Raw genomic sequence first — 118,173 nt, 5'->3', positions numbered from 1 at the left:
CCACCATGACCCGAGGGAGTTTGGTCACACCCACTTGCTTCCCTCCTTTTTTGAGTGTCTCAAACATTTCAGCACCAATGTCTTCCAACAAGAATTTTGGCAGCACGGAGCATCCCACTCTGAAGCTTGATGCTTTCATCCCGAAGAAGCATGTCATCACCATTATCTTCAACCCCATGTCGCTTCCTACTACGCAAACAAAAGGAGCCCTCCCGCTTCAAAGGCCACTAGCATGAAATATCGAAACAAAGAAAAGGATTTCAACATAGCATTTCGTTGCTGCAACTGTTCCAGGCGCTTCCATGGTGAGCGGTGTAGTATTGGCATTCGCGGTGGCTCACAAAAGTGCAGGTGTTGCTGGAAGATGAGGCGAGGTGCAATGATAAAATGGTGGTGCAGGTGGGTGCTGCCGACGAGATGAAGTTCGGTCCTGTGAATTTTTTTTTTAAAAAAAAATATTGAATCTATGGCTTCGGTCTCTCTGCAACCGAGGCAGAAAAGAGATCTATGGCTTCGGGTAATGACCGAGGCCAAAAGAGGTGCCTTTTGACCTCGCTTTAATATGCCTCGGTTTTTAAACCGAAGTAGAATCTCGAAAATAATCAGGACCAAAAGGGGGTACTGCACTAGTCAACACAAAGATTTACAAAAGAGAAAAGATATTAAACAAACAGGATCAAACACCTTTTTGTAAAAATGACAACGATATCGAGAAATCAAGTAGTACGAAAATAATATTTTTAAGCGAAAGTACACTTATTTATAACGTGATTTAATATCTCAATGCTTATATTTACAAATTCACAAATACTCAATAAAATTTTTTGGACAAAAATTACAAATCTTTCGAGGACACAACATTATCCAAGTCCCTTGTACACTCAATTAGATATCTATTGAGTTATGGTGACAATTATAAAAATAATTTTTTATTTTTATAATACTTTTTCATATTACTTTATGAGACTTTGATAAATATTTACTTAAAAATGAACAAAAGATGAAAAGACCAAAACATCAAATTGATATGTTAGATATGAACATGTTAATTCCTTGTAAAATGCCGATAAATTTACACTGAATTATATCTTAATTATTTTTAAATTTTATTAAGCTCTTTTCATCCTCATAAAATATAAATAAACAGACAGAGGAACTCAACAAAAATAACCCACGTGCTTGAATGGAACATACATACTAATTAATGATCGTACAATGAAAGTAAGTGTAAAATTAAGGGCTGCTTTCTTTCTTCGCCGCAAGGTACTAAAAAATGGAGTCATGAAAGCCAGTTCAAGTTACGTTAAATTTCATGGTTAAAATTTGCGTAAGTCAACTTTATCTTTTCCACAAGCACAGTTACTTGTGTTATTAGAAAGCAGTTTCTATATCTTAAAAAACTAATTCCTTGTTTTGAGTCGCATTCTCTCCTTCAAACATTTCTCTGACTTTTTCTTTCAACCCTCCCAATGGCTTCCCACACTGTTCACCTCTCTCTTTTCACTGTACTTCATCACTCAGTTATCTTCCTCCTACTCATTCAGATACCTCCATGTTCGAGCTCCAACGATTCTTACAGCAATTGCGCGAACCCGATAAACTGTGGAAAAATAAGAAACATGAGTTTTCCATTCTGGGGAGGGAACCGCCCAAAAGAGTGTGGCCACCCTCTGATGCAACTCATCTGCAAAAACGACACCAGCTACATAACCATTAAGGATGTTCTGTACCAGGTTTTGGAAGCAAACCCAGATAGCCATACTTTGAAAATCACCAGACAAGATTACTGGATAGACTTATGCCAACCAACACATGTCAGCACCACCCTTGACTCTCAGCTCTACGTTTACGAGTCACTCTATAAAAACCTTACCCTTTCATATGATTGTGCTTTGTTTCCCACCTATATTCCTTGTAATGGAGTTCTTGGGGGAACTTCTGTTTATACTCAGTTTGGGTCACTTTTCTCCCGAGTCTTGCAAAACAAGTGTGGTTGTTCCCGTTCCTCTATCGTTCATGGAGATTAATAGTTTCATCCAAGTATACCATGCAATCAAAGAAGGGTTTGTGGTGAGATGGATAATAGGTGTTGAAGAATGTGACAAGTGTGAAAAATCAGGTGGAGTATGCGGTTTTGACGGCTCTTCACACCAAACATGTTACTGCAGAGAAGGAGCTTGTCCTAATTTCTCACCAGATACTCAAGCATCTTCAGGTACGTTTAAGTTTATTCAAAATTTATTTTTTCTGCTTCGTGTTTGACGAGGAATTAAGTTCATTTTCAGATCAAATAAATGTTCATGTAATGTGAACATGTCACTTAATTTTGTCTGAATTCATCCTTTGAATAGTTTGAACTGAAAACTTAAACACCCTTGTTTAAGTATGAAGGTTATTTATCATGTGGGTATGTTTGGTCTAATTCCTCCCTTAGTCACCTCTTAAATCTTAAGTAAGCTAATGACACTGTCATCCATTGTTTCACGCCACATCTTGAGGCATTTAGAGGAATAAAATTCCAAATTAATGTATTTGGAAATTGTAATGAAAATGAAAGGAAATAGGGAGGAAAGTGAAGGAATGACAAGATAAACCTGTATTTTCAATGACATTACCGCATCACCTTGCTTACCGTTGACTGATATTCTTCGTATATATTGGAGATAAAATGGTAGATATATGAGTTCAGATACTCTATTAATTTTTTTATGTTATTTTTTTAACATTAAATATACATTATGTTAATATTTTAAACATTTTTTTAATATATTTTAAATTTTTAAAATTAGTAATCATAAAGTATTTTAAAAGTCTAATAGACAACCAACACAAGCAAAATTTAACACAGAATTTGAATTCAGATATAGGATAGGAGTAAGGAACATTTAAAGGTGATCTCATGTTTGTTATTTGACACACAGAGTAAGGAATGAGACTTAAAAAAAAAAAAGAGAAATATAAATAACATAAGTAATTGACGTGATAAGAACGTAAAAATAGAAAAAGTAACAAATGTTAATAGAATATTTAAAATGGTGCCCATATATTATTTCTCCCATTTCAAATACGGGATGCCTTCTTTGACTAATTGCTTATTCATCCCCAAGGGGTCCAGTCCAGTAATTACTGTGTCGTGTAGTGTCTGTCCAAACTCGTTAATAGCGCGTTTATAAGTTTACTAGTTGTCACTTTAAGCTTAAAAATATATATATCTCCTCCTCTCTGTACTCATGAAGGAAAAATGTAATAAAAGTTCATTTAAACAAATCAATATATGACATTTATTCATATTTAAATCCTGAATTAAATTGACTTTTAATATTTTAGCTAATTTTGGTTTTAAGTTTTGTTAAAAGAAGTTTTGTTTTTCTCTACTACTACTTTATACTCGTTGATTAGTTATATGTTTAATGAAAGATAAATAAAGTAGAAAATAGTCATTAAATTATCATTACAAAGAAAATCGTTCATTGAGAACTAATTGCAGTGATAAACAATTGTTAGTCACTATAACCACCCATTTAGATATCAATTTATAAAATAAAAAATTATTAATTATTAAAATAATTATTATTATGAATACAAATTTATAATTTGGTCGTTAAATAATTAGAGACTAATTTAAAAATCAAGTCTTTTGATAGCAAAAATTTTGGTGGTTAATGTTTAATGACCAATTTTTCTTGATAGTTAAAACATTGGTAGCTAAATTTCAGAAACTAAGTTAGGGACCAATTATAATTTTTTGTTCATAATATTTACTATTTTAGTAACCAATAATTTTTATTTTATAAATTGATATCTAAATTGTTCATTAGTGATTAACAACTTTTGGTCACTAAAAATAATTATTAATCATATATTCTTATAATTTACACTTTCAATTCAAAATGGCTAAAACTTCACGTCTATGACGGATCGGGTCCATAGACCAGGACCTCCTGCTACTCCCTCCGACGTAATTCATCATACTCTACATGAGTCTTAATGGTTACTAAGAGCGTCAGGATGCCACCAATATGAGTCCTCATGTCCTTACATTTACTAAAACCATCTTCCTTAGAATTTCCCTTGAAATCCTAACTCCAACTCATACTCATACAAACTAATTCCACACAATATCATCACACTGACTATCATGCATAAGATTCACATACAAGACTAACCATTATCACATCAATTCAATTAATACAGCTACAATTAATCAAAAACAGGGAAGAAACTCAATTTTGCAGTGAGTCTCGCTCAAGCTAGAGGGTCTCGCCTAAGCTAGAGAGTTTGTCTCGCTTCGGCGAGCTGCTCTCGCGTGGGCGAGACCTCTTACAGTGGCAAAATAAAAATCCTGGGCGAACTCTCGCTCAGGCTAAACTGGCTCGCCTAGACGAGAAGTTATCTCGCTCAGGCGACTCCAGCTCGCCTAGGCGAGATTTTGCGCAGTGACAGAGGCGGTTTTCTGGTATTTTCGCTCAGGCAAGAGCTGCTCGCCTGGACGAAATTACCAAGATATCTCATATGTTCTTCACATGCAGGCTCGCTCAACTTCATCCAACACTCAATTCCACACACAAGCAGTTCCAAACACAAATTAAACACATGATCAAGCTATTCTATCACTTATGAACACATTTCATACGAAATTTGGGCGAAGAGTTAGCTTCCCTTACCTAATTAATGGAGAATGCTTTGGGTGAGAGCAACTTAGAGAGGAGGGGTAGAATTCTTTAGTTTAACCTAGCAAATTCATCATTCAGACATAGAGGAGTGAGGAACACTTGATTAAACTCAGAATAAGAACAAGATTTCGAGTTGAAATCTGGAAATGGACCTCAAAACGAAATTGGGAACTTACCTGGAGGAAGGAAGGCTAAGAGTGGAGGCAGCAGGAGGATTTGTCGTGGTCTCTTCTCCAGAATTTGTTTCAGGAGCAAGAAGAGATTTGGTTAGGATTGAAGGTGACTGTGTAGGGGATGATGGTGAAGCAGAGAGTGAAGTGTGGAGTTTAGTGTGCTGGAATGAGGGGGAGAAGGATGGAATAAAGGGTTATCACATATTTCATAAAAAAATAAATAATAATTTTTTATAAATTATTATTCATAAGAAAACTTATAAGTATTTTTAACAAAAGATTTTCAAAAAAGAATTGCAAAAATGTGTTTTTTTTTATTATAATCGATATATTATAACTTGTCATGATTTATTGACTGTTATCTTGCAGGAAAAGGAAAAGTATCATTGCGAAAATGGATCTTGATTGTTGTATCTACAACTGTTTCTATGACATTCATCTTTTTGTGCTACTATCTCATAAAAAGAAAACCAAAAAAGATCTTTTTGTGCTCCTATCTGATAAAGAGAAAATCGAAAAAGAGCATTAAGAGTCTTCTAAGAGAAAATTGTAAGTATTATATGTAGTTTTTAGGTTTCAAGATGTTTAACAACTTAACCCGTTTACAATTCAATAACGTTTGTGTCAACCAGTTGGTAATGAAAGTGTTACTTTAGAGCCCCTACAATTCAACTTGGCTACACTTAAGGCAGCAACCAACAACTTTTCAGATGAGAATAGGATTGGCAAAGGAGGATTTGGAGAAGTTTATAAGGTGAAAAAATGTTGTATAATCACTTTCTAGTTTTTATTTTACTTATAAGTAGTAATTTAATTTCCAGGGAATTCTTCTTGATGGACAACACATAGCAGTAAAAAGGCTCTCAAAAAATTCCTCTCAAGGTGCAAAGGAGTTTAAAAACGAAGTTTCGGTGATAGCTAAACTTCAACATAGAAATCTTGTGACATTCGTTGGTTTTTGTCTCGAAGAGCAAAATAAGATTCTTATATATGAATATGTACCGAACAAGAGTCTTGACTACTTTTTATTTGGTATGATTTTCGTCAACCTTAAACTATTAATATATATATATATATATATATATATATATATATATATATATATATATATATATATATATTTGTGTTTTCTCTAACTACAAAATATATTTCAATCTTATATTTTTCTTTGAATTTAACATGTAGATTCTCGGCGATCAAAATTGTTAAGTTGGATGGAACGATATGATATTATTAGAGGGATTGCTCGAGGAATTTTTTATTTACATGAGCTTTCTCGACTCAAAGTTATACATCGCGATCTCAAACCAAGTAATGTTTTATTAGATGAAAATATGATTCCAAAAATTTCAGATTTTGGGTTAGCTAGAATTGTTGAAATAAATCAAGACCAAGTCGGTACTAATAGAATTGTTGGGACATTGTAAGTGAAAATACTTTTTTATGATTATTCTATTTATTACCTTCTTAATCTTAGAGTATGTTTTGTTCTAATTAATCATTTTTTTACAGTGGATATATGCCTCCAGAATATGCAATGCTTGGACATTTTTCAGAAAAATCAGATGTTTTTAGTTTTGGAGTTATGATTTTAGAGATTATTACTGGAAAAAAGAATTTGAGTTCTCACGAACCACATCTTGTTGCTAAAGGCCTCTTAAGTTATGTGAGTATAATAATTCAATCAATTATTTATTTACAATTAAATTATATATGTTTCAATGTTCATTAATAGTTATGTCAGTGGGTTTTTCATTTGACAAAATTTTATAGGTATGGAGGCAATGGAGAGATCAAACATGGTTAGACATATTAGATCCTAATATTAAAGAAACTTATTCAGAAATTGAAGTTACTAAATGTATTCAAATTGGTTTGTTATGCGTTCAACAAAATCCTGAAGTTAGACCTACAATGACCGATGTTCTATCATACCTTAGTAGTTATTTCAATGAATTACCAAGTCCACAAGAACCGGCATTTTTCTTGAATGAAAGCACGAATCCAACAATATTTGCTCGGGAATCAAGTATTAGTCAACCTATCAACAACTCCATTCCATTCTCTATAAATAAGATGTCTGTAAGTGAATTTTTACCTCGACAGTAATTTATTTTTCTTTGGTATTTTTGTTTAGTAATTGATTATTGGTATGCAAGTTTTTTCTATTTTACTTTGGAGAATATTAAAAGAAATATTCTTCCACGATTTGAAGAATATGATGTAATGAAATATTAACATCTTTCTTGATAATCGATGTAATTTATATCATTTGTGATGAATTAATATAAACTTTTATCATGTTTTATTTAGTATATCGGTTTTGAGATATGATATGGAAATTAAGATTTCTTTCTCCCCTTTTACTTAGTAATTCATAATATGTGATGACAAATTATTGATGGATTTTAGGGTATTAGGGTAGGTGTTTTGTCAAAAGTTCATAATTATGTCATAACATGACTTTATTTGGTATTAAAACATATTTTGATTTTAGTTATTTTAAAACTAGCGTAAACACGGGCGCTATCATACATGTGTTTACGTATTTTTTAAATATATATGATATTATATTAGTAAGTGATGATAATGTAATGTTATTAAGTTAATATATAAATAAAATTATATTTATTAAAAATAAAGTGAAATATATCAGAAAATATGAGAGAATAACTATTGATAAACAGAGAAAAAAAGAAGAAGCAGATATAGACAATGTTACAAAAAATTTGTAAAAATAACAGTTAATTTTAAAAAATTTAATAAATAATTATATTTCAAAAGATAAAATTAATACTTTAAAGTATAGACACAGAAGAAAAAATCTTCTTTATATATTATTGTAAATACTCAACATACATTTATTTTCTTGTATAATGGATTTAATTGAGCATTAATAAAATGGTTAATAAACGAATTTTAAAAAACAATGTAAAAGTTGTAAAAATTATACTCAAATAATACGGCCGTGTGTAACAGGACACATTAATTATCCTGAACTTTTGTTAATACAGTAGTAAATAACACTGCGCCGGAAACACTTAAAGAATTAACATTATTTTTAACTTAAAATCTAAAAATAATATTTTTTTTCTTAAATGATATTCAACTATTTGTCGATGAAAGTTATAATTCATAAAAAGTAAAGCTAATAATAATGATGAGCAACACAAAGATTTACAAAAGAGAAAAGATATTAAACAAACAGGATCAAACACCTTTTTGTAAAAATGATATCGATCAAGTAGTAAGAAAATAATATTTTTAAGCAAAAATACACTTATTTATAACGTGATTTAATAAGGCTTATATCTACAAATCCACAAATACTCAATAAAATTTTTTGGATAAAAATTACAAATTTTTCGAGGACACAGGATTACCCAAGTCCCTTCTACACTCAATCAGATATTTATTGAATTACGATGACAACTATAAAAATAATTTTTATTTTTATAATATTTCTTCATATTACTTATGAGACTTTGATAAATATTTACTTGAAAATGAACAAAACATCAGATTGATATGTTAGATATGAACATGTTAATTCCTTGTAAAATGCCGATAAATTTACACTGAATTATATCTTAATTATTTTTAAATTTTATTAAGCTCTTTTCATGCTCATAAAATATAAATAAACAGACAGAGGAACTCAACAAAAATAACCCACGTGCTTGTATGGAACATACATACTAATTAATGATCGTACAATGAAAGTAAGTATAAAATTAAGGGTTGCTTTCTTTCTTCGCCGCAAGGTACTAAAAAATGGAGTCAGGAAAGCCAGTTCAAGTTATGTTAAATTTCATACTTAAATTTGCGTAAGTCAACTTAAACTTTTCCACAAGCACAGTTACTTGTGTTATTAGAAACCAGTTTCTATATCTTAAAAAACTAATTCCTCGTTTTGAGTCACATTCTCTCCTTCAAACATTTCTCTGACCTTTTCTCTTAACCCTCCAATGGCTTCCCACACTGTTCACCTCCCTCTTTTCACTATCCTTCATCACTCAGTTATCTTCCTCCTACTCATTCAGATACCTCCATGTTTGAGCTCCAACGATTCTTACAGCAATTGCGCGAACCTGATAAGCTGTGGCAAAATAAGAAACATGAGTTTTCCATTCTGGGGAGGGAACCGCCCAAAAGAGTGTGGCCACCCTCTGATGCAACTCATCTGCAAAAACGACACCAGCTACATAACCATTAAGGATGTCCAGTACCAGGTTTTGGAAGCAAACCCAGATAGCCATACTTTGAAAATCACCAGACAAGATTACTGGATAGACTTATGCCAACCAACACATGTCAGCACCACCCTTGACTCTCAGCTCTACGTTTACGAGTCACTCTATAAAAACCTTACCCTTTCATATGATTGTGCTTTGTTTCCCACCTATATTCCTTGTAATGGAGTTCTTGGGGGAACTTCTGTTTATACTCAGTTTGGGTCACTTTCTCCCGAGTCTTGCAAAACAAGTGTGGTTGTTCCCGTTCCTCTATCGTTCATGGAGATTAATAGTTTCATCCAAGTATACCATGCAATCAAAGAAGGGTTTGTGGTGAGATGGATAATAGGTGTTGAAGAATGTGACAAGTGTGAAAAATCAGGTGGAGTATGCGGTTTTGACAGCTCTTCACAGCAAACATGTTACTGCAGAGAAGGACCTTGTCCTAATTTCTCACCAGATACCCAAGCATCTTCGGGTACGTCTAAGTTTATTCAAAATTTATGTTTTCTGCTTTGTTTTTGACGAGGAATTAAGTTCGTTTTCAGATCAAATGTTCATGTAATATGAACATGTCACTTAATTTTGTCTGAATTCATCCTTTGAATAGTTTGAACTGAAAACTTAAACCCCTTGTTTAAGTATGAAGGTTCTTTATCATGTGGGTCAAACTATATATATGTTTGGTCTTGTTCCTTGTTCCTTGTTCCTTGTTCCTCTGTCTTAAGCTAATGAGAGTTTGATCCATTGTTTCACACCATGTTGAGGCCTTTAGGGGAATAAAATTCCAAATTAGTGTATATGGAAAATGCAGAGAAAATGAAAGGAAATAGGAAAACATATATCGTTGTCTGATTCTCAGTTCCGTCACCACATTGAGAAATTGTGATTGGTGAAGCCATTCACCAATTCTAGTATGGAGCCTCAATTTTCTCGATCAAACATGAATTTTTTTTTCTATCTGCTACTAATTCTTGCGTTGATTATTACTATTCTATTTCTTATAGTAATAGCATAACACATTTTCCTCAAAACCTGAAAGGGACATAAGTTATGAACATATATAACTTTGATAATTCCTATATTCTTTAAGGTATGCATAATTATGCTACTTGGAAGTCTCAAATTGCATGACCACACACAAAAAAAATAAAAATAAAAAACTAAATCATAGGTAGTCTTTGCCTTTCTTAAGAATAAATATTAAAACTTAAAATTCTCTTTTTATATGAATGTTTAGATTATTCCCTTTGTTTCTGTTTATATGTCGTAATTTTTTAAGAATTTTATTCATATTTAATCATCATTTTTAAATGTCAATACCGTATTAATTACTCATTTGATTTATGGATGTTAGAATGTTATTTTCATCTTCATTTATTAATTATGGGTCGTACATAGTATAATTTTGTTTTTAAAACAAGATGGTTATAAATAGTCAAAAGGTCAATTGTATATCAAATATACAAGAGTGAATTTGATATCATAGTTCACTTAAAAATCTTAAAACATTGTTTATATAATATACTCTATTCTTGTGGACCATTATTAAACTTTTAGAGTTTATTCATCTTAATATGAGCTACCTCTTGTAACATTTCTTAACTCACATTAATTAAGGGTCATACTACTATACCATTGGATTGTTATAAATACTTAAATATTAGGTTTCTTATATTTGAATTCAAAGAATTAATAATATTATATGTGATCTGTTATACTTAATCTAAAATCTTAGGACATAAAGTCATTGAGTTCTAATCAATGTGACTTTATTTACAGTTCAATATTTTTTACTTTCTCAATATAAAACATATATTTCTAAGTGTCACATTTTGAGATATTTTTAAATATATTTGTCCTTTTCGAAGTTGAAGATAACACTAACCATTCTTTTATCATTTATATCTTTATCAATCACTTCATAATTAATTAATTTATTAATATTTCACTAATTTACATGTATGCATTAATAAAAATAACAAAACATAAAATATTTTTAATATTTTAATAAATTTGAAAAAAAAAGTATTTCTTGATGTAATCAAGGATACCTTAAAGACACTTATAAAAAAAATAAAGATAGCTTCTTCACAATCTTCAAACCTAAGCAATTTTTCATGAGTTGGAAAACATATTTGTAGTCCAGATCTGAAGTAGAACTTATTTAAGATTAATTTCTAATGTGAGAATTAGGATTTTTCGATACTCAAATCATGTATATCTATAATTAGGTTTTTAAAGAGATGACGTCTACATATAAGAATCATTTTTTTTTAAACTAAATTCATAAAAAATATAATTTTATTAAAAAAATTAACATTTTATAAATGAAATCATTCCCAATATAAATAATATTCAAGAAATAAAAAATTAACTTCGTGCTAAGTCCCTTTCATTTTTTTTTAATAAATAATGCATACATACTCTCACACTACACAAATTTTATATGTTTCAAATGATGACTTTTATATGGGCCAAAAAGTTGACTGGTTAAAAGAGAAGTCGAAAAGAAAAATTAGAGATTCTGACAAACACAATTTTACAATAAAAAAAAGTTATAAGTCTTGAATGAAAACACGAAGAAAAAGACAAAAATGTATATACAATGAGCAAGACTTTTATTTAAAGAAATAAATAAAATCAGCTTGCAAACGCCGACTTATTATTTTTAAGATCCTGTTTTCTAATACGATTCATCTATAAAGGTATTTTTTTTATGTTACTTATTTTAATAAAATTCAGTCAAAATTACAGTGTTATTGTAAATTTCCTTTATTGGTACCCATACAAATATATTGGTTATAAATGTGTAGTTGTGAAATAAAGATAGGTTTGAGAACGAGACTTTACCTTCAAAATTAAATAGGAAAGGATGAAGATAAACCCCTACTTGCACATAGATAAATATAATTGTTTATTTAAAATTTCACACATGTATAATTAAAAAGTAGTTTGAATTGAAATTACCATTTTATTTCTTATATCTTTCTGAATAATATATGTTTTACAATATATATAGACAAACTTTTATATTTGAATTACACTTTTATAAGATGAAAACTTATTATTATTATATGAATGTTAGTTAATATTATGCATCTTAAAGACTTTTATTATTATGCTATTTTTAAATAGTTATTATTACAATTAAAATATATTACACGTTCTTATCCCTAATTATATAGCTATATTTTTTTCTGTTCAAAATACGTCATTATCCAAACTGATAAGTACCAATCCTCCTTCATAAACATTCTTTATAATTTATTTTCAGCGTCAAAGGCTGAGTTTTGATTTTAGCCAGTCAAATTGAAAAATATATATTCTTTAGCAAAATATTTTATCTTTCTCAAAGAAAGTGTAGTCATTAAGATATTTGCATCACTATTCGGGATTCATACTTTTTCGACTGTATATATATATTTTCTTATTCAGTCAAGTCCGAGATTTTATTTTCATTTTTACGATACAAACACATTTATGTTACATTGAAGGTCGAAAAAACAATGAAGTAGAAGACGTAGAATATGGTTGGTTTCAATTTCTTTAGTACGGTCTACTCTTCTGGAAGCAGACTTAGGGAAATTTGGAATGAGACAAAAATATGGAGTTAGTGTGTATGCAATGTAACAACATTATTCTACAACAACTGCATCTAACATAAGCTAAGGTCACGTAATCACACCCAGAATAAATAAATAAACAAAGAAACATGCTTAGTTGCCGTTTGGCTTGGGTTTCTTAGAAACATCAAGCTTTGAAATTTACATGTTTGAAAGTGAAACACCAAATGTTAAAGAGTTCCCAATATAATAATCTACGCGCTACTTTTACTGATTCAATCCTTCTTTTCTTCCTTTTACTCTCGACCTGCATCCCACATCTTTTCTCATCCTCCAACAATGAAACCTAAGCCTTGCTTCGTCTTCGTCGTGTTGCTCATCTCAACCAATGTTCCAACCTATCTTTGTGAGGACGATGCTCAATACAGCAACTGTAGTAACGCTTTTACATGCGGAAATACGAATCTGGATCTCAGGTACCCCTTCTTCGGAGAAAACAGAGATAGTTATTGCGGTGAAGAGAGGCTCGCATGCGAAAGGGGAGTCCCCAAGATAACCCTCAACGATGCCAAGTACCGTATTCTGGATTGGCATAATACAACACAGACAGTAACAATTGCCAGAGATGATTATTGGGATGGTATCTGTGTGAGTGAGTACAAGAACAACACCTTTGATAACACTCACTTTCGATATGATCATCAATATAATGATCTTGCCAACCTCACGCTCTTTTATTGCCCTTCCAATTCACCCCCCTCTATATCGACGAATCCACTTGGTCCTCTTATTTGTGGTGCTGCTGATAGATATGTCTACTACACTTCCCAGTCTGAACTTTCCTACACGGGGAGTTGCACGGTTGTGGTGATTCCGATATTTGAAACCAACGCTTCACTTGTGATTGACAACAAAATAAGTGAAGCGTTACAGAATGGTTTTGAGTTGAATTGGGTGGGAAATTACGATGACTGCAACAAATGCAGTGATTCTGGTGGTGAGTGTGGGGTTGATGGAGATGGAGGATTCCAATGTTTCTGCAAGGATGGACCCCATTCTGCTACATGCACAGGTATGTCTGTATTTCCATTTCTAGTTTAGTTCGTAAAAAATCAACATGCATGGCTTCTTCTGATTGAAGAAGCGTGTTATTATATATTTTAACAAGCAAACAACACTTTTTTTATAAAGAAGAAAAGGGTCCAATATTTGATCCTTGTATTTCCTTGTGAACATCAACGAGGTTGTACCTCAAACGAGGAATGAGAGAGAACAGAACTTCATATGGAACAAAACTGGGTTGTAAGGTATTTTTACTCAAGATCATTTGGCATGTCAATGGTGCCGATGATGTTGATTCTTCCCTAAAACGCCATAGCATCCGAAGAACCGGGTCAGCAATTGTTTGCTTGCAGACAAAGGGCATGATAATGTTTGACTTTCGGGATATTTATGTACACAACAAATCAAACTCCTGATAAATTCTCCTGTTGACCATTTCACAAGTAGTTTTTTCACCCAACCATCAGATTTTATTTTATTCTTGGAGTAAACGTGTGAAGCCTTTTTTGATTTTTAATGTATGAATGATAAACGAATAAGCTGGAGTTGTTTGGAGTTGTTAGGCATAAAGTTTGGTCATAATTAGCCTGAGCGGTTACACACACAGAGCACCAACCCATAAACTTTGTTTAATGTTTAATCAGAGTTAGGTAACACCAATTTGACAATTTTTAACTGAAAATAAGAATAGTTGGTGTCTGGTCAAAGCCTAACAGGTCACCTAAATTTACATTTGCATCACTAGTACTGCTGCAATTCACTTGAAATCTCCCTCTTCTCTCTTTATCAATTGCAGTGTCAAATCAAATCCTCTGTCTCTCTTCTCTACCATACTATTTTTCTCTTTCTGAAGATGAAACTTCTTCAAGGCACCTTTTTCTCAATTTTGGTCATAACCATCACCTTAAACCGAACTCCAACATCTTGTGCTGACGATGAGCATTATCTCAAGTGCAGTTCTCCGTTTCATTGTGCAAATCTCAAAAACCTGAGTTATCCTTTCTGGGGATATGGTAGACCCCCATATTGTGGCCACCCTGCGTTTAACCTTCAATGTACAGGTGAAGTAGCAACGCTTACCCTGATGTCGGAGACTTATAGAGTTCTTGAAGTCAATGATTCGGATCATAGATTCAAACTTGTAAGAACTGACTACTGGAATAACATCTGTCCAACTATCCTCAGGAACATCACTGTAGATGGCACTTTCCTTAATTATGGCTCAGATTCTCAGAACCTCTATTTCTACTATGATTGTCCTTCATTTCCTCAATCAGATACCGTTTTCCCTTGGTTTAACTGTAGCGTAAATGGAACTCAAATGATTAACTATTTTGTGACGGAGGGCATGCTTGAGAATTCTGAGTCAGGTGAAATCATGGCAGCATGCAAATCTAGAGTAGTTGTTCCGATTTTGGAGTCAGAAGCTAAACTTCTAGAAAGAAACTCAACGACGGAAAATCTTAAGGCTGTTCTTGATAATGGTTTTGACGCGGAGTGGGATGCAAACAATAGTTTGTGTGAGAAATGCCAAAACTCTGGTGGGTACTGTGGTTATAATCCAAGCTCGGGTGAATTTTCTTGCTATTGCAGCAATGGTTCTTCTCCATCCACATGTAAAAATTCAGGTGAGTAACTGTGTCTTCATCATTATACCGAGTATTTACTCACAGTCACAGATGCATCTTAAGTTTCTGCTGTTGATGATAAGAATAAGATTGACATAGTTTTTTTAGGAAGATCTGGATAAGAATGCTTCTTCTAGCTGTAAGGATTCACACATTCACGTTCATCTCGCTTTAACATATTTGTTGCCATCTTTGACTGCAATTATACTATCTTTCATTTTATGGGGCCAGTAACTCTGTTAAATATACGTTTTGTGACATCATGTTATTAGATGCCACCGCGTGTGTCTCTTTTCCTTAACTATAACATATTCCAACGCAGTTCCTCCGTCTGAACCAACCGGCCAAAACATCCAAAAACCATGTCTATCACCGATTGAGACCTTTCTGTCATACTTCTAGATTTTGAACAGCCACCATTTTGAACCATGCTATAACAGTATGATTTGTGTATTGACTTAACTCAATATTATATACGCATCCTTCACCACCTTCCCTAACAAAATAATTTCCTGTTCCACTATCCCATTATTTTAAAGTGTGTGAATTATGAAAAAGAAAATTAACAGTATTAGTTTATTCGGCTGCTATTGCTAAAGCCTCAAATATCTCAGATTATAATTTATTTTTCAAACCTTGTCAAAGTCCAAGTCAAACAAATTCATCTTCATGTTTTTTTTTTTCTTTTCCATTCTTCTCACTTCGTTTAAAGTTCAAATCATAGAACCAGAGTTCATAGGACTGCCACCACCGACGAACGATAAACCATGTTGTCCCTGTCGTCGACCACTACCACCACCACCATTGTAGTCATCACCCTCATCTTCTCTCTCCACCACACGACGTCGTTGCCACCCGATGCACCACTCTCCACCTGCCAAGTCACCTCCTTCAACTGCGGCACCATCACCAACCTTTCCTACCCTTTCACCGGCGGTGACCGCCCCTCCTTCTGTGGGCCACCACAGTTCCATTTGAACTGCCAAGACGGTGTCGTCCCCGAGTTGAACATCTCATCAGTCAGCTACCGAGTCATTAGTATCAACTCGGTGGCTCAGACCCTCACCTTGGCAAGATTAGACCTTTGGAACGAGACATGCACGCATGTTTACGTGAACTCAACTTTTGATGACCCCATCTTCAGCTATGGTTCCGGGAACCAAAACCTGACCTTGTTTTATGAGTGCAAACCCACCTCAGCGTTCCCCAAAACACCAGAAAATCTGTTTCACTGTGAGAGTAAAGGGGTTTTGAATGAGTCTTATTCTTTGGTTGGTTCGTTACCTTCGGACCCTATTGCAGTTCCAATTGTTGAATGCGTTCAACATATTGCAGTTCCAATTCTGAAAGAGCAGGCTGATAGACTGGTGGAAAACCGGTCTTTGCTTGGGGAGATTCTGATGAAGGGGTTTAATGTGAACTATTGGAATCCTTTTGAGAGTGTGTGCGTTGAGTGTGTTGGTTCTGGTGGCCACTGTGGCTTTGATTCTGATAAGAACCAACCTATTTGTATTTGTGGGGATCAATTGTGTTCAACTCCAGGTATTCCAGCTATTTTCAGTAGGTTTGGTTCCACATCAAACACACATCTCAGATGTGATTTTCTTCTTCAATGTGATTTTTAAGAAGCTAAAAGTTATATAGTGTATTTGATTTGGCAGTAGAAAACTATGGTGAATTGAGGCTTTATTAGCTTCATGTGTTAACTACCTTTCCTTTTCATCCCTATGATCCGTTGTTTTGACATCTTATTTGTTTGGAATTATTGCAGGTAAACGCAACAATGTAGGTGTAGCAATAGGTAACTTTCATTTTGTTAATTTTAAATGCTTCCATTTTGTTAAACGAATTGTACTAATGTCTACTATTGGTACTGTTATCAGGCGCTACTGTAGGAGGAGTTGCAGCCCTTGTTGTCATTCTTGGATGTGTGTACTGTATGGTACAAAGAAGAAGAAAAACTTATCAAAAATCAAGAAGTATGGAGCTCTTCATAGCTCCAACTTCAAGCGGAGACACTTTTGCATCCACTACTATCACCTCTCAAAGTCTATCTTCTTACCAATCTTCCAAGACTGATCCAGTGGCCAGGAGTTACTACTTTGGTGTCCAGGTCTTCACCTATGAGGAACTGGAGGAAGCTACCAAAAACTTTGATGCTTCTAGAGAACTTGGTGAGGGAGGTTTTGGCACTGTTTACAAAGGTAACAAAATAACTTACATGTCCATGATGCACGGATACAATTCATCTGTCACATGCCATATGTTTCTGATACAATGATATAATTATTCTAAAGATGTGTATGATATGATACCAGGAAAGATATCTGTTTTTCTTGAACAATCTTATATTTGTTAAACAGGTGAACTCAAAGATGGACGCACAGTTGCAGTGAAACGCCATTATGAAAGCAACTCTAGGCGTATTATGCAGTTCATGAATGAAGTTCAGATTCTAGCACGCTTAAGGCACAAGAACCTTGTGACACTCTTTGGATGCACCTCTAAACATAGCAGAGAACTTATCCTTGTCTATGAATTCATACCTAATGGAACAGTGGCTTATCATCTTCAAGGAAGAGGCTCAAAATCAACTCTACTCCCTTGGCCTGTAAGATTGAACATTGCTGTTGAAACAGCTGAGGCTCTAGCCTACCTACATGCAAATGATGTCATACACCGCGATGTTAAAACCAACAACATTCTCTTGGATGATCAATTTTGCGTCAAGGTTGCTGATTTTGGTCTCTCAAGGGATTTCCCAAATGATGTCACTCATGTGTCAACAGCTCCACAGGGAACACCTGGTTATGTTGACCCTGAGTATTACCAGTGCTACCAACTCACTGATAAAAGTGATGTTTACAGCTTTGGAGTGGTTTTGATTGAGCTCATATCATCACTACAAGCTGTGGACATCAACAGGAATCGCAGTGATGTGAACTTGTCAAACATGGCTATCAAAAAAATTCAAAACCAGGAACTGCATGAGTTGGTTGATCCTTATCTTGGGTTTGAGAAGGATCATGGTATAAGGAGGATGACAACAGCAGTGGCAGAATTGGCCTTTAGGTGTTTGCAACAGGAAAGAGATATGAGACCATGCATGGATGAAGTGGTAGAGATCTTAAGAGGAATCAAAAGTGATGGGGTTGGTGCACGGGAAGAGACAGAAACATTGGATATTAGGACTGATGAAGTTATACTTTTGAAGAAGGCTCATTCCCCTGTTTCACCAAATTCAGTTGTTGACAATTGGATCAGTGGCTCCTCTGTATCTAATTCCTCATAGTTTCTAAGTTTTCATTTTTGTCTTGGTGAAGATCTAGTTTAGATAGTGAAACTTGTGTACTGTGTCAAATGTCAGTGAGCTAGTTTAGAAGTCATAGCCTTCTCATGTTTTTTTCTCTAAAAGCTTCTGGTTTGAACTTTTATTTGGGGCTTGTATGTTATGATGATGAGAAGCTGAATTCACTGCTGATTCAAAAAAGGTAATATGCATAGGGGGCAGAGAAATAACATAGATATATATGTTATTTATTTGGTGGTGTAAATATTCTCGTGTTTTGTAGCTAAGATGTATTTTTTGAAAAGAATTACGTTATTCGTAGAAGAATTCATACAACATTTTGTACAATGTTCTGTTCTGTATCTACCTTTCCTATGGCATTATTTATTACATTTTTACCGGTATATCAAGTCTTAGTTTCTGACAATATCCACATGCATATGTAATGATAAATGATTACTAGAAGGTTAGAGTCCATTGAATTATCTTCAGACAGGGTGAGAGGAAGAAGCATTTTTCGAGTATTATCTGTTGGATTTGGATTTACTCATGTTGTTCTGTCGTGCTGTCTCGTGTTAGCTTGCATGGACAGAGACAGAATAATTAGTTCTATAGAGTCTACTCCACACAAATTATATGTAGCATGTGTTACCTACAGTAATTAGTTTGTGTCTTATACCATTCGATAGAGAAAACATGAGGCCCTTTATGTTCCCTCCCACACCTGCGGAGAAAAATGAGAAATAAAAAACGGATATTACAGACAAACAAGAGAAAGTATTGTAATAAATTGGAAAATACTTTTGGTACATATTTGGAAGTTTCACGTCCAATAAAAGATAAAAGTGAATTTATAATAAAGTTACAACTTCTAAATTATTATAAATATTATTTTACAAATCGATTTTGTAATATTGAATTAAGCTTAAAATATATTTCTTAACATGATATGAAAGTCGTGATGTTAGAGTCTATCATAATAAAATTTGTTAATTGTTGTTTTATCTGTTATCAAATACCGTTATCGGATAACTTGTTAATAACTAGTTTTATATATATATATATATATATATATATATATATATATAAAGTTATCAATTTGGTCCAATCCACAAGATTATGGTCAAAAAAGCCCACAGGTTCAAAAAGTCTCTATTAAAGAAGTCTACAGGATCAAAAATATCACAAAAGTCCCGTCATTTCATGGATTTTTTTCTTAAACATGAAAAATATATTATCTTTTAAAATATATTATTAAACTTTTCTGTTGTTGGCTCAGTACCGACACGTCTAGGACGTCGGTTTGGCCTACTCTGGCTGTCATGTCGGGTCAAATTATCTTTAAGTCGGATCGGACTTGTCCAGATCATTGAATCGGTCTGACTTGTTTGGATCGTTGAATCAGTCCGACCCGATCTTATCGTAGGATCGACCCGACATGTTCAAATCGTCAAACCTGATCGACATATCTGTCGTCGGACCGGCCCGACCGGGTCATCGAACCCGGGTCGGTGTGTAAATTCAAACTCCAAAACTTTTGGTAATTTAAGCATGTCTTAAGTATATTGTTGGCATAATTAATAGTTGTGTTAGGCATAGTTAAATATTAGTAAAGAAAGATAGGTCCGTTACGTCAACGTCGTTTTAATGAAAGAGTTTGAGTTTTGATTATGAAATGAAATATTATTTTTAAGTTTTTGAAGAAGTGAATGAATGATTGAAATTGGAGCGGACGACTCAGTACTGCACAAATCAATTATAGTTTGGTTCACTGCTTTTCAAGCACCCTGTTTTCGCGGCCAACTCTTCACACTTCACAACATAAATTTACTACAAACACAATTTCCACTGTTAATATGTTAATGTTAGTATTATAAAAAAGAACAAACTTTCTAACGTATTCCTCCTAACACACTTTTTATTCTTAATAAAAAAAATATTATAATTATATATACTGGGAGAGAGAGGGAGAGAGGAAAATATAGACTAATACTATTATACATCAAAACTTTATACTTTCACTAATTGCAAAATATAAAATTAACCAACCAAATCATCGATTGAAAGTTCTGTAGATCATATTAAGTTAACAAAAGTTCATAAAGACAAATCCAATTGATGTTATATTGCATCAATTTGTTTCAACGGGCATAAAGAGTATTTTTTATAGATAACATGGCAAGAAAAAATAATTTAAAGTATACCAATAAGTAATTAACTTTAAGAAATTTGTGAACTTAGATCGATTGATTTTATATTTTATGGAAAATCATTCAATTGTGTTAGTATAAAAAAATTTATATGAATATAGGTATGGATACTCAAGCTTATGATGAAATAAAGATTCATATAAATATCCAAATAATTAAACACTAATTAAAGATTAAGTTCGTTAAATAATAAAGTGGTTTAAAAGCTAATTAAAAAGTATGGTCAGTAAGTCACAAAGTGAATATTAAAACTGTAACTTTTTCTCTTTAATACACTAAAAATAAAATATATTAATACTTATTGTAGTATGGTGACTATTTATCTTATTTTATTTCATCAATTTACATATTTTAAAATTATATAAATTGTAATTATTTTTTAAATTAACATGTAAGTGTAATTCAATATTATAAAATCAATTTGTAAAGTAATGTTTATACTTATTTATATATTATAAATTCATGTTATATCTTGTTATATGTAGGATTTCTAATATTTCATGTCGATGCATCCGTTGAATAAATTAGGCTTAAAATTTACCTCTTAATTTGGTACCAAAGTCATATTAAGTTTATCATAGTAAGATTTATTTTTTGCTAGGTTTATTGTATCATCCATACCCATTATTGGATCATCATTAATATCTAATCATATGCTCAAGATGTATGTCTTAACATGAGAAGGGTGTGACAAAGATCTCACATCGATTAGAGATAAAATACATTTACAATATGGGTGATAATAAGGGTCTGCCGATTCCGTTTTGGACCTGCTCACATTTGGCCTACAAAAAGTGGGTCAGGTCAGTCCACCTCACATAACATTTGACTTATGGGCTTGTGAGCCGACCCACATAAGGATTGCTTTTTTTTTTTTCAATTTTGTTATTTTGGATTAACAAACATAATGCATTACATTCAAAGAAGGAAAAGAAACTTAGTTTAAACGTAATCAATAAAATATTCATTTAAAAATAACTATTGAACTTTTTTAATCTAGATTTTTTTTTTATTGAAATGATGAGTATTATTAACCATAATAGTTAGGTTCATGCATTTATGTAAATGTTTACTTAACACCCTTATACTTATACCCACCTAATGGTCAAAAATCATCATTGTTGTATCATGGGGTACTTTTCTTTCCATTTAATCTAAAAACATATGTTTTTTTTTTCAAAATTTAAATTCATGTGGACAACGCAGGTCGGTTTGCATGAACTACATGTTATGATTATGTAGGACGAGTCAAAACAAACTTACATTTTTTCTTGTGGATTTGCGAATTAGTCCGCACGATCTGCTCTACAATATCATTCTTAATTTACACTATATAAATAAGTACAAATTATACTTTTTAATTTGATTTTATAAGATTGAATTAAGTTTAAAGTTTTGTAACTAAATATTTATAGTGTGTATATAAAGTTTTATATTACTTAATAAAATATTTTATTTTTTTGCTAGATCATCAATCTTCCCTAAATTTGTTGATTACATATAAAATTGGTTTTGGTTTAACTCTTGATTCTTACTACTAGACTTTTGTGATTACATTTCCCTCCAAGGTTACTTTATAAAGGTATAATTGCAACCTAAGCAACCAAATCATGCTGACCCAAAACAAAGTAACTAAATCTTCTGAAATTGGTGACTCCATGTCAAAGTTACACTTCAATGAATTCGACTTTTTCTTCTGTTTTGGATGCATTAATTGATTTATGCCCATATTTCTTGGGAGGTTGGCTGCTCAATGCAATTCAATCTTTCTGGTCTTCTTTGTTGCACTACTTCTCATCAACACATCTCAATCTCATAAATGTAAATCACACATAATTCATCAAACATATATACAAATATGAGAGAGATATTAAATGAGAAAGTTATTTCACACAACTTCTTCAATTTATATTCTGGCTTTAATTGACTTTGATGTTCATTATGTAAAAATAATCATTTTTTTTATTCCTATGTATTTTTTCAAGACTGTAATTAGTGTATTTCAAGACTTTGCATGTGTCATAGTGTTGGAAGAAATTTAAACCATTTTGAATTGTAGAATAAAAAATAAAAGTTGAATAGTAATGAAAAAGAGCATTAGAAAAAGAAGAAAAAGGAAAAAACAAATAAAACAAAAAATATAGCATCAGGAGTATTGTGAAGTAGTAGAATTTGGGGCGAAGAAAAAAAAAAAAGGCAGCTTTTATATTCCCCGATAAAGCCCTCTTCCCTTCCCTTTCCTTTCTCAGTCCAATCAATCTCTCTCTCTCCTCTCTCAGATCTCACTCTCTCTTTCTCTCTCCTCATTCTCAATGCACAAATTCAAGTTTCTCGCCACCCAATGCGCCGTCGCCGGCAGTCCCACCCGCAGTCCAACAACCAGCCCTGTCATCCACCTGCGCCGCCGCAAGACCCTCCGCATGTTCCTCGCCCGACGCCGATTCCATCCCCCGCCGCAAGATCCCCCGCCCCTCCCGGAGCCCCGCGTCCGCCACAAGCTCAAGGACCTCTTCGTCTCCTCACCGCCGCCACCTCTCAACGAAGACAAAACAATCTTCCATCAACAACAGCAACACCAACGAAAAGAAGAAGAAGAAAAAGAAAAAGAAGAAGATCAGTCTGTCGAACTCATCCCTAACTCCGCCCTCGGCCTCCGTCTCCGCACCGGATCTCCCTTCCGGCGCTCCGCCGCAGCTCTCCGCCCGGTATCCTCCGTCTTCCGCTACCGGTTGCTGAGAAGAGCGTGGCGGCCGGTGCTTGTCACCATCCCGGAATAGTACCACTCATACTTTCTCTCCACTGTGTCATAACTGTACGGATTAATTCAATTACTCAATTTTATTTTTTATTTATTCTATTATTTTGAATTCTTCCACATATAACAATAACATTATAATTTTCATACAAAAAAATAATAATATTATATTAAATTAAACGTTAGTTGCTAACATGCGCCGAGTGCGCTTCTGGTAAAGCCGTGAAGGCAGTAAGTAATCAATGTAACTAACACTTTGCCCGTTGCCGCGTCAGCGGAACGGTTATGATGCGACGTCGTATACGTATATCAAGTACTTTTCCACGAATATTTTATTCTCACCACACGCCGATTAATTTCGGAATTATTCACCAAAAGATTTGTTAATGGTTAATACTGCCATAAAATAACAGTTATATTTTTAATATTTAATGTGAAGTTATTATTTATGGATTTGACATGATTTCTAACATAACATGGAAAGTAGTAGGGTGCTTATTTTTGTGTTTATTAGAATGGATCTAGAAGAAGAGTGATGAGAGATAAGTGGTTGTAAGAAAAAGACCGTGATACTTTCCTACAACTGTGTCTCTATTCGCAGCTTCCCATGTGTTTCTGCTCAAAGGTGGATTATTATTATCGATGGTCTTCTGTTTTTGTCCTGTCCCATTGGATCAAAAGAGCTTTTGTTTTGTTGTAACACTTAAGCAATGCTTCTTTATTTAGGGTTTTGTTGATAGAGAATGTAAAAAATAATCATATTTTCCTGATGTAGCAAAGTTCTATATTTTTAATGAAATTCATATCCTGTTCTTTGGGTATGCTTAAAAAGGTAGCAATAATAATACATTAGAGTAGTATAGTATCGAACGGTGTCCGAACTAAATTATGCAAGGATAATGCACATTCCTTTGTACTTGTCTAGGGTTTATACTCTCTGATAAGGTAGGTCCAATGTATGTACGTGTGTTGATTCATTGCGTAACGTGTGTACTGTAACAGGTGTACTTTTTGAAGCTTTAATTATAGGGTTCTAAAATAATGATGTTGAGCACAGTGTGGGCAAGCAATGATTCTAGTTCTATTCTAGCTAGAGATTTGAGATCTAACAAGTATATTAAGGGCTTAATTATATTTGATTTGTGGTTCATGATTTGTCTCTGTTGCATAGGGACTAGAGACCCAGTGAAAATGACAAACAGTTTTGGATTTGTTCAAACCTTGAAGGAATCTTGGTGTCTGAGTGACCCATTTTTGAGCCATTTTGTTTTCATTATCTTGTTGAAGTAACCTAAAAAGGGTGAATTGCTGTGCTCCCTAACATCCCATTTAGAATCTAAACAGCCCCACCATGCCATCATCGAGGGCATCTTTCCCCTTATTGTCATGATCTGAGCAAGCTAAAAATAATAACTATAAGAAAGAAATATTCAAAAAAGTATTTGTCGAAAGTTTCACATTAATTAAAAATAAGACAATTTTATAATATATAAATAAAGTATAAACTTCATTTTACGAACTGATTTTGTGAGGTCGAGTTAAACTTAATGCAAATAAAAAGAATTTTCTATTTACAGAGAGAAAGATGCGAGTAAATTGGGTTGTTGCTTTGGCTTGAAGTGTAGTGGTGGCGTGAAATTCTTTTGGACACGTTAGGGGGAATCTCTCTCGCACTAGCTGCTCACAACAAAACCAAATGACAATGAAAATAACACTTCTGCTACTAAATACGTTTGACTCAAATGTTTCTTTCGCAACAATTTTCAGTTTTAAGTTTTTTTTTTCTCTTTGAATAATAACACGTGGCAAAAAATAGCACCGTGTATTGTTTTCAGTCATTGATATAATTGCTATCGTACCTCACATGCGAATTTGTTTGAAGATTTTACATCCGATTATGGTCACATTTAGAACTAAATTTAATAGGTACTTCCAAAAACTATAGTGGCGATGAACATTGAGATGGTTGGGTCAGATTCGGATTTAACAATACCGACCTAGCACAATTTGAGTTTAACATTGATATTTTTAATCATTTTTATAATTAATTTCAAGATGAAAACATAGAGTAATAGTTTATAAGAGGAAGAAAAAGTTGTTGTGTGGTTATGATTCACTTTATAGTTTGAGTCAAATATATAAGTTAGGAGTTAGAAAATGTGATCTAAGATGAAAGCAACTCTTAACGGAAAGCAAATGATCATCACATGGAATGCTAATACTTTTGCTTTGTTGGGTAATATTGAGTAAAATTTGATGATACTACTTTTTGAATGATACTACTAGCAAAATTTAAATGTAAGTGTAATATTGAGTAAAAAAAATAATTGAGTAATATATAAAAGAATCTATAAATTCATTATACTAAAATTTTGGATTTCATTATTAATATCCCACTTTAATTGAATTAATCTTTTTTTTATGGTTGTTACAACTTATAATTACTTTTTACCTAATGCTTTGACCAAACTCATCAAAGTTGAAGAATATGACCTATGCTTGTTGCCAAAGGTTTCCTTTTTTGTATTTTTCTTTCTTTTTTTGCACTTTCTAATATACGATGAAAATGGAGCCATTCCATCAAAACTGATAAAAGAACTGCTTGCAAAGTTAACGAAGTTGAAGATAGGAAATTAATGGATTATTATTATTAATTAGTATTTTAATTCTGTATTTTTGTTTAACTTTATAGTTTCCAACAACTCTGTCCTCCTTATCATCTGTTCACTGAAAATGTGAACTTGCTGCATGAAATAAAGTAGATTAGATTGTCAAATTATAACTTATATGAAATAATTTTAAAATTAAATAATGATAATTGAGGAAATTTATGAAAAGCTCGATTATAAATATGAGTTAACTATTTAAAATGTTTATAACCGGATAATAACAACATCACTTGAACAGAAAACAATCATATTTATTCAAAATTATTTTTTTGTAAAGGTATTCAAGTGATTAAAAAAGCTGTTATAGTTTGATTCTTTAATTTTTCTCCAGTCTAACAAGATATTTTGTTCTTGTTAATCTGGTCTATTGTGTATCCAGAAACAAACAAAACCTGGTCTTTTTTCTTCCTACACCCCAAATATTACTAATTGCACTACCATGCTTAAAGCAAAAGGATCAAAATATCTTTTTTCACAAAGCTCGTTTGAAAAGATATTAGAAAACTTATTTTAGAAATTTTGTTTCAAGAAAGCATCTCATATTTTGGAAAGACCATTCAAAATATCAGATAATGAAATGATGTTGGTATTTTCCAATCAAAACTAAATAATGACAGAATCATAATCAACTAAAAACAATGACCTTGTCCAAACTGAATCGAAAAGAAAATATTAAAAAAATAATAAAAAATAATAAAAACAACAAAAAAAGAGAGTAAATTCTTACTCTTCAAATAAATTTCAAATTTCCATCGTTTTAAATAATAAAATTATTCTTATAAATTTTTAAATTCTTCATCCAAACAATACATTTTTTTTTTCATAAATCATAAAAAAATGAGTTGCTTTATAAAATTTATCCATCCAAACATATTATAGTTATCCAAGAGTTCTAACTATTTACATCAAACAAGATGGATCCAATCCACGAAGTGTCCTCCGCAATGGACGGTTGTGATGTACGATCAATCTTTTTTCCTCATAAAGTAAAAAATCATGCCCACCACCACCAGCAAAATCAAGAACATATTCAAAGGATTCAGCTTCAACTTACAGAAAGTTGAGAGTGGTTGAACATGAGTGAAAATTGCTTGAATCTCTTTACATTAACACTTGATTTCTGCAAGAGGTAAAAAAATCAAATTAAATTCCACAACCTACTCAAATGAACATGTTCCACAACCTACTCATTAATTAATCAAACAAGAAACAGTTTGAACAGCTGAACTCAAACGAAAAATTTTCAGAACAAATTAGTGGAAAGCTTACTTGCAAAACATGTTTTCATTCTTACAAATGCTTGTTGACTTTCTCATATGTCTCGTCCACCATCAATGAGCATGCTAGTTAGAGAGAGGTTGTAACATGATAATCATACATGTCTTGTACATACATGCATGTATTAATTTTCAGATTCTGTCCGCTCAATTTCCTTTCTCTGATGCAGATCTTCCTACAATTACAAAAAACAATCCCAGTTACACAGCATAACAAATAAAGTTTGAGTTTTCTGGTAAAATGTGACAGACACTTAGAAATACTTTGTTATTTGTTAATATTGCTATACATGAATGCCAGTTTCAAGCATAGATTGTTGGAATTTACCAGTTTCAGCTCTAGCTCGGAGATTGTTTGGTCTTTCTGACGAGCAAAAAACTTAAGCGACTGAAACAGTATTAAACAAATGAAGCTTAATCAATGGAAAGTACAAAAAAGAGAATTGGATATGAACTATGGCAACAATGGATGCAAAAGAAGGTAGTCACTTACTCCATTTCTTTGCATTTCAAGAGATCTACGCAATGCTTCTCTTTTAGTTAGAAGATTTTTTGCTAACTTTACTGAAGGTCGACTATAGTTTTTTCCACGGTATATAATAATAGCATGGCCCTGTTTCAGTTTATCAACTGAAACTAAAATTCCACCACTTTCTGTCTCCAGCAGTTTTGCAGTGTTTATGACCTGACTGAATAGTTTCTGCATCGTAATGACCTTCACCACTTCTCTGTGTTTCCAATGTTGATGTAGGCCTTCCAATACACCATCAAAGATTCCTCGTCTTCCTGCATTCATTTATAAGGTGTACTTTGAGTAACTGATGTGGAACATCTTAACAGCTAAAAACAATGAGAAAAAAAAGCAAGACATGTAGACACAAGAATGCTGAAAAAAAAAATGTAGGCAAAAGAATGAAGAGTCTGTAAATGTGTATATCTAATCAAAATTATAGAAGTGGAATTTCTATACCAAGCAGTAAGCAACTTTGCATCTTCAATCCAATCTTTCTAAAACATTCTCTCTCTTCATCTGTCATTATTTCCAAATCAGTATCCTGCTCACTAGGTGTCCATGCAGCATTTAACTTTGATAATTCCTTCCCTGATTTCTCTATTTTCTTGTTCAGCTGCAGAATCATCAAAACTAATTAAAGAGTATCAATCAATATATGATAAATACAAAAGGAAAACTTCAATTAACTACATCTTACAATAAATGCTCTGTGTTGTTTATCTTTCAATTCCTTCTCCAGTCTACATATTTCTGCTTCCAGTTGAATGTTTAACTCTTTGTTTCTATTTTTTGTATCCTCAAACTTTGTTTGAATTTTCTTGAATTCTGTTAAAGTTCCACTTGTACTAGTGTCTTGTGGCACTTCATCGATAGGAGAAAAGGCTTCAAGTGCTTTCATTCGTGCAACTTCTTCATCAAATTGGAAACTTCTAAGCTCCAATTCTCTGTTTTCTACCAAAGCTGCAACTCTTTTTGGAAGGAAATCATTTCCCCTGTAGAGTATTATGTAAAATTTGTTGCGCAATAACAAAACTCCTCCAGTGAGACGCTGCATTAAATACATAAAATATTTAGACCTGTTTACGGATGCACATACCAAAACCATTACAAGAACTAATACACAAGCTACAAAAGACAGCCCAAGCGGTCAACTCCACCAGTATTGCATATTAGCAAACTAATCTGGAAAAATATGGTTGGTGCAACAAATGAGTTTTTCTTCCAGTAGGCATTGTGAACTTCTCATTCTAAACAGGCCCTCGCATTGTAGAGACTTACACAGCCATTCTTGTATCAGTCTACATTTCCAGCTAGGACAACCAAAGCGACAAGTTCTTCCCCAAAAAGTGAGTCAGGACAATCATTTAACAGTCTCCATCTCAACACAACATGAAAAAGTCTCACTCACAAGCATACTATTATGAAACCTACACCTAAGGTTTAGGATGTCTTGCATTGCATCTCATTACATGGGACAGTCAAATTTTTAGCAAACCTACCTTTAGTTCATTGGCCATCATTTCATTGTCAGTGTTTTGAATTCCATACTTGATAGCAATTTTCGCTATAAGACTCTTCTCCCACAACTTTAGGATAGCCGCTGCTAAGCCCTTGAGTCCTTTGTTCCTCCCTTCATATAAAAGAGACAAAAAACATTTAATTAACTTCATGCATAATACTTTTACGAAAATAGCTCAGCTTGGCAATTGCTTATTAAAGCTAATATTAATTTACATTTAATTGATACGGATACTGCTTGACCATGTATACGTAGTGGATAAATATTGCATCAAGAACTCAGCTCCATTCAAGTACGATATTGCTTTCTAAGTTGATACCATCGAGGTCATAAGATTAATACATAAGACCTATCACCAATTGTGGCAACTGACACTGAATTGTGTATGTAGTTATTCCCAACCCAAGAATACCAGCCAATAGACTCCTTGCATCGAGTTTCTTTCTACAAGTATAAAATAAGTCATAAAAACAAACATGGGCAAGCTTGTAAAGACGAGTTTGTCTTGTGCACAACAAAATAAATTGTTGGCTATAACCTACCTATAAGCTAGTATGCAGAAAACTATGTTTATACAATTTATTATATCTGAGGAAAGAAGGATGACAGAATTCAGAACCAGATGAAAAAAAAACAGTGTTGTTCAATTATGAATAGGGAAAAATTCACTGAGTTAGCCATAACAGAAAATTAATGATACGAAGATTGCTAGCAAAGACTCTTTCTGTGAATTTTTATAGTTGAAGTGTATTGAAAACTATGATATCATGCAAGAGACTGATTATATAATGTGAAACTCAAAATATTATGATTTTCAATAAATTTCAGTAAATAATGAACAGTGTTAGAAAGTGTTTTGCCAGCATTTCTCATAATGATATCAAGAGTTGAAGAGTGAAGATATCACGAGATAATGATGACGATGACGATGGTGATGATAACAAGACCAAATGGTCAAATAAGAAACCAAAGCAAATAAAAAATATAATTATATATTTTGCTAAGCTGAATTATCCAGGTAATTATTTTATATAAATTGCACACATATTAAGGAAAGTCTGGAAAATAAATTGAAGGATAGCAAGGAGCAGGAGGGTACCGAGAACAAAATGAGTCGGTAAAGGATGAGCAAGCTTCCTGAAGTATGTTAGTTCATAATCACTTAGTTTAGCACCAGAATGAGGTGGACAGAGCCTTGATGGAGTCTGAAATCCAGGAACATCTTCAGGAAGTAAGTCAGCATCTACTGGAAATGGCTTGGGCATCCACCAATCAACGAAGCGAGGTCCTAAGTCATCCAATAATCTATCAGTTTCCCTCTCATACAGTGAGCTGCTGGCCGTTTGAAAATTCATATTTTGTACAGTAGTTGATAAATAATCCTTATCCTCAGCATTGACGTTCAGCATCTCACTCAAACTGTGGTTGGAATCAACTGAGCAAATATCACCATTGGTAATTGATTCCGCCCCACTCATTTTGGAATGATTTTTTCTTGGACTTTGATAACCTTTAGTTGTCAACTGATGATTGCATCCACGGTAAACCACAAGAAAATCCTTCTTACTCAAAACAACTAAGCCTCCCGTCTTTGTCTATTCAAATGGTAAATGAAAACTAATGAAATCATAAGATAACACAGAAGGATAACATGAAATATGTATAAAACATAGCAGAAATAGTTATCTACATATCAGATCAGTTTGACTAATATTAGATCATTGACAAAATTAATTCATACGTAGCAGCATGTCTGCTAAATAAAACATAGCATTATTTAGCAGTAACAAGACACTCGATATTATATTAGTCAGAGTTGAACCAGATTATATCAACTTTCAATATTGAACACCTATAAACATACCTGTGAATGTGAATCCTTATCTTAGCTTTAAAAGTTGGAAATTTTATCATACTAAAACAAATGCTTAACCAGCAAAAACACACTGCACAAAGTATGAATTGCATCAACAAATACAACTAGATTGTCAGCAGGCAAGAAATAACAATACACAGAGCACAATGGCCTTATAAACCTATCTTTCAGTCATGCATAGGTACAGTACACTAACAATATAATGATGGCAAACAGTTTAACAAAATTCTACTAGTGGGATATGAACAAACCAACACCTCAACAATTTCTCGAGCTCTACTCATATTCCTGCATAAAGGGATATCAAATTTAATCATGGCAAGCTCACTTCTCCTCCAAGTCAATTTAATTTGATCCACAACATCTTGTGTAACACCAGCTTTCTTAACCTTGATCCACGTTCTCATCCTTGCAGCTTCATCCCTCAACCTTCGAAATAGTACCTTATCAAGAGCCAACTCTGCAGCAGTGACAGCCTTTTTCCTTTTAATTTTCTCGTAAACAAACTTAGAATCGTTCTCCCATGGCATTCTCCCCTTAGTGCTTCTAACTTCCTCATTTTCCTTCAAACTTTCCAAAACTCCTCCTAAGCTTTCCACATTGGGTGAACCAATCAGAGCCTCAGCTGAATTGTAACTGCTGCGAAGCTTTTCAACCTTCTTCACAATTTTCTTCATGACCCTCTTCCCCCTTGCCTCTTTGCCCATCAAATCTTTATCAGAAAGTTCTTGTCTTTCCAACTTGAACTTCTTGGTTTTGGGTTTGGACAGGTCAACGAGCTCGTTGGGTTGGAGAAGAAGAGGACCTTTCATCCATGGAGGAGTGGGAGCTTTGATGGGAACTTGAGAAGGGGGTTGGTGATTGTGACTGTTGTTGGAACTTGGGAGCAGTGAAGAGGAAATGTGAATATGAGAATATGAATCTGTATTTGGAGAGAAACGAGGACGAAGAGAAAGAAACAGCATGATTGAAGCTACCCACAAACACCATACGAGGATTGATGAAGCTTAGCAACTCAACTCAACATTTCTTCATCAGTGCTTCTTTCTTGTCATTTTGATATTTTCTCACTTCCTTTTCTTTTTATTTTTTATTTTCTTATAATAAACCTGTTGATGTAATTTTAACATGATTATTTAAGTATAAAATATTTAGCTCCGATAATCAAACATGATTTTAACATTTTAATTAATTAATTAATTAATTAATAGTATTTATATATTTCAATTCAAATCAAAAGCAGACTTAAATTTAAATTAAAAATAATTAATACATTTTACCTATTTAAAAATAATATTTAAAGTTTTAATTAATTGGTGAATTAGTTATATTTGATAAATAATATCGCGAATCACGATAGGCCTGGTACAATTGCTTTAGTTGCATATTTGCAAGAGTAAAGCAACAATAAACAATCATAACATTTTTAAAGACAATATCTTTTTATAAATTAGTATTAAAATGAGAAATCAAAATAGGTAAAAAAAATGACATTGATGTAGTGGTGGGTAATTCTTATCAATATTATAATTACCGGATAATAAATATAAGAATAAATAAAATAGTTTAAAATTATGAATAGCTCAACTAGAGTTCAACAAAATAAAATAAGATAAACAAAAATTAATACGTCTGTACCTTCTCTTCATAGTTACAAAACCAATAAAACATTCAATATTTTTTATTTTTCCTCATTGAAGACTTTGAGTAAATTTTGTAGTTAGTCATTAGCTAGAAAATAAAAATAAAAATAAAAGTGAAGTATTCTCACTGAAACATCTTTACAACTCTCATATGGTCATATTATTAATGATAGCGATTATTAACTTGTTTTAATTAATCTTATGAATGACACCGATAAAAATTCAAATTTAAAAGCTGTAATTTTATTAATAATATTGTATAGTAATTTTAGAATTTAACATTTACATGTCATTTAAAATAATTAGATGAGTAGATTCACAAAAATTTCAAATAAAAAATAAACTTTTTTTTTGTTGTGATGAATTTCTCCTATAAAGAAATAAATGATTTTTTTTCTTAAGTTAAAATTAATTTCTCCCTATATATTTATATATTGGATAAAATTTAGAAATGTGTATGAAGAAGCAAACTATTATGAACTATTTTTTTTTTTTAGGAAGTTTTTGGTCCGATGTAATTTCCACGATAAATTGCCCTGAATTGTTCTGAGAGCAAAAGTTCCCAGCAAGAAGGTGACATGGCATTCTCACCGGCGTCGCGACTAGCCAATCTTCGGCGGCACTTGGATTTGACCGAAGCAGTCAACAAGGTAGTGATAATCGATTTCTCTCATAACCATCCATTGTATTTACTGCTATATTCCCTTTCTCAACCTTTGTAGTAATTTTGTATCATTTTGGTATTATTCTTAAGGAAAGTGTGAAATGAGTTTTGATATAGGTTGCACATGTCAATGGAATTGGAGGATCAATGAAAGTGAAGGTAGCTTCTGAGGTTTCTCAAGCATTATCATTGGGGCGAGCAGTTGTTGCTCTGGAATCTACCATCATTTCACATGGTTTTTAATGTCTTACAATAGCTCCTATATCCTACACACACGCATATAAACCCACAACTTAGTGTTACTCTTGTTTGTAGGGATGCCATATCCTCAAAATTTGCAAACTGCAATAGAGGTGGAACGTATTGTAAGAGAGAATGGTGCAGTTCCTGCCACCATTGCAATTTTAGACGGCACGCCTTGTGTTGGTATTTATTCTCACCCTTCTCAAACTATAGATCGAATCAGTATTTCATATTTTACATTCACTTACAAGCACAAGTGATCTGTTATGAGAAGTATGATGGAGTGCTTGCGCTTAGCCAACTTTGGATTTCCTTTTCAAGTTGTTTTGTGAATCGAGTTTGGTTTGAAATGGGCTTTTGGAATGAAGAGAAGAGTCAAAATAACAATGAATTTTGATTCATAAAACAACCTGAATGTGGGTTAGGTCTAGTGTAAGCACTATATCATTCATATACCATGTCGCTTGCTTTACGAATGATATCTGCGAACCAAGTTGAAAATACCAGCTGAAGAGTTTGTCATCCCATTTTTTATTTTGTTGTTGCAATGGTAACAAATATGTTTTATTATATCTTTTTGACAGATATTCTTTTGCTTGCTTGTTTTATCTGGATAGGTCTAAGTCTAGAAGAACTTGAAAGACTAGCTAGTCTGGGAACCAGTGCTCGGAAGACAGCTCGAAGGGACATTGCAAATGTTGTGAGTGTCTTGACATTGTTTACCATATTAACAATTTATGCATATCTCTGTATGAATGTCATTAGAAACCTTACAAAAAGAAAAGTAGGAAACCCATTACATTGAAAATGTTGTATAGTCCAAAATTTTTGAGCAACTCTATGTATAGCAAGAATTGCTTGAAGACATCCCAGAGGAAATCTGATTCAGGAGGGCGTTCTCGGTGTTGGGAGTGTGTGGGCCCACTCTTTTGTAGTGATTCCGAAATGCTTCCATCCTCTGCAATTCACACAACAAAACACTCTTGCCCTTCCCACGTCTGTGATTGCCCACCTACTTTATCCACTACTCACTGCCGGGTTGGCTAATCTATCTGTTTCAGATTGTGGCATTAATGACCTGCATCTGAAGTGTGAAATGAAGAAGTAGTTTGTGAACCTTCTCAGTGGGGAGTGTAGTTCTGTTACAGAAGCATATACAGGCACATGAACATAACTTTTTGCTGAAGCAAAAAAGAGTGGCATCTCAGTATCAGAGAGAGGCAGACAAATATATATATGTATATATATGCTACTGAAACATGTGAGCCTGCAAGATAACAATTGAGGTCATACCATACTCATTCAGTAGAGAAAGACGACTTCAGTTGGGAGCAATGAGCTCGTCAAATGGGTTGGAAAGTAGTATAACTTTATTAAGTTTTGTTACTTGTATTCTTCACAACTATAATCAGGGCAGGGTTTAATAAAAGTATAAAAGCAAAATGCTTGAGTTGTCAACCAATATAGGTTAAGGTTGACATCTTTACTGTGTTTGTAACGTAACGTTATCCCTTATATGCTAGATGGGTAGTAGTATCAAACATTTTTTGTAGCAGATGATACCTATACGTATGCATATATCATTAGTATGTTTCCACGATTTGGTGCCCTTGGTGTTTAATACTCGGTAAACATGTTCTAGGACTTTATCTAATTATACTTTTACACTATAGTTAGCTATCAATAAGATTTTCAAACTCTTGAAGAAACTCTTAAACTCTTACAAGTTTACAATCTTAGGGAAAAAAAACAAGTTAACTCGCTATCAAACATTTTTCTGAGTAAACCCAGGCAAGCTTTCTACATTCGTGTGAACTTCATGAACTCAGGTCAAGAAGCGAGTCAATAAGTTTGATTGAAATTAATGTAATTTTTGTCCTTCATTGACTTACTATTACAAAATTTTATTAGGACTAACTATTTCATGAAATTGGCTCCCTTTTGAAATATTTTCACCTTTAGAACTTATATGTTTTTATGAAGTTATGTATGATTTGACAATTTATGTACGTTTAGTCTTATTTAACATTAGTGCATCATCATAGTTTATCTATGTTTTCAGGTAGCTCGAGGTGAAAATGGTGCAACTACTGTTTCTGCGACAATGTTTTTTGCTTCTATGGTATTTTTCTCTCATACCACTTCTATTTCAGCCTCAGTCATTGTATCATGCCGTTTTGGTTTAACTGCCTGTACTTTTGAAAATTTTGTGCAGGTTAATATTCCCATCTTTGTGACTGGGGGGATTGGGGGCGTGCACCGACACGGGGAGCATAGTACGTTAACCTCCTATATCTCATTAATAAAAACAAATTGTTTTTTCATGACGGATGCCGAGAAACCTTGCCTGTAAGAGATGACACATTTTGGTTTAAAATTGAGACCAAAATAAATCAACCTGTTCTTGTTGTACAAGTTGTTATGTCTTTTAGGGTCTTTGAAAGTCCTGCAATTTGCAACTTGAACAACGAAAAGGGAGAGCTATGACATTTGATCAAGTTTTCCCTTTGCAGGAAAAATCTTGTCATGTTTCATTATGACCTAAAAACACTTGTTGTAATTTGTCTCGCTATACAATATATACAAACAATAATCATACTCGGTCCTTTTGTTTCTTTGTAAGATATTTTCTGCTAATTAAAGTTTGAAGTTGCTCCTTCGCTAAACATACCGAAGGACTCTATATTTGATTGGTATTTTTATAGGCTTATAGTGGAAATGTTTGTGTAATACAATCTGCAAAACTTCAGTTCTCTTTGGATGGAACTGTTTTGTCACATCCTGAAAAATAAAATTTCTTGTTGCAGTCTACAAACGCAATAGATGTTTCTTTTTCTTTCAATTTTTATATTATTGTAGTTTCTGCAAAGAAAGTCTGAGATTTTTATCGAGCATTATTATTTTTTGTACTTTTGGCCAGCTATGGACATTTCTTCTGATCTCGTTGAGCTAGGCAGAACACCAGTAGCAGTTGTATGTGCTGGTGTAAAATCAATATTAGATATTCCCAGGACGCTTGAATACCTGGTACCCTTTTACTTTTGTGTTAATATTACTGAAGCAGTAATCAGTCGTAGCTTTTATTATTATTATTAGTATGTTTATCTTGAATAGGAAACACAAGGAGTTTGTGTTGCTGCATACAAGACCAATGAGTTTCCTGCATTTTTCACGGAAACAAGTGGCTGCAAGGTATAGTAAATCAGATTCTCGTATGCTTTCAATATTAAACATGTCCATGAATAGCATAATTAAGTGCTTAATGTTGTGTTTGACTACATTTTCTTCATGATCATTGCAAAATTTCAGGTTTCATGTCGGGTAGACAGCCCAGAAGACTGCGCTAGCATAATAGGCAAGGAAAACCTTCTTTTTCCTTTTTTTTTTGTTGCCCGTTTGTATTTTCTCCATGATTTATATTCTTCTGGCAGATGCAAGCTTCAAACTCAAGCTAGGGACTGGGATTTTGATAGCGGTTCCTATTCCTCAAGAACACTCAACTTCTGGACACATAATTGAATCTGCCATTCAAAAAGCCATTAAAGAAGCCAGGTAAATGTCTTTGTTCTCTCTTCTACATCCATTATGGCTTAATATGGAAGATATACATTAAATGGTTTCCTAATTTTATTTCACACTTTTAATATTGATTTTTCTAAACTTTAACTTAATATATTCACCTGTAGGGAAAACAATATAACAGGGAGTGCTGAGACTCCTTTCTTGCTCGCTAGACTAAATGACCTGACTGGAGGTGCCTCACTTGCTGCAAGTATCCACTTTTAGAGTTTTCCAGCTATACATTAGTATAAATCAATGACTGAAAGTGTACTTTAATATGATTTCAAACGTGTAAAAGTTAGAGTTAATAATGACCTATCAAACATTTTTTAGGACCAAAAATATAATTAACCTTCAATATTTGTCTAGTGTTAAAGTGGAGCTTAACAACAATTTAGACATTGCTCTTGTGAAGAATAATGCTCTTGTTGGAGCTAAAGTTGCAGTAGCCCTTGCCGAGAAAAGAAAAAATTGTGAAAGGTGAGTTTATACTTCAACGAGATCTCTTGGCCAATTCATGTATATATATGCCTGGAACTCTTATGATATGTCACTGCAAATTTTACTCAATGTAATCGTCAAAAGTTTCTTCCATGTCAAATGTTAGCACCTCTGTCTTCTCTATGCTATTAGATTTTCTTTAACTAGAAAATATTATATTGAAGAAACTTATTAAATTACATTCCACTTAAGACATGTAGTCACATTAAGCGCACACACACTTTGTGGAACTGCTTTTACTGCTTGTTGATGCTGTGTCCAACAGGCTCAACAAGCTGACCACGACTCGCCATCTGAGAACAACTTAACATACATGGTCCACCCTCTAGACACGCTGAAACACACAATCCACTCCTTCATGAGCTGTGTTGTATTTTCCTTCTTTATGAGTGTTCGTCTATCAACACATTGGAACTAGCCTTTGAGCCACCACACCATCATAGTTGGTACACACTACATTCTGACTTAGAGCAAAGGTAGTTAGGACACTGAGTTGTTAATTAGGTGGTCTCGGGATGAACAACCATTCAAGAGTTTATTACTTAATTTGGATTATAGTTAAAGAGGCACTCAACCTTCTAACAAAATTGAAAAAGTCTAAGCGTGAGCAACAAAATAAAACTCTGGGAATTTATGAGAAAGCGGAGAGTAATATCTGAGAATATCTAATGAAGCTTGTTATTTTCTTATCTGGTGAAATAAGCGACGGGACATTACATCTAGTATTTGTTGTACAGTTGGGGAAAACTGTTACCACAGCTAACTAACTCCAGAAAAGCTATTCCTTTCCAACTAACAACCTTGGACAACAACTAAGGCTTTCAGAAATAACTAACAACTTCTGTAATAGAATGTTATGGCCCAAGCTACTGACTCTTTAAGCCCAATTGAGATGACAGACCAACTGGAAGCAGCAAGGCCAACACGACAAACTGCAGTCAAACGTAATAGTGTTAAGCCCAACTGGTTGAAGGGCTATGAACAATTTTAGTTTTGCAGAAAGTAATAAGAACGAAACTACCTACAAGCGTGAGCAGGATCTCATTGCAATTTTGTTTTTGGTTAGTCGTGAAATTAGGATAGAATAAAAAATGCAGATATAGAAGTCTTAATAATGAGTCAATCTACTGGAAACCTAGCTCGACCCATTTAACCTTCGAGTTAAATAAGTCAGGTTTCTTTTGGTCCATAATTGACCAAACTTTGATTTTTGTTTAACTCCACCTAGCTTGAATCGGTTGCCAGATTGGCTCACTGTGATAACCTTTTTTGACACCCTTAGAATTAATACACACAGAACAACTGAGATTTATAGATCGTACCTACATGCATTTACATTGACATGTATAATTTTGATACGAAAGTAAGATATTCTTTTATATGGTTTCTGTTTACGTGGCTTGAGTGTACAAAATTAGTAATAAAGTTGTTGAGTTCTTTGAAAAATTTATGTTAATTGTTACTTAGGCGTTTAACTTATGATTGAGAGGCGAATTTTGATTGTTAATAAAAGTTGTATATTTGTTCTGATGCAGTATGGATTAGGAAATTGAAGAAAAGAGGTAGGAAAAGGGTATTTGGTATGAGAATGGTACGTGTCTTTGTGAAGACCGAAGAAAGTGTGCAATGAATGATGAAGAATGGGTGAAGATTGAGCTAAAACGAAGCGAGACAGTTGGAAATGCCGTAAAGCTGCGAGCACCCGAAGAACGCAAATGTTAAAACTACCAACGCAAAATTTAACTACTTTTTTGGTGTTGGATAATTGGTACTCTAAATACGTGCCTTTATTGGGTGAATGGATTCTGACATTTTGTTTCATGTGGTAGAAGAAGGTGTGTATGTTATAAGAAAGTGGTGGTGCTGACATGTTTGGTAGCAGCACGAGTCATGTCCACCCTTATAATGCGTATGCTTTGTCACGTCAAGGTTTATCAATTATCATCTGCATGTGGTCGATGTTTCATGCTTTTGTTTTTGTCCCTCCTCCATCTTCCTAAAACGATAATGTTTATCAGTTTTCTTCCACGTTTACCACCACAAATCCCAAACCAAATCAACAAAAACATCAAAAGCAGTGTTAATTCCATCACATTGTTTCTGCCTTAGGATTTCCCACTCCCTTGCTGCCACGTGCATCAGATTCTCATCTTCCAAATATATATATCATGGTGTGTCTGTGTGTGTGTTCTTATTTATAAAATACAAAAAGCTTCACACACATCGTTTCGTATTTGGGTCTTTTGTTAACCGAGATGTGGTGTTTATCCTTGCCTTCAAAATAAAACCTTTCGTGTCTCAAAAAGCTTTACTTTATGCAATGGAAACAAAAGAGGACTGGTTTATATATATAATACAAATCTCATAAACATATTTGTCAAATTGCCAATTTGCTTCAGCATTGATTGATTCACATTTTGAAACTGTTTTTGTAGTTCTTCATTTTTCTCTTTTTATTTCTAATAAAAATCGGGGAAGAGGGAAATGCACGCACACAAAAAAAAAAAATGTTTTTCTCTCTTTGATAGAGGGTGGAAGATAAAAAAGAAAAAAGAAAAAAATCACACTAAAAATTTAATATATTACTACATTATTATATTATTAAAATGAATTATAAGATGGATGTATTTTTTTGAGGGTGTGAAATTATTATTTTTGTTTGTTATATTTACATATAAAAACACATTTTTCGAAAGTTACACGTTCAAAATACAATGGTAAATGTATTGTCTTGTCAATTTTTTTTTTTTTTTGCACTTTTCTTTGCTTGTTAAGAAGAACGAATTTATATGTGTATTTTCTTTTTCTTCTCAAACCAAAAAGAAATCCAATTTATTTTACTTGTTTACTATTTAATTTGTTAATTATTTTTCTCTCTCACTTGACAATATATATAAAAAGAATTTATTTGAAAATAATTTGACTTTTCTTTAAAACCATTTAATTTATGTTAGTGAGCTTTATGAAAAAGAAAATCTAGATAACTGTTTTTGGTAACGTTTCTAGATTTCCCTAATCAAAATATTATTGACTTTTCTAGACTTCACTAATCTAAACATTATTCACTTTTCTAGACTTAATAACTGAAATGAAAGATAATTTATAATCAACATGGTCCCTTAATGCATGGAAAGATAATTTTTATTTTCTTTCAACTTACTGTACTTGCTAAGACATTATTTCTAGCCAAAATTGTAAATAGAAGTTGGAACCTTTTCTTAGTGGATGATGTTTAATGACAAACAGAACTCAAGAGCATAGAATATTTAAGAATAATATATATATATATATATATATATATATATATATTATAAAAAAGAAAAGAGAAAAATATCTTGACACGTCATGATGAATGGAAGTGAAAACCTAAACTAAAGTGAACAAATAATTGTTTGGTAGTGCTAGAAATAGGCAAACACTTGTGAACGCCCTTAGAACCAGGCCAATCTATTTATTAGCCAAAATTATTTTGTTACTTTTTGTTTAGACCTTAAAGTGAACCAACCTAACTCATTATCAACAGAGTTAACATGGATTAGTCTCATGATTTTACTTTAAGTTGATAGATTAAGTTTGTTGATTCACTTAATCACATCATGTTTTGATTTTTTAGTAATTAATCAGTATCTTTTTTGATACATAAATTCATGGATCGAAATCTATGTTGTTTTATTTTGGAACTGAGAGTATTATTAACGTTTGACAGAACGAAGAAGGCCTTTGTGGTGTGAAACTTTAACGTCTGGTCATGTCCCCTGGTTGGTATACCACCTTGGACTTTAATCTGTGCAACATGCTGCATTAGTCAACTAAGAACAAGCACAACATTAATTACGTTTACAATGCCTAAAATTCTCGAATTTGGATTTTGTATTATATTTTTCTGATGCTGTTTTTTTTTAATATATCTTTGTAATATATCGGTTACTACCAATTTTAATGTTTTAAAATATATTAAAAAGTTATTTAAAATATCAACATAGTATATTTTTAATGTTCAACAAAAAATAACATTAAAAAATTAATAAAGAATCTAGACTTAAAATTTCCTAACCCTTGTCACCATCACAATTTAAGCACATGTACAACACTTAATAATCAATATCACACTTATTAATGTCAAATTAATTTATGTATGTTAAACACCAATGTTAGATATTATGAAAGATAAACTCACCACAAAGAAAATTACGTGACTTTTCTTAATATAAAAATTACGATATCATAAAAAAAATATTAAGCATGCTTTTCATCTCCAACCTATTATTAAAAAAAAATTGTTTCTAAATTAAATTATAAAGTATCTATTCTTTGCACTTGGTAAAATAATGTAAAATGCCTTTTCAACCAATGACACATGGAGATCGATTATATTATAGTCTACTGTGGAACTTTGTTTATTTTATGGAAAACATCCACATATAGTTTGATAAAATTTATATTTTTAAACTAATCCAAACAATTTTATAGAAATTATTGAGTTTTATACATTTTAAAAATAATTAAATTGTTGATAGATTTATTTTATGAGAAGTTGATAGATTTATTTTATGAGATGCAATTGATAAACAAGTTTAATATACTTATTAGTTGAAATTAATTTTGAATTATTTTTATTAACATGACTCTGTATTAACAACTTTAAAACAATTTTTCATAAATTTCAATGTAAGATATAAATTTAAATAAATTTAATCTTGTTAATAATATTTAACAAAAATATATATTTTAATAAAAGTATTTGACATTTATGTAAAAATTAAATTTAGTTTTAATTTAGAAAGGAATAAAATTGTTTAATTAAAAAAAATTGAGACTCAATTAAAACAAAATATAAATACAGGGACAAGATGGTGACATGTGTCATTGCCACTACCACATCATACTGATATTGTCATGTGCCACACAACGTTAACTTAACACATGACAAATTTTTTATTTAAAAAAGATATAATTAAAAAAAGTAAAAAAAAAATCAAAAAAATCACATATTGATACATGACCCCTCTTTAATGTTGTTAGTGCAATACTAACGAAAATGACTTGATTACAACAAAGTTTCCAAATTATGGACCAAATTGATAAAAAAAGGATTAATTTGAGATTTTCCTACCAAAATGGGACCACTGAAATCATTTAACCTTTTTTTTATATAATAGTTTGGTGAAAAATAACATTTAATCTTTAAAAAATATAACTTTCTAGCAAATATGATGATAAAAAAATATATTTATTCACATTTCATTGAGATGTTAAAGTGAGCTAATCTGACTTACACGTGTGGGCTCATCATGGGTTGACTCAAAAATGAGTCGGCTCAACCCGACTCATTGTTTTGTTAGTCAAAAACTTTGTAATCTAGCTCAACCCACCACGGGTTGACCCACTTAATGATATTTTATGAAAAAAATTATAAATATAATTAATAAAGGATTGTTGTTGTTGTTGTTGTTGTTGAGTTAGAGGTCAGCCTACTTCAATCTAATTTGAACCCTATAATCCACGCGTTAAGTGAGTCAGATACAATTTTGCCCACATTTTAAAAGGTTAAACTTTTAGCTAATCCAATCCAACTTGAACCCATACTAAACCATATCAATTCACGGATTAAAACTCATTTTGACATGTTTAAATTTCACACTTACTACTTCTGAAAGAAAAAAAAAATAGAGGAATAAACTTTCACAATAGTAGTCCAAATAAACAAGGGTCTAAACGTTCATTGTATCTCTAAGATTTGTTCCAATTGGTGGTTTCTCTTTACCTTTTGTGTATTTCAATTGTTATTGGAATAATCATTTGAAAATAGTTAAGATGGTTTTGTTTGTTTTTTGGGTTGTGTTGATATCTTTGATATCTTTTTTTTTTTTCTGTTATGATTTTCTATTAGTTTTTTTCTATTATGATTTTCTGTATGAATTGTTGTTGTTTGATACCATGTAGGAAAACTTTGAAGAGAAATACTTTATTGGATTTTCCCTTTATATTTAAGCATGTTTCACTTTTGCAGAATAACTCATTCTCATACTTTCAATAAAGTATTTCTCTTCAAATTTTTTCTTACTTGTGTTTTTTCACTCACATAGTATTAAATGAAGAACACATCCCACACCTTCCACCATTACCTTCTTATCGTGGTTTCACCCATGGCGAGTTTTGCTTCTCTTGACCCTTTATATTTTTAGTTTGAAAAAAAAAACCATGTGCTTAGTCTTTTATATCTCTTTCTTGGTGATAACAATTATCGGTCATGACAATTTGATTATACAATTTTCTGATCAATACTTTTTCTTACTAATAACAATTATTAGTAATGAAAATCTGATTGTACAATTTTCGATTGTACAATTTTCTTATCAATACTCTTTCTTGCTAATATCAATTATCAGTAACAAAAATTTGATTGTACAATTTTTTGATCGATCACTCCCACATATTGAAGCAATTAAAAAAAAGCATCAAAGTTCTCCAAATTTCTCAAGATTCTCTAAATTTATCAAGGTTCTCCAATTTCTCTCACGGTTCTCCAATTTCTCAAGATTATCAAAAATTTTCAAGATTTTTTCAATTTCTCAAGGTTCTCCAATTTCTCAAGATTATCCCATTTCTCAAAATGATCACATTTCTCAAAGTTATCACATTTCTCAAGGTTTCATTACTCAAGGTTCCGTATTTCAAGATTATCACATTTTTCAAAGTCTTCTCATTTTTCAAGGTTCTCAATATTCTTTACATCCTTAAGTTTCTCAAGATTCTCAAGATTCTCTATATTGCTAAATTTTCTATTATGATTTTCCATTAAATTTTCTGTTATGATTTTTTATTATTTGAATTTTCCTTTTATATTCAAGCCTATTTCACATCTATAAAATAATTAATCTCATACTTTAAATAAAATATTTTTGTCTTCTACTAAAGACTCACGAGAAGCAAATATTTTAAACATAAAGAAGAGCGAGGTATACGCATCATTGAGGCTAATAGCTAGGTAGAAAAGTAGGAGCACTATTATGGCTATTTTTCGAGTGTGTGGACCATGCATTAAAACCACAAATTAATTTGCCCCTCCCGCTCAGAGGTAAAAGATGTTACACATATTGTTCAGCTATTGCATGAAAATTGTGGCGCAAAGTGGACAGATACAACACGTAACTTCATCATGTCATAATCTTTAACTATTACCAATCATGTAACCGTTATGAATGTTCTGTGTATAAGCGATAAAGAGTAATGTTTTCACATTGCACACAAATTAGTTACTACCTAAGCCTTCTTTTCTGGTTAATTAACCTCAAAAACTTTAAGAATGTGGCTCATAATTTATCACTGCTTCTCAAATTACAACTTTGACAAGAGAAAAAACTAAGCACGTCTGAGATGCGGGGTTTGAGAAGTTGCCAAACTGACATTTGGTTGCATTTTTTAATGATAAATCGTTAGTGCTCTTTAAAGGGAACTATGTGGGAGTGTACACGTGTCGGACATTGTCACGGGTTACCATGTGTATATATAGAAGCTTGCAAACCTTGTTCAAGCACACATTGTCCTACACATACAGCACAAAAGGCAAAGCTAGTTTTTTCCAACATTTTAGCAAACGCCTCAACATCTAAAAATGGTTGCATTTTCTGCTCAAGAGATGGCTTTCATCTTTGGTCTTCTAGGTATTAATTTGTCTCACTACAACAACCTATGACTACAACATTTTCAACTTTGGTATCACCATCAAAGTGTTTGTGTTTATGTTTAGTCACTAGCCATCTTTGTTTTGTAACTTTTTTCTTTTCATGCTATATTTTCGATTTTCATCGCACCATGATGAGTGCAGAATGCATTATCTAGTAACAGTGACCAACAAATTTTACCTGCTGATTTTGTTTTTGTTCACTTTTGTTCACTGATGTTCTCTGTTTTCTTTCTGTCTATAGGTAACATTGTCTCGTTTCTGGTGTTCTTGGCACCCTTGTAAGTCCTGTTTGAAACAAAAATAGAATCATAGTTTTCCGCTACCCCACTTTACACTTTGGAATACTGATCCTGTTTTTTATTCTATAATTTTTGTGTCTGTCACAGGCCAACCTTCTATACAATTTTCAAGACCAAATCATCTGCGGGGTTTCAATCGATTCCATATGTTGTCGCACTTCTTAGTGCACTCTTGCTTCTGTACTATGGCTTCATAAAAACCAATGCTATTTTGATTGTCACCATCAACAGTATTGGATGTTTCATAGAAGTTACATACCTTGCAATGTACATTATATATGCTCCCAAGAAGCAGAAGGTGAAACCAAGATCACGATCTTTCGTTATCTACACTTTTTCATGTTGTTCTATCTCGATAACCATGTTTGAAAGACATGCATACACTTCTTAAAGCTTGTTGCATGATTAATTTTTTGATGGATATTGCAGATTTCGACTTTGATAATGATACTCATTGCTGATGTTGGAGGTTTTGGCTTAACCATGTTGGTCACCATCTTCTCCATGACTGGAATCAACCGTGTTCGTGCTGTGGGTTGGGTTTGTGCCATTTTCAACATTGCAGTGTTCGCTGCTCCTTTAAGCATAATGGTATATTCTATATTCGATTATTCACATGACAAAGATGTTGTAAAGTTATGTTTCTGAAAATATGTAAAATGTCTACATTGATTGCAGAGGAAGGTCATAAAAACCAAAAGTGTTGAGTACATGCCATTTTCACTGTCCTTGTTTCTCACCCTCTGCGCCACCATGTGGTTTTTCTACGGGCTCTTCGACAAGGATCCATTCATTATGGTGAGAAATAAATAACATTTCTATATCTATTACACGTCTTTGTAATTTTCTCTTGAAAGAAAAACTGATGAATGTGTTGTTTTGGGTTTTTTCAGCTGCCAAATGTGCTAGGATTTCTGTTTGGCATCACCCAAATGATCTTATACATGGTATACAAGAATTCTGAGAAGAAGAACACGAAAGCCAATCGTACACAGCAGCAAGAAAGTGAGGGCACAGTGAACACAAAAGAGTGTGATGACACTAAACATGATTTCCCTTCGGTGGTGGAAATGAAAGAGAATCCACTTGATCAAGTTTGAAGTTATTATGTTGATAAAATTCTAAGGTCCAGCGTTGGTGCAGGACTATAAATAGGCTTAGTTTTTGAATTCTGAATAACTAATGTATGGTATCTAATTACACTGTTGAATAACCGCTTTTGCCACATGGCATGCATTGATTATGTAATAGCTAATGATTATATTTCTGGTTGAAGTATATGTTTGTGTTCTTATTGAAATCCCAAAAGTTCTACTTCTACTTGTTTAAAGCAACACTAAGCACTCAATTAATTTGAAATATGTAACATTTAAGTTAATCTCTTTCTATTAGCAAAAATCAAAACAGACAACTGGAGAGAAGTATAAATTTGATAATAATGGAAGAAAATATTTTTCTAAAGTATAGTCTTAATTAGTAAATTCCAGATCTTTCTTTCTGAAAGTTAATATATTCAAGATCTATTCACTGGAAATTAATGAGGGCATAACAGTCCTAAAGTAGATTCCAGAATCCAGATAGAGTTGGTCGAAGATTCTTTTAGTAACATTATTAAGATTATACCAGGATTATAATTAAGTATCCATCAATTTTAAGAAAAATGCGCTCGGGTGAAACTTTCTTGCAAATAGTAAGCACATGTTGGTGGGGTAGCCATCATAATTAACACATGTGGATCCAAAATTAATGTGATTCAGAACTCATCTGTAATATGTTTCGACCCAAATGTTCTAGGATGAGAAACCAATCCACCCAAGTGAGGCCACGGTTGTTGCTTAATTAAGGGTACATTGTATGCACAAAAATGATACATAATGTTCCTTTGCAGATCATGGTGTAAAAGAGTAGTGCCAAACTATATGTATTTGGTATCAGAAACAAAGTGAAAGGTAAGTTCACAATTGTGAGCCACATTCTTATTCTTGGGGTTGCATTTAGGTGGAAGTCCACTTTTTAAGATGGTATTAGAGTCATGAGTCAAAGTCTATTTTAACGAAATTTGTTATTAGAAAATCATATTTTGACTCTCATTTTGTACTCCTTGATGTAGTTTAGTGTGGAGCATTGATCAATGTATTCTTTGAAAAAATCAATGTCTAATAATAAATCATGTCAGAAAGTATAAGATGAGAGTCAAAATATCATTGTCCTTTGTTTATTTGTTGGATTCATTGTTTTATCCACTTTCGAACCATCTATTAATGTCTAGTTCCACATTCGAAATGTATATTGTTCTACATGGAAAATTATGTTGGAAGTCTTACATCGATTAGAGATAAAACTAAATTACAATGTATAAATGAATGTAAATTTAGTCTTATAATTCGGTCTATAAGGTTAAATTAGACTTAAAATCCGATATTTATCATACTTTACTCTGCCACCACTTCCTAATTCATCTAAGGAGCCTGAGAAGCTTATGATTGAAGTCACATAGTGTGATATAAAGTGCATTTTCTGGAATGAATCCATGAATGTTGCTCCACCCCACCGCTCTGGTTGTCATTGACAGAAAATTGATTAGTTCATTGATAATGATTCAACCTGGTCCACACAATTTGTACGGAGCAAATTCCAGTGTAAGCAGTGTCCACAAGCAGAAGCAATGAAAGGTGATGATGCGTTAAAGTATCTAATAGAGCATGCACTAAAATGTGTTTTAATGTTATCTTGAAGGTTTTAACTAATATATCTACTTGATGCAATTAAATGTAAAAGTTATAGTAAGCATGAGTTTTAAAGTATTTACTTTATAAAGTTTATTAACTCAGAATACCATGATTGTGACTGAGTGTAGGAACTTTATTGATGTTGGATGAAGAGTGTGATGCACCAATATGTTCATCAAGCCAGGGTATTCGTGTGGAGGACGTATCTCACAAAGATACGTTTAAAATACGTATGTGTAAAGTTGTCACTAATTAAAAATTTTAAAAGTGCTTCAAAAGATGTTTACAAGTTAACATTATTGCTTATTGGCCTACAACTAATAATTATCCTGTTTTTTAATAATCCTGTTTTGTGAATTTGCATTGCCCTTTGCCTTAAACGTTAATCCAATAGAAGACTTTATTATCCATGCTCGATAAAACAACACGTCCCAGATGGTTTTTCTTTTCTCGAGGGAATACATACGTGACTTCGATCCAACCTTTCATTGTCACCAACAAGAACCATTTTTCTTTTTTTATAGAAGATTTACTAAAGAGTCATTATATATGTAATTTGTTTAACAAACATAATAGATTGATATAATTTTTAATTTAAAATCTTGATACATCGAGTTTATGAATATTTTTTTAATATAGTGTTTAACTTTATTATACTTAAGAATGTTTTGATTCTAAATTTATGAATATTTTTTTATGTGATGTTTAACTTTATTATATTTAAAAATGTTCCGATTCTAAATTTATCGAATGACATTGATAGATATAAAGAATCTTAAAAATTATTTCCAAAAATCTATACTATTCATCTTCTTTAGTCTCAGATATAACATTTTACAGATATTATAACAATTACAATTTTTTTTATTATATATATATAATTAAAGATATCAAAATAAGTTAAATAATTTATGAACCATTCCAACTCACTTAAGGTTTAATAGGTTGGATTGAAAAATTTTCATTTTCTAAATATTGAGTAAAATGAACTAGTTTCATTTATACTCTTAGTTAAATGGATTCGAATTTAATGAGAATCAATTGATTCATAATTCACTGATAAACATTCTTTGCATTTTTTTTATCATTTTTTCATAATTTTTTAATTATTTATTATTTTTATTTATGTTAATCGACAATTTAATTATTTTTTAAAGATTAAAATATTATTCAATAATATTTAAATAATTTTGATGTTTTATTATTTATTTAATAAATTATGTAAATTGACACTTTAATTTTAAGTATTATTTTTATAATAATATTTAAAGAAAATCTGGTGAATATTTTGATTATACTTCTATAAAAAATTTAGTCAAATTACAACAATAAATCAAGTTGAACAAGTTTATTTTTAATCCAATTCGTGATTGATCAACTTATATGAATCAAATTCTCTCACAGTGATAACCTTATATTTAACTATAATTATTTTTATTTTTATATTATTTCAAAAATTAAACTACATTAAATATATAAATTTTATGATTTATATGATGAAATCGTTTCAAGTATATATACATATACACACACGTATCTAAACGCAGTATTCAATACGTACGTGTGCATCACATTTTAGGCAATAGCAAGTTAACCTGACTAAGAACATTTCTTGCATAGAATACAAAATCTTGAAGAACGGTTCCATTGAAAGAAAGATGTTGGTGCAGCTAAATGGAGTAAAACTCATTGAAAGATAAAATTGTAGATAAATAAAGTTCAATGAAGCTTTCAAATCTTTAATGGTTGAGAATATTTCCAGTTATCCTTCTCCTCTCAGTTATATTTATATTTAATATTTACTTAAATTTCAGAAACCTAATTATAAAATAAGGATTTGACTATAAATTTGGTTAAACTAGATGGACATACTATAAAAATTATACGTATAAAGACTTGATTGATAGAACTTTCATTATTCAAAGATCTAGAAAAATTATAAGGAGTGGAGTAATTTAAGAAGTAAAAAAGCAAAACAAGTTGGATAAATAATATAAAAATAACAAGTGCCAAGAGTTCTAAGGAACAAAAATTGTAAGAGCAGCATTAGAATTAAGATCAAATGCATTTGTGAAGTGTACTTAGGTTGAAGGGCCAAGTGCAAGTTCGATTTCTTCCAAGGATCGACCTTTTGTTTCAACAACGTTACGAGCTATGTACAAGACTGTAACAAGACACACTGTTGCAAAGCCCAAGTACACACTGCTGATTCCAAACTTGTCTACTACACTCAAGAAATACAGCCCAATCACAAAGTTGGAGATCTGGAAATAATAAACAAAAATCAAGAGTTAGTGTTCAAAATATGAATAAAACCAATGCATGTTATAAATCTTCCCAACAGCTCCAAGAAACTTCATTGCAGTAGTTTTTGGACATGATAATTTGGTATAGACAGTATTGATATGCTTACTCTATGATTATCACAAGAATTCTCCTAGTTACCTCTGTTGGAAGTCTCACCTTACCAGAGATAAAAGACTAATTCACAATATATAAGTGGGTACAAACCGTACCTTACAAGTTAATTTTAAAAAATTGAATTAGATTTAAAGTTTATTTCTTAACTAGGTATCAAAACTATGGATTACCATCTATCAATGTCTAGTCTCAAACACGAGATGTATATTACTCTCTTATTTAAGAAGTAACAAGTTAGAGTTTCAAAAGGTAATGATATATTGGATTCCACAGTGAAGTTCCTTACCCAATGTGTACCTAATGACAAAGCAATTGCTTTTGCTCTGATTCTAGATGCAAATATTTCTGGTAGAAGAAGAGCAGGCACAGGACCAGCACCAAGAGAGAAGGATAAGACATAGCTGTTTAAAATTCATAGGTCAGAGAGTGACAAATCGAAAGAGAAATGGAAATCAAATAACACAGACTGGTAGTCTTGTGGAATTACTTTCACTGACAAAATTAAATGACTTACAAGACAGTCCCGAGGACTGCAAGAGTTCCAGAATATGGTGCAAGGACCTTCCAAGTAAATGAAACAGAAAGAAGCAACATAGAAGCACCCTAGGAAGGAGAGAAAAAGAGTGAGTTTAAGAACATGAATATATAATATTGAGTTAATTATGTTTTGGACCTTTAACTATAATGCAATTTTGGTTTCCACCCCTATATCAAACCTTGATCCTAATACGTCTGAAATGCATGGATACAATCCTTCTAGTCCAGCGTAACAAATGATGAATCATGCTAACCTTTTAAGATATTGACAGGAGGGGAATTTGTGAACGACATTCAACATGATTTGTCATTTGTCAAGTCAAAAAACAGTTAACGGTGATGAACGAAAAGGATTGAATCCATGCATAAGATAGAGACTTAACAGACCAAAGTTTGAGATAAAGACAAAAACCAAATAGGGATAAAAACATGATTAACTCATTAATATTATCGAGGAACGCAAGTTAAGTTGTTTAGATGAAAATTTGTTATGATTAAACCAAACAGAGAGAAAAATAATTCACAGGGGCAGAGTTTTGAAATATCCTAAAGTATCAAAATATCTGATACAAATTAAAGTATAGGTAATTATTACCATCCCACTAAAACTTATAATAAGGAGACTTTTCCTTCCTTTCTTGTCCATCAAGGACGAAGCAACCATTGTGCCTGCAATGAAATCAAATATCAGCCAGAAACAATATCAAGTTTGTGCAAATGTCATCATGATATCAAAATTTTTGGAATGAAAGATACTGACCAAAAACATTTGATGCACCAACCAGTGCACTTGCTGCAACATCAGAAGAGATTCCAGCACTGCGGAAAACTGCAGTCGAATAATAGACCACAGCATTTATTCCAGATAACTGCTGTAGCAAGAAAAGTGTTGCCCCTACACTCACAACTGCAACAAGGAATGTTTCATTAAGCATTAATCAAATCCAGAGGAAACTAATAAGTTGACATTAGATCACAAAATCTGTAACATAAACTGCAATGATACAATTAAGATATATCCCATCATAACATATCAAGGGAAATGGAAAGAAAAAATGCACTAACAAATTCAGAAGGTAAAAAAGAAGGTAGAAAATTAACTTCCACAGATATTTGCTATAGAAATTCTGCCTTAATACCCTAGAAACCATAGACCTTGTTAATCAGACCTGGAATTAAACTGAAGTTTGGAATACCTTTCCAATATCGACTACTAAACAGATCAAACCATCCAGCTTCTTGTTCAGAAGAACCTTCACTTGCTGCTGTCAAGTCCTGCATAACCAAAGCCACTCTTTCTTTTCCATACAGTGTTTTAACAGCCTTTTCAGCTTCCAATATTTTTCCTTGCTACAAGGTAACAAATGTAATTTTATCAAAAACATATACAAGATCAATCCCACAAAACCGGCTTGGAATGTGAGGTTTGCAACCACACATATATACCTTAAATTAAGGTGAGGTGTTTGCATACTCTAAATATAGAGACTCTAAGTACTCAAATATGTTAAAGGGTGGAATTTAAGCCTAACTCAAGCCCCACAAAACGGCTTGTAAGATGATATTTGTACCTCACTTATATATTATGAAATTGCCTTATATCTAGTCAATGTGGGACTTCCAACAATTACAAACTTCGCAAGAAACTAGGCATCTTATTTGGTATAAAGATTATAGATGACCACCATAACTGTAAAAATTAACCCATTTAAAAGCTTTAAGGATCCCAATAGTGTCTTTAGACATTTAAAATATAACATAAGTTCTTTCCTTTGAACGTGTTGATGGTTAGTTTGAAAAGTTTACACCATAGGAAACTATAATCCAAGGTATATTTAACAGAAAGTTATTGATGTGTCTGAAAGTAGTAATCTTTTATAAGAAAAGAAACTTAGAGTAGAAATTCAAGCTGCTTGTCTTGTAAATGTGTTGGTCTGCAATAAGATAATGTATAATACTCCCAAATAACCTGAAAAAGCCACCGAGGACTTTCTGGAGAAATAGCCATCCCAAGTGCTAACAGAACAGATGGAACTACAGTAATTCCAAACATTGTGCGCCACCTGATAAAATTAAACGAGGGAGAAGAGGGTGCATATTAATGAACACACATTTTACTTCTAAAATTTTCACACTGAATATAGTCATTTACATCACTAATATACATACTCTGTGCAAAATAAACTCAAGAATGAAACAATTCAACAGTCAATACCATATAGGATTTCCCTCCAGAGGCAAACCAACCAGCAGTGCTGCAAGAATCCCAATACATATAAAAAGTTGATTAACAGATCCAAGTGCACCGCGAATATCGGTTGGAGAAATCTGTCCATTAGTAGGAATCACCACGTGATCCACAGAAAATATGTACATATATGATCAAAGGTTATAATTGTTTATAAGGGGATCACCTCAGATATGTAAAGTGGTACAACTGCAGATGCTACACCAATTCCTATACCAGCTAACAAGCGACCAATGATCATTGTTTGAACAGTCTGAGCAGTAGCACTGTAAATGTAGTATAATTTTATCCATCAATCTCAAAAATACCTAAAAGATCAAACCTTATACCCAAGGGAAAATTGACAGACCAAAGAAATCCTCCAATTGCCAGAGGGATTGCATCCAACTGAAAAGTCCTAGTCCTGCCAAATTTGTCAGCCAATGTTCCACCAGTAAATGAACCAACAGTAGCACCAGCAAGCAGTGCACTCACAATCCATCCTGCTCATGGATTAACAAGTCCAAAAACCATGTTTGAATATATGCTGGAAATAGGCCTAACAAATTAACAAGCAAAAGAACAGGAAAGAGTATATACTTTAAAATCTATAATTTCTTTTTCTGATAATATGAATCAAACTATGTAAACTAATTTGCAATTACAATTTAGGAAAAGAGTGTGTACCTTGTAGAACAGTGTTTTGGATGATTCCAAGATCCTTGGCAAGGTACTCAAGAGAACCGTTTACTACCCTATACCAAAAAGAGTATTGTCAGAGTTTCCTACCTAAGAATAATAATAATCAGTGACGACAATTAGTACTATAACAAGGAAAATTCAACACAGAACTCCAGTGGGTTTCTTCTTACTGCCGATAACTTAAGACAAGAAGATGTGGCTTAAGTCATTCGCTAAGGAACTGTTAGGATAAACACTTTCCAGAGAAGAAAATAAGAAGGAGAAAGTTAACCAAACTTCTCAATAAACTAAACTAGTTTATGCATAAGTTAAAAATCATCTTTGAGATTGCTATATACAGAATATGATACCCTGCATTACAAGTTCATTGATCTTTATATCAAATGAAAATGAAATTCATACCCAAGATGATACCCAAATAACATAGCTCCAAGGCAAGCAACACCAACATAAGGCAGAACAGTCCCAGAAGGTTTGCCCGAAATATTATTGGCCAGAAGATCCTCAACATCTTCATCTGCAACGTGATTTTGCTGAGTAATATTCGAGGAACATAAGCACATTCATATCATTCAAATTATGGATGTGATATTAAGATCTATCAACAATTGACAAAATAAAATGCAGTTTGTAAAGGAGATAATGCAATAAAAAGAACAAAGCTAGATACAATTCGTTAGATGTTTCTTGTGCTGTTGTCTAATTAGAATTGAAATTTCACAGAGCAAGGTCTGCATCAAAGGTCAAAGTAGATGACCAAGGTAAAACTTCAATTCTAAAAAGACGCATGCTACCAATGGAAAACTCTAATTCTGAAAATAGAACTACACCACCTATGCATCTAACTATTGTCCTACAGTAAACTCTAACTGAGGAAATTCCAAAACATTTGAATGAAATTTCGTGTTAGTGTATTATTAGCAAACAATTTTTAACAAGTCAACAAATCGACCACAATAAGAAGCATGTTTCAGGTATGCACTAAAAAGAGATTCTGAGAATCAACAACAACATGAAAAAGCATGAACAGACCAGAAGGCTGAACCCTGAGTGATCTTGGCTTAGCAGAGGAGCCAAAAATGCCACCAAAAGTGTTTCCTCTTACAGAAAACTCGGTATCCATGTTGAAGGAAGAAGGCCTCAAACCACACCACCAGCTGCTTCCACTACTCATGCTCATGCACACTCTTCTTGCTCTCTCTTCTGAATTCACAAAAACTCACGAACACCCTTTGCTTCTGAATCCACAAAGTGGTTACCTTGCACATTCTCTGATTCAGAACTCCGAACCCATGAAAAGTAAAAGCAAGTACAATAGTACGAACCAAACCAGGAACCGAATCTAGGACACTCCAAATCCAATTGCCTCTGTGTCAGGAAATTACCTAACAATTGACGAAACTAAGATACTCGACTCGTTGCTCGTTGGGATTAATATTTTTGAGAATTATTTCAGATTATATAATTACAAAAAAAATATAAAAATTTATGCATGAAAATTAAACTCAAATCAAATGTTTGATACATGGAAAAATAAAAGTCAATGAAGAAAAAAAAGTTCTTTCGCTCGGTCAAGAGATGGTGGCATATAAAAATGTAACACAGCGTCACTTGTAAGAAAAGTACGCGAATTTTTGGTATGGTGTATTTTTAGTATTATATATTACAAATATATTATTTTTAGGTTTTCTTAGTTCTATCGCTTAAAAATTTATTCATAAAATATGTAAGTATAGGTATAAAATAAGTATATATAATTTTTTGAATAGTTATTATAAAAATAACAATATTATTGTGTATGTTAATTTAGAATTGAACAACAGTATATTACATTGCTAATATATTCTAAATAAATTCGAAATATTTTATTCACTTTTTATTTTAAAAATATTTAATGATTTTTTATTCTTGTATAATTTATTTTTTAATCTTTTGGTGTTTACTGTATATTTTTCAACCTTTTTATTCCTATAATTGTCTCGATTTTTTATTGACCTTACTTAAACTTTTTTATTCCTTTCCATTGAAGACATATAAATCCTCAATTCTTATATAAAAATTTTATATAATTTTTTATTTATTATATGAAAGAAAAATATTAACAGTACATTCTTCTACATAAAATTATGAATGCTACTATTTATGAAAACCCACAAATTTCAATGCGTCTTAACTCTCGTTTAATGACTATTTATTTTCGTAACCTTTAATAAATGATAACATATAAAATATTAATGGCTTTAAAGATGTGCTGGAGAATGTGTTGTTAAGACTTTCAATATTATTTTTTCCGTTTGTTTTTAGATGTAGTTTGAGGTTTGTTTTTTTTTTTTTTTTTGAGAAATTAAAAAATTATGTATCTATATTTTACTTTAATAAAGTATTTACATTTATTTTTACTTACCTCTTTTATTTCTAATTAAAAGTTAGGTGAAAGATAAAAACTACAAATAATAAAAAAATAATAATTCATGTTATCTTAAAATTTATAAAATAACAGTTAAATAGAATAATTAAAAAATGACGGTTAAAAAATAAAAATATTATTTTTAAAAAATATTAATTATCTCAACGTATTGTTTCGAAGGATTACAGAGAAACTGAAGAATGAAGATGGTAGTGTTTTCTTTTTGTCGCTTCCATCATTTGGATTGCATTTTAGGCCCATTTATATTTCGATTATGAAGTCTAATTGGGCTCTTTTAGCCTCTAGGGCCTAGCCCATGTACGATCAAGAAAAACGTGGCAAAATTTACAAACACTAAATTACAATTATTCCAATTTTCGAATTTAAGTAAATGGAGTTACTTTTACTTCATCCAAAATCAATTTTAAATTTTAATTGTTGTATTTCTTTCATTTACCCTCACACTTATACCCTCGTACAATTCAAAATTATTTTTCATTTAAATCGGGTTTCTTATTTGTACTTTCAGATACTTTTGTCTTTACTGGTTATAATACTTTAATAATCTTATTATTTATTTCGACAAATTTTACTATTTTATAAGGGTCACGGATTGTAGTTCCAAATAAAAATAATATGGACATATCTTTTTTTCTTTAATTTTGTTTAACTTAGTTATATATGTTACCACACAACTATTATTTTAACATTTATCTTTTCTTTTAGACAATTTTATCATCAAAATTTTAATGTTTAAATGTTTTACTCATTTATTAAATTTCCAGTAGGATGATGGCGTGTAAAAATATAGAAAACAACATTATTTAGTTACTATACAAAACAATGCCATTTGACTTTTTTGTATTTTGAAAAAATTAAGACATGCAATTTCTTAGAAATTTAACGAATTGAAACCAATTATACATATTATATACTTTTAACATGACATAAAAATATATAATAGTTATAATAGCAAAAAAAAAGAGTATGTATAAACTTTCAAAACCCATTTTGATTCAAAATATGTTAACAACATTTAATAAGTGTTTATATTTTTCATCGTAGGGCTATAATTTTAGGAGTAAAATTGTTTATATTTTTAAAAAATATTAATAACAATGATTATACAAAAAATAATAACTTTTACATGAATAATGGGAATATTTAACTGAATCTGAAAGAAAAAAATGTCACATTTATTGGCAGTAGCTAAGAAAACTGTTAAAAATATTAGCAGTGTTATTTTAATTAAAATTCAATAATTATAATTTATTTTGCTTCATATTAATTAAATTCTACTTATTTTTCTAATTGAAATCTAACCCACTATAACAAGTTTTGCATGTTCTAGAAGAAAATGGCTACACTCACAACTTCAAATATTGTATTTTCTTCCAACCCATTGGTGCCTACCTTCCATTTTCTAATATAACTTCAAACATAAATATTCTACTTTTAAGGATAAGCTTTTCACCAAATTTCTTTAATTTTTTTCTATTTAAATTGAATGTGGTTTTCCTTATCCATTAAATTAAAATAAGATACTTGATCACGTTACTTTTTTCTTTTTTTCTTTTTTGCATGCAACATCTCCAAAACCATTCATTTATGATTGAGTAAAATTAAAGCTACTATTTTATATTATATATATATATATATATATATATATATATATATATATATATATATATATATATATATAGTCTGAGGATTTTAACTTGCACACTTATCTAAAGTAAGTGCCTAATTAATCTACTCAGATGAACCCTCTTTTTCAACATTTTGCTTAACAATGTATATATCTTAATTAATTAGTTTTGACCTTCTAGAGCTTAATGGTATAGGATTAGCGTAACAAATTATCCATTTTTTAAAAAACAAAATTTGAGACACACAAAATTTGAAATGATTATATATATATATATATATATATATATATATATATATATATATATACTTTTTTTTAAAGCTACGGCTTTGTTATAGCTTAATTATTATTATTTTATTTTTTTCTCGCGGTATCAAGATGTGTATTTTACGATAATTATCTTAGGATAAGCATACTTTTTACGATGATTATACTAAGAACTAAGATGGAAACTTTTTCCAAGATTAATATTAATACTAAGATAATTAATTTAACGTGTTTATTATAGTTCTAATTTTTTTAATTTCTCGCTAATTTTTTACATAAAGTCAAATACAAAGAACCGATCTGAAATGTTTAAGTCATACTTTCGATATTTTTATTATTACTATAACCGATGTAAAATATTCATTATATATTTTATAGTTTAAGTTGCATGTTCTAATTTTCAACCTTGAGTTAGTTCAACTAGACCATGGAAAGAATAATCAAACTAATATATCTGTTTATATATATATTTTTTTGTATAAAAATATAACTTCAGTCTACATTTAGATATTACAAATTTCTTTTTATATATCTATGTTAATTTCATATTCAAACTCCAATATCATACACTTCCCTACGTAAAAAAATGCACTTTCTTTCCTCTTCAGAAAATAATATATTTTTTCTTCGTTAGGCTTAATACACAATAAGATTATACATTGTCAAGTTTATGATATTATTACTGAAATTACTATAATATACCATTCTAACAATTTATTGAAATATTGTCACTGTTATTCTTCTCGTTAATTGATTATTAGTAGGCAAATTGTTAGATATAATTTCCCCTCTAAATAAACAAATAAATTAAGGTCATGTTTTTCAAAGGTTTTGTGACCTATGTTAGGATAACTTGAAATATGTTGCACTATAAGAAGGAAAAATCTTACTTAAAATATGAAGAAATTATCAACACAAGATATCCTATATTTACGATTCTGTAAACAAGTTTTCGGAAATTTCATGCAAACATATAATTAAATTCTGTATAATTCTAACTTTGTATTGTAATATACAGAAATTGAAGATATTCAAATTTAAGCTTAGTTTATTAATTAAGTTAATATAACTAAATTTAAAATAACACAACTCATTATGACAGTTAAAATTAATTAACAGAAATGAAACATTTTTAACAATTTATATAACGCTACAAAGAAATGGGTAATATATTTTAGGTTTAAATACTTTTGTGGTCCTCATTTTGGTAGTGTTTGTTGCAAATGGTTCTCATTTTGACAAAATATACATGTGGCGCAATTTGTATTAGGATGTGTTACGTGTCACCTATACAATGCTCCATTAATGATTTAAACGGCATCACAGAAAATTACCAAATAAAGCACGAATTGCGAAAATGAGGACCATTTTAAATATTCGGTAAAAATGATGATCATTTTAAACATTCTGTCAGAATGAGGACCATCCGCAACAAACACTACGAAAATGAGGACAAAAAAGTATTTAAGCCTATATTTTATAATAAATGTTTTGTAATATGTGTAGCATTCTTTCATTATTCGATTTATAGTATATAGCCTAAGCATTGTTAAATTGTCCAACTTCCATGATTAGAACGCTAACAAAAAATAAATAAAAATTGTCCAACGTTAATATTGTCTCGATATTCTAAATTTTGTTAATAAAAGTAAATGATTAATATGAGCATGGTGGGTTTACATGATTATAGCATGATAGATTATATAAATAAGTAAGAAATGAATTTACTTTACCAACGACATTGTCTCTTTGTGATATAATATGATATATTATTGGTTACAACTGTAGATCGGTCTACAGTGATTGCATTATTAATTAATTTTCTACTTATCATCAAATTAAACCTCAAACTTTTACTGTGTAAATTCAGGTATATAAATAAATTTGGATTTTTCACTAAATTTTTTTGTGTTATTTTTCTACTATATCTTCATAATACATTAATTATCATTAATTTTAAAATTTTAAAATATATTAAAAAAATATTTAAGATATTAATACAATATATTTTTAATATTCAGGATCACAAAAAAAATCACTACTCTAAATGAATGCATGGTGTTGAGAAAGTAACACCATCAACTTCAATGAATTAATAAATAAATTAATAGTTAGCTTTGTAGATTTGATTAAGAACAAGTCGGCAGGTGAAGTTTGTCTATTAATTATAAATACCTCTGATTAACATCACTGAACCTGTTAACTTTTCATGATTACTAAGTTTCAGAAAATTAGAAACAATGGAGAAGATAATAATATATAATATAGTATAATGAATCATTAAGGCCATTTTTGTTCTCTTCTGATGAGACCTATTCCTATTCTTTTCACTTCAGTTTTCATGCATCAAGTGATTCAAAACAATCATCATTGCCATGTGCTTTTCTATAATATACTTTCTCCACCTAACCGTCTTTCACATGAAATTTTAGTTAGCCACTTTTATAATTTGTTTTCCACCTTGCACCCTCTGCAGTATCACCAGCAATACTAGCATAAATTTAATCTAATTGACACCACTCTTTATTTAAAACTTTAAGACATGATAAGTTTATGGATCATAATCTTTATTCAGTACTTAATTTTTTTTTTTAATATAAAATTTAAACTCATACTTAAATTCTCGTCAATATATTTATATTTATCTGTGTATATTATTAAACAAAAAATAATGTATAATATATAATTAGATATAAATCTCGTCTTAAAAATATTTTTATTTTTATAGATTTGAATCATCTTTAAAGTGCACAGATAGAATATAATTTATTATATAACAAGAGAATTGGATGGATGACAAAAATATAACTAATGATCATAATGAATCATGAAGGGATTGCACTTTAAGTGTTTGAACAAAGTCCACAAAGTGTAAGCTCCCTGCAAAACATCCTAAACATTTATCTCTAGCTAAATGCATCATTGTCTCTGCCCTATGATAGATTGCTGTGCTTGTCATTATTGACTATTAAAGCAGGGCAATGAAAGTGAGTAGAGTCTGAGTAACAATGTATAGAATGTCTTCTCAAGATAAAAAAAAAAAATTGAAAAAACCATTATTTTTAATTAATTTTTCATCGCTCAACAAAAAAAGAAAAATCAGTTTTTCCTCACTTCCGAATTTCATTCACTACATCATTTGGGTAAAAGAAAACGTTAGAATGAACATGGTATTTAGTTTTTCAAGAAAATTGTTGAGTTAATTCCTTAAAGAAGCTTAGCTAACCCTAGTCCGATGTTAAGTTAAGAAAATGTGAATGAAAGTAAATTCAAAGGTTAGCAATTAATTTATAGAAAATTTGGGTGTGGTGTAATAGTAATCACGTGCATCATGGACGAGTTTTGAGTGTGTTGTGAAGCATTGAAATTGAAATGTATTAAACATGTGGAGTGGTGATATCATGATAATACATTGAACCCAAGTGATGGAAGTTAGTAAGATTCTTGCAGATTTTGTCCCAATAATTAATGACTAACTCAACGTCAATCACGCAAACATGCTTCACATACCTACCATTTTCCTTACCTCAATCCACTTGGATCATTCATTTCAATAATCTCTCTCCATCTTTGACTTCCAATCAATCAACCTCTTCTCGAATATTGCTGTATGTTTTTCGCCTTCCAAAAGGCCCTTTTTTTCCTTTTTGGATACTAATCATTTTATCGCAATATTAAACTAACACTTTAATCAAACAAGATCAACAAATTAAGCATCACTTTAGATCTTAATTATGCCTCCAATGATGTCAACTTGTTAATACTCAGTTCATATACACCTTCCTGGTTTGCAAGCCATGCCAAAAAACCTCTGACACATGGTGGAGTCATTATATATATATATATATATGCTTTGAGCTAGATTGCTAACGTATCTAGCCTTCACAGCCAAAACCTAGATACCCTTTTGTTTTATATGCCTAAACCATCCTCACTTATTGCCATTTTTTTTATCTAATAGGTGTCTACTATCAATAATGTATATATCAGTGGAAGTAGTTTTACATAAACTGGTTTTTTAATGTACTGATTTGTGGAAGTAGTTTTTTTACCACATCATTTATCATCTCTATCAGTTTTCTATTACATAAATTACTAAATTGTACGAGAATTATTAAGGACAGAAATGTTACATCAAGTCTTACCATTGAATCAAAAACTATAACAAGATGCATTACTCGCTTGATCATGCAGATGAGGTTTGATAATTTTACAAAAGTGTTAATTTCGTAGCCAAAAATACAAAACACTGCAAGTTTCTCGATTATAAAAGAAATAGAATTGGATTACTTGTGTTGTGTAAACTTATCTATATTATGGCCATTACCCAACCCTAATATAATAGCTACTTCCACAAACATAAAATACTAAAAATCGTATACGTAAAGGTGCTTTGGTTTTCGTTTCATCTGTTGAAACTTTCACAGCAAAGTCTCACTTGTCCATTTTTTTATTCCAACAAAGGTTTATTATGCTTTCTTGTTTCCAAGCATGCACTTGAACCCTTTTATAAAAGCCTCTCATACTTTGTAGTTCACACACACATCCATGCCCACAGTTAGTGCTTAACCACATATTTTGGTGCATCTTTTCTGCATCATCTTCTTAATCACTTTTCTTTCCAACAGAGATATCTTAATTTCCCTCTCATAACTCATCATGGCTGAAGTTGAATACCATGCAAAATCCACCACTAATACCCCACCCCTAAAGCTCTTTGGCATCAACATTAACAAGTCCCCAGAAGATCAAACTCATGATCATGAAGCAGGTTCCGATTCTGAGCCTTTCATCGCAAGAAAATACGAGTGTCAGTACTGCTTCAGAGAATTCGCAAACTCACAAGCACTTGGAGGGCACCAAAACGCGCACAAGAAAGAGAGACAGCTCTTGAAGCGTGCTCAAATGCAAGCTGCTCACGGGTTTGTGGCTTCCCACGTTCACAACACCATCATATCAACCTTCTCACCACAGTCTCAGCCACCGTTATCGTGGCTATGCACACCACATGCATGGTCAGGTGGTGGTGCGTATGACTCGGGAGTGGCTTTTGTGACTCCAGGAAGACGAGTCTATGCCACAGCCGGTGCCTCCATCACTGGTGGCCTTGGCCACCGCAACCGCAATCCTCCGCCGGAGATCGGTGGCTTCAACAGCCACAGTTTCAACGGTGGTGGTGGTTTGGATTTGCATCTTAGCCTATGAGTTATTTTGTGAGGTAGATTAATTTTTCATTCAATTTAGCACCATGTGTGAACAGCCTTGTATTCTGAGTTTAATGCCAATGTAAATTTTATATAAGTATTTAGAGTCGTTGGGAGATATTTTTATACATTTTTCATGCCGATCTGATAAACTTCTAAATCGAGATCCGTTTCGAACAAATACATGTCACGGGTCATTCACATTTAGGATATTATTTATATACAAAATGGACCACTTGATCAGTCTTACATTCAATATAACCCCAAAAAACATCATAGTCCGAAGGTTACAATTTCAACCTCCACACACAAAAAAAAAAAAAAAACTATATCAGATTAGATCCTACGGATAGATTTTTGTTAGATTTATGCATGATGTTGAAATTTTTACATTCAAAGAAAACGTGGTTTGTGTGGTTGTTTTGTTAGCACATGTATATGACAGAGGCACTGAAATATAGCACCCCCTCTTTGACGAGATTCTATTAAGCGTCGATTATCTTTCTAAAACATGCATTGACTTTGATGATACAATCTATTCCAGAAAGTAAATGCAGCATAATTGGGGGGTTTTCTCCATAATTGTCTTCTGTGCTGTCGTTGCTGAATAGAAGATGCATGTGCAATTATATATTACATATCACACCCTGTTAAATATTCGAATTAAAATGAGTCCAAATTGGTTTTAGTTATGGTAAAACTTATATATACTATTACTTTTTACATTTACCAAAAGTTTATTTTACTAAAGTTTCTTACTAAAGATATATCTATCTATGTATATATATATAGAGGGAGTTGTTCTTCTTCTTGGCAAATGTTAATTACCTAGAATAACATTCAAACTCAAAACAACCATTTTTTTTAATAATTTCTTTGTAAATTGAACCATTTATAGACCAATATAAATTTGATTAATTGGATTAAATCACGTCGGTCAAGTTATGTAAATTTTTTTAGATTCAATCAATTTTTTAGTTATTCTTGTGTTTTTTCTTTTTGTTTGGACTTGTCATGGCAAATAATTACACATAATAGTATATAAATAGTAACACAATAATAAGAAATGGCATTATAATAATCAAAACCGTAAAACATAATAATTATTAATGTTATATTTGGCTGATATTTTACATGTACAAATTTGTGTTATTTTTTTTAATTAATATTCGAATTTATCTTTTATGATTTTTAAGTAATATATTTTAAGTAATTTTTCAATTTTCTCGTTCTCAATATTTCAAAGTCATTAAAAAAATAACATATCATGTTATAAGATAAAATTATTAAGTTATCAAAATTTAATAGTAAAAAATATGATCGTTCGTAATATTTATATAAAACACAGTACGTACCTCTAGAACATCAATTCTATTAGCGATCATCAAATTAGGTAATTATGCAATTGCTTAATTATCAATTTAGGAATTATATTATGCTAGAAATAATTTTCAGTACGTTGAGTTGAGTTGTAGTTTTGGTTAATATAAAAGAGAGGCTTTAATTGGGACTTGATATTGAGAACTAAATCCAACTGCTGGGAAGGAGGGTTTATCACAGAGCGTAGGATTAGATGAAAGGGAAAGGGTGAAGAACAACATAAGATATTCGCTAACTATTTTTCGTGTTTTGTTTTCTGATTTTGTTTCGTTTGCAATTGCAGTTGCAACTGCTACACTATCTATCCGGTAAGCACTGTCTCTGTTCATTTTCCCATACATATCTTTACACTATCTTCTCATTTCCCTTAGTTTCTCCTCTTTTTTCATCTAAGTCTGTTCTTCCGTTTCGCTCATTGCTTTTGGTTTTCTTACTACTTATTGGGACACTTATTGCGAATACAGTAGTTTGTTTTGAACAATTTTTTTCTTAATGGGTCACCCTTTACACCTAATTTTGTGATGATGATTTTGTAATCTCCTTTTAGTTATAGTACAGTCTAAAACTTTAGATTTGTTTGAAAACCTTATGAAAGCGTTTTATGGAAGAATCCCTTTGTATGATAGGTTTTCTTCGCGGAGAGTGATACCAACTGTTGGGGTTTTCCTTCTGTTCTTCATTCAGATTTGGAGTGTTCTGTTATGTTCATGATTTGTATTTAGCAATTATGAATTTATTAGTTATCGAGTTATTTAATGACTTGTGAAAGAAGTGGTGTTATGTATTCAATCTTAGTATTTGTGATTTATCTTTAATTTACGTTGATATCTATAAATATAGTGTTTGGTGTATGCATATCTCTTATGAGTTACACGAGTTTGACAACATTGGTCCAAACAAAAGTGTGTAATGTTGAGGTTGTAAGTGACTTTACTGAAAATTGGGTTTGCTGACACCTTAGTTGTTATGGTCAATTATATAATGAGATGTTTTTTTTTCATACTCACTTACATATCCTTTTCATCTTTGGACAGATCAATGTTGCATGCAGCATCTGCCCCAGGCCTTTGTTTAAGCTATCCCAGGAACATTCGTCATCCTCGTTATTTGAAAACACCTTCTGTTAAAACAAGACATTCTGTTCGCTGTTCGGTATCACAGACAAGTAATGGAGCTAAAGTGGAATATACTCCTTGGCTCATTGTTGGCTTGGGTAATCCTGGAAACAAATACCATGGCACTAGGCACAATGTAATTATTCAGTTCTTTGTGAAATTGCTTGAAATTGAATACACTGCTATTTGTAGTGAATCTTATGGTTTGCCCTCTATTAGGTTGGATTTGAAATAATTGATAGCCTTTCTCAAGCAGAAGGGATTAAGATGAACACAATACAGTCAAAGGCCTTGATTGGAATAGGTGCATCATCCCCTAAGCATTGATTTTATTTTGTTCATTCCCTCCTAGTTTTGAATTACATGGAAATTCTAACACTGACTTACATTTTCTTCCGTGATCTGTACAGGTTCCATCGGAGAAGTACCAATTTTGTTGGCAAAGCCCCAGACATACATGAATTTTAGTGGGGAATCGGTCAGTTTTCACCGTAAATATTTGATAGATTTTTTATAAAGCATACACATACTTTAGTTTTCATCATAATTTGTACCTAATTTTATCTTATTTCTAATATTCTTGAAGGTTGGGCCACTTGCTGCATATTATCAAGTACCCTTGCGTCATATTCTACTAGTATGTATTTCTTACCTTCTGTTTAATAGCAGTTAACGACAATTTACATGTGTTTTGCAATTTTCATTTAGCCTAAGTTTTCGGGAAATTTTATGTAGGTTTATGATGAAACAAGCCTGCCAAATGGTGTTTTAAGGCTTCAGCCAAAAGGTGGACATGGACATCACAATGGGTAATGCTTGTTGAATTCATTTTAATACTTTTTATATATCAGAACAAAACATGATTTCAGAAATTGGAATCATGTGTTTAGCAAATATTCTGTATGAATAGAGAGACGGTGAACAGGCCTTTTCTAAACTTCTTGACATAAGATAGAAATTGAAATATCAAAATTTAAGGTTACAGTCGGTTCAGTAATCGTGGCACTTGGATAGAAAATGAAATTTCTTATTGAGGAGGTGGTTTGTGAACACAGCTTTATCACATTTGGTTTAAACTCTAGAGTAGAATTCTTTTGTTTGAATTTTAACTTGATTGACACTTATTATGTTCTAACATTAATTCTCTGTTTTCTTTGAAGTAAAATAATGATTTGAATCCTATCTCTGTAAACATAGGATTGTAGCTGTTTAATTTTCTTATAAGACTTTTACTTCAATACAGTTTGATGGTGAAGATCTGTTGTAAAGTATCTCATATGACTTATAGATAACACACCAAGAAAATCATCCTAATACAAACCGATTTTGTTTTAAAGAAATGAATTTGCGAACTGGTATATTTTTACTGTAATGGGAAATATTAAATTCTATAGCTGGTTTTACATTGCTACAGATTGAAAAATGTGATGGGCCATTTGGATGGTTGCAGTGCTTTTCCTCGACTTGCAGTAGGTTAGTTCCTTGTCTCAGTCACCTTCACAAGGTTGCTTCAGTTGTTCCAGCAGTACTGAATTTCAAATTTGTGTTTGTAGGAATTGGAAATCCTCCTGGAACTATGGACTTGAGAGCATTTCTTCTACAAAAATTCAGTTCTGTGGAACGAAAGCAGGTTTGGTCTAGTCTTATACCAAGTTTGAATTGGTTTAGTTCTTTTATAATAGCATACACCTTTTTGTGTGCTTATGCTATTTGCATAATACTATGTCTTGCAATTTATTTTGACTGGAACTTAATTGCAGAAGATCAATCAGTTCTGTTATAATTGCATTGCACTGCACTTTATACTGATAAGTCTGTCAAATACTGTGTTATAAGTTATGATGTGCAATTCTTTTTGTCTAAATTGAAATTTGATTAGGATTTTCCTTTTCCAAATGACAGATTGATGCTTCATTGGAGCAAGGAGTTGTAGCTGTAAGAACAGTTGTGCTTAGAGGCTTTGACCAGCATGTCAATAGATTCAATTTAGGGCAAAAGTACAAGTACCATAAAGTGTAATTTCACTCAAATGGATGAGCCAGTTTTGGCTTAGATGAAATTGATGTGTATGTTAGCAGATAGCAATTATACCTCAGAAACTTGTCATGAGTCATGAATAGTGCATTTTTTTGTAAAGCACATACACCAGTCAGTGGTCATATTCTAGTCTGGAAGATGTTGTTGCATAGACCAATCAAAGAAAATGGAAAATGGTAGGGCATGTGGAAGCAACCTTTGACCCTTGGAAACCTAGCTAATAATGTTATGCTAAATAGTAAGTGATCAAGAGGGTGAACCCAAAACAAACATCATTGTCTATGGTACATGTGCCGATGATTCCGGAACTAGGCCCTATGAAATAAAGTTTTAAATAAATGTAAAGGTAAATCTAATTAAGCATTTTAGTGAGTTTAAATTAGTTTGCATAGTATACTCAGATAAGGTGTGGTTTGTTCTATTATTCCATAATGTTCTGTAATCTGAAATGGTATTTTTTATTTATATAATTTGAAATAATTTTATATTCGATAATATGAGTTATAATTTTGGATAATGTAACCTAAAATATAATTTTGAACTAAATATTTAGAGTATGAGTTGGATTATGTAATTAGAAAATATAATCTAAAATCTCAAAAATAATTTCGAATAGTTAATCTGGAAATATTTTAGATCAAAATATAATATAAAAGAATAGTCTGTTTATTACCTAATTTATAAACTGCTATTAAGACAATAATTTTAGATTTTAAGAGAAAAGACATTATAGTGAAAATTTTTCTTTAAGAAAAAGTAGATTATTTTAGTAAATGGGTTGTGTAAGAAAAGATGACTGAGTAAATAGGTGCCATAAAAGTTAGACATTTTTAATATAAGGGGGTTGAAATTGAAACCCATATCACTTGTCAATTTCAACATTTGAATATAAACGTAAAATTTAAACTTATATTCACACAATAAAAAGGCCAATTAATGATTCACCTGTTTCATTACTAACTTGGTACCTCAATTAAGTTTATGACTTCACTTTTACATCACATATCAAAACATCAGTTTTTAATTGATTGTATTTAAGAAATTTAAGTAACATATGATCATTTTATTATATTTTTAGTTAATTTCAATTAACAGCTGAGCGTCAATAAGAATATATATTAAGAAATTATACCTTTAACACACTTCCGTCATTATTGATGAAATTGTCTGAAGTTGTTGGAGACACATTCATTTCTTTGCTGATAATATTTTTTGCAGCAGTTATTATTATTAATTTTGTCAGACAAAATTAGTCAAACATTGATTTTTTTTTTTTTTTAATAATTCATGAAACGGTAAATTCGATTTCACACCCTCTACCTTTTTTTTATAACTTTTTGTTGTATGATGATTTATCCACTTTCCGTACAGAACACTGATGGGGTGGGGGTACCCTAGTTGTTACACTTTCAAAGCACAAAAAAATCTGTTATTTAGCAAACAGAGAATTATTAAATTATTAAATAATTAAAATTTCCTAATTATCTCAATAGTAAATAAATATTTAACCATTTTTTATATTTTTAATATACTAAATATTTTTCCTCTTCTCAACAAAAACGTCTATAATAGCAATTAATAGTGATAATAAGAGAACCTGGGATTCTTCAACCGTGTGGGACCCAGCATATTTAGAACGTTGGACTTAGATTTATTAGACCGTTGCGAACTCAAATATTTTACTGAACAAAGCACTGAAAAGTTCCGATAAGAGCAACAAAAAAGGAAATGACCCTCTTAACGAATGAACACAACATGGCAATATCAGAGGCTTGCAACGTTTCTCTGCAACAGCACACGAACCCCACCGTTGACACCATCTCTCTCATCAGTCTAACCTCGGCGCAAATGCAAGGCTTTCTGATGATGGACTTGGAGAGAGGACCGAGATATCAAGCATACGCTGAGCTGAGGGAAAGAAAGCTTCGCATGAAGAACATGAGACAGCAAGAGCATGAAGAAGAGGAAGAGGGTGTGGAAATGGAGGTAGAAGCAAAGGTTTTGACCCCACCGAGGAAGAAACAGGTGAAGTTTCAAGGTAGTGGGGTTTCTGGGAGAAAAGGGTCCTCCTCCTCTCTTGTGGCACAGTCTGTTCCTGACTTTTCTGCTGCTTTGAGGAAGGAGAATAGGAAGCCGGTGAATGGTAACGTGTTACCTACTCTGATGGAGTTGACACCTCCTTTGAAGAGTGCGTGTGGTGTTTTGTCGAGTGCAAGAGGGAGTAAGTCAGCGAATGCAGGTGAGAAGAAAAGGGGTGGTGGAGTTCTCATGCCGAGGAAGAGCTATGCCAGCATTGATGAACTCAAGAGTTTGTCCTCTGCTACTGCTAATGCCATCAATGGTGAGAGTAGAGGTGGAGGAAGGAGTAGCAGAGTGATGACAAGAAAGAGTGTTATAGGGTACAGACAGCACATTTGAGGAGTGTGGAAACTGGAGTGCAATGAATGAGTTTCCTTCAACCTTTGATTTTTTTTTTTTAATTCTCTTTTTTGTAGGTTTGTGATAGTTATCTTCACTGTTCATTCTTTTTGTAAGTTTCAGTTTGAATTTTTTATTTTTAATTGGTTTTTGGAGGAAGTTACTTACATTATTATCATGTAAGTGTAAAGCTTTTATTATTTGTGAGAGTATCCAATTATCCATCACCATGACACTGTTATAGAGAGAATAATAGTTTTTAATATTCCTGTGTTTATTGGGAAGGATTTTCCCTACTGTGCTTTGGAATATATTAAAATATGCAGCATGTTTCCCTTGTTAGACTGTTATTAATCATCTCTTACTGAATAAATAGACTAAATCCTGTTTATCAGCACTACAAAAAATGGAGCTTTCATAAACTGTTTAACTCTTACTGAATAATCATTAAGTGACTTGAAGATTTTGATTGAAATTTGTTAAAAGCAATGAAGGGAATTTCATATCATAAACTCTCTAAAATATTTATTCAAGTGTTTAGAGTAAACTTAACTAGATTATAAGTAAGATTCAATCAAACACACACTCCTTGTTCAATCCACCCCTTGATGTTTGTCTTTTCGTCATCAAAGCATCATTAACTAATATTTGATTTAAGGCTTGGCTATCAATGCATTAACTCATATTTTTGTGTCTAAACTACGCAAATCACAGCCATATATAATTGAAAAAAAATAAAAACTTGGTCACTGGACGTTATTTTGTCCACTAATTCAGAGAGCCCAAAACATAATCCTATTTGTACAAAAAATACACCTTGTTAGATTACATCTCGCCAGAGAAATGACTAGTGAGATGTTGCATGATCAGCAAAATGGAACTTTAGAAGGTGATGGAGCCATGAGTGGAACCTACAAGGTCTTCAACAACTTCATCAACCAAAATCTGAAGTATGTCCCCATCTATATCAACACCAGCCTCACATGCTTCAATACCAAAGTCAGTCCATTTCCCCAAGGAGTGGCTCATTTCCCATTCTATTATTTCATCAGGTACCATCCCAACCATAGATAACCACTTGTTGATCTCCCTCTTCACCTCTTTAGCCAACATCTCAGCTCTCATGCATAAGGGTAACTTTGTCCATGCCCTGAATCCAGAGTTAAAATAAAGGCTGCAGTTTGATTCTAGATATTCCACAACACAATCAAGGAGAAAACCCTTCAGTTCCTTTCTCTGTTTAGAATCATCACAACTCAAATCTGTCCACATGGTATCACTAGTCATGCTCTCAAGATCATCAACGAGAAACCGATGAATTATGAGTTGTGGCCCTTCATCCTGTCTGCGATCAGTTGTAATTCCAAGCACCAACTCAGCATGCAAGAGAATATCCTTCACATGGTTAAGCTTGCTTATTGTTAATTCTGTCCCATAAGTGTGCAAACTTTCCAATGCCCTGGGAAGTTGGCTGACAAGATCACTCAGTATCTCACCTATCTTCCCTTTGGTAAAGGATGTTGCAGAATCTGAAAGTTCGGTATCATGTTCTAGTTGACCACAACATGAGTGATTCATGGAATCAGGGTGAAAACCATGCCCTGGAATTAAATCAAAGGCCATACACATCAAAAAGAGAAACTTGGTCAAAAGTACATGGCTTTAATAAATGTATACACAGAATTTTTTGTTTTTTTCATAAATCACGTTTATTGAAACTCTTCTTTACCTGAGCTTTCATCCAGACTACTGGAAGAAAAGGAAGCTTCCAAAACAGATCCAGGACTGAGATGATTACCATTGCAAGAGGTTCCTAATAACCTTTCTTGTTTTTCCCCATACTGAGAAGAAAATAAAGCAAAGATCATGTCAGAATTCCAATTTTCCACCAATGGGCCAAAAGCATATGAGAATTACAGCACAAAGTTTAGTACATCTGATACCATGTTCCATTAGTATGCCTCACTATACTAAAAAATAACATGTTCCTTCCTTTTCTATACACAGGACGAATAATAAACAATATAGTAAGATACCAGACGATAATTTGATGCAAATGAAAGAGAAAAAAAATGTGACACCCTCCCTCCATTGCCGCAGTCTGTCATTTATACTGACACAAATAGCCACAAATGGAGAATGCTCATAAACATAATCATAAATAAGATATAAAAGCATTTCAAGCTGCAGTACCATCTAATTATATTTTCTTGCTTAGACTCAAGACACGTAGATAACATTGACTACAAATTCACAATGAAATTGAGCAACTGGATATTATAAAAAGATGATTGATAACAAATGCAAAATGACAGGAGAATCTAAATTTTGAAGCAGTGAGACAATATAGACAGAAAAGACTTACATGCAAACCAACATTTTCATTAAACACATGATGACCATCATGACAGATCAAATGCTCTGAACTTAAAGCAGATATCAGCTCTTGAAGAATCATGGCACTTGATTTTTTAGGCGGAACACCTGTAGCCAATTCTTCGTCCCTTTGAGAGGTCAATTCCTTCAATTTTTGTTCTAGAAAGGCACCTAAAGCATCAACTCTCAAGGGTTTAGGCCTTTTAATACTCTCATTGTCAGTGCTTGTCTCTTCCCTCTCGGCAGTTATTCCTATCTTTTGCTTCAGGGGGGAATTAAATGTAAATGACACTACATCATTGATCTTGTTGTCCTTAACCTTAATAACTCGTTCTCCTTGAGCAACTTGTTTATTTTTTATAATAGAATTGTTCAAGGAAGAAGCACTGGAGTCCCTCCTTTTGCCACCCAATCCATTAGAATGGAGATTTCTCTGTTTTGCACCAACTGAATAAACAGAACCTGTGCCTTCTAGTTGAGTGGCATGTGGGATCCTTCTTTTTCTCTCTAATGTTCTTACGTGAGACAAAGAATTATGCTGTCGACTGTACGGTTTTCTCTCTAGGTCAAATCTAGAACTATCAGCTTTGGTTGGTGATCTTGTCCTTGTTCGACCAGTAAGACTTCTATTCATAGAAACAAAGTCTTTAGCACCATTCATATCACTCGTAGATGATGACACCCCTTTTACTTGCATATCGCTCATTGTAGATCCAGATGAATATCTTTCACTGCTTAACATCTGTTCTTGTGTTTGAGTTTTGTGTTTTGGGCGAAAAGAAGATGCATCATCCTCCAGGGTCCTTGATGGTTGGCAAGATGAATTCCATTTAGGTAGACAATCATGGGGCATTGACAATCTTCTAACAGTGGGCTCATTCCATGATTTATGTGCATTATTTTTCCCCTTCTCTTCAGTATCAAGAGAAATGAACTTTTCTTGGCTTCTCAGAAGAACTACATCTCTGTCATGTCCAAGGGAAGTGAATGACTTTCCCTTCTTCTCTGATGATTCCATAGAGGTAGCTGTGATCACATCTGAAACAACGGGTGGAGGATCCAGTGGCTCTCCCCCAACCTCAAGCCTGCAGTCAACTACATCTAGCAGATTACCACAGTTTTTGCAAGAGGTCTGCTCCATCAATTGCTTGCAAGAGCCAGCTTCATAACAAGATTGATTTTGCACATCATTGGTCATAATACCAGTCTTGGGAGGGTACATGGAAGCAGTGTATGTAAGAGAACCTTTGGCCCTACTTCTGCTTTGCAGTCCAGGCTCCAAAATTTTAGTAGCTGCTCCTATTAACCTAGAGCTTCGAGAAGCACTCTTTCCGGAAGGAATTCTCGGGCTCTTCAAAGAAGAAGCAAGCTTCGGATGATGATGATGATGGTGATGATACTTTCTTCCTCGTGATAATACATTCTTAATTTGGAAAGCCTCAGCTCCAAATCTAGTCACTGCCCTTCTCTCATAGGACCCGGTTTTCTGAAGCTTCTGAGGTCTTGAATCATGCTTCACAACTCCCATTTCCAAACCCATGCCTTGCCTCTCCAACTCACAATGCTCACCACCCAAAGACTCGTTCTTCTCATCAGCACACAACGCTTTCTTGGACTTATCTCGCTGAGCGGTCGGAATAGATTCTAGACCCATCAACCTGGCTACCAGACTCGGAACTCGCATTTCACTCTTCTGCTCTACATCTACGCCATGATTCCCACCTTTTTTATTAGCACTTGGGAAACCTCCACTGTTCTCATTAGCAATCTGCATATTGAACATAGCCACAATACCCAAACGAAACAATCGTTAGCGCCAAACACTGAACAGAATAGAAAAAAAGAATTCATACAACCACTCAAGCATAGAATGTTACCAAGTGAATCTTGGAATTTGGCATCTTTTCATCCCCCTTGAACTTTTTCGCACGAGCTGATAAACACTCAACAACAAGAACACATATCAGTCACCACAAACCAAGAACACATTTCAGGCCAAATTCATATCATACTGAATAATACTATTACATCGTATGAACGTAGATTTACTAAGAAACTAACCAGGAGGAAGAAGCTTCTTGGAGAAGAGCTTCTTCTTGGAGAGTTTCCTCTTCCAATCAATGAGCTGAAAGAAAATGCCAACACAACCACCCGGTTTCTGCTGCACCTTCCTCTCCGTGATGGCCAAATTCTTCGCCGTGGAATCATTCATTTCTGCAACACTCCCCAGAACCACCGACACTGTAATGGAACCAAAAGTCAAAACCACCTTCCTCAGCAAAGGGTGTCGTTCTTCTCTACTCTACTCTACATTGTTAAAACCAAAAAACGCATTCAGTTTTCAGAAAACTCTCTCTCTCTCTCTCTCTCTTTCACACCGATGAGAAAAGAACTTCTTCACATTCCCTGGCCAAGAAAACAAAACAAAAAAAGAGGAAAAAAGAAAGCAGCTTTCTCTTCCCTTTAGGTACCCAGTTGCAAAACCTGACTCTCACTTATGGAAACAAGGTACAATAATGTTATCCACAAAAGACATGGGAACAACTCTGCTCGACCTCTGTGACAGCCACGAAAAGACTGAGGCAGAAAGCAACTCTTGATGCAAAAAACGACACCGTCACAAGGCACACAGAAAAAAGAAAAGGCAAATACCCTTCCAGAACAGTAATACAATTACATGGCAAGTTAAATCACAAGCAGCACCAATGCTGCTAATGCTACTGCAAACCAAAAAGTTAAGGTAAGGTAAGGTTCTTGTGGTTATGGTAGTGAGGCGCGTGGGAATAAGAGAGTGTGTCATGGGTGCATAGGATAAGGCGAACCAGACAACTGGGACACCCATGCGCATGCAAGCATCGGTCAACACACCCAAAAATATTAATATTTTCGTCATCGGGACAACAAACAGGGAACAGTGGTCTGGTTTGTTGGGTAACGTTGGGTCTACGTCTCTCTGCTATTCTGCGCTATGGGGGCGCCAATTCATCGCTTTTCATGCTTCTAATTCACGCGCCCTCATTCCACTCGCTCTTTCTTGTCACCGTGACATATGCTTTACGCTCTTTTTTCATCACACTCATCTAAATTTATAAAAAAAAAAAAATTTAAATATATTTTTCTTTCAAGTAAAATTTAAAATTAATCTTTTTTCCAAAATTTTAACCAATTTAATTTTTTTTCAAAATTTTTGATTAATTTAATCTTTCATTTTTAAAAGTATTTGAATTTAATTTTTTTAATTAAATTTTGGTAAGTTTATTTGACATTTCAAATATATTTTATGATAGTATTTGAATTATTTACACCGTTTGATATATCTATGTTTCAATGTTAACTTAAATATTATCATAAAATGTGTTTAAACTGTCAAATAAATTTAATAAAATTTAATAAAAAAAAGTAAACATACACATTTCTAGAAATAAAAAATTAAATTGGTATAAAATTGAAGTTAAAAAAACATATTTAACCAAAGAAAAACGGCATATATGTAGATAAGTTTTGATAAGTAACAAAGAGCATTTATCTTTTGTAGGAATGAGTGATGAAACTGAAGCAGAACACTTTGCAATGGCATAAAGTTCGAAAAGGATACCATTAATCATTCTAAACTTTTTTTCCTTCTTTTCCGTTATTATTACCAATTATTTCACCAAGAAAAGGGTGTGAGAATGCAGAATGCACAGTGTAATGTGCTACACTTTTGGGGTTAAAATCTTTCTAAGCATTTTATGAAATTAATCGATTCATCATATTATGTTAATTTATGAATAAATTGTAAAGTAGTAATAATTAAAATATATTGTTGACAGTGAGTGAAATGCATTGTTTGTTGGCTATATATGGTAACTATTATGAAGTAAAAGGTGGTGTTGAATAAAAAAAATGAAACAAAGTATAGAAGTTACACGTGAGTTTTGGTGGACCCATGTTCAAAAGAAGGGCAAAACAGTAACAAAGGTAAAAATATGTGTGTGGTAGTGAATAAAGTAGTGTGGTCACAAGAAGAGTGCCTGAAAGTGAAGTTTTATAGAGTGTCCAATCGAATCATCGTTGTTCTTAACTGTTCTTATATACTAATTGGATTCCAATGATTTATCTTTTACGATGTTAGATTTAGACTGCACACAAATCTGCTACAGATTCACGTTAGATTTGGTTTCAACCCATGACAGAATAAGAGCCAATAGAAACACGAACTCTCAATATATTTTAGGATCTATGTTCGAAAAAGCTAATAAGAAAATGCAAGATGTACCAGAAATACAATATATAAGAGAAATTTTATTTTGTAAAACTTAAATAAGAATCAATTTTTACTTTACATTATAGTATAGGATCAATTCCTTGTTTTCTTTTTCTGGAATCGATATATCAAAATATATGTGTATGAATCAGTTCCATACTTATCAAGATCAATTTCATCTGGTCTCATGGTTTGCTTTCCCTCATCGTCCACATAACAGGTTCAATTGGAATAATAATGTAAAAAGCTCTTTCTTCCTTTTAAATATGACTATCTTTCCATGATGTTCCTCCATTTGGACAATTTTTCTTTAGATGCCTAGATTTTCCACATTTCCAATATATTACTTTTTTCTTGTAGTTCTTGTTCACATGTGTTCCACTCCTAACGGTGATTATAGAGTTAGTTGACATGTTTTCATCACTTTTCATCCTCCTTTCTTCAAAATAAATCTTACAAGCAACTTCATTAACGGTCAAGGTTTTCTTTTCATACATCAAGACTGGCTTGATAAGCTCGTAAGAAGACGGAAGAGACCAAATGAGCCTTAGAGCTACATCTTCTTCTTCAATCTTATCTCCAATCATCTCTAGTTTAGAGACAATTGCTAAGATGATTAGAGATTTTTGTATCATCACTCATGCGTAGGTTATGAAACTTCTCTAACAACAACCGATTTGAGATGCTCTTTGCCTGATATAAGCCTTCAAGTCCCACTTCTCTTCCTCCAATTTAGAAGTTTTTCCTTTTAAAGTCTTGTGCAATCCAGAATTGTATCAACACATATTTGACTTGAGTTTGCCACAAGCCAAAGTTGATCCTTCCATTAAATTTATCCATGTCACACTTGACCGCCCTTGCAAATATCATTGCAACCAAGGATGATTCTCTAGCAAGGAATTAATAATTTTGATGTTAAGAAAAAATCCTACCCAACCAAAGACTCTTGATACCACTTGTTGGTAAAAATCAATGTTTCCTACTCAATCACTCCACAAACAAATAAATATAAGCAACACAATCAACACAAGAACAAAATGTAAAAATTTCAAATACAGAGAAAAACCACTAAAAAAATAATAGGTTAAAATACTCCCTTCATCCATGTTTTTGTTGAAAAATCTCAAATAGGTCCTAAGATTTTTTTTAGTCTCAATTAGGTCCATATTTTTGAAAATGTGTAACAATTAGGCCCATTCCGTTAGTATGATATTAACGGTGTTAAGGATATGCCACGTGTCAACTCCACATTTTTTTGATTTTTTTATAATTTTTTATAATTTTTTTTTTAATTCTTTTTTAATTTTTTATTTTTTTTTGAAAATTATTCATGCCACGTGTCACGTCAATATTGTGCCACGTGTCACATCAGTAAGGTGACACGTGTCAAATTATTATCTGAATCTCAATTTGGTCCATATATTTGTTATTTTTATTACATTTCAGTCCATTTTTTAAAAAAATTTTAAATATATTTATTTTAACCTTTTACAAAATTGTTTTAAAATTTTATATTTAAATTTATAAATTTTTTATTTTTAAACCAACTCTAACATTTGTATATAAATTATTTAAAACAATTTTGTAACAAGTTAAAATAAATATTTTAAAATTTTAAAACAAAATATAAAATAAAATTAATATTATTAAAATTGTTTAATAAAAATATCATTATAAAATTTATATAAAAGTTAAATTTGATCTCAATTTGGAGAAGATGAAATTGAAAATTAAAAAAAAATGGACTAAAATATAATTAAAATAACAAATATATGGACCAAATTGAGATTCAAACAATGACTTGACACGTGTCACCTTACTGACTTGACACGTGGCACAATATTGATGTGACACGTGACATGAATAATTTTCAAAAAAAAAATTAAAAAATTAAAAAAATAAAAAATTCAATATAAAACTTCAAAAAAATGAGGAGCTGACACGTGGCATGTCCTTAATACCGTTAACATCATATTAACGAAATGGGCCTAATTGTTACACATTTTCAAAAATATGGATCTAATTGAGACTAAAAAAAATCTTAGGACCTATTTGAGATTTTTCAACAAAAATATAGACTAAAAGAGTATTTTAACCAAAATAATAATATGTGAAAATTCTTACAACACAGACAAAACTCCCAAACTTCCTAATTACATTCTCAAAGTAACAATTTAACCTAAATTTCACCGTATTTCACTACAAGAAAAGAAAAAAAAGTCAAATAAACTTAAAATGTTTTAAGTAAGAAACATCCTTAGTATACAATAAATTTATTAAATAACCACACACCTATTCTAAGACATACCCTAATGATATGGACTTAAAAAATATATTCATCAATCCAATAGTTACCATCCAAGCAAATATAATTACACTTATATTAGTTTATAATAGATTAAGTAAAATATGCTTAGGATGTAAAAATAAAAAATATCAGTGCAATGATACAGGAGGAAAAGTCAAAGAGGACATGTACTGTATTATTCATTTATTAATGGTACATTATGGATGTTACCCATCCTAATTTATAAAACTGCATCAATATAAAGAGAGACAGGATCACAACATGATTGTGAAAAGCAAGACCCAAGATGAAAGATGGACTAAGAATATTTGTACAGGTTGGAATAATTTTTTCTTTACATAACAACACAAAAGAGATTTTTTATGACTTTCATAAATTCCATATTTTATATGCATACATTAATTTTTCTTTTCATCACTGTGTTTAAGCATATTAGTCTTTCTTATCAAACTTTAAGTCAAGTAATTATGTTATTGATTTAGAATGAAATTATTTTGTGATTATTAACTTCACATTATGCTTACATCCTTAGCAATATGAAATGGAGACAGAAGAGTTCTATGTACTGTGTCTGTTGTACTCAGCATATGAATAAGATATCACATGCTGTTGGTCTTAGACTTGGGTGACAATAGTTTATGACCTGTTAGTGTCAAGAATTTGGATCGAAGAAGATAGATACATGCATTGTTTTCTTTTGTCCAACCATTTTTTTTTTCAACCAATATTTTAGTATCAAAGAGTAATTTTTGTTACTAATCCTAAATCAAAAAGTAATTTTTTTTGTGATATTATGACTGCAATTATATTGATTTCAATAAATTCACATATATCAAATACTCAATTAGATAATATACGAATAAAAATATATAATATAAACTTTTGAATTTCATTTGTATTTTAGTTTAATCAGTAATTTTGTTTTTATATATATTTAGACTTTTAATTTAATATTGTGGTCTTTATATTTATTTTTATTCGATGAAGTCTATCTTTCGTAAAAGAAATTAATATGATTTTTTTTTTTGTTAGATTAATGTTAACATCCTTTAAAAAAGTATAATTTGTCAAAATCCATAATTTTGTCACATGGTACTTTTAAATGGAAAATGTCATAAATTTTAGACTTAGATTTATATGTGTAACACTCTTAAAGTTAACGTCAATTTAATTTAAATATCAATAATAACTTTTTTTTACAAAAAAAATAAATATATTTTAATAAATAATTAAAAATAATAATAATAAAAGACGAGCCAAAAACCTAAATATATAAATTAAATTATTAATTAAATTTTTGTATTTGATGTTGATAAGAGGTTTTCGTTACCAGCACGGTAGGGCACACTATACTCTTCAAGTCATGTGTTTGTCTGAACTACCTGCATACCCATCACATCATATACATTGCTTACTATTTTTGTTCCTATTTTGATTGTATAATTTACTCATTTTGTGAACAAACAAAAAAAAAAAATCAAGTATTTATATCCTTATTAATATTCTCCGATTTAAATTCCGAATACATAAATATTTTAAATATTTTTGGAAGGGATTTTGTTGTTAAAGATAATTCTGTATAATTAGAATAGTATTGATACAGAATAGGTATGGTTTATACAAGAAAAAAAAATTAATATGCACATGGAAAAACATTCAACTTGCACCGACTTAAATTACACATATCTTTCGTCCACATGTACAGTGCTACCAATTTTAGAGGAAACAATAAATTATTTTGCATTTCATTTTATATAAGCTAATTCAGTAGATAAATTTTATAGAACGTGATAGCTATCTATCAATATATACCAGATATTTATATGAATTTTTTATTAATAAAAACAATATTTTAATATGGGATATATTATGAATTTTTATTTTTATTTTTAACTTTAGAAATATGACATATGTATTAAAACATTTTTTATTAAGAAAATATTTATATAATTTTTTTCTTAGGATGATAATAATAATAATAAGAATAATAGGTTAAATATGTTTTTGGTCCTTTCAGTAAATTTGGAATTATTCCATTCCAAAATTTTGGACCAATTTAGTCCTTCATTTTTCAAAATATGTAAATTTAGTCATTTTAATCAAATTTTATTAAATTTATTTGACATTTTAAACGTGTTTCATAATAATATTTGACTTAACATTAAAAAAATGTGTCAAACAATATAAAGAACATCAAATACAATCATGAAATATGTACCAAACATCAAATTCACGTATTTTGTTAGGATTATATTGGTCCAAAATTTCGAAATTATCTAATTTTAAAATTTATATTTAACCCATAATAATAATAATAATAATAATAATAATAATAATAATAATAATAATAATAATAATAATAATAATAATAATCCTGAAGTAAAAAAAAAATGTAATGGAAGTGACCTGCAAAACTGAACTGTCAATATAAGTTGATGCCTTCCTCATAAGTTTTCCGGTAATCAGGTGTAGTTTTAGTTTTTTCTCCTTTTTGTTTGAGAGTTTTTAATTAAGTATATTATGATTAATTTTATTTTAGTTAAAATTCTTAAAATTGAACTTTTACAAAACAAAATATCAAACTGAATTGTTAAAATTATTTTAATTCACTAAAAAACCAATTGTATCGTTTTCTTTTTCAATCTAAAATTTTTCATTGTGATACTTAAAGTATTTATTTTTTAAGATATTGGTCCTTGCATCAATTCAATGTACTAATTTGCTAATATGATAAATTTAATAATGCAACACTACGTTCACACTATATATACGTATATTTTCATGTAAATAGGAATGAATATTATTAGTGTAAATTTTTTTAAAATAATAGTGTCATCCAAGAGAAAATTTTGATCTAAGCCGAATTTGTATTTAGGTTTCAATATGTATATAAAAGAAAGATAGTAACATCAAATTTACAACATTATAAACCAACAAAGTTAATGGTCTGAAAAAGTTTTGCACTGAAGTCATATGTATACAAAAGAAATATAGTAAAGATCAAATTTACAAAAAAATTGAAATAACAAAATTAATGGTCTGAAAAAGCTTTGCACACACAATTCTAAATATACTATATTTAAATATAATATTAAATTACAAAAATGTTAAATATAAAAGCAACTTTTTAAAAATTTGATGTTAAATTAAGTTAAACCGGGATCTATGATTTTTTTTTAATTGATAATGACTTTTAAAATAATGTTCATATTTAACTTTCCTCTTTTGATGTTGATTTTTTACAAAGAGGATACAGAGAGACGCAATAATAAAATATGAGTTGAATTCATATATAAGAATCGATATTATATCAAATTCAAAACCTTAAATAATGAAATTATACATTTTATTTTCGATCCTAAATCTTAAATCTTAATTTCTAAACCATTTACTAATTTTCATAAATTTTAAATTTAAATTTCTTAATTTTTTTAATGTCTTTCTGTTAATTTAAACAACCTCACATGCACTTCACTTTTCTTCTAAATTTACTTTTTAAAATCCATCTTCAAACCCAAATAGAAAGATTAGATTTTCAATTTTTTTTGAAAATCATTTACTAAATTTTATAAATTTTTAATTTTTTTAAAACTATTTTTTTTTTAATCCAATCAATCTCACATACACTTCGTTTTCCTTCTAAATTTACTTTTCAAAATCCATCTTTAAGTTCAAACAGCCAGATTAGATTTTCAACAATATTTCATTAAAAATTGTTTTTTTTACTTCTAAAAATGTTTTATAAAAGCCAGAAACAAATTTTAAAACGTAAAAATAGAAAAGGTTAAAGATCGAAGAAAAAAATGTAAGTGAAACAAAATAAAAATAAGTTAGAAACATTTTAGTTTTATTATAATCGAAAAATTATTTATGAAGAAAATGAAGAAAGTTTGTATGAAAGAAGTATTTATATAAGATGTGATTTCCACCGTCCATGTTTTGTCATTGCAACCTTCATTTCAAAGTGTCACATGATTGATGGTTTTGGGCAAGAAAGTGTGTGCAATTCGCATCTCCATTTCTTTTACTTCTTTTCACAATCTGATATGACTTCTACCTTCCACTGCTACAAATCCTTTCATTACTTTTCCACACACATCAATCATCCTTCTCTTATTATCATAAATCATCTTCATTTACTTTTCATTTTTCTAATTCAATTTTAAACTTTTTGTAAATTTAACATTTTTAAATTTCATTTTTATTAAATTTGTTTATTAAATACTAAATTTTAATCTATTTTAGTTTGTAACATTACTTACCTGCATTCAAAATGTGTTGAAAATAAATTATGAACTTTTTCAAAGAATAAAACAGTCAGATAAAAAAAAAACAATAATACTATGACTCTTATCTTTTATTTTTAGATATAATTTAATATGACTTATTGATTAATTTATTATTATATTTTTTTAAAAAAATTAATAATACATATAAATTACGTCACGTCAAAAAATAAATAATAAGAATAAAAATTGAATCTGAAAATATCATTTTCCAAAAAAATAACACAACCTTATTATAAGTCATGAAATTTTTGAAAGTAACAGGTAATTGTGCAGATTGACGAAGAATAATGATGGTATGAAGTGACTTGAAAATGAACGTACCTAGTTGATTGAAAGCACATTGTTGAATAAACTTTTGAACCAAAGTTTGAGTAGCGCAGAATTTGTCCTTGCAAGGAAAAAGGAAAGGATAAAAATCACATCTTTTCTATTTGTCCATTTTCATGCTTCTTTATTCCATCTATCAACTTTTCTTTACAACTATGTCTCAAGCTTTTTTTTTTTTTTGCCTTTTTCTTCTTCTTATTCTTCTTGTCTTTACTCCTTCAACACCTCTTATTATTAAGGGTTAACCTTTTTCTCTTTTCTTCAACAAATTAATATCTTCAAAACAAAAATAGTTGAAGATTTCTTCGGAAGAATGTTTGTGTAGTTGGTTCCTTAAAGTTCAAGGTACTTACTACTTTTTAAACATGAAGTAATGCCTTATTTTGTTGGGAATTGAAGTTCAATTTGACTTATTTGAAGCCACCCAAAAAGCATCCAATAGGGGATTTAACTTGTAAATTAAACTTCGAACAATCATCATGAAAAATTTAGTCAGAAAGCATTATTATTGAAAATAATGAATCCATGCAACACCAACAACAACAACTGAATGCAGAAGAGAAACACGTCGTGTTCATTTGAAAGAATTATTGATTTTGATTAAGACTAATCTTAAGATGAAGGATATTTTATCCAAATAAATAAGATTGGGTTTTAAACATAGATTTACTTTGAACGTAAATTTTGTAGAATCTGACGTGACTGAATGAGACAATGCATGATTAATTTTTCCATTTAGGCTCTTATCGATGTAGAGAAAGAGAGATGCAGGGTAACAGAGGAAGAAGAGATACTAAAATGAAAGTCAATGTATTTACACATAGTCCAAAGAACAAAAGTAGAGGAACAACAAGGTACAGCCACGAAAACAACAGTTACCTGTCATTTTGTGCCCCAAAACATGTGCTTGCATTATATCATTCTTGTCCATCACCTTCACACGCATCTCTCTTTGTACCACTTTGTCTTCACGATGCAAAACCATTCACCATTCAAAGTTTTACCTATACCTCATTTTTTTTTTCTAGTTCACATGGTAACTGGTAAACCTAAGAAAAAACAACATAGACCGACCCCAAGAAAACTAATGCTGCCTCTTGCTCTTGTCTCTATTGCCGGAGAAGATTGAAGCCAAACCAAATAGGTTTGCAGGAGGAACATTCAGGACAGGATTCACTCTAACACTGCTACCATAGGATCCATGATTCTTGTAACTCAACGGAGGTTTTTGATAATAACCCACGTAGGGGTGAGTCAACCTTGTGGAAGAATGTTTCTGGGAATTTGGCTTAACATTCACAACACCCTCCTTTGAGAGTGGATTATTCCTCTTAACACTCGGTGTTGATGACCCAGTTGAATTGCTTCTCGATAGAAGTGGCAAGGGACAGAAGCTCCTTCTGTGTCCATTTCCACAGCTGCTACTTCTTTTGAAGATCCAGAAGGACTTGGAACTTTGCTTCTCGTACACTTCATCGTTCAAACACTTGCTTTCTTTGGGGTTCTCTTTCTTTGAGATAGTGTTAGGTGGAGCATAAGCAGCATAAGGAGGAGGCAATGGAGGATTATTCTTCGGTGCCGATTGCACCGTTTGCTTTGCAGGAACGTTCTTTCTCTTCACCTCAGTGGGAAGGATCCTCCCGTGTGAGAAAAGTTCATCAGCTGAAGATGACTCAAGCTCGAAGCTCTCACTCACGTAAAAATCAAAATCAATGCCGGAATTCAAATTTGATCTGAAAGGGAGTTGCTCAACGGGAATGACATCAGAGTGGGAAAAGTCGTGTGAGAATGAGATTCTTGGACTGACGGAAGAGGAAGAAACTCCGCAGTTTTCTGAGCAAAGATCAACGGCCATTTGGTTGAAAAAAAAGTTTGGAAGGTGGAAGAAGGGTGAAAGGGTGAGAGGGTAAAGGAAAAAAAGGAAAGTGTTTGATAAGAGAAAGAGGAGAGTACAGCAGAGGATTTAAATGGTTGGAAAAGTTAGCAGAGCAGTGAATTTGATTGATTCAAACCTAACAAGGAATGCAATAAAAGAAGCATCTAAGAGTGAAATGAAAAAGAATGCCATAAAGAGGGGTTTGAATTATTAAAAAAGGTAGGAGGATGTTGAGTTTGCAACTTTACTGAGTGGTCCAAAGTGGACAAAACGGGATCAGAGGGATGGCTAAAAGAGGATATGCCTTCTGGTTTTTGTTTCAAGTGAAGCAAAGTTTGAAACTTTTTTTTTGATGAAGGAACGTGCAGAGAGTGTTTGTGTTGTGTTGTGAGCTAAAAGCCGGCTTCAGTTGAAACTTGAAACTGGTTAACCAGTTTTAAATGTGAAATTAAGTAGCGAGTAGAGAGAAAGAAGGAATAAATTATGCAGAAAAATGATAGAGTTATGCAGAAAAAATGATAAAATTATGCAGAATAACATAGCTATTGCCGCACCTACAAAGAAACAAAACCAGAAAGATGCCAACGCATGAGTTTGTACTCCATTTGGTACTCAATCATAGACACACCAATTTTATTATGCAGGCAATTATGCATTTTATTCAATACACACACAGCTTTAGGGTCTCCTCACTGTTATCTAAAACCAAATCCATAAAGTGTAAACTAAATTACATTTGGCTTTGTTTTGTTTTACATATAATGTCAAAAAGACTGTCCCTGTCATCTGTTAAATCCATCCTATTTTTAATATACACTTGCATCATCATTCATCAATTATATAACCTATTTCTTTTTTCTAATTTTAAATTAACTTAATATACATTTCTGATTATATTAGATAACTGAATTTCATTACGAGGAGAGATAATATGTGACTTCTATATTTACATAATAATTATACATTGATTACTCTTGTTTTGATTTTTTTTTTTTTTATCTTAAAAAGTATCATCTTCTTGCTGGTTGAAGAATAGGTTAATTTCTAAAGATTTAGATATGTGTAATTCAATTGAATTTTAATCGGTTGCATTTTCGTTATTTATTTTGAGTTAATGAAGAATAATTTGCAAATTATGGATAAACTAGCAAAGATAAATACATGTCAGATATTAAATAAATAATTCAATTTAAGTACATTAATTAATAAGCAAAAGACTACAACAATCTAAATATAAATTGAAAAAGAATGTTAACTTTTATGATAATCATTTAAAAATATGTCTAAAATTAAATATAATTAACTAATATTATAAAAATTTATTAAAATATTTTTGAAATGAAAAAAAAAACCCTAAATTTTGTACCTTTAGCAGGTTCCTAAAACGACAGGGGAACACGCCGTGGTGTTTCCGTAACTACGGCAGAAGTAATCATGCAATGCAATTTTCACCCTCTAATTTTTTTAATTACATCAAACCAAAATCATAAACACGATAATTATTTCATATTTAAGTTTAAAAATAATTAATACACGTTTTCTACTTTTTTTTTTAAATTAAAAGATTAATATATTATGAAAATAGACATCCTAACAGCCTACTCTATCCGTTCAAATGTTTAGATTTTTAAAATTAGAAAGGAGTTGAATTGCATTTAATTAAAGTTGTATATATAGTAATGAAGAAGAAAAAAATTGCATATCTTTTTTTCTTTCTATTTTATTACATTCATGATTACAATATGTGCAGTTAAGCTACATAGAAGTGTTTGACAAGTGTTTTTGGTTAGTTGAAAATTGTAATTGCAATTCAATGAAATGTTGAGGTGTTGTTAGATATTCTATAGATCATAGAGGTATGTGGAACTACACATTCTACAAGTAATAAAGTCTTTTATTAATTACTTTCGTGTCTTGTAAGAAACCCTAAACCATTGATAAATATAGATTTAAGGAGAACTACTACTCAACCTTGCACATTTTTTTAACAAAAAATATTTTCTTTTTTCTATTCTCAAAAAGTTTTTTTTTTTTTTGTGTGTGTTAATTATATTATTACTTGTTTGAAAGCTAGTTAGTAATATAAGGTTTAAGTATTTTTCATATAATATAAATTTAGACATTCTCTCTAAGCATCTTTCTGATTCAAATATGACTCAAATAGAGATTCTTTCGAATATTATAGTGATTCAAAATTTGTATATTTGTGAACCTTAGTTTAGTATAGAGATATCCTAGTTTCAATGAACATTTAAATCATACATATAGATTTAGATCTTAAGTGGTAAGAAACTTGGAGAGGAATTTTATTTTACATTTAACACATTTATGTATTTGAATAGAATACACTGAATTTACTTTGATTTCTGAAACCTAAAATTGCTAACCAGAAGAGTTTAGAATCTGTTAGATATTAATCTTTTTTATTAGAACATATAATATATATTATTGATTTATGAAAACTAGGATATAATATATATATATTTATGAAAACATAAAGATATATTCCTTGTTGAATATCTTTTATGTTGAACTCATGTGTTGATCTATAAGTAATGAAATGGTTACGATTTTATATTAAGACTCATTTATGATTGATTTATATATAATTATTAATATTATCTTATCATTTTTTATTTATGTAAAAATATAATGTGATTATATTTATTATATGAGTGAATCCATAGTAAAGTTTATTGCATAGTTAATGAATATATATACTTTATATATATTTCTTTTTAAAATGATAATGATTTTGTAAACTCTTTATTTTTGTAACATTACAACATTTTTATGAATACATGTATTACTTAAGGAGGTATACATAAATCATCTTTGCGTTAATTTTATTAATTTGTAATTATCCTAACTCTCCGATATTTATAGAGGTAAAAAAGCAAGGAAGATATTATTACATTACGAATTGTTTGATTTTTATTTGTATTTAAAATTTTTTAGATGCAGATATTTTGACACCACATCTTTTTTTATTATTATTTAACATTATCGTTTATTATTATTCACTTTCTCTTTCTTCTAGAGATATGAAATTAACTTTTATTAAGACAATTTTATAAAACAATTTTATTTTTATAAGAGTTGTTAAATAATCAATGATATAAAAAACCTTTTTCTTTACAAAAACACTTCTCTATATGTTCAATATTAGATTTAGAATTTGAACATGTACGTCGGTTTTTCAACAAATCTAGGTATGAATTGCTTAATAAAAAAACTATTTATCAAAAACAGTAACATAATTTCCATATTAAGTCACCTAGAAACATTTGTAGGGTGTATCTAATCCATATTTTCACTCTAAATCAAAGTGACATATCACCACCTAACAACCATAGCAAAATTACTTAAACTCTTTATATATTTTTTAGATTTTTATTTTAATTACTTTATACCTTTTTATTTATTGATATTATATTTTTCATACTACAAAGCCCGATGAGACAATCTTAAATAAAAACTTTTTAACCCACATATTAGATTAACATATGCCAATTCAATTAATGTAGAAAACCTTTAAAATCGAGATTGCTCATTCAATTAATGTAGAAAATCTTTAATATGTGGGTTAGACAAAATTTTTTGAATCCACATTTTAAATTAAGAAATGCTAATTCAATTAACAGATTGCTTAGACCGAATTAAAGTTTTTAATATACATAACAAACTAGTAATGACTAAGATAATTGAAAAGGGGTAGTTCGAGTAGCAACTACGAGTAATTCAAGGAGCAACCTAAATAACTTACTAGTTTATTTTAGTGGTTACTAATGCAATAACTTGGTAGATTATTCAAAATAATATACATATTACACTTCAAAGATTAAAACTTTTCAATTCTTGCAGTTATATATTTTTTAAGTTACAAAAATACGACTTTTTTTTTTTCATTTTCTCTTCCTAAAAGTGGTTATAGAAAGTTCTTCTGAATAAGTCTTACTTATATAGTGTTAACAAAACAGTTTCACTGATCAATGAAGATTTGGTCATTGATTGACAAAGTATGCAAACCAAGAACTGATAAATATAATAACCAGTTCATAGGAATTGAAATGCATTTATAAGTCATGAATGAAGTTATGCACATTTGGTAACTAACGAATTTGGATTATGTGCTGGTGGTTTTGTTTTTGCTCTCTCTTCTACTGTGCCTTTATCGTATTTTCATAATAAATTAATTATCACTTATTTTAACGTTTTAAAATATATTAAAAAGATATTTAAAATATTAATACAGTGTATTTTTAATATTCAGTAGAGGATATTATCAAAAGAATTCGTAGAGAATCTGAAGTCTAACTAGCTAGTATTAAATTATGATTATTAATTGGTATAAATATGCAGCTTGATAAGAAGAAACAACTTGGTTATTACAGTTTCTCCTCCTCAATCTCCAACTAAAATCCCTGCTTTCTTTACTCTTCTGACTGGGTCATTGCCCACAGTATGTAATGTCACTTTCATGCACTCTATTACTTTCTTGGGTGAGTCTTCATTTTTGTCTACTTTAGATCATGGTTAGGTTCTTTTGTATAACATCCATTACTCTCTATTCTCTTATAACTAATTGGAGTTTACTCCTATTACAAGGTTTTGGTAAGTTCATTAATTAGTGTGGTTATGAAGGCTAGGCTACCCTTATATAATTGTACTGTAGTAGATATTATTTCAAATCATTTTGGACCATTGGAAAAAAACTTTGCCTCTGTTCCGATCTTCCCACACACGCCAATAATCTTTCTACCACTTCATGTCAAAGAAACTTTCTTGAACCTATTCAAAGTTGCAAATTTCTTGTAATATCGGTCTATAAAATAAGATTTGTCTTTAATGATATATTGTTGCCTCAATTCTCAATTCACAAGTCTGATATCATATTAAAATGTGAATTTTAAATTTATTTTAATCTTATAACATTAAACACTGCTTATAAAATGAAGTTCGTATATTCATTTATATATTATTAATTCGTCTTATTTCTAATCAGATGTTTAACACATTAATAATATTGAGGTGGTTGATCTTGAGTCTTAGAATTAGAAAGTTTTGTTTTTTTTTTGTTTTGTTTTTATCAGTATTAGAAAGTTGGATTACATGATTTTGTTTGATCTTTCGTTGGCGTATTGTTTTGGTTGTGTGTGAGTGTGGCATTGAAATTTGTGAATAATTAGGCACCAAAAACCAACTACCATTTATGTGTTGGATTGTTACAACAAAAATATAACCAATGACAGTACTTTCTAATACTTTCTCTCAGATTTAAAAGTGGAATCTAATATAATTAGTTTTTTTTAATGAGTTTCAAGATTCACAGGTGATTCAGTTGCACGTGTTTGGTTTACTTTAGATAATATAAAAGAATGGTCTTTCTTAGTCATTTTAAATATCTAAAAAATCAAACAAACATGCACTTAATGATAGAACATAACATTGATTGCAGGTCATTAATGTACTCCAGTGGGAACTGAAGATCCCTTACTAGCTTCCTATGTAACTATTATGGTTATTTACTCTGCATATATCCTTATTATAATTCATTAGTACTGTGTTGATCCATTAGTAGCAAGTTATAATTTTCTGATAAATGAAAAGAAATGCTTGAAGCCCCTCAATTAAAAAATCTAATTTAGCTGTGTGAACTCGGTTTTTATCTTTAGAATGTTTCAAATTCTGGTTTACATTAAAGTTTTTCTCTGGGGATGTGTGTAGATGATGTGAGTGATTACACAGAGAGAACCACATTTCTGCTGCTCCGATTTGGTTGGTGACGTGTTTTGGCAGTGTCATGCACGATCAATATCAACTAAAAGTGCACACAAGTAAAAAAAACTGTGATGGAGAATAAGAGAAGAGTTCAGAAGCATGCATGCATGCAATGTTTTGAAACGAAAGAAAAAGAAGAAGCATGGAATGTGGGTCCCTAGTGATGAACTTGATACATAAACAGAAGCCATGAAATGTTAGTGGCTGTTTTCTCACACGTAACGAAAGACATGTAATGTGTTGTCGAGGTTGTTGCTGAACAGCGAACAGTGCATGAGTTGATACTGTAATTGATTGAAGTGAATCGTAGTTGTGACACGACATGCTCATATCAACAACAGTGTCAGTGTGATATCAAAGCCTTGTATTGTGATATGTTAGATTCCTTCTCGATTGCATAACTTGGATTGGATACAGAGAATGCAGAACTGGTGTTAAAAAAAAATTATTTCTCACAATTTTAACGAAACAAATGCACATTTCAATGTAAATTTATAATTGATATTATAAAGAATGAAAGAGTCATGTTTGTACGAAATAGAGAAGAAATAAAGTACATATATATCTAATGAGTTTTATTTCTTTTTTACGCAAGTTTGTGAATAAGGGAAATGAAATTTCGATGAAATTAGTTATGTTGACTTTTTAAACATTTTTAATGACCATAGTGGTACTGCACAAAAAATATTTATCTTTTGTATCCATCTTTTCCCGGTCATCTTGTAATAACGGAAGAATTCAAGAACCTCGATAATTGTAACATCAAAGAAAGTCTAACATTCAAGAACCATCTTCCTTTCTATCAATAGTTATGAACTATTGCCTACAAATACGTTTGACAAAATTGGAATGAAAATCTTAACATTGATTAATAAGGCCTAAATTTCCTCGCAGCCCTCATCTGCTGCAGACGTTTCTTATCCTCCTCAAATTTGCTTTGCAGTGTCATGATCTCTGCAAACAAAATAAAAAGGGTTTATCAATCTCACTTTGACCACCAACGATAATCAAAATCTAATCAAAATCATATAATTCCTCAAGCAGTTCCAACCAATAGCAACAACATAAGATCCATTTCATGAATATCCAGAAATATTCTTTCCTGACAGTCATTTGTGAATAAAATCTTAACTTGGCAGCACAATGGGTTTAAAATCTTGAACAAACAGCAGTTATGAATGATACAATACATGGTACAAAGCAAGAGACTTCAAAACATAATCAAATATTCCTTAAGGGAGTCCAATCCACAGCAACACGACATTCATTTTGTGAACCAAGATGAGGTGTGAATCTTCACCACAACAGAAGTTAAGGAAAGTCAAATAAATAAATCAAGCATGGGAATAGAAACGGAAATCATTAGGGTTTTCTTTTCTTACACATTAAGAAATTCATAAGAAACAAAAGAAAAGCAAATGACATCAGCTTCTAAAATAATTTTATCAAACTTTGATAGAAAGCTCCGTAATCAACATTTAGGTCAATTTCAAGAAAAGAAATTATACCATTTCTCTGTGCTTCTCTTTTTTGAAATCTGTAGAAATCTAGACCCACTTCGTTACGTTTCTTTTTGGCCATTTTATTTTCCACGGCTGCTTGAGCAACCGAACCTACTGCAATTCCAGTTTCAGAATCGGTAGTTTTCTTTCTACCTTTATGGTGTACAACAACCGTCCACCCCCCTTCTGCAGCAAGGGCTTCTTTTTCCTTTCTTTCCTGCATAGATCATAACATGTAAAACAAAATTAAAGACAAAAAAAGTGGGAGCATTCATACGTCATGAACATAAAATCTTAAACATTCAAGGAATTCAAAAAGATGCTCATGGGATAAAATGGAGAATTCGTCACATGCACATATAACTTCATTTCAGTCAGATACTGCAAATGCAATTCAAATCCAACAGAGTACCCTCCCAAAGTGGCACCATTGTGTTTCATCACAAACCAAAACCTCAATTCCATTTAGATTTGCAGTCAGACACTGCAAATACAATTCCAATCCAACATTAGTTCCCCTCCAAAAAGGGCACCATTGTGATTCATCACAAACCAAAACCTCATAATTCCATTCAGATTTAAGTCCTTTATGAATGATTTTGCCTAAGCTTTTTGTTTTTTGGTTTCTCCACCTCTAACTATTGGGGCTATCTTGCATCTGAGACACTCTCCTTATTGAGATTTCTATTCTATCATCTTCTACTGCAATCAAACCACTTTAAGCAGTATTCTACCATTTCTTTCCTCAGTAGATGCTAACCTAGCTTTCTATATAATATATCCATTATTAATTCTACCGAGTCTTTTATGCCCACTTACTCATAACAACCACAACATCCTCAAGTCTGCAACAACACTAACATGAGCTTCTCTTGTTGGCTCTTTACCACTGACTCAACATATAAGACAATAAAATATCGTAGATCTTGATCTGTGCAGTAAAAAAATATCCCAGAAAGAAATTATACAAATGGTACACTCCACAAAGTCAACATCAAAATGAACTTCTAATCCTTCATAAACGTTTGAATTTGCAAGTTCAGAGAACTACATAAATTCAGTTTTGAGTACACTCCATAAAGTACAAATTGGAATAACTCTGTATCCTAACACCCTTCCAGATCCAAATACCATTCTCAAAAAATACAAGCTTCATCAGCTGGAAGCATCACCCTATGCACAATACATGGAGGCAACACAACTCTAAAAAATGAGACAACTATAACTGGGATTCATATGTTAAACCCCAATTTTTGTAATGAAGATATTTTTTAAAGGCATGGATATGAAGCTCCAGTTGAATACATAATAGCCAACGTCAGTATTATATTATATACACAAAACTCATATTATAATTATGTCCAAAGGAAAAGGTTAACTGGCACTTCCATTTAGCCACAAAACAGAATAAATTAATATGATAAATGTGTCTAATCATTCTGTTATCATTTCATGCATGTTTGTCAAAAAATTTACCTCTTCCAGTTTTTCTTCATGAGCAATTATAAAGTCATCAATTTGATGTTGCAATACTTCCAATCCTGGTCTGCTTTGATGGTATTCCACGATCCATTCTATACTTTCATTCAAAAGGCCCCATTCAAAAACTATACTAGGTATAATCATTAATAGTAAATTGGTAATAAATATGGACAACATAAAAAGAGGGATCACAATCCATTCTGTCCAACAGATTGAAAGAATAAAGTTAAAAGATATCTCTAAATGTTCAAACACTGAAGGTAGTAGTGGTGGATGATGGCCAATGATGACAGAGATATAAAAAATCTTTAATATGGCATTTACTATTGCAAATAAAGTCAAAAATGCATTTAAATAGACTTGCAATGCAATGAAGTAAATATGACACAATTTTTGGCATTGCAAACATATATGCCCATCGCCTCATATATGTATAACACAAGTGAAAGCTATGGATGTCCAGAGGTTGGATTTTAAATCAAACAAAAAGAAATGTGCTTAATATTAACAATTCATACTTTTCATTCCTTTTGAGCAGTCATCATCTCCAGAGGAAATAGTATAAACTTCAACTTCCTTCTGATTGTTGTACCCTTTTCCCTTTTCCTGGGAATTTTGGACCTCCTTTTTCCTTTCAACTTCCTTCTGATTGTTGTACCCTTCTCCCTTTTCCTGGGAATTTTGAACCTCCTTTTTCCTTTTTTTCTTATCTTTCTTTGACCTACCTACAAGATAAAAAGTTCATGAGGGAAACCAATGCATAAATTCAAATATTACATTCCAAAACAACAAAACGAATTAAACTAGAAAATGTATTTTCTTACCGGGTTTGACAACAGCCCCAATATCCAAATCTCTATGACCACCAAAGTCTTGGATCCCCTCAGCACTAGAATGACAATTGTCTACTACTCCATCTGTTACCATTTAACCAAATATATGAACATCACCAGTATGACATAGTTAACAAATCTTTTATAAAAAGATGTCTATACGAAATGCCAGAACAGGGACAAACATTGCTAGCAAATAAAAAATAACACAATATAGTATTAGAGGAGTACGAGCAATTGTTCTACAACAATCGAAAATAGAATATATGTTCTACAACTCACCACTTTTCTCTTCCAAATCAACCTCTTCACCCTTTGGTTTTCGTTTCCTAAGTAGACTTTTGTCCTTGTTCTTCCTTTTTTTGTTGATAGAAGCCTTCTCCTTCTTTGCGTCACTAACATGTATTTCATTATCCGCTGAAACAAACACTGTACATCAGACACAGCCAAACAAAAGGGTGATGATGATTATGAAAACAAAGCACAGTCACCTTCAAGGCCCTCCACAGTAGCATGCATCTCAACTTCAGTATTTTGTTCCCTGTTCCTTTTCTTCTTTTTTTCTCCTCTATGGAGGTCTCTTTTAGCCTTCTTTACCTTCATTGTAGCAAATACTCACCCTGTGAATCAACCAATAATATTATGGTTAATCCGCAAATTATGAATCAAGTATACACTTTGGTAACTCATAAGAACGAACCTGAAAGGAGCAACTAAAGGATGACGGCGCCCGTGAAGGAGAAGCTCCGCGAGAAGACGACGAAAATTGATTTAACAGATTAACTCAAAAGTGACATAAATTGCTAGAATCGGCACATGTGGAAGAGTGAAATTGATTGAGAATTACACGAAGTGAGTAAAGAGGATAGAAGTGCAAGGTTGAGCTGAACCTAGAAGAGTCGCCGAGGAGGAAGGTGCGGGGTTTAAGGTGATTATGAGAGAGAATCATGAACCCTAGAATTATTATTTATTAATATCATTATTGAAGATACTTGTTCACTTTTTTGTTTTTTATGTTAAAAAAGTTAAGAAAATAAAATAAAAAAATAACTTTTATCATAATTCTAAAATTAAAACTATATTATTGAACAAAATTATTATTCCTCATCTTCATTTTCTCTGTTTCTTCTTCCCCATAGACTCCAGAACATTACATCCTTTAGTGGTGAAGAAGATCGGAATGCTATGAGTGTTCGGTCGAAAAACTTGAGCTCAGTATTCTATGCAGATTCGTACCATCCCATTCAAGTTGGCAGTATCGACGGCACCGATGTTGTTCCTCACGACAATGCCGTTTATCGTGCTCAATTATGTTCCTCTATTGGCCTCTGTCTGTTTTTCTTTTTCCTTCCTTTTTTAATAAATTATTTCAATTTTGGTTCCTTTCTATTCTTAAAATTTGAATTTTGCAGATGACCCACTTGGTGATCCTAAGGCCACTGGAGACCCTTATTGCACTCTCTTCGTCGCTCGTCTCTCTCGCCTCACCACACAGGATACTCTCCACAAAGTACAATTTTTTCTTTTCTTTTCTATGGGGTGCAAATATGATATGTTCAAGCGATATTGCCTTCAATACATGATAAATACAGATAACTAGAAAATTGTTTCCTATTTTCTAGTTAATGTAGATATTTTATTTTTCTGTAGAAGGGAGATAAGAAATAATGGATACGTGCTTAGGGTTCTATTCTAACCCTTCCTAACCCCATAAACAATCGATCAACAATAGTAGGAATGGAACATATAGCTTCTACATTTGAAATCAATTATGTCCTTGAAGCTCGTGAGATTCTTCCAGGATGGACATGAGTTTATTACAATTTTTGTCAAAATAATGGAGGATATTGTCATTTTTTTCTTCTGCTACCTCATTTTTAAAGCATAATTAACTTATCCGCTAGCTTAATTCGAGTGCCTTTGGAATGTGTTTTCAACTTTCAGGTTATGAGTAAATATGGCCAGGTGAAGAATTTGCGCTTGGTCAGGGACATTGGTATCATTCTTTGATCTACCTTACTTCTTAACCCTTCTTTGATTGTCAGTTCCTGTTAGTTATTTCTTCTTCCTGCTCTAATATCTTACATTTTCATATTGTATGCTTTTGAAAAACATGCAAGTGGTGCTTCTTTTGAGCATGCAGGTCAATATGATTGAGTCTTTCTTGATTTCTTGATTTTTTGCTTGTATAATGATCTGCATTTGACTACGTTTTGTTGTATTTAAGCCATTTTATGAACCATGTTAAACTAGTCTCTCAGGAATCTCTGGATACTGTTCTTTTCAAATTGTTTTTCCACTACAAATTGTTTTCCATGTTATGTAGATAATATAGTGGTCGTAGCATTTGTACACGGTTGAAAACGATGTATTTCATTCATGAAGTTGTTTTTGTTAGAATTATCAACAGATCTGGGAATGACTTGTTGGTCTATTGATAATCTGCCTCAACTACTGGAAAAATATACGTATTGAGTCTCTTTAAATGTTCGTTCACAAAAAGATGTAGCATTTCCAGCTGGGCTATTTGTACCACATTTTGTGTAGCCACATTTTTTGTCTTAAATTCCTACCATTGATTTGGCAACTTTATGAGTTCATTCCCTTGAATGATGTATATAGTTATCTTTTAGCCATATTATTGTCAAGCTGTAGGATTTAAGTTTTAACATTGAAATTATTTATATTTGGTTGCAGTGACAGGAGCATCTCGTGGTTATGCTTTTGTTGAATATGAAACTGAAAGGGAGATGCGACGTGCATATATGGTGTGGTAACATATTAAAACTCTTTAATTTTTAGCTTACAAAAGCAAATCTTTATGACTCAACAACAAATTAGAACATACCATTCATGTTTTGAATCTAAAATCTTCTGAATTTACATCCTCAGGGAAAATAGCAGATTAAATCATCAGGATTTCATCTGACTTGAAAAATGGCTTTTTATTAAACGATACTGCATAGAAAATTATTGAATTTTCTCGTTTTGCAGGATGCTCATCATTTGATTGTTGATGATTGTGAAATCATAGTTGATTACAACAGACAACAATTGATGCCTGGATGGATTCCTAGAAGGTTAGGTCAGTTAAAGTGACTCATTCTTCAAGTTGCATTTCTATCTAATGGACCAGGATCCGTCTGATTACATTTGGTTCTCTTCTACAGGTGGTGGTCTCAGTGGTAAGAAGGAATCAGGGCAACTTCGTTTTGGGGGAAGAGAAAAACCATTTCGTGCACCCTTGTAAGTTTCAATTCACTTGTCCCAAGTCATATCTGAAAAGTATTTTTCTGAATTGTTATATCCTAGTTTTGAAAGATTTGTGATAATCTGTGTTAAATGAAAAAAGTGAATATTGAACCATTATCAAAGTTGGTTGATTATCAGAGTAAGATTACACTGTCTTTCCTAGAAATATGTCTGCATTGCACAAACTTTTTGTGTTCTCACTTGATTGGAAGGCTGTACAAAGGGGGACTGCAAAAATTTAAAATGGCCCAATTGCACCTTGTGACATGAGATGAGACTTGGTTGTTTTTATATTTTCATTTACAGTTTTTTCTTTCTCACAGAAGGTCTATGTGATTTTTTGAAACAAGAGAGAATGTGGGTGGAATTTGGCCAAAATGCAATGATATTCTGTGACACGATTTCAAAATATTCTGATACTGTCATGTTGCCAGCAATGGTTTCATCCAGTTTTATACGATGAACCGATACATATGTGGTTATTGGGTTATTGGTACTCATACTTATTGGCTATGTTCATTTTCTGATTCTATTGCTTGACCAGGAAACCAATCCCATATGAGGAGTTGAAGAAGCTTGGCATACCCCATCCGCCAGAAGGAAGATACATGTCACGCTTTCAGGTGGTGTTATTTTACCATTTGGAGCATATCTCATTTGGACAAGATGTTTTATTTATAATGATTTGATCTTTATATTTCAAGATATTAAAATTACAAAATCATTTTAATTTGTCTAGGATTGTTTGGTAAATTGTTTTTGCTTTCGTCAATGCTTGTAAAGGTTCCATCGCCTCCTAGAAGAGAAAGGAGTCTTTCAGATAGGGAAGAACAATATTATAAACATAGAAGGGAATCCGACAACAGAAACAGAAAGGAAGATACCCTCAGAAGTTCAGTGGACATTAAAGAAGAACATCACAGAAAGAGTTCAAGACACCGAGATGATGATCACTCCCGTGGGAGGAGCTCATCAGAGAGGAGTGGTCGGTACCATGAGAGGAGTTCATCCGAGAAAGAGCATCTTCATTGGAGATCTACAAACAAAGACAACAGGAGTTCATCTGAGAAAGAACCTCCACACAGGAGTTCTAATGACAAAGACAAACATCTTCACCGGAGATCTACAGACAAAGACAACAGGAGTTCATCTGAGAAAGAACATCGACACCACCGGAGTTCTAATGACAAAGACAAACATTCACGGAAGAGAAAAGAAAGAGATGAACGGTCTCAAACACAGGGTAAATATAGTCGTCATTCCCCTCACAAGGACTAACTCCACTCCACAAATTATTCTTACCCTTCTGTGTGCTTTTGTGTTGTGTTCCGTCTATGCATGGGATCCTCAACATGAGACTGTTTCATGTATAGGTAGATGAAAATCACTTCTTTTGTTTATATTTTCTTAGGGTGTTATATGCAGAAACAATAAATTTCATAGCAGGCACCTGTTGCTGTGCAGAACTCACATATGATGAATTGATGATTATTAGAGTTGGCTTTGTTTTGTATGTTTTTCAAGTTAGCTTTTAAGTTAAACTAGACCCTGAAAACAAGCATCAAGTGAGGGAAACCGAAACAAATTTTCAAAAAGAAAAATGTGATTAAATCCAATTTTGAACAAAATAATATGCAAATGCAAGTTTCATATCTGTATTATATTTTTCACCCCACCAGTTTGAATTGAAATCCATTTTTTGTATTTTTGTTGTTGTTATATCATGAGTTGTTGTTAATTGGAAGCAAGAACTACTCCATGCCGAATAATTGAGCATGTTGTAGTACCGTAAGATTACCTATTCTATTGTAGGAAACCTTAATACAGTACTAAAGATATTCTATTAAGTTATTCGGTTAAAGTTAACAAATAATGTTTTTATAAAATTTATACTTTCAATTTCTCTTTTTGATTGTTTGTTTTATTTTTATTAGCTATATTATATGTTACAGACTTTTAATTTATTCACATTTTAGTTATGCATATTAATTTTAAATATTTTTTAATACATATATTGATTATAGTTTTAGAAAAGAAAATGAAATGGAGTTAAATTTTTAAATTTTCTTTATTTATTTATTTTCTAAATTTGTGAAACAATAATAATAAAAAAATAATTAAAAAAAAAACATATTTTATTTCTTATATCAATCATAAACAGAGGAAAATAAGAATACACGTTAATATAGTCAAAGTAATTACTATTTTAACTTATTGAACAATTTTGTTATCTTTAAATCTTATTCTTACAAATTTATTAGCGAAGAACAATATTTGAATGATATTTACTAAATCTGTATTTCTTAATAAAAAGTATATTTTAAACAAATATACAGAATTTTATACTTTCAAAATTTATCTTTGGTAGTATTTTTTGAAAATTTGTGAAACAAGTGTAATAATTCTTAATGAACCATAAAAACATATTTTTTAACATATACTAATCACCAATATATTAAGACATTATTTTTTAATAAACAAATTCAATTTAGCTTTCAATAAATATTTACAAGTTTATTCCATATAATCGACAACCAATCAATAAATTTTAACTGACTTTGACTATTTAATCTCTATCATGATTGTTAATGATTTTTTTTTTTAAACTTGACCAACAAATTATAATGTGATACTTTTATTCAGTTTTTTTTTTTTTATATCATGTTTTATCTAAAGTATTGGAGTTCAGTTTTGTTCAACAATGTAATATTCAATTATTATTTAAGAGTGATATAGTTATTTACCTATAAAGGGACTCTCAACATAATTAATTATCGGATAAATTGGAAGTAGTATATGGTACATAGTTCTTTGAATGAAGCAAAATTCAAAATTTGAAATGAACAAAATTCTTGAACGGTTCACCAAAGAAAGAACTGAAATAAAACAATAAAACAAAAATGGTTGACTTTATGTACGCGTTGGACACCTCAAATTAAACGTTTTGTCTTTCTTCTTTCTTGTATATAAAATTGAGTCTCAAAAATAAATAAATAGAATGGTGTTTCTTTGATTTATACCTTCATCTCTTTGTTGCTTGCGATTCCCACCCCCACCAAACCATACGCTTCCTTCAATCATAGGATTCATTCAACAGAAACCCATCACCATCTTCCATCAAAGTTCAATCCTTTCACATCGATTCCTCATAACAGTTTCGTTTGAGCTCAATCAGCTATGCCCAACTGGGAGCTCAGGAACTGTTGTGACCATGACCAGAAGATCTTCATTGCTTGTGTTGCTGCCTTCACTGTTCTAATCCTTGTGGTACACTACTTCTTCTCTCTCTGCATTCAAAACACCCTCAAATTCAAAACCAAATTTTTGTTAATTATGAATGGGATTGTGAATTGGAGTGGCAAATGATGTTACCATGGGAAAGTTTCTGCCTTCAAGTTTTGTTTTTTCTCTTTTTGGATAGAGAAGTATGTGGTCGGATAGCAAGAGGGTTAATGATTATTCGTGATCTCCGCCTGACTTTTTTTTTTCCCAATTTAGTTGTGACTTGAGACTGGATCAAAGTTTGGTAGCTCTTCTGGATGGGCTTATCCCTAAAATTTAGACATGGTTGCGTAAGTTGAACAACTTGGTGGTCTTGGCATTAGACAAAAGACCTTTTCAAAGCGAGGTCCTTAGTTTGTTCTAGTAGTATGCTACTCCATATTTAAATAGTTAGTGGTTACTAAGGAAAGTTTGCAGATACTTGTTTTGATTTAGTAACCATGATATTTGGGCTACACCACATTTCATGTAGATTTATTTAGGTTAAAATGTCATATATATATATATATATATATATATATATTTACTTTGGTTTCAGCGGCTGTATAACTGATCTACTTGTGTGATATTACTTTGTTGTTGTGGTGGCTGTAGCTGTGGAGGACCTTTCTACTTACACCTTTTAAGCTTATCACTGTGTTTCTGCATGAAGCCAGTCATACCATTGCTTGCTGGCTCACTTGTGGCAAGGTAAAAACTGTAAATGTTGTAGCTTAATGCCCTTTGATGTTGAAGCTATCAAACATTTTTAATCTAGTAAGCTAGTTTATCGACTAGGAACTTATGAACTGTGAGCTTATTGCTTAGTAGTTAGCTTGTCAACTAGGAACTGCTAGTTTACTAGTTACCATTTAGCTTATTAACTAATTTTGCCAAACAAACTCTCAAAGTCTTTTAAGGAATTTTGTCACTTTTGTTGCTTCGTAATTTATTTATATACAGTAAATTTTGTGAATTCTGATGCATTAATGCTGCATGTTCCAGTTAAACAAAGTATATATACCTTGTTGATAACAATATATTCACTGTGGATTATTAGCATTATGCATATTTTTACAGCTGTCCTGACCAGGATGTTCTTATTGTATTGAGGCTGAGTCATTTCAAAAATTTGGCTCTGATGTAAGGTTCCTTTTATTTGTATCTTCTGTATACTGAATCATTTTTAGTCTGATCTCAATAGGTGGAGGGAATTCAGGTTCATGCAAATGAGGGTGGGGTAACCCAGACACGTGGTGGCATATACTGGGTGATCTTGCCCGCTGGATGTAATGCATTTCTCCCTTACTTTTCAGTTAATGCAATGAGGGACAATTTTTTAAGTTCATTTACAATCAGGGACTTATGGATAACAATCTTATAAAACTAACATCACCCCCAAATGTGCTATGGGTTTGATGTGAAATTGTGACATGCAATATGTGGATATTCTGTATTTGAGTTGATAGACTTCTTAACCTTTTTATGCATGTGATTTGAATTGATAAGAGCACTTCTCAGTGCATTTACCATTATTCTGATTGATTCTCTTCTAGATCTTGGTTCGTCCTTTTGGGGAATGGCTTTGATACTTGCGTCCACAAATCTTCTCACCGCAAGAATTGCTGCTGGTTGCTTTATTGCTGCTCTGATTGTTGTGCTCTTTCTTGCAAAAAATGTAAGATTGAATATAGATAGAGTTGTTTTGTACCAAATATATGAAACCTATTTTTGTCCTGACTTCTCTCCCTTTTCCTGTCTTTTTACACACTTTTATTCAAAAAGTGGACACTTCGAGGACTATGTATTGGTGAGTAGTTTTGTGATCTTCATTTTCTCACATAGAATGTGAAAATATGGAAAGATGCCATTGACATTTTTCTTCTCGATCTTAATATCAGGATTTATTGTTTTTATCGCTGTTATTTGGGTTCTGCAAGAGAAAACAACAGTCCATGTCCTTCGCTATGTCATTCTCTTTATTGGTATGTTCCTCTTCTTCCATTTTCCAAAACTTATTTGAACTAAATAGACTACTAATTATGATTTACTTTTCAGGTGTGATGAACAGTTTGTTTTCAGTTTATGGTATACTTTCAAGCACTTTCTACATGGTTTATTTTACTTTGGATAATAAAATATCTGGTACCACTTATATATCACATGATTAAAATTTATGTGATGTAGATATTTACGATGATTTAATATCTCGAAGAGTCCACTCTAGTGACGCTGAAAAATTTGCAGAAGTTTGTCCATGCCCTTGTAATGGTTTTGGCTGGGGAGTTATTTGGTGAGTTTGCTATTCCAAGCAAGCTTGAATGCAAGATAATCCTTTCATTTTGGACCAATATTTGCTGGTTTTATTAGGATTGAAATTTGGAGTTTTTTTTTTTTTTTTGTCATAATTAAAACTCTATTAAATAATAGTTGTTGACTCACAAACTGAATTTATGTCCTATAATTGTATTACTAGTCATTAATATTCCGTTCTCCGATGCATTCCACTTTCAGGGGGATGATATCATTTGCATTTCTTTGCGCATCTTTGTACCTTGGCTTGGTCATATTATCATGAGGTAACTGTAGAAGAGTATAATTTAGTATGCTTCCAGTGTAAAATTTTCTATATGATCAATCAACTAGAAATTACTCATTTATGACTTTTTAATTAAATTCAATATGCAATGTCTGGAGGAATTAACTAATCAGGTGGATAAATTGCTCCTCCCAAATGAAATTGAACTTGAAAAATTAATCTGATCCAGTGTATAATTTCATTCATATGCCAACAATCTGTTCAAACTTAGTAGGTGTTAAGATTTTAAAAGCCTTCAAGTAGTTTTCAGAAACGGATATACAGAGACACAAGACAACCACATGCTTTATGAAAATAACATATTTATGCATGTCTCTTATGCTTTTTGTTTACAGGTTGAGAAAGTTGTATCCAAGAGGTTTGTTAGGGCAGAGAGCTTGACCAACTTCTGTTAATGCTTTGTATTCTGATTATTTGTTCTTTTTTTTTCTTCTTTTTTTCTGATGGGAGTTTACTCTCTGTTACTCCCATGCCTTCATTCTTTGCAGCCTATTTTGGGGTGCTTGATTATACATGATTGCTTCTGTATAGAAAATTAGAAACTAATACAGGTGAGTACTTCAATACATATAAGTGCCTTAGACATTTGCAGCTACTTTTCATCCCCTTTTTTTCCTCTAAATTTGTTCTCTGATTAAAACATACAACTGGGCCGGTTTGAGTTGGTTTAGGGGATGAATATAAAATATTTGGCCTCAGAATTAGTGTTACCTTAATGAGGGAACATAGTTGTCATTTCTTGTGAATCACAAACGAATATCTCTCTCAATCACGAGAACACTCTATGAATATAGATCATATTTGTAGAAGTAAGTTTTCAAATTCCTTCAAAAGCCTCCAGCATTCGAGTATCTTAGTTAGCTTACTGAATACTGGAAGCTTTTGAGGGAGCACGAAGAATTCTTCTGTTAACCTCAGTTTTGATACTACTGAAAGACATTTTAGGTTGGTATTTATAGACAAGAATGCTTGGCCCTTGGTCTCTGAAAGAGGTTAATTAAATCGAATACTTTCCAAAGTCAAGTCGATTTCTCTTCATTATTCTGTTCTCCATGTCTCGGGTTTGCTTTTATTTTCCATATATCTTTTTGTGATACGACAACTAAGTTTATCTTTTATGTCACTGTATATGTACCCAAAGAATGAAAATGTAGAGGTATGAATCAATTTAAAAGAATAGCCAGCGTTTGTATGAAATATTTTATCATTTATGTGACAACCAAGCATTTCATGATATCGCTTGATGCACACTAAGTTAAAGTTGCGATATTTGAATGAAATGTATTTCAAAGACTTAAATATAGAGAATGAAAAAATAATATAGAGAGCTAATAGAACAGAAAACCTAAATATAAAGATTAAACTTATTTGGAAGTAGATGAACAAGTCATTATGTACATGATAAGTTAAAAAATTGGAAGAACTGAGAAAAGTAACGAGCTTGGAGGAATATAAAATGTGCAGTTAGCTTGTGACAGATAACTTATTCTGCATGGGAAGAGTCACAACCAAAGCAATATCGTATCTGTTTCTGAATACTGTTGCTGCATATATATATATATATATATATATCAGAATGTCAACGCACTTTTTGTTTCGTCTCTGCCTTTGATAATTGAATTCATGGCCACAATTACATGCATGGTTAGATAGACACAGAATGTCTGCACTCTCTGTCAACTCAATACAGAATCTCAGTAGTTTTCTCCTGATGCATTTTTAAGACATTTCTATAAAGGAAAAAAAAATACATAATTAAGATATTCATAGTGTGCCACATGGTAGCTGGGATTTTCCTGTTATTTGTCAAAAGCAAAGGAAACCACAAGCAGCCAAGTTTCATTAGGAACAGATTCTAACCATTTGTGATCAATAAAGTAACCTTATCTAAAATACGGTGAATCAAAGAAAAAACATGTGCACGTTAGTTGTCTAAAACATTATGTGAGAGAATGAATCTACCATCTGATTATAAATAGGTGTTTGTTATTTTTGTTTTATCATTGTGTGTGAAGGATTTTAAAGGAGAAAGCATTCGGTAACCCTCAAAGGCTTCCGCTACTTCATGTTAATTACCTTCAAAATCAATGATTGATTATGAATAATTATGGAGAAACGGAAGTTATTTGGGGGTGCACTGAAAGCTTTAAACCTCTCTTCTCATTGGTTTCTTTATTATGAATTCAGTGAATTTTTTAGCTTATTCATTTTCATCCTCAAGCAGCACAAATTGGTCTGTCTGATTTAACTTTTTTGTTTACTTTGAACTAATTAATCTCTTACTTTTGGATCAAAGTTAATGTGAGTGTTTAGCAACAAATTATCATATCATTGGGTATCATGTTATTTCTTAGAAGAGAATATCATTGCATGTAATTAAATGTATATTTACTTCTTAACAAGTTCAGATTTTTTATTGGTTTTTTTGTACTATCTTCTATTGAACATTAAAAATATACTGTATAGATATTTTAAATATTTTTTTAATATATTTTAAAATATCAAAATTAGTGGTAATTGATGTATTATGAAAACACAATAGAGAAAAAACACAAAAAAATTCAAAAAAAATCCAAATTCCTTCTTAACCATAAATGTATATTTATTTCCTTATTTGCAAGTAAGGAAAAAGCTTTTGGAAGTGAACGTCTACCCAAATCTGTTATCACTATCTCTAATAAGAAAGAAAAAAGTGAATGGAGAAAGAACCTACGACTGAACAGATATATTATGAAATAAAATAATTTTGGAACATATATTTTTTTTAAATATAAATGCACAAATATATAAATATTTTTCTGGTAAAAATTCTTTAATTAAAATTACTATATTTGTATTCAAAATAGTGAAAATTAAGGTGTATTTTGGTCTATTAAAGACAACTTTAATATTTGGAAAAAAAAAATAAAAAAGTACGATAAGACTTTGTATATAAGAAAGACTAGTTAATATAAAAAAGAGAGTATAGTAATACTTGTATATCTCGAGGGATTATAATACACAAATACTTTGATAACAATTTGTTAGTGAAAAATAAAGAAATTTTAATGAAAATTACAAAAATGATAAAGTTTTATATATTTAAATTTATTAGTAGAGTATTAACAAGGTCTAATATAGTTAGTAGTCACTACTTAGATGAGTTTTCTTTCTTTAAGTATCTTGGTTGTTTATGTGAATAAGTGATTCTCTCATGTGAAGGAATTATTAGTTTGTTTTCCTATAAGATATAGTTTTTGTGAAAAATATCAATTAGAGGTGGGAAAAGTATATTTCAAATATGTTTTTGTAAAAATGTAATTATATATATATATATATATATATATATATATATATATATATATATATAATGTTTTATTTTCTAGGTAATCAACTCTGAAACTGACAGCTCATTTAAAAAAAATGAATGTTTTAACATTGACTTGAAAAAAAAAATGTCTTCAAAAGGAGTTTTGAAGATTAATTACTAAATCAATATTTAAAAAAAAATTTAATTTTGTCTTCATTAATTCAAAGACTGTATTCAAATACTCAACTAAGACTACAAGAAAAAAAATCCAAAATAATTATCAAGAGACTAAAAATAATTAATGACTAATTTATAATTAAACTAAAAATTAATAATAACTAAAATTATTTTATTATGAATAAAAAATTATAATTAGTTTCTAAATTGGTAATTAAAATAGTTTCTATTATAATTTGATAACTAAATTGTTTATTAATTAATATTAGGTATCAAGATTTTAGTTATCATTGTATTTAAGAAATTGATCTCTAAATTGGTATTTAAAATTTTTTGTTGTGACTAAAATTAATAATTAATTAAAAAATTTCTTGTAGTACAATATTAAATGAATTATATGTAAGTGTTGTGTTTTTCCCATAAAACATATAAAATCAAGTAAAAGACTATGTTTTTGTTTGTCATTAAATTCTAAATTTTCGAAAATAGGAAAAAGAGTTGAACAGGAGTTTTCAATACCTCAAACTTTTAAGCTCTTTTTGAAGTGTGGTTTTGTTATGCGCATAAAGAGAATTTTGGAAAATCTCACTTTGATTATTCATATGCCATAGAGAAAACAAAGTATTACATATACAGCAAGAAGAAAGATTAAGAACATTAAAATTGATAAAATGTTATAAATATGTCTTATTAATGTTAGGAGAATTTTAGAAAAAAAAAATAGTATATATTCGGCTTTAACGTTACCGACATAGTTAACTATAATTTTCTTAGAGATCTTATAAAAACTTGGAGAGTATAATATTATAAAATTAAACATATACCAACCCATATTTTTTAATATGGTTCATTTTAATTACCGCTTAATCATTTTATTTTAAATATTTGATTTTGACTTTTATAAATTTTATTTATTTTTTATACTTTAATGACTAAATAAGATATTATTATTGATGAATATCCTTTTGTATATCACTAGGTAAATTAAAGTTAAAATAATACTTGTTATTCATATCTTGAAAGTTTACTTTTCATTTTAAGTGTAATTAAAGTAAATTTTAACAGTCAGAAATAATAATAATAATAATCTTGTTAATTTTTATATTTCAGTACAAAAATTATTACACGAATAACAATATTTTATTTCAACTATTAAAATAACCATTTCCATATTATATCTTTTCACTATTACTTTAAAAATATTTCAGAAAATAGATTATACAAGCACAATTATTAGTTTTTTTTAGTGAAAACAAAAGTAATTTATTACATCAAAATTATCGCACTTAGCTATTATGTGTTATAACTTATAAGCGTGGTATGTGTTAAAACTTCAAATCAAATTTTTGAGTATTTATTTCAAAATGCGAATGCAATATTTAAAAGTATGACATAATTCGAGAAATTGAAACCACAAAACGAAAATTACTAATCAATATTTAGCGATAAAACAAGAATTAATTAAGTCTGATATTTACATAAAAAAGAATAAAAGGCAACAACACTTACTGCGTAAGTTTTTCTCGTTTAACATACATGGAAGTTCAGACATGCCAAGAAGTACTAATAATGTATATTATTTTATTAAACTTGAATATTATTTGAAAAAAAAAAAAAGTGAGAGAACCTTTCATATATAATATATGGTACACTTATTTTTCTTTTTGTCTCTTTCAATCAGCACGCTTATTTTTTCTGTCATCAGCAAGAACCCATTTTCTTTCTCCTTCGACCTTGCAACTTCTCTTCCAAATCACTCAAATGATCCAAGAATTTGTTGAAAAGAAGATAACAGTGAGTCAGCCATCACAGTTACCGTGACTATTTTATATATATATATATATATATATATATATATATATATATATATATATATATATATATATATATATATATATATATATATATAAATTCTGTATAAATTTAATTTAGAATATGCAAGTGAGAGTAAATTTAATCTTACAAGTTTTATTTTATTTTTTTTGAGTTAAACTTAAAATTTATCTCACATGGTATTAAAATTACGTGTATGAGTCTATTCTAGTAAAATTTAATGTTTGATGAACATATTATTCCACTCCTTGTTGAAACACTAATTAATATATTAAGTTCTACGCCGGCTGGATGTATTCTCTCTGAGGGGACTATGAGGGGAGTATGATGAAAGTTTCACGTTGATTAAAAATAAAACTAATTTAAAATATATAAATAGATACAAACCTCACCTTACATGTTGATTTTGTAGGGTTGAGAGATATAGTATGTCAACATAGACAGTTAAGAGTGTTAGGTTTACAGAGGGAGTTACACTGGGAAGAACAAACACCAATGAGACCTGAGTCCAACCACATAAGGAATTGACACCACTTTCAATCCAAAATCTTAAGATAATGAGTTTATGGGTCTTTATCCTTTTATAATGTTCTACTCTTTCATTTCTAGTCAATGTGAAACTTATTTACACTTGGATTTCTAACAAAGAGAAGCTGGGCGAATTTCACAGCAGTGACTATAAGGTAATAGATTATAGAAGGAAAAATCTTAGCAAAGAAAGAAAGAAAACCTGGTATATTTGAAAGTGCAAGTAGAGGGTAACAGATGATTGAGAGAGAAGTAATTATGATTACAGAAGCTGCAAAAGAGGCAAAAAGGCTTGAGCAGGCCTCAAAGTTCCACTCCTCCATATTTGATGAACAGAAATACAGAGTAGTGGAAGCCTTCGAGGAGTGCTAAAGACTTTCTCCTATCAAATTATGTTACCTAATTATTAACCACAAAACCATATATATATATATATATATATATATATATATATATATATATATATATATATAATCTTCTCAAATGGCTTAATATTCTCTTTCTAACTTTTTCTTTTAAGAGACTTTGGAGGAACACAGATTTTATTAGCAAGAGAATCATATCATTTACTAATGGAGAAGAATAAGAATTGTATGCATAATAGAAGGAATTTTTATTACTGTGTTGCTGCTGGTTTTCAAAACAACCTGTCTTCTTTTATACTTTAATTATGAGACCTTCAAAAATAAAGAAATGGTAGTTAAGAAAGAGTGATGTGCCTCACTTTTATCACCAAAATTAACTTCTGCTTTCCAATATTCATCTCACATATGAATTTATGTATGATTTAAAATTAAATCCAGTTAAAAAATATTTAATTATGTCGGTACTGTACTTTTATGTTTCTGATATAGAAAATAAAGGGTTATTATATTTTTATGGTGAGTGAAATAAAAATATTTAAGGATAATTAACTATCAATTAAAATTTTTAGAAAAAATAACAAAAAAAATATTTTTTTGTAAAATTTTAAAACAAAATTTGTAAGAAAAATTCAATGAAATCGATTTGTAAGATGTTCAACTGCTAATGAATGTTTGACCTACATGTATATAATATACAATTTTGATGTTGATGTTGTATTTATTGAAAATATTATGAACCCAAATCCTATGTATAATTACCGGTTTTAAAAACATTATTAAGAAAAACAAAAAAAACAAAAAAAAACGTGTATGTCGAAAGATGAAACCATACAAGTCTAGAGAGCAATTGCAATTGGTCATCATGAATATATCAACGCGATTCATTCTTTATTAAATCCATGAATATAAAATAATATATATGACTTGGTAAAGCTTTTATAACATATATATTATTAAAAATCAAAGTATATATATATATTAACTTTTACAAACCCTAAATATAAATTTGGCGAGAAAAGTTTGAGACATAAAAATAGTTTGTGATTCCATGGCATTGATTATATTAATATTTGGAATCTTGAACATTTTTAATTAGTCCTAAATTTGTGAGAATGTTATAGTTTGGATTTGAAAGGTGTCTTATTGTTGTTGTGAAGAGGCAAAGCCAAATAACCCTAAAAAAAGTGAGATGCCAAAATTCACTCACCTTTATTTGACCCCTATTCAATTGGAATGTCAAATACCTAAATTATTAGTGCAACCTTTTTCCCTTTAAATTAATATCAATGCATGCATGCATGCAAATACATTCCTTTTGCCTTTGCACTATCTTTAATTCTCAAAGTGGAAACATATTTTTTTTCGCATCTTCTCCCCTAAAATCAATGCCTCAATTTTGCTACCTAAAACCCTAATGTTCTTCTGTTTTTCGTATACTTAAAAGAATATATATATATATATATATATATATATATATATATATGAATGAAGAGTATAGTGTGACAATGATTTACATTATAATAATTCTAATTGATTTTAAAAGTTTGAATTTGTCAATGTTATATGGATGTTTTGTGGAAGAGTGAACCTTTTATCCTGTTTATGATATTCCTTTAAATCCTTTTATATGGATTAGTTTTTATTCTTTTGGATGCACGTGTTATTTTTTATGATGTTATTAAATTAAAAAGAGTGTTTATGTGTATATATATAAAGGAATCAAAGTGAAAAGAAAATTAATGTGAAACATGTTTATCGTATATTGGTTTGAGAATCAAGAGAGATGGAGCATATAACTAAAGTGGCTATGAGTTATTATTAATGATAAAAAGAAGTGTTATACGTGGTTTGCAAGCATAAAGTTAATAATTTTTTTTCCTTCTGAAATTTAGGTTGGAATATATTAAAGAAGACAGTCCCACAAATAATGTTTCTTTCAATTTATACTTCTTTTGCTGAAGAGATAGTTTAACATGTTTACAATATAGCAACAACTGAAAAGAATTTTAGTAATTTTTTTAATTATCTCTATAATAATTAATCTTTTTGCTTTAATATGCTGGTTTATCTTAAAATTTACATAGTTACATTTGTTATTATATCACCAATGATTTTATATAATATACAATTTTGATTTATTAAAATTTTAAAATATAATTATTTATAGGTTTAATTAAGTTTTAATTATATCACAAATTTGTACGTATTTTCAACTGACTTTCTATGTTAAGTGTTCTTAGTATATAAATGACCTATAATTTTTATATTTTTATATTTTTATTTTTTTATTTTTTTTCAGCTGGATCGTTGTCTTTTAATGTTTTTATTAATTGACTTCACTAATATTTTGAGTGTTATCTTGCTTATTTGTCTTCTATTAAAAAAAATGTAAAGTTGTTTTTTAGCAATATGAAATGATTTTGTGGTTAAAGTAAGATTACAAATAATTTTTATTGGTTTAATTAAAAATATTTTGGATAACAAGATTATTACGATGATCTCGGATGACTTCTATTATATCACCTATAATGTGAAGTGATCGCACATACAATAGTCAAGTGATTGTCGGTTGTCATTCTCGTTGTCACTTATTATTAAAAATTCTCATATTATATGAGATTTTTTGTTTTTTGCAAATTTGTTAAGAAAATTTGCAAGAAAATATTATTTTCTGTCATTTTTTTTTAAGAATCTTAATTGATGGGTAATTCTTTCGTGGGTAATTATTTCTTATAAAATTATAAAATTTGCAAATATTTCTTACAAAATTTGTCGCGAAAAGTGTTTTATATAAAATATTTTGCAAAAAAATTGGTAACAATTTCTTGCAAAAAAAATTTCACAACAAAATTTGTAAGTATTTTTTACGAAAAAAAAATTTCAAAATAAAATTGACAGAAAATATGAATTTCTTTGGCCGTGACTATTATTGTTGGGGATAATAATGTTCTATTGTAATATAACATACTTTTAATAAAAACAACAAAAATCATTTCATTAACTACAACATTTTTTCTATTAACCACAAAATCTTTTAAGACGTGCAGACAAATAAGCAAAATGAGAAGTAAATTAATAGTATCACCACATAATTAATTATAAAATTAAATAAAAAAACTTAATTGAAAAATATAAAATTTTAAATTATTAATAAAACAAAAAAAAAATAGAAACTCAATTAGAAATACATAAGTCTAAAACAGATTTAAGGTTTAATTAAACTTTATTTATATTACCTAATTCATGTTAAATATTATAAAAGTAAACAACCATATATAAATCACATGTGTGCTCTATGATTGAAAACTGGGTACTATTGTCTAGTATGAAAGATGTGAAATAAATAATTTTAATAAATCAAATATTTATGATTGGAAAATGGGTACTATTGTCTTGTATGAGAGTTGAGAAATGAATAATTTATCTCGTTTATGATGTGCAATCTAATTACCTTTTAATTTTTTTTTCAGTGATATATTTTCTAATACAGAACTTTAAACTTTTTATATCTACTCTTCATGCCAAAACAATTTTGTATATATATAGAGGATATGATTAAGATTATCTACTCTTCATGCCAAAACATTTGACATCAATAAGTCACGAATATTGTATATAAGAGATCATTCCAAAACTCATTTTTAACTTAAATTATCAATGAGTTTATGTGTTTTATTTTTTTTATATATTACTTATTTTTATCATTTCTAATATTAAATCCAAACTTATACTTATTATGATGTACGACCATTCTTGAATCTACAATTTATTTACTTTTTTGTATGGAAAATCACTTGTTTAATAGAAAAATTATTAATTATACTTAAGATCAATAATATAAACCTATAAAATAAGAAGAAAAAAAGTTAGCCAAGATTTGATTCCAAATGAATTTGAAATCAACCCAAATTTAATTGGCACCAGCTCACCATTACAAAATAATAGTTGGTTGATTATCTAGATTCCACTTTCCATTAACATTAATTGTAATTTGTCATCCGTCCTTTCAAGAGAGTGAAAAAAAAAACCATAAAATAGTAAATGCATTAGCCTCCAATAATTAATCTTTAAATTGATTCTGAAATCAATATTTTCATACAAGAATCATCCATTTCTAGGGCAAAAGAGAAGTTATGAGATTGTATATTATATCTTTCAAAACTGATTAAAAAGATTACCATGTGAATTATATATGAAGAAAATATATGAAAGCACCATGTCCCTAACTTGATAATGACAATAAATTTATGTTTTAATTGTTGTTAATTAAGCACTCTAATCTTGTTGCCATTTTTAAATGTTTTCTACTTTTATTTGTCAAATTATCTAAAGTGTTGAATTTTTCCGTACTAGTACGTGCATGGATTAAAGCTTAAAGTTCTAATCGTTTTTACCGTGAATGTGTGTGCATCGATCATTGTCAAACTGATTTATGGAAAAATAAAAGAAATTTTACAAAAGATGTATATATTTTTTATTGCTCAACAACACCATGGAATTTATATATAACAATTTTACAACAATGAGTACTCTTTCATCGTTATATTATTATTGAGACATCAACATAAATATTAATATGGAATATTAGGTATATGCATGTAGTGGTATTTTTTATTTGATGGAATTTTAGATTACTTAGATGGAATTTTTGAATGAATAGGGTTAAATAGATTTGAAGATTTGCAAAATCAGAGTAATTCTTTCGGATCAATAATGGGTAAGAAAAAGTTACATTCCCTTCGAGTATTTTAGATTTGCAAATTCTACGTAGACAGAAAAATTATGCAAATAATAATGTTATATGTGTATACACTAAGCCATCTGCATCAGAATCGATCGTCATTGTTATATTATGATTTTTTATCTTTTAAATATAAACTCCTGAATAATTTATAAATAAAAATACTATATTATACAGGTTTAAAGAAATTTTCAAAAGAAATGTCTTAATTTTTCATTTTGGTCCTTATTAAGCTGGACAAAATACATTCATATAGAGATTGAATTGTGTTGGAGAATTTTACAAGACTTGGAAACCTATAGAGGTAATCCAAATTTTTCTTTTGCAAATTTCTTTCTAATAAGTAGATGTATATGAAAAGAAACTTATATCATACGGAACTAAATAACATGGTAAAGTAATAGCAGAGAAGAAAAAAAAAACGATATTGCATGTGGACTTAAAGCAACGTCAATGTGTTATATGCAGGGCTTAAAACATTTGTCAAGATGAGAAAGTGGCGTTAATTGTCATGTAACTAATGCCGAGTCATAATTGAATTGTCGTGTTTAGAGTGTTATATTCTTTTAAGTATGAAGAGTTGTGTCTTCATATACATGCAATATATATAATTATCAACCGACTAAAGAATTATGGTATGCACTTTTGTCTACTAGCTAAAGTATTACGTTTGTCTTGTGGAGATCATGTTCACTCCGTCCAAGTATGAGTCTAAGCTCTATATTGGGTAGAAATGAGAAAGTATAGTATTGTATAAAGATAAAGACTCATAAATCCATTGTCTTAAGGTTTTGAGTTGAGAGTGATGTCAATGACTTATGTGATTAGGTTTAGGTCTCATTGATGTTTGTTCTTCTCAGTAAAATTCTTTATGTAAACCTAACAAGTAATATTAGAGTCAGATTAAAATTGGTTTAGACGAGTGAAGGTTATATTTCTAGTAAAAAATAATAATAGAGCAAATGATCCGATATATGTATCAGTTAGTTTTTCAACGATGCTTGCATGCAAAGTGTGGAGAAAGCGCAAAAACGTTTCAAACTACTACGGAGAATAAAGCCTTTAGTGACCCTTACCAGCGACCGCTACTCCATATTTCTTCGATTTGAATCGATGTGAAACAAAGTATAGCGGAAGCCTTCAGGGTTTCCAAAGACACTTTCTCTAAAATGCCCAATAGATTTACACTACACTGGCTAGGGTTCAGTGGCTTTATATAGTGACTCACACTTTGTCCCTTCGCCTCATGATAATTTAGAAAACAACAGAATAATAATAATAATAATAATATTATCCCATATAGTTATTATGGATCGAATCCCACTACCATGAAAGAATTTCCAATTTTCCAGATAAGATTCTTTGTTAATCCAAAAAAGGAAGAAAAAATTGTACACATATATATACTGAGTACTGTTTTTAATCAGTGCATGATTCGAGAAATTAAGTTGTAAGTTGTTGACAAGTTGGAACAGAGAATATAGGAAAGATGGAAGAATATGAGAGATAATTGTGTCCAGAACTTCCAAATTATGTTCTGCAAAACTAACTAGTCATCAGGATTAAATGTCTGCATCGCAATTTAGAATCTCTCAAAGTGTGCGCATTTCTGGATGAAAACAAAAAGTGAAATTAATGTTCACTTCAAAGAGGACTTCAAAAGTCAACTTCAATTCCAAACCAAAATGGTGTAGAATTTTAAAATATTATATTTACAAGTTATACCAAATTAAAATAAATAAAAAAACTTTATAAAAAATATGGCACGGTATACTACACTTGAGGGCATGGAGAAATATTACGTTGAAAACATCGAAGTGAGTTCATTTGGGCAAACATCACTCTTTTCTCTATCTATATTTTTCCATTTCTTTTCTTTTTTGACTCCTCGACCCCTCCATCCTTAACAATGAAAATATCAAAAAATAAATGGTCTGTTGATTATAATGAATGTATGACATTTGTTACTTTA

The 118,173-nt window shown here is 31.1% G+C and overlaps 16 protein-coding genes across 20 annotated transcripts; 11 read left to right on the top strand and 5 right to left on the bottom strand.

Annotated features, from left to right (window-relative positions):
• The first annotated feature begins 1,923 nt into the window (after positions 1-1,923).
• LOC114185230 (cysteine-rich receptor-like protein kinase 34) lies at positions 1,924-7,058 on the top strand. The gene is made up of 7 exons (XM_028072843.2): positions 1,924-2,215; positions 5,216-5,395; positions 5,479-5,600; positions 5,668-5,878; positions 6,032-6,269; positions 6,359-6,512; positions 6,620-7,058. The coding sequence occupies exons 1-7, from the start codon at positions 2,017-2,019 to the stop codon at positions 6,953-6,955; spliced, it is 1,440 nt and encodes a 479-aa protein (XP_027928644.2). The 5' UTR covers positions 1,924-2,016; the 3' UTR covers positions 6,956-7,058.
• Positions 7,059-8,726: 1,668 nt separating this feature from the next.
• Positions 8,727-10,215, top strand: LOC146885961 (LEAF RUST 10 DISEASE-RESISTANCE LOCUS RECEPTOR-LIKE PROTEIN KINASE-like 2.8). The gene is made up of 2 exons (XM_085674046.1): positions 8,727-9,559; positions 10,175-10,215. The coding sequence occupies exons 1-2, from the start codon at positions 8,815-8,817 to the stop codon at positions 10,213-10,215; spliced, it is 786 nt and encodes a 261-aa protein (XP_085530172.1). The 5' UTR covers positions 8,727-8,814.
• A 2,137-nt stretch (positions 10,216-12,352) lies between these two features.
• On the top strand, positions 12,353-19,030 carry LOC114185233 (LEAF RUST 10 DISEASE-RESISTANCE LOCUS RECEPTOR-LIKE PROTEIN KINASE-like 1.4). 3 transcript variants are annotated; one of them, XM_085672975.1, is made up of 4 exons: positions 12,353-13,719; positions 17,109-17,138; positions 17,221-17,541; positions 17,701-19,030. In XM_085672975.1, exons 1-4 carry the CDS (start codon positions 12,987-12,989, stop codon positions 18,627-18,629), a joined length of 2,013 nt encoding a protein of 670 aa, XP_085529101.1. In that variant the 5' UTR covers positions 12,353-12,986; the 3' UTR covers positions 18,630-19,030. The 3 variants fall into 3 exon arrangements, with proteins under 3 accessions (XP_085529101.1, XP_085529100.1, XP_027928647.2); XM_085672974.1 differs by lacking the exon at positions 12,353-13,719 and adding an exon at positions 13,826-15,337; XM_028072846.2 differs by lacking the exon at positions 12,353-13,719 and adding an exon at positions 15,392-16,879.
• A 4,001-nt stretch (positions 19,031-23,031) lies between these two features.
• Positions 23,032-23,696, top strand: LOC114185704 (uncharacterized). Its single transcript, XM_028073578.2, has one exon. It carries the CDS (start codon positions 23,149-23,151, stop codon positions 23,611-23,613), a length of 465 nt encoding a protein of 154 aa, XP_027929379.1. The 5' UTR covers positions 23,032-23,148; the 3' UTR covers positions 23,614-23,696.
• Positions 23,697-27,015: 3,319 nt separating this feature from the next.
• CRS1 (maize chloroplast splicing factor-like protein) lies at positions 27,016-32,506 on the bottom strand. The gene is made up of 9 exons (XM_028074005.2): positions 31,704-32,506; positions 30,670-31,165; positions 29,551-29,681; positions 28,749-29,099; positions 28,508-28,664; positions 28,031-28,323; positions 27,866-27,925; positions 27,530-27,713; positions 27,016-27,380 (listed from the first exon to the last, which is right to left on the bottom strand). Exons 1-8 carry the CDS (start codon positions 32,409-32,411, stop codon positions 27,663-27,665), a joined length of 2,247 nt encoding a protein of 748 aa, XP_027929806.1. The 5' UTR covers positions 32,412-32,506; the 3' UTR covers positions 27,016-27,380; positions 27,530-27,662.
• Positions 32,507-33,548: 1,042 nt separating this feature from the next.
• LOC114183427 (indigoidine synthase A family protein) lies at positions 33,549-40,024 on the top strand. Of its 2 annotated transcripts, none has more exons than XM_028070447.2 (13): positions 33,549-33,739; positions 33,871-33,988; positions 34,069-34,179; positions 34,614-34,696; positions 36,059-36,118; positions 36,212-36,272; positions 36,917-37,023; positions 37,111-37,188; positions 37,306-37,351; positions 37,428-37,548; positions 37,683-37,768; positions 37,956-38,037; positions 39,594-40,024. In XM_028070447.2, exons 1-13 carry the CDS (start codon positions 33,668-33,670, stop codon positions 39,601-39,603), a joined length of 1,035 nt encoding a protein of 344 aa, XP_027926248.1. In that variant the 5' UTR covers positions 33,549-33,667; the 3' UTR covers positions 39,604-40,024. The 2 variants fall into 2 exon arrangements, with proteins under 2 accessions (XP_027926248.1, XP_027926249.1); XM_028070448.2 differs by having other exon boundaries at positions 33,626-33,739; positions 33,871-33,912.
• A 5,570-nt stretch (positions 40,025-45,594) lies between these two features.
• On the top strand, positions 45,595-47,344 carry LOC114184285 (bidirectional sugar transporter SWEET9-like). Its single transcript, XM_028071574.1, has 6 exons — positions 45,595-45,722; positions 45,987-46,023; positions 46,132-46,342; positions 46,474-46,635; positions 46,723-46,842; positions 46,938-47,344. Exons 1-6 carry the CDS (start codon positions 45,674-45,676, stop codon positions 47,142-47,144), a joined length of 786 nt encoding a protein of 261 aa, XP_027927375.1. The 5' UTR covers positions 45,595-45,673; the 3' UTR covers positions 47,145-47,344.
• A 3,383-nt stretch (positions 47,345-50,727) lies between these two features.
• On the bottom strand, positions 50,728-56,217 carry PGLCT (plastidic GLC translocator). 2 transcript variants are annotated; one of them, XM_028074036.2, is made up of 13 exons: positions 55,693-56,217; positions 55,063-55,177; positions 54,646-54,713; positions 54,329-54,461; positions 54,146-54,245; positions 53,947-54,059; positions 53,701-53,794; positions 52,928-53,081; positions 52,492-52,638; positions 52,327-52,400; positions 51,709-51,797; positions 51,481-51,595; positions 50,728-51,037 (listed from the first exon to the last, which is right to left on the bottom strand). In XM_028074036.2, exons 1-13 carry the CDS (start codon positions 55,838-55,840, stop codon positions 50,855-50,857), a joined length of 1,533 nt encoding a protein of 510 aa, XP_027929837.1. In that variant the 5' UTR covers positions 55,841-56,217; the 3' UTR covers positions 50,728-50,854. The 2 variants fall into 2 exon arrangements, with proteins under 2 accessions (XP_027929837.1, XP_085529010.1); XM_085672884.1 differs by having other exon boundaries at positions 55,063-55,193; positions 55,693-56,215.
• A 7,064-nt stretch (positions 56,218-63,281) lies between these two features.
• On the top strand, positions 63,282-64,286 carry ZFP6 (zinc finger protein 6). The gene has a single exon (XM_028071293.2). It carries the CDS (start codon positions 63,642-63,644, stop codon positions 64,185-64,187), a length of 546 nt encoding a protein of 181 aa, XP_027927094.1. The 5' UTR covers positions 63,282-63,641; the 3' UTR covers positions 64,188-64,286.
• Positions 64,287-65,661: 1,375 nt separating this feature from the next.
• LOC114183494 (Peptidyl-tRNA hydrolase family protein) lies at positions 65,662-69,081 on the top strand. Its single transcript, XM_028070525.2, has 9 exons — positions 65,662-65,874; positions 66,601-66,817; positions 66,901-66,985; positions 67,092-67,159; positions 67,268-67,318; positions 67,417-67,490; positions 68,096-68,154; positions 68,235-68,311; positions 68,584-69,081. The coding sequence occupies exons 2-9, from the start codon at positions 66,605-66,607 to the stop codon at positions 68,698-68,700; spliced, it is 744 nt and encodes a 247-aa protein (XP_027926326.1). The 5' UTR covers positions 65,662-65,874; positions 66,601-66,604; the 3' UTR covers positions 68,701-69,081.
• A 1,332-nt stretch (positions 69,082-70,413) lies between these two features.
• LOC114184047 (uncharacterized) lies at positions 70,414-71,399 on the top strand. Its single transcript, XM_028071281.2, has one exon. The coding sequence runs from the start codon at positions 70,447-70,449 to the stop codon at positions 71,134-71,136; it is 690 nt and encodes a 229-aa protein (XP_027927082.1). The 5' UTR covers positions 70,414-70,446; the 3' UTR covers positions 71,137-71,399.
• A 384-nt stretch (positions 71,400-71,783) lies between these two features.
• On the bottom strand, positions 71,784-76,263 carry TRM22 (DnaA initiator-associating protein). The gene is made up of 5 exons (XM_028072583.2): positions 75,574-76,263; positions 75,390-75,445; positions 73,502-75,280; positions 72,866-72,977; positions 71,784-72,737 (listed from the first exon to the last, which is right to left on the bottom strand). The coding sequence occupies exons 1-5, from the start codon at positions 75,722-75,724 to the stop codon at positions 72,019-72,021; spliced, it is 2,817 nt and encodes a 938-aa protein (XP_027928384.1). The 5' UTR covers positions 75,725-76,263; the 3' UTR covers positions 71,784-72,018.
• A 1,513-nt stretch (positions 76,264-77,776) lies between these two features.
• LOC114184077 (uncharacterized) lies at positions 77,777-87,173 on the bottom strand. Its single transcript, XM_085673087.1, has 3 exons — positions 85,562-87,173; positions 84,677-84,743; positions 77,777-78,647 (listed from the first exon to the last, which is right to left on the bottom strand). The coding sequence occupies exon 1, from the start codon at positions 86,535-86,537 to the stop codon at positions 85,767-85,769; it is 771 nt and encodes a 256-aa protein (XP_085529213.1). The 5' UTR covers positions 86,538-87,173; the 3' UTR covers positions 77,777-78,647; positions 84,677-84,743; positions 85,562-85,766.
• Positions 87,174-93,076: 5,903 nt separating this feature from the next.
• On the bottom strand, positions 93,077-97,100 carry LOC114185403 (uncharacterized). The gene is made up of 8 exons (XM_028073108.2): positions 96,857-97,100; positions 96,648-96,776; positions 96,439-96,573; positions 96,148-96,240; positions 95,842-96,048; positions 95,318-95,415; positions 93,848-94,058; positions 93,077-93,293 (listed from the first exon to the last, which is right to left on the bottom strand). The coding sequence occupies exons 2-8, from the start codon at positions 96,757-96,759 to the stop codon at positions 93,208-93,210; spliced, it is 942 nt and encodes a 313-aa protein (XP_027928909.1). The 5' UTR covers positions 96,760-96,776; positions 96,857-97,100; the 3' UTR covers positions 93,077-93,207.
• Positions 96,909-100,921, top strand: LOC114185402 (RNA-binding (RRM/RBD/RNP motifs) family protein). The gene is made up of 9 exons (XM_028073106.2): positions 96,909-97,084; positions 97,296-97,486; positions 97,569-97,666; positions 98,101-98,152; positions 98,854-98,924; positions 99,151-99,241; positions 99,327-99,402; positions 99,953-100,031; positions 100,192-100,921. Exons 2-9 carry the CDS (start codon positions 97,342-97,344, stop codon positions 100,684-100,686), a joined length of 1,107 nt encoding a protein of 368 aa, XP_027928907.1. The 5' UTR covers positions 96,909-97,084; positions 97,296-97,341; the 3' UTR covers positions 100,687-100,921.
• Positions 100,922-102,393: 1,472 nt separating this feature from the next.
• Positions 102,394-105,863, top strand: LOC114183562 (peptidase M50B-like protein). Its single transcript, XM_028070632.2, has 10 exons — positions 102,394-102,675; positions 103,285-103,380; positions 103,874-103,958; positions 104,226-104,347; positions 104,455-104,479; positions 104,571-104,654; positions 104,728-104,757; positions 104,857-104,962; positions 105,184-105,248; positions 105,604-105,863. The coding sequence occupies exons 1-9, from the start codon at positions 102,586-102,588 to the stop codon at positions 105,245-105,247; spliced, it is 702 nt and encodes a 233-aa protein (XP_027926433.2). The 5' UTR covers positions 102,394-102,585; the 3' UTR covers position 105,248; positions 105,604-105,863.
• Positions 105,864-118,173: the final 12,310 nt, after the last annotated feature.

The sequence above is a fragment of the Vigna unguiculata genome, chromosome 5 (assembly GCF_037176805.1).
Source record: "Vigna unguiculata cultivar grain cowpea cultivar isolate G323 ecotype 2 chromosome 5, ASM3717680v1, whole genome shotgun sequence".
Classification (NCBI taxonomy): Eukaryota; Viridiplantae; Streptophyta; class Magnoliopsida; order Fabales; family Fabaceae; genus Vigna; species Vigna unguiculata.
This window is presented reverse-complemented; position numbering and strand designations above follow the sequence as displayed.

Coding starts and splice junctions, on each gene's coding strand:
- LOC146885961 (XM_085674046.1), top strand. CDS start 8,815: ATGGCTTCCCACACTGTTCACCTCCCTCTTTTCACTATCCTTCATCAC. Junction 9,560..10,174: donor AGATACCCAAGCATCTTCGG/GTACGTCTAAGT, acceptor ATATTCTTTAAG/GTATGCATAATTATGCTACT.
- CRS1 (XM_028074005.2), bottom strand. CDS start 32,411: ATGCTGTTTCTTTCTCTTCGTCCTCGTTTCTCTCCAAATACAGATTCA. Junction 27,926..28,030: donor TTGAAATGCAAAGAAATGGA/GTAAGTGACTAC, acceptor ATACTGTTTCAG/TCGCTTAAGTTTTTTGCTCG. Junction 27,714..27,865: donor CCGAGCTAGAGCTGAAACTG/GTAAATTCCAAC, acceptor TTGTAATTGTAG/GAAGATCTGCATCAGAGAAA.
- LOC114183494 (XM_028070525.2), top strand. CDS start 66,605: ATGTTGCATGCAGCATCTGCCCCAGGCCTTTGTTTAAGCTATCCCAGG. Junction 67,160..67,267: donor TGAATTTTAGTGGGGAATCG/GTCAGTTTTCAC, acceptor ATATTCTTGAAG/GTTGGGCCACTTGCTGCATA. Junction 67,319..67,416: donor CCTTGCGTCATATTCTACTA/GTATGTATTTCT, acceptor AATTTTATGTAG/GTTTATGATGAAACAAGCCT.
- LOC114185403 (XM_028073108.2), bottom strand. CDS start 96,759: ATGAAGGTAAAGAAGGCTAAAAGAGACCTCCATAGAGGAGAAAAAAAG. Junction 95,416..95,841: donor CTGCTCAAAAGGAATGAAAA/GTATGAATTGTT, acceptor ATGAAAGTATAG/AATGGATCGTGGAATACCAT. Junction 94,059..95,317: donor ATGAAGAAAAACTGGAAGAG/GTAAATTTTTTG, acceptor TGATCTATGCAG/GAAAGAAAGGAAAAAGAAGC.
- LOC114183562 (XM_028070632.2), top strand. CDS start 102,586: ATGCCCAACTGGGAGCTCAGGAACTGTTGTGACCATGACCAGAAGATC. Junction 104,655..104,727: donor CTATGTCATTCTCTTTATTG/GTATGTTCCTCT, acceptor TTTACTTTTCAG/GTGTGATGAACAGTTTGTTT. Junction 104,963..105,183: donor TTTGGCTGGGGAGTTATTTG/GTGAGTTTGCTA, acceptor TTCCACTTTCAG/GGGGATGATATCATTTGCAT.
- LOC114184077 (XM_085673087.1), bottom strand. CDS start 86,537: ATGGCCGTTGATCTTTGCTCAGAAAACTGCGGAGTTTCTTCCTCTTCC.
- ZFP6 (XM_028071293.2), top strand. CDS start 63,642: ATGGCTGAAGTTGAATACCATGCAAAATCCACCACTAATACCCCACCC.
- LOC114185704 (XM_028073578.2), top strand. CDS start 23,149: ATGCACAAATTCAAGTTTCTCGCCACCCAATGCGCCGTCGCCGGCAGT.
- TRM22 (XM_028072583.2), bottom strand. CDS start 75,724: ATGAATGATTCCACGGCGAAGAATTTGGCCATCACGGAGAGGAAGGTG. Junction 72,978..73,501: donor ATGAAAATGTTGGTTTGCAT/GTAAGTCTTTTC, acceptor TTTTCTTCTCAG/TATGGGGAAAAACAAGAAAG. Junction 72,738..72,865: donor TAGTCTGGATGAAAGCTCAG/GTAAAGAAGAGT, acceptor ATTTAATTCCAG/GGCATGGTTTTCACCCTGAT.
- LOC114184285 (XM_028071574.1), top strand. CDS start 45,674: ATGGTTGCATTTTCTGCTCAAGAGATGGCTTTCATCTTTGGTCTTCTA. Junction 46,024..46,131: donor CTGGTGTTCTTGGCACCCTT/GTAAGTCCTGTT, acceptor TGTCTGTCACAG/GCCAACCTTCTATACAATTT. Junction 46,843..46,937: donor ACAAGGATCCATTCATTATG/GTGAGAAATAAA, acceptor GGGTTTTTTCAG/CTGCCAAATGTGCTAGGATT.
- LOC114185230 (XM_028072843.2), top strand. CDS start 2,017: ATGGAGATTAATAGTTTCATCCAAGTATACCATGCAATCAAAGAAGGG. Junction 5,601..5,667: donor GATTTGGAGAAGTTTATAAG/GTGAAAAAATGT, acceptor TTTAATTTCCAG/GGAATTCTTCTTGATGGACA. Junction 5,879..6,031: donor TCTTGACTACTTTTTATTTG/GTATGATTTTCG, acceptor TTTAACATGTAG/ATTCTCGGCGATCAAAATTG.
- LOC114184047 (XM_028071281.2), top strand. CDS start 70,447: ATGACCCTCTTAACGAATGAACACAACATGGCAATATCAGAGGCTTGC.
- LOC114183427 (XM_028070447.2), top strand. CDS start 33,668: ATGGCATTCTCACCGGCGTCGCGACTAGCCAATCTTCGGCGGCACTTG. Junction 33,989..34,068: donor ATCTACCATCATTTCACATG/GTTTTTAATGTC, acceptor TCTTGTTTGTAG/GGATGCCATATCCTCAAAAT. Junction 36,273..36,916: donor GCACCGACACGGGGAGCATA/GTACGTTAACCT, acceptor ACTTTTGGCCAG/CTATGGACATTTCTTCTGAT.
- PGLCT (XM_028074036.2), bottom strand. CDS start 55,840: ATGAGCATGAGTAGTGGAAGCAGCTGGTGGTGTGGTTTGAGGCCTTCT. Junction 55,178..55,692: donor ACTCAGGGTTCAGCCTTCTG/GTCTGTTCATGC, acceptor ATCACGTTGCAG/ATGAAGATGTTGAGGATCTT. Junction 54,462..54,645: donor CCAAAACACTGTTCTACAAG/GTACACACTCTT, acceptor ATCCATGAGCAG/GATGGATTGTGAGTGCACTG.
- LOC114185402 (XM_028073106.2), top strand. CDS start 97,342: ATGAGTGTTCGGTCGAAAAACTTGAGCTCAGTATTCTATGCAGATTCG. Junction 99,242..99,326: donor ATGGATTCCTAGAAGGTTAG/GTCAGTTAAAGT, acceptor TCTCTTCTACAG/GTGGTGGTCTCAGTGGTAAG. Junction 100,032..100,191: donor GATACATGTCACGCTTTCAG/GTGGTGTTATTT, acceptor ATGCTTGTAAAG/GTTCCATCGCCTCCTAGAAG.
- LOC114185233 (XM_085672974.1), top strand. CDS start 14,563: ATGAAACTTCTTCAAGGCACCTTTTTCTCAATTTTGGTCATAACCATC. Junction 15,338..17,108: donor ATCCACATGTAAAAATTCAG/GTGAGTAACTGT, acceptor GAATTATTGCAG/GTAAACGCAACAATGTAGGT. Junction 17,139..17,220: donor CAATGTAGGTGTAGCAATAG/GTAACTTTCATT, acceptor TACTGTTATCAG/GCGCTACTGTAGGAGGAGTT.